We start from the raw sequence: 143,170 nt of genomic DNA on the forward strand, positions 1-143,170 counted from the left end.
CCAAGATGATATTGAAAAATCTGACATCATATCATCAATCAACTCTGATCATTCTGCAATTTTTCTTCATTTTAATAATATTGTTGATCAAAAACATGGCCCTTCATTTTGGAAATTCAACGCTAGATTAGCCGAAGACGGCAACTTCGTGACCTTGATAAATGAAAGCATCCCAACCTGGCTTGAGGAGTTCAAAATAATTGATGATAAGAGATTGCTTTGGGATTTAATCAAATATAAAATACGGCAACTTTCAATAAAATATGGAAAGGAATAGGCACGCAAGAAAAGAAAAAGGATAACGGATATCGAGGCTTCGCTGAAGATCTGCGAGGAAAATTGCAGCAGATGTCCTTCCGCTGAAAATCTTGAACAATTCGAAATTTTAAAATAAGAGTACGACAGTATTTATGATGATCTAGCTCAAGGTGCAATTGTTTGATCTAAAGTAACTTGGTATGAAAAAGGAGAAAAGAGCAATAAGTACTTCTTGAACCTTGAATCGCACAAAAAAGCAAAAAGCTCTGTCCGTAAGGTTTTAAACGAAGATGGTGTTTTAGTAACCGATCCAAAGAAAGTATTGTACGAAATTAAAAAGTTTTACTCGAACCTTTATAAAGCTGACTCGCTAGCCCCATCGAATGACTCGCTAACGTCTTTTTTAGAAAACCCAGTAATCCCTAAACTCACCGCCAATGATGCTCAAGTCTGTGAAGGGAAGTTAACAGTTGCCGAATGTTTTAAGAGCCTCCAATTATTTGAAAAAAACAAATCGCCTGGCGATGATGGCTTAACGGTGGAATTTTATAAGGCTTTTTGGAATGTCGTTGGCAAAATAATGGTGGAGAGCTTAAATTACGCTTACGATCATGGTGAACTGTCCAACTCACAGAGACGGGCTATTATTATACTTATTGAAAAAAAAGATAAAGACAGAAGGGACATTTCTAACTGGAGACCAATTTCGCTCATTAATGTCGACGTAAAAATTGGTTCGAAAGCCATCGCTAAACGACTGGAGGCTGTTTTACCCAGTATCATACACTACAATCAATCTGCATATGTCAAAGATAGGACTATCTGCGACGCTGTTAGGTCTATTGAGGATATTTTGGAATACACAAAAAGATACCAGATTGAAGGGAGACTGGTCTCAATAGACTTCAAAAAAGCTTTTGATTCTGTAAGTAGGGACTTTCTGTTTCGGACTCTTTCTGCATTTCACTTCGGACCTTCTTTCAAACAATGGATCCAGACTTTTTACACCAACATCTCAAGCTGTGTTTTAAATAATGGGTTCTCCACTGCCCCTTTCAAAATTCAGCTTGGGGTAAGACAAGGAGACCCGCTTGTTGATATGTCAAAAGTTTAGAGTACGCATTGCATGCCTACATGTACGTCATTCAACCGTGATACTGTGCGGTCGTAGTTGGACCATGTGCTCGGATGTAAAATGGCGAATCTTGTCCATTAAACCGTTGTTGTTGAGTTTATTCTTCGCCTCTTAATTGTCCGCCCACGAACCAAATCAACATGGTGGCAGCTTCGGGATTCAATTAAGCGAATGGCGACGTCAGAATCCGGCCAGTTCAGAATTCCACCCCCGTTAGAGGTGAATTCGGGAAACGTATCCGAGAATTACAAACGATGGAAGAGGCAAATGGAGGTTTATTTGGCCGCTTCTGGGGCATCCGCGAAGGATGAGAAGATACAAACTGCAATCATTTTAAATTGTGCAGGCCCCCAAGTATTAGAGGTTTATGACAACATCGTGTGGGAGAATGCCGAGGATAAACACAAGCCCACTAAAGTGCTGGAAGCCCTAGAGAATTACTGTAATCCGAGAGACAATGAAGTCTTCGAATCACATAGATTTTGGAACACTCCATACCAAGAGCCATTTGACAAATTCCTTACCGAACTGAAGACAAGAGCGGCGTCCTGCAACTTTCAAGAGAAAGATAGGATGATGAGAGACAAGATTGTGTTTACTGTGACTGGAAAACTTCAAGAGTTACTTCTTAGGGTGGATTCTTTGACCCTCGAGAAAGCTGTAAAAGTTTGTAGAGCTTATGAACAATCCAGCAGGCAAGTCAAAGAGTTTAGAGACAACTCCAATCCTTCGAGCGTGGCAACGAAAGTGAACAGAGTATCTCAGAAACCTTTTCCAAGAGTCCCTCACAGTAAGAAATCTGAAGGTGGACACAGACATGCAAGGAAGGGCAATGAAGGTATGAAAGTTAACTGTCATTTCTGTGGTTTCGAGCATGAAAGAAAGAAAGAGAAATGTCCTGCATGGGGAAAGACATGTGACAAGTGTAAAGGTCGAAATCATTTTAAGTCCAAGTGCAAAAAAGTACATGCAGTTTCACAGTCCCAAGGTGATAATTTTGATTATGATGATCAGTGGCTCATGGCTGTAAGCCATAAAGAAGAGAGTGTCAGTGCTACGTTAACTGTTAATGAACATGATGTTAAATTTCAACTGGACAGTGCCGCTGACGTCAACACTATTTGTCAGAAGCATGTAAAGAAACACCAAGTGTTTACGACAACGGTTCGTCTGAATATGTGGAACAAAACTAACATGAATCCCCTAGGGGAAACAGTTCTAAAGGTTGTGAATCCCCGCACTAGTGCAGAGTCTGAAGTAAAGTTCATTGTGGTACCAAATGGTTTTACTAACCTGCTTGGTCTCAAAACCATTCAGGAACTTGGTTTTATAACCATAAATGAGGAATGTTTCATTTCTCAGATTAAGACCCCTCAACTCGGTGATCTGGGAGAAGCCACTCTTAGGATCGATGAAAATGCCCAACCGAAAGTGCTTCCGTGTAGGAAAATTCCCCTTGCGATTGAAAATGCTGTGAAGGAGGAATTGGATCGACTGGTAGAAAAGGATGTGCTCGTTCCCGTGACTGAACCAACTGAGTGGGTCAGTCAAATGGCTGTTGTTCACAAGCCCAGTGGCAAATTACGCATATGCATTGACCCGCAACCTTTAAATGCAGCACTCAAGCGTGAACATTACAAACTGCCAGTACTTGATGATGTACTTCCCAAACTCAAGGATGCCAAAGTTTTCAGTAAGCTTGATGTGCGAGAAGCTTATTGGCATGTCAGACTAGACGAAGAGTCCAGCAACCTGACCACAATGATCACCCCTTTTGGTCGGTATCGGTGGAAGAGACTTCCGTTTGGACTCAAGGTATCAAGCGAGATCTTCCAGCGCAAGCTTGATGAAGCTTTGGGAGGTCTAGAAGGTGTGTTTAGTGTCGTTGATGATGTAGTCATAGCTGGATGTGGCCAAACAGTGGAGGAAGCTCAAATTGACAACCAGCGGAAACTGACTGAGACCATGAAGAGGTGTGCTGAGAAGAACATTGTCCTAAATGAAAACAAACAGCAGACCGGCTTAACCGAAATTACTTTCCATGGTCACAAAATCACAAAGGATGGTGTGAAAATTGATGAAGCCAAAGTGCAAGCGATCCGGGATATGCCAGCCCCTACTGATGTAGCAGGTGTGAAACGTCTCTGTGGCATGGCGCAGTACATGTCTAGGTTCCTGCCTGATCTTGCGGAAACGCTTGAACCAATCCGTGCTCTAACACGGAAGGACACTCCATTTGTGTGGTCCACAGAATGTGAGAGTGCTTTTGACAGGCTTAAGAGAAACCTTTCAGAATCACCATGCCTGGCCTATTTTGATGCTTCGAAGGAAGTTGTAATTCAAGTGGATAGTAGCAAACATGGCATTGGTGCTGTCCTGCTTCAAGAAGGTCGTCCCATAGAGTATGCGTCGCGAGCGCTGACACCATCTGAGAGAAATTGGGCGCAGATTGAAAAGGAAGCCTTATCTGTTCTGTATGGCCTGGAAAGATTTGACCAGTACACTTATGGCAGACCCGTAAAAGTAGAGAATGATCACAAACCTCTCGCTGCCATATTACGAAAGCCTTTGAGCCAAGCACCTAAGCGTCTTCAGGACATTATGATGCGGTATCACAGGTACGATGTCAATTTCGTATTCGTTAAGGGTACTGACTTACTCATTGCTGATACACTGAGTAGAGCTCACCCAGATGATAGTGATGGTGGAAATGACCAGAGTGATCGCGCTCGAATCATGAATGTCAATGTGTTTGGTGACATCCCAGACAAGCGACTTGATGAGATACGTGAAGCCATTTCATGTGATACAAGTCTGCAAACTGTGATGAAATTAGTGCTAGAAGGGTGGCCAGCAGACAAGCGTGGAACTCCTGTGTGTGCACTACCGTACTTTGATGTACGTGACTGTTTAAGTGTTGTGGATGGAATTCTGGTGAAAGGAGAAGCAGTTGTAATCCCCATGGCTCTGAGACCTTCAATCAAGAGAAGACTGCACAGCGCCCACCTAGGTTGTGACAGTATGTTGCGTCGAGCCAGAGGAACAGTGTATTGGCCCAACATGGCCAATGACATTAAGCAAATAGCTGATATGTGTGAAACTTGCCAGCAAATGAAGCCGCAGAACTTGCGAGAACCTCTAAAGCAGCACAGTGATGGTGACGAACCATGGCAGAAGATTGGTCTTGACTTATTTGAAATTGCAGGAAAGCATTATTTGGCAGTGGTAGATTACTACTCCAACTTCATTGAGATTGATTTGCTTACAACAATGACGAGTGCGCGTGTTGTAACATTGCTCAAGAAGCATTGTGCCCGTTATGGCATACCGAGAATGATTGTGTCTGACGGAGGTCCACAGTTTACCTCTCAGGAATTTAGTTCATTTGTGGAGAACTGGGGCATAGCTCATGTTACCTCATCACCAATGCATCAGAGAGCCAATGGCAAAGCAGAATCAGCCGTTAAGATCATGAAATCTCTTCTCCGGAAAACTCGCAAGGAAGGAGGTGACCCTTATGAAGCAATATTGGAGCAAAGAAACACTCCCCGTCAAGACACCGGTCGTAGTCCAGCAGAAATGATGTTTAACAGAAGAACACGTAGTTTCCTGCCTAGTATGAGCAGTAGCCCAAAGGACACCTTCGTAAGAGAGAAGCGTGAAGCGCGCAAGCGCAGCGTTAAGAAATCTCATGACCGAAAGTCCCGAAAACTCTCAGAAATAGATGTTGGACAATCAGTGTTCTTTCAACACACTGAAGGACAAAACTGGAAGTTAGGCAAAGTTACTGACATTCTGGGTCCTAACACCTATCAAGTCAGTGGTCCTGATGGCGGAATGTACAGAAGAAATCGTGTGCATGTGAGACCAACCAAGGTCACACCAAAGGCTCGCGACCTGTCCCCTGTTGTTCTGCATCGTATTCCTGATGTGACACCAGTGACACTACCAGAGGAAACTCTGCGAATGAGTGACCCACCCATGGATCCTCCAGTAGTGACCAGCCAGTCGTGTGGTGTCGAGAAGATTGCACCTACTAACAGTCCTGGACGGTCACTAAGTGCAAACCGACCAAGGCGCGAAATCAGACCGCCAATCCGTTTCAAGGATTACGTGAACAAGTAGAGACCATAAGTCATTGACACTGTTTTATACTGACATTGTTTTATTTGAACAGTGGACATAGCCTGTCAATCAGACTTCTGAGTGTTAATTTTATAGTGTTATACGAAAGTCTTTTAAGACGTGATTTTTCTAAGTCGTTCAAATTTACAAGTTTTCCTAAAGAAGGAGGGATGTTGATATGTCAAAAGTTTAGAGTACGCATTGCATGCCTACATGTACGTCATTCAACCGTGATACTGTGCGGTCGTAGTTGGACCATGTGCTCGGATGTAAAATGGCGAATCTTGTCCATTAAACCGTTGTTGTTGAGTTTATTCTTCGCCTCTTAATTGTCCGCCCACAAACCAAATCAACACCGCTCTCCTCCTGTTTGTTCATCATGTTTAGCGCTTGTTAGCGATGTCGAAGAGGGCGGACTCAAAGCTCCTCAACTCGAATCCATTATTAGAACCCAAAGAATACTTGTTTGCAAGAGACTTGCAAACGAACAGACCAGCAACTGGAAAACTATTTTTTTGCATTACCTTTAACCTGTTAGTGGCATATTTGTCCTCTGTTGCGACTTTGATGTGAAAACTTTGCCTATCAAGCTTCAACCCTTTTATGAAGAATGTCTAAAATACTTTTCAGAATGCTCTGTATCGAACAAAGGCGTACAGAACCTATCAGCTGCTGATATTTTAAAAACTGTCCTTTGGAATAATAAAGCTATTTGCATCAATGGCAAGTCTGTATACAATCACAAGCTAGCGAGCATCGGTATACGTAAAATAGGAGATTTAATTGCTGAAAATAATGAACTTATCACGAAATATAAGTTACATGAATTAAATATCTCCCCATTAGATGCCTTTAGACTCACTTGTGTCATCGAAGCCATTCCAACCGAATGGCGAAGATGTCTAAAAACGTGTCAATATATTGCTGCGAAGCCATTCAACCTACAAGACCAGATACAACTACATTTAAACTGACAAAATGTGCAGATCAGTAAAGCTGCATCAAAAATCATTTACAAGGAATTACGTGATAGGATCATTACTCCACCTACAGCGCAATTTAAATATAATGATCTATTCGAAAACGATGTGTTGGACTGGAAGCAGATATATAGCTTACCGTATCGAGTTGCCCTAGACACAAAACTGCGCGAATTTCAATATAAACGTTTAAACAGATGTCTCGCAACGAATGCTTTCCTTTGCAAAATCGGCATTTTGTCATCTCCAGCTCATTCTTTATGTGGAGAAGCGGACGAATCCCTCGAACACTTGTTTGTAACTTGCCATTATTCTGTAAATTTTTGGGGGGAGGTTATTAAATGGATTAGCAGCCTTGACATTCAAATAGTCTCTCTTTGTTGTAAAGATACAAACTAGAAATGATGGTAGCTAAATCTGGCAACAAATGGCCAACCCATTTAAAAAAGTGGGGCAAGTTTATAAAAGTGCATCAAACTGATTGTTAATTACTATCGCAGAGCGTTTTTTTATACTTGCAATTTCATCACTTGCAATTCAATATACTTATAATTCAATTGTTTTTCACAGAGCTAGTATACCTGTAACTCCCAGGTGGTACAGTGTGTGTGTGTTTGCGTGAGTGTTTTATTTATTTATTTATTTATTTATTTTTTGGATATTTGTGTGATCGAATAGTAATATAAATATGTATGTTATCTTTTGTGTGCTGTAAAAAAACCTTTGAGTATTAAATAAATATCATTAAAATACAAAAAACAATTTGATTGGCTACCAAGTCAGGAAACACATTGAGCCAATAGGATTTGCTGTACTATCAATCGTTAGTTAACTTCGACAACCCTTCGTGATTAAAGTTGTGAAACCGACAGTCACCAGAGTTTGAACGTCTGCATTTGCAAAGAAGATGAAATGAACCACTTTTTTATGTATTTCTTCTCCCAAATGTTACACATCCTCAGAACAAAATCAGACAAGAAAATCGTGGAAATGGAATCTTCAGGACCTCAACATTGATCAATAATTGATGAATTTCCTTCCGCACGTTGGTACAGGACAAAACCTACTTTCGATCTTACTGCGTTGTGGAGCGACTTCTTCACTCGCCTGCAGATTGCAAAAAGTTAGATTTACCTTTATATATTTTGGTTCCCATCGCTTTTTTGGATTATGGAAAGAGTTTAACCCCTGCTTTTTAAGAGTATGTCACTTGGGATGGCTTGGTCCAATACATGAAGGTAGAATTAACATTTATTTCAACACATGTTTTAAGTGTGGTATATACAGTTGTATGTGAGAACATGATTTGCTCTGGCGTCGGCAGATCACCCCCTCCAAAAAAGCTGGCGCATCTAGGGTTAAAAGTCAATGAACCAAAATTTTGAAAGTCTTTGTTTTGTAACCAAATATATGCACAAATATTGGTCTTTGGACATAATCTGTTCCTTAAAGGTCACGTTTTTTCTTGAGGTACATTCTCGGCAAAACTGTTTGCCTCTGAGAACAGATAATGTCCGCGGACAAATATCCGTCCATATTTTTGCACCCAATGGAGGCAATTGTTTATATATTTAAACTTCAGTTACAAATAGTAGAAGATTACAATTTTCCTGTTGTCCACTTCCAGCAGATGGTCATCTTTGGGTGAAAAGTAAGTATTAGCCCACTATATGCTACTCTTGAAGAATTTCGATCCATATCCCTAATCCCGTAGTCCGACCATATATCTGGTTGTAATATTTTCAAGATGGCGGGAGGCAGTAAGTCGAAGGAACCGTTTGCTACGAAAACGACAATCACAGAATTCAAACCCAATACTGATTGAAGAAGAAGGCATATTGTGAACCAAAAAACCTTACATGTCACGAGGACATTAATAAAAGGGTCAGCTGCATAAAACAAACCCGAGTTGATCGACTATCAAACCCCAGCAAATCTTGGAACACAGCACATTACAGCCAACTGAACTTTAAACGGTTCTTGTGCACTGTGATCATCAATATTTATAAGTATTATGAGTTTGATTACGTACCTTATTAAGTCCTTTGGGTAAAAATGCAGGCGACGATAGCGGACAAATCAACAAAATCAACACGCGTACGAAACAACCAACATCGAACTGGTCAAAACGAAACCACTGCAAGTCAAACTGATCACGTGATTACCTTTCCGGGGTAGGGAGCGTCAACAAGGCAAAGAAAAATCTCCCTTTGTTGCAATTCTTGCTATTCCTGTTCTTGAGGAGTTTTTAAAACTGCTCTGTACTCTCTATTTCAAATAAATGTACATGAATCTGAATCAATCCGTTATTTGTTATCGACCAAGCAGCTTTTCCTGGGCAACGAGCGCCTCCCTCGAGTTTCGCGAGTGTCACGTCTTCTGCGTGATTCTCGCGCGCGGGTTTTTGCGTCTTGCCAGTTTTGAAAGCGGATTATTGGGTCACGGTGACTTTCATATACTCCCTTCTCGTTCTTATCGGCTATTGCTTCATTTTTCAAAGCGAGAGCCATTTTCGTTTTTTTGCTGTAAAGCTGATTTTTAAAAATTCTGGGATTTCCGTTCCCACGCACTTCGAAGCATCAGGCCCTTTACTAGTAACATTGACTAACGAACTGGGACAGAACTGAAAGTTAACTTTCTAAACTTTTCTTTTCTGCCTCTAAAAACATTTTTAACTAAAGAGCACACTCATTCTTGTACTGTTTATCAGCCTTTCATTACGATGGCAGCTCCGTTAGAACATACTGTTAATCTAACAGACTTCTGAAAGTTATTAAGTGAAAGAAACAAGCATCACACGTAATTTTTATACTGCTGTATAGCTTTGGTCAACCCTACCAACAGGGGATGGGTAGTCGGTTTTTTTGCATTTTCGGTGCGTTTACTCATCGATTTGTAATAAACCCATAGGCCTTAGCTCCAAATTTTATTCACGTCATAATCGAGTCTATCATCCCAATTAAATCTTCCTGATACAAATACTTCGCCGTCTTTACCTATCACGGACAATTGTGCTTTCTGACAATTGTGTTACTTGTAAATATAGCCTGTTGCATCATAATAGACCATTTCATAGTGAATTACCCCACAAAAGCAGCAAATGCAATTAAGACTGCAATGATAACAAAAGATAAGTGGTTTAAGATACTTTTCAGTGACCAAAATCGGTTACTTTATTTCAGGATTAAACAGTTCAAATCTCTTTGATGCGGCACTATTAAAACCTACATATCCTATACTCGGAAGTTTCCCTTCCCCTCCGGTACAAAAACTAATTACCCGCCGTAGCTCTTCAAGCTCCGTTTCTCTTTCCCACCTTCCACGTATACTGAATAGCTCTAACAATTTACTGGAACGTCATCTTGTTTTCCTCTCTTCACGTTGTAAGGCAGTGACATAATGTTAGAAAATAGATATCAAACGAAACAAAACCAGATAAGAAACCCACTAAATGCAGTGAATTTAGTTGGTTTTTTGTCTGCCGGCACGCTTGTTTACAAAAACAAATCACGGGCGGGCACTTTCACTAAAGCTTTCATGATTGCCTTCTGCTTCATTCTTTATTCATTTGATTGCCATTTTCTTAAAATTGTCTTAGGCATGCACTATTGACTCGCCTGCTACATTCCTGACAGGCAGACACGTGGTAGAAATCGGGTTTGACCAGATCTCGCCTTCCGGCTCGTACACCCGAAATACCTGGGAACGAGATTAACTGGAAGTCTGTTAAATTATTTCACAGTGATCTCTTTCGCTTAGACACGCTCCACGTCGACGAGAAATATAATAACGAGGAATCCTGTTTGTCAACAAAAACACAGGCGTGGTTGCCTAGGGTTCTTTGAATTTTGAATAACAATGATAATTTTATTGAGCCAGGTTAAGCATTTTCTGTTCAGTATCACGATACTAGTACAGACTACGAGCAGCACCTCTTCTTTGTCCGTCGAGAGTGACGCGAAAAAACACGCGAGTGAAAATTTGCCCACGTCCATACCCCAGTCTTCGAGCGACCAGTTTTTCTACTCGCGCTTGTATCCGCTTTCCGCTCGACGGGCTAAGATAAAAGACAGGCTTTTAGTACTCTTGTACCAGTGGGTCCTCATTAACAAGAGTTTCCGGCAAACTGAAACTAAAAGAGCTGTATGTGCAAATTGATTTTTCCGTTTGTTTCCCATGTTCCCAAAAAGTTAATGTCCATGTTTCCTTGTTCCCTGAAACTCCAAAATTAAAAAGAGCCTCAGTTCTCACTAATGTATAGAAGTATATTTATTCATTATCAGCAGTAACAAAACGATTTGTTAGATAACTTTCTGACAACAATATTTAAACTACTTCAAATGATCTTAACGTTACGGTTTAAGTTAACAAAAGATGGAAATTCAAAATCAAACTTTTCAGAGTGATCTAAGCAAGATAAACAATTCGTTTAAAGTCACTAATACAATGTAACAAAAGTAGAAATTCAAAACCATGATCTCACACATTTACAACTTTAAACAGTGATCTAAGCGAGATAGAGAATTCCTTGAAAGTCACTGATAAAAAGAATGGATACAAGTCATAATCATATACAATTGTAAGCATGAACTCTCACTTGTAGTGTTATATACCTGATTGAAGAAACGTTCTAATAACGGAGGCTTTCGTTATACAATTTAGAATAAAAATCAGTGAAAATAAATGACGTTTCAATGAATCGCGGTTCATCATTTTCAAATTCTAAAAAAGTCAGATTCTGATGAGTTCAATATATATTGAGAATGCGTGTGAAAATCTCGTTGCATATGATGAAAGACTCTACAATGTGAATTGTAGAGAGTTACTTTCGCTGATTTTTATTCTAAATTGAAGAAACGTTGACCTGAAAAAAGCCTAAACGATAAAGGATGCGACCCAAATGTACCCAAATGTTTACTGGGAAATCAGAAAAAGTAATCGTCATCTATGACAGAATGAACATTATCAAACGACAGGTTGCATAAATCATGCTCTTAAAGCTCACAAAGGAAATATTGCCTTGATTATAAATAAATGGGATATTACTAAGCTTAACAATGCTGTATACCCATAATCCCATTCGGTCTTATCGTTCATGGTTTGAGCTTTCCATGGGTCAACGTTTCTTCAATCAGGTATATATTACTGGAATGTTAACTTCCTAAACCTGACTAGTCATTTACGCCAAAAAGGTTTTAAATACAACAACATAACTCTACAATCTAACACAACTGTACAAACACAACTATTTATTAGAAGCACTAAACGTCCAAATCCTGAATACAGAAATTCATTCAAGCTTCATGTTATTTCCCTTCGTGTAACCATTTACCTACAATCAGTTTACCCTATTGTCACCTTTATTCTCGGGAACTCAACCTGGCGTAAATTGACCAGTCAAGTTTCGCAAGACCTACGATTTCATAGAAATCTTCTATTGAAAAATACAAAACTTTGCAAACATTTTCCAGATCAGCTGATCCTCATTAACAAATGAAAAGGATAGTCTGAGAATCGGCACTGCAGATATTTAAGCTCTATTTTACGATAGAATTCAAAAGAACAATAGCAAAACAAAACTTAAGGTCGCGCGGGACCCTTGCTCATTAATAAATTCATTAGCCAAATTTCTTGACGGTGTGCTATCTTGTAAAGCTTTAATTCACTACATTTTGAACATCGATTCCTCTAAAATTTAACAAGGATATTCGGGGATGATGGAATTACACCATGATTGTCCTTTTACTGAGAGATGACCTTTGTCTGTGATGTTACAAGCCCTTAAAAGTTTAACTGCAGATAATGCGATTTTGTGTCCAAGTTTTCAGCTAGAACAGCGCACCAAATTAAATGATTATATAGCCTAGTGATAAATCTTAACCTCTTTTGTGCTATGGCTAGAACGAAATTTTCGATTTCAAAAACTGCTACAAGTTAATGGCTTCTAAGAGAGCAAAAATGTGAAATCTTAACTTTGAAACGTGCTATCTTCATTTTGAGAAGGAAATTTAAAAATTCGCTCTAGTCATAGCACAATAGAGTACACCAAGTTTATGTTCCTCGCGAATCAACTCTTGAAATTCTATATCGGCGGAGAAAACTTGGACACAAAATTGCAGGTTTTGAGGCTTCCGAAGACCTTCCGAGTCAATGTTTACAACAACGTGTGATATATTCAAAGCTGTGAATCTAATTATGATAATTCATTATGTTCCAGCGCACGTGGCACAAAGCTGAGAACAATTACTAGTAATTACTTGTTTAAAAAGAGTTTAAAAACAAACATTCTCATGAATATTTCGTTTGTTGTCGGCTTTAGTCGTCCAGCAGTTCGTGCATACACTTTAAATAAATACATACTAATGATTGCAAGGGTCCTGCGCGACCTTAAAAGAGGTAGACATGTTCGTTTACTTCAAAGCTCAATGTTATACTACACATACAGAACAAGAGAGTGTGAACACGGATAACCATGTATACTAACGTGACTGTTGATTAATGGTTTCAAAATGGGGTTTGAAATTTTGCGTCACTTATTTTCGTGGATTTTTTTCTCAGGCCTTTAATTGCGCGACTTTCATTAAATTTTGAAAATCGCCAGATTGGTAATGATAAGGTACTTTTCTACCGCTTTCAAGCGTAGTTCAGAAAAGGACATAGTTATGAAGCCCGGCAAATTTCTTTGCTATAGGTCTTTGTTGGCTATTTTATGGGTTAAAAGTGCACAAAACCTGACAAAATACAATAGGTGGTTACGTGTGTTCATGCAACTAATAAAAAAAAATCTTCACAAAATATATGCACTGTAATAGACCTTCCAACATAAATCTTGGTCTCTTCTTAGAAGTTTTTTGGGCTTCTTAACCATTTCCCTCTATTATCTTTGTTTTCAATTATAAAAAAAGGTAATCAGGAAGAATTTAGTTTTTTTTTCAAAATTGTGCAAAATACGGTTGTCGTACCCCTTTAAAAGAACACAATTCAATACAAAGCTCATCGAGACATTATTGCATTTTACATTCAATATGAACTTGGTCACTACAACTAGAACCACCTAACTAATCATCTTTTCTCATACCATGTTTGTACATATGATACAGTATTCCACAAACGTTGTGACAAAATTCACCGCACATCCAACAGGTGTATTTCTCCCTGTCTTCCAAGGATATCTTCTTGCATCTGTGTCTCTTTAAACCACTGTCATCTTTGAAGCCTTTACTGCATTGGCTGCACTTGTGGGGCAAATCGCTATGATATGATCTGTTATGTTGTAACAGACCTGAACGGTGAGTGAAACATTTGTCACATTGAGTGCATTTGAAGGGTTTCTCACCACTGTGAGTTCTCAAATGACTTTGTAAATCGCTTGCCTGACGAAAGCTGCTATCACATTTAGTACATTTGTAGGCTTTTTCACCACTGTGAATCTTTAGGTGTTGATGCAAAACATCGGCTCGTTTAAAGCACGTCTCACACTTAGTACATTTGTAGGGTCTCTCATCACTGTGAATCTTTAGGTGATGATGCAAAGCATCGGGCAGTTTAAAGCATTTGCCACACTGCGAACATTTGTAGGGTCTCACATTACTGTGAATTTTGAGGTGTGTCTGCAGATTTCCTGCCCGATTAAAGCACTTTGCACATTGAGTGCATTTAAACGGCTTTTCACCACTGTGAATCATCAGATGCCTTCTTAAGTTTGACTTGTCATTAAAACACTTCTTACATACATTGCACCTCAATGCCTTGTCCTTATTCCTCCTCACCATATTCACACCTGTTCTTGACTCCTGGCAACCTTTTCAAAACAAGAAAGCAATATTCTGTGGGTTAAAGTAGCAGTTCAAGTGTAAAAGGATTTATTTGAGAGCATAGTTTGTACTGTAAGGATAGCACTAGAAGTGAAAGAAATATGGTTGTTTGCTGTTTGGACAAAACATTGGCTGGTAAAAAGTGCAGGTTACAAAGCACAGGTCACTGTGAAAACACCATCCCAAACACTAAATACTATCCCAAACTGTTTTTGACTAATGTTTAGGGCACTATCAGCCCTTATAGTTCACCACAAAATTTTCTCTGATTCTGATTGGTTTAAATTGATCATGTGACGCGATAGTGTTCGTCTGCTGGAGGGCGCTATCAGCCCTTATAGTTCACCACTAAATTTTCTCCGATTCTGATTGGTTTAAATTGAACACGTGACGCGATAGTACCCGTCCGCCGGAGGACACTATTTTAACAATAGAGTGTTTCTGTCGAGGAACTATCAGCTGATAGACAAAACCAGACGAGAAACCCACTAAATGCAGTGAATTTGGTTGGGTTTTTTTGTCTGCAGGCAGCTTGTACATTTTTCACGGGAGGGCACTATGGGCTGATAGTGCCCTCCGACGGACGAACACTATTGCGTCACGTGTTCAATTTAAACCAATCAGAATCGGAGAAAATTTAGTGGTGAACTATAACAGCCCTTAGTGCCCTCCCGTGGAAAATGCCCGGATCGATAGTGCCCGCCCGTGACTGTTTTTTGTAAACAAGCTGCCTGCAGACAAAAAACCCAACCAAATTCACTGCATTTAGTGGGTTTCTCGTCTGGTTTTGTTTCGTTTGTTAAATTTCGGCTTTCAATTGAGTTTTTTATCCTCAAAAGTAAAAATAATTCAGGATGCTTGTTTTTGTAGTGCGCGCGGAAGAAAATTTAGTGGTGAACAATAAAGACAATAGAGTGTTTCTGTCTCGGAACTATCGGTCTAATAGTTGCCTCTTGGAAATTTGATGTTCTTAAAACTAGCATATTAGCCCTCGAAGCTTCGCTTCTCGGGCTAATATTTGTTTTAAGAACATCAAATTTCCGCGGGGCAACTATCAGCCGATAGTTCCTCGACAGAAACACTCTATTGTTAAAATAGTGGCCGTCTGAGAAAAATGCCCGGATCAATAGTGCCGCTACAGCTGGTGAAATTTTTTTGTAAACAAGCGGGCCTTCATACAGATCTCCCGCTCATATTTTATCTACTACATATAGCCACTGTATAACACGAAATGGAATTTTAGTGGGCTACATTTTTTATAGAAAATAGTTTAAAACTAAAAAAAACCTCTAGACAAAGAGGTATCCTGAGTGTGTGAATTGCTTTTTGAATTTCAAGTAACTTCTTTGCCTCTATATCTTGTTTTGTTGTTTAAATGTTTATACTGTAACACAGCTTCGTGTCATAGAAAGTGATAGATGAAGAAAGACTCATTGAAACTTATTGCTCTCCTCTAAAATGGTGTCCACCCATAAAAAAATGTGTGCATAACATTAAACAATAATTCTCATTTCTGAATGAAGTTTAAATTTAAATGCCTAAACTCAACCATCAGCTCACTATTAGCCTGCAAGCAGACTCACCTTTGGTTAACATAAACAAGCCACGGGAAAGTAAGCATGCTTTTATCTCTGTAAAATATTTACTTCCACAACGGAAACCGTATGCAAATTAAATTTCACTAAAGAACATAAACAGGAGCTAAAACAATGTTTTAGGCTTAAGGTCTTGTAAGCAAAGGCTAAGTGAAAATGACCTTGTTTCTGCAATCTGTTGCTGAATGACGCTTGTAAGCAGACAAATTACAAGAACACAAGCATTTTATGTTGTTTTATGGTTTGCAAATTGCCATCGCGTTAACACAAAACTTTTTCCTTTTTCAGTCAACAATTTACAATTTTATTTTTGAGAACTGAAAGACACTCCTTTCTAGCCAGAAAATGGCTGAATTGAATGTACGCACTCAAATCTTGCATTAAGTTAACTCAGCGACTCATTCTCACAGTTTTTTCGCTTGTGCATTTGACCCAAAGGTGAGCCTGCTTGCAGGCTAGCTCACTATATACTGCCAGTGAAGAATTTCGATCCATATCCTCAATCCCGTAATCCCACCACGTTTTCAAGTTGTAATTTTCCAAGATGGCGGGAGGTAGTATGTCGAAGTAAAAACTGTTTTCTGCCAAAACGACAATCATGGCCCACTAATACAAAAAACTCAAATTGTGAACCAAAAATATAACCTTACATATCACGAACGGCATTAATAAAAGGCTCAGCTGCATAAAAAAATGATCGACTATCCAGGTGACTATCAAATCTCAACAAATCTTCGAACACAGCACATTACAGCCAACTGAACTTTAAACGGTTCTTGTGCACTGTGGTCATCAATATTTATAAGTATTACGAGTTTGATTACGTACCTTATTAAGTCTTTTGGGTAAAAATGCAGGCGACGATAGCGGACAAATCAACAAAATCAACACGCGTACGAAACAACCGACATCGAACCAAAACGAAACCACTGCAGGTCAAACTGATCACGTGATTACCTTGCCGGGGTAGGGAGAGTCAACTATGCAAAGAGAATCTCCTGTCATTCCATTTCTAGGCGATGACAAATCGCCTTATGCTGTGGCCCTAGTTTGGTGTGAGAATTACCCTCGTCCCCAGGCTCTTCTCGCCGACGAATTTTCGAGGTTGAGGATTGGTACCTAAACACATGCGACACGTTTATCTGCATTCTCGAGAATGGTCAAGTTTAGGACAAGAAATCGCCGCGAAGAACACAAAGCAAAATACTCCTTGAAAGTTAGAAAGGACTTATACAAAATATAAACGAAAGAGTCAAATTATATTTGGCGAGCTCGAGTTTTATCAGATTCAGTAAACAGACTTCTTCTGCAATTTTTTTCTGTTTAAAACAATTACGAGACCGCATTTGACCTCGGTCGTTCAAGAGATTTATCTTATATTATATATCAGGCTTATAGGAGATGTCACGCAAGGAGATAACACAACTTTTGTTTCGATTTTGATGAACAGTCATTCAATACAGAAGTTGGCATGTTATTTAGTGTGCGTTATTTTTTAACAAATTTTCTGAAAATATTAAAGATATTTATTTAAATGTCATCGCCTCTGCATGCACTGCATGCCGTTTATTACCCTAGCTGGAGGAGTTTTTTAACTGCATTGTACTTTCTATTTCAAATAAATGTACACGAAACTGAATCAATCCGTTAATTGTTATCGACCAAGAAGCTTTTCCTGGGCAACGAGCACCTCCCTCGAGTTTCGCGAGTGTCGCGTCTTCTGCGTGATTCTTGCGCGGTTTTTTACGTCTCGCCTCGTGAACAGTTTTGTATGCAGAGAAATGGGTAACGGTGTCTTTTATATATAGAGGATATTACATGGTTGCGCGGAGATATGAAATTTATCTTCGAGTGTTCAACACGAGAAGATAAATTTCATATCTCCAAGCAACCATGTAATATATTCTGTTTATTATATAAACCCACTAATTACGATGTTTTTGACGATTTTCCGAAGATTGCCGACCATTTTCCGAAGATTTCCGAAGAATTGCAAAATGTTGTCCGAAGGTCGTACGAATGTTTCCGAACATTTTCCGAACTTTTCCGAAAGATAGAAAGATAGGATATCTTTCACGTGTGAAGATATGATTTTTCTCAGCGAGAGAAATCCTGGTTATTCACTCTAGTTTATATAATAAACTCATTTATCGTTCTTATCGGCTATTGCTGTCACTTCATTTTCCAAACCTAAAGCCATTCTCATTTCTTTGCTCTTAATTACATGTATAAAAGTTTATTTTTATTTTTTTTGGATTTCCGTTTCCACGCACTTCGAAGCTTGAGGCCCTAACCTAGTAACATTGACTAACAAACTGGGACAGCACTGAAAATGAACTTTATAAACTATTCTGCAGGGTAAACCTCAGTTTTAACTTCAAGACAATCTCTTCTTCTTTTAAATTTTTTCCCCGAGAATTCACTGTGCAATGTTTTTCATAGTCCAGACCCTGAACTCTCTTTCAGCGCGCCCTTTATAGGGGTTAGGGCGCGCGGAAGAGAGAGTTCAGGGACTGGACTGTGGTTTTCACCGTAACCGGATTTATCCGATGGTCCGAGGTTCAGTCTACTCTCCCCAGGTAACTTCGAACATTTTGAAAGATCAGGTTATTGTTTTAGTGACTGATAAATACAGGGATGATTACATCCGTTTCTCATCACTGTGATTTGGTAATTATATTTTGTCTTTGCAAAACCACTTACTACAACACTTGGGGAACTTCCAAACATGTAAAATTACATGTAAAAATGTTAGAAACGACTCTCATTCCTGTCCAGCTAAAAGTATTTTTATCTTAAGAGCACTCTCGCTCTTTGTACTGTTAATCAGCCTTTCATTAAGATGACAGCCCTTTTAGAACATACTGTTAATTTAACAGACTTCTTAAACTTATCAAGAGAAAAAACCAAGCATCACACGTGACATTTTTCATACTACTGTATACCTTTGGTCAAACCCTTCCAAACGGGGATGGGAAGTGCTCGTTTTTGCATTTTCTGTGGTTCTATTCATCAATTTGTAATGAACTTCCTCTTTACCTGAGCTCCAAATTGAATTCACGTCATAATCTACCGGTACCATCCCAATCAAATCTCTCTGATATAAATTCGCCGCCGTGCCTACCTCCCAAAGACAATTGTGCTTGAAATCTAAAGTGGCAAAATCAAGAACTAAATTCTCGCGGTAGCAAGATCTTCAAGTTTCGATTTCTTTCTTACTTTCTCAAACTCATAAATAACTCATTTTGTTAAAACAAAGAAAACTGTAAAGGAGGTTTGGATACCCGGTCTTATTTAGCATATTTTTTTAAAAAATAAGTGAATGAATAAGCGTTCTCAAGTCAAATACTTAGAAAAAAGATTTTCTGAGCCCCCAACGGGAGTCGAATCCATGACCTTCCAGCTACCGGTTGGACGCTCTAACCAATGAGCTATGGGAGACTCGTGGTGAGTGAGGTCATATACTAGGATTTTATTTTTGCGTTTACTCCGTAGTTTTTGTTTCGATTGAGAAGATATATCAAACACTTGAAACAGTGTTTTATCGGCTATCCAAACACCACGAATTTCGTCAAAAATACTCCGCTGCGCGTCCTGTTTACAACTCTCTTCTCCCGTGTTTGAAATATTACTTCCACACACACTAAATAGTTCTAAGATTTTGCTTGTTCATCATTTTGTTTTCTTCTCTACAAATAAAGGCAATGATATAATAGTTAAAAATAAATTGTTAATAGGCCCTCGGGCAATGCGTGCATACATTACGTGGATGATGGCGGAATGGTAAAAAAATGTTGAGACTGATGATAAAATTGAGCATAATACTAACAGAAACTCCTAAATTGTTAAAATACTGAACATTTTATATTTTTGGTCTAGGCTGGCACAGCTTCGTCAAGCGCGCGTGTATTCCCAAACGTGGCTCTTGCTTTAGGCTTATACGACTCAGCAAGCTAAAACTTGCTAATATTCAGGGCTGGGTTGTTCAAAGCATGATTAAGCTAATCCAGGATTAGTGTGAATTTCGATTTTAGCTTTACAGCCTTTTAGTGAGATTTTCTGTTTATATTTTCTGCCCTTCAGTTTTGCTGTTGACTAATCCCAAACTCCAGAAAAAATAAGCAATAAAAACACTTTTATACAAGAGAAATCGAACTCTTGATTTACATTTAATCCTGGGTTAGTGTTAATCAGCTTTCGAACAACCCGGCCCAGTATAGCATATTTAAACACGCTACTTTAGAATTAGGCACGTGGATTAAGGATCCTAGTCACACACACGAAAATTGTATTCACGTAATACGTTAATACAATTTATTATTGGTATTTTTCTGCCTGTTGTTACTGAAAGCCTGTCAAGTTATTTCACAATCATCGATCTCTTTTGTTTTGACACGCTCCACCAGACATATAATACAGAGAATCACGATTGTCAACAAAAACACAGCGGTGGTTGACTAAGGTCCTTCGAATTTGTAATAACGTTACAATGATAACGATGCTGTTAAAAACTATCTTGAGCTATTGTTTAACAGTACTACTATACGAGCAGCCCCTTTTCTTCGTCAGTCGAAGGTGTCGCGAGAAAACGCGCGAGTGAAAAAAGGCTGCGCAAAACCTTTTAATTTGCGCGTCTTTCTCCGAGATTTCGCGCGGCCATTTTTCACTCGCGTATTTTTCGGGACACTTTAATTTTTTCCGTTAAACCCTGTTCCCAAAAAGTTAATGTCCATGTTTCCTTGTTCAATGAATTCCCTGTGGAGCCTCAGTTCTAACTAAGATTTATTCATTTAGCAACAGTAACAAAACGGGTTAATATATAATTCATATAATAATATATAATTATAGAATTATTTAACAAAACGGGTAAACATATATAGTTTTCTAACACAACAGTTCATGTTAAAAAGGAAAAAATTCAAACCACGTTTTACAACCTTACAGAGTAATTTAAGCAAAATATATCTCGTTAAAAGTCACTGTCACAATAAATGCATACAAGAAGTCATTATCATATACAGAAATAAACATGAACTCTCACTCGTGGTTGATATATTATTAGAATGTTAATTTCCAACTTACCTTTTAAATCTGATTAGGTATTTACGCCAACAAGGTTTCGGATAAAACAAACTAACTACATGTATATAATCTAACGCAACTGCAAAACAACTCTTTATTAAGAACACTTAACGTCAAACACTTGAATACAGAAATTGAATCAAGCTCCGTGTAGTTTCCCTTGTTTTAGCATTCACCTACAATCAGCATACATTATTCTCACAAAGTTCTTGTGAAAACTCAATTTGGCGTAAATCGAAGAGTCCAATTTTGCGAGACCTACAGAAATCTTCTATTGAAAAGAAAATTGTCTTAGAATCAGCACTGCAGATTTTTAAACTACATTTAACAATCGGCTTTAAACAAACTTAAGCAAAACAAAACCTAAAAGAGGTAGATATGTTGCCTCGTTCCTTGGCCTCTATTTTCGTCGCAGTCAACTCGTTTCGGGCCACGTGGTCCAAGCAAAAAAAGCGGCCGTTCGCCCCGGAAACGTCAATTAAACGAGTACGTGGAGGCCTGGCAAAAGCGGTACAGGAACTATGCAAGTAGACCATTCTCGTTCCCATAGCCCTTTCGTTTCTCTTTGCCTGCTGGGCCTTGGCACGAGAAAACGAAGGGCTCTGGCCGGATGGAGACACAGGATTTCCAGTCCTAGATTCTAGGACTTCCGGTCTTCATGTATGCAGTCATGACGTTTCAAAAGAATGCATGAGAGGGTTGTTACGTTTTGGACTTCCGTTTATGAATTCTTTGTCCAAAACAGCCAATAAAAAAACTTCGAATTAATTGAAAAATACTATGTCCCCAGAGCCCTTCGTTTTCTCGTGCCAAGCCGACTCTAAGAGAAACGAAAGGGCTATGGGGACTAGAATGGCAAGTAGACATGCTCGTTTACATTAAAGCTCAACGTTTTACTACACATATAGAAAAAGAGAGCGCGTACACGGACAACCATGTATACTGACGTGACTGGTAATAAATTGGTTTTAAAATGGGGTGTGAAATTTTGCGTCACTTACTTTCGTGGACCTTTTTTACAGGCCTTTACAGGCCGGTTTTCTTCAAATTGTAAAAATCTTGAGATTGGTAAAAATAAGGTACTCTTCTACCGCTTCCGAACATAGTTAATGGAGGAAAATAGTTATGAAGCCGGCAAAATTCTTCATTATAGGCACTGTCATGGGCCTTCCATAAATCTTTGTTTGCTCCTTTGATGTTTGCCGGGCTTCATAACCATTTTCCTCTATTAGCTTATTTTCATGTAGCAAATTTGTTTCTTTGAAATTAATTCAAAGTTTAATTCTTATCAAATTCATGCTAAATGGGGTTGTCATACTTCCTTAGAAGGCAGAATTCAATAAAATGCTCATTGAGACATTATTGTATTTTACCCAATACGAACCTTGGTCACTACAATTAGAACCACCTAACTAATCATCTTTTCTCATCCCATGTTTGTACATGTGGTACAGTATTCCACAAACGTTGTGACAAAATTCACCGCACATCCAACAGGTGTATTTCTCCCTGTCTTCCAAGGATATCTTCTTGCATCTGTGTCTCTTTAAACCACTGTCATCTTTGAAGCCTTTACTGCATTGGCTGCACTTGTGGGGCAAATCACTATGATATGATCTGTTATGATGTAACAGAGATTCCTTTTGAGTGAAACATTTGTCACACTGAGTGCATTTAAAGGGCTTCTCACCACTGTGAATCATAGCATGTCGACCTAAATGATGTGAGTGTTTAAAGCACTTTCCACACTGAATACATCTGTGAGGTCTCTCATCACTGTGAATTTTAAAATGTCTTTTCAAATTTTCTGCCCGATTGAAACACTTCTCACACTGAGTACATTTGTAGGCTTTTTCATCACTGTGAGTCTTTAGGTGTTGATGCAAACCCTGTGGCTGTTTAAAGCACTTGCCACACTGTGTACATTTGTAGGCTTTTTCACCACTGTGAGTCTTTAGGTGTTGACGCAAACCCTGTGGCCGTTTAAAGTACTTGCCACACTGTGTACATTTGTAGGCTTTTTCACCACTGTGAGTCTTTAGGTGTTGACGCAAACCCTGTGGCTGTTTAAAGCACTTGCCACACTGTGTACATTTGTAGGCTTTTTCACCACTGTGAGTCTTTAGGTGTTGACGCAAACCCTGTGGCTGTTTAAAGCACTTGCCACACTGTGTACATTTGTAGGCTTTTTCACCACTGTGAGTCTTTAGGTGTTGACGCAAACCCTGTGGCTGTTTAAAGCACTTGCCACACTGAGTACATTTGTAGGCTTTTTCACCACTGTGAGTCTTTAGGTGTTGACGCAAACCCTGTGGCTGTTTAAAGCACTTTTCACACTGAGTACATTTGTAGGGTCTCTCATCACTGTGAATTTTTAGGTGGCTTTTCAAATTCGTTGCCTGATTAAAACACTTGGCACACTGATTGCATTTAAACGGTTTTTCACCACTGTGAATCCTTAGATGAACCTTTAAATGTGACTGGCAATTAAAACATTTCTCACAAACACTGCAGTTAAACGCCATATTCACATCTGTTCTTGAATCCAGGAAACCTTTTTAAAATTAGAAAGCAATATTCTGTAAGTTAAAGTAGCATTTCAAAGTATAAAAGGTTTTATTTGATTGCATAATGTGTACTGTGAAGATTAAACTAGAAGTCAAATAAACATGTTTGTTTGCTCTTTGAAGAAAACATTGGCTGGTACAAAGTGTACATCACAAGGTCATTATGCAAAACAGAAAAACAAGCTTGACATGTCTCCTAGCCCTAAATACTAATAATCAGAAACTGTTTTTACTGTGTAGGGCTAGAAGACTATGTTTAGCTACTTTGTACATTAGTAGCATGGTGACATATGCTTTGTGTTCTCTAAAATGTAACCTGTGTTTTATACAGGCCACAAAAATATCAGCAATTGATCATGTTACCAAAATGCTTTTAATAAAAGGGGGGCAATAAAAAAAATTAAAAAAAACTGAAGGCCCACTTTCAAAGGGTCAGTAAATTTATTAACAGAAGATAGCTTAAATTCACAGCCTCGAGTTTAACTAAATCACTATTATTGATTAACAGCTGTTTTCTTTGCACAACAGATGTGGATTTTTTATTTCAAAATTTCACTGAGAAAACTGAAGTAAGCTTCAAAAAGGGGTTTTCTTTGAAATCTCTGCACAAAAATGGTGGTAATGGGCTAAGCCATTGTGTTGTTTCAGAAAACATTCACACCCTTTGTCTGAATGGCAAATCCCACCCTCCACCTTGCTGAAAAATTCCACTTAAGGTTTATAGGAACAAACCTTAACTTTCAGTTTAGTTGCTTTATTGATGCATGCAAGCTTGCAAGTTAAATCAGTTTAGCACTTCTTTCACTACTACAATCAAATTGTGTTTTATTGCAAACCATTCCAATATTTCTTTTCACAAAATTTCAAGCTCGGTAATAAATAATGAAGATGAAATGTTCAACATATGACACCAGCATGGGACAAAGAAAAAATCTGAGTCCCTGACAGGAATCAAACCCATGGCCTCCCATCTCTGAATGTTATAAAATTATATAATTGTCCACTTTAAAAAGTGTAAATGAAGAATAAAAATCCTTTTCTTAGGTGTAAAATCTTCATTACATTATTCTGTTGAAGTTTATGATTTCTCTGGAATTGCCTTCAATAGTAAATTATCCAAGTCTTTCTTAACAGACAATTTGAAAAGCGAAGAAGCAGCCGTCATTCTGTTGACAACCACACACTGTTTGGCTAATCATTTACTACAACAGAATAGATGGTGAGTAGTGTAGCCAATCAGAGACAGCATTCATGATAGAACAAGGTGAACACGAAGAACACGTTCTTATCCGATGCAGGGTGAAAAACAGTGCAATGTTTACCTGAGTTAAGGCTTTAAATTAACTGCCTTAGAATGTTTCAATTATTTTGAAAATTGGACATTTCATTACATAAATATTCTTCTTTTCGACTGCCAAGTTTAAAAAAATTATATAGAGCGCTTTTAATTTTGCGATCATTTTAGTAAGCAAAGGCCCTTTCTCGATAAAAGAGCGAAATAACACTTCATACCAGTTCATATTCAAGACGATGTTTCAAGAAATCAAATGAAAGAAGATTTTCTCCCAAGGTAATTAGATAGTACAAGATTCACTTAAGGCCAAAATGTTACTTGATCGGGCCTTGTGAACGTTTTCTCAATAACGTTTTAAGACTGCTTGGTTTTTGTTGTATTTTAGCACCTGAAAACTTCATCCACAATTTTCTCGAAAACGCTCTCATAAAAATTCTTCAAATTTTGCAGACCTTGAGAAAACTATGTCAAGTCCTAGATCTAGAAGCCTCTTTTCAAAATTATCCCTCTATTACCAGAAAATCGGTCTCGTGTAAAATGGGTGGTGACGTCATTATGTTGCTATGGTTACTCCGATTTCGATGAAACTTGTTTCTGACAAGATAGGTTTAATTTGAACTGTACTGAACACTGAAGTGCTGAAGACACCACTAACTTGGCAAATTGAATATTCAATCCACACCATTAACTTGAAACCCTCTAACTCAAACTGTTTTTCATTTCCCTTCAGGGTTTGAGTTATAGGGATTCTACTGTATATGTTATAATGAAATATTTGGACTTGAGAAACAAATTCTATGAGATCACAATGTCCCATTAGGACCCTTCCAGCAGGAGCCGACTATGGGTGAAAAGTAAGTATTATGCTCCTTGTGAAGAATTCGATCCATATCCATAATCCCGTAGTCCCGTCATGTTGTGGCGTATAATTTTCAAGATGGCGGGAATTAGTAAGCCAAAGAAACCGATTACTACGAAAACGACAATCACATCCATACTTATAAAATGAAAAAGACATATTGTGGGCCAAAAAAATAACCTAACATGCCTTGAGGACATTAATAAAAGGCTCCGGCTGAACAAACCCGAGTTTACCGAAAATCAAATATGAGCAAATCTTGCAACCGCACAGCACATTAAATACAGCCAACTAACTTGAAACGGTTCTTATGTATTGTGATTATTAATATTTATAAGTATTATGAGTTTGATTACGTACCTTATTAAGTCCTTTGGGTAAAATGCAGGCGACGATAGCGGACAAATCAACAAAATCAACACGCGTACGAAACAACCAACATCGAACCAAAACGAAACCACTGCAAGTCAAACTGATCACGTGATTACCTTGCCAGGGTAGGGAGCGTCAACAAGGCAAAGAAAATCACGTTTTGTTATATTTCTTGCTATTCCTGCTGAATGAACACGGGACTGAATCAATCCGTTAATTTTTATCGACAAACAGCTTTTCCTGGGCAACGGAGCGCCTTCCTCGAGTTTCGCGAGTGTCGCGTCTTGTGCGTGATTCTCGCTCAGTTTTCACGTCTTGCCTCGTGGAAAGAGAGAAATGCTTGGGTCAAGGTGACTTTTATATACTCCCTTCTCGTTATTATCTGCTATCGCCGTCTCTTCATTTTCCAAAGCTCGAGCCATTTTTCTTTCTTTTCTCCATAATAATAACATGTATGAAATTTTTATTCAAATTTCTGGGATTTCCGTTCCCACGCGCATCGAAGTTTGAGGCCCTTGCCTAGTAACTAATCTACGGGGGAAAACTTCAGTTTCACCTTAAAGACAACCTGTCTTCTTCCTTCAATATTTTCTCCCGAGAATTCACTGTGCAATGGTTTTCATAGTCCAGTTCCTGAACCCTCTCTTCAGCGCGCCCTTTATAGGGGTTAGGGCGCGCGGAAGAGAGAGTTTAGGGACTGGGCTATGGTTTTCACCGCAACCGGATTTATCAGATGGTCCGAGGGTCAGTCTCCTCTCCCCAGGTAACCTCGAACTTTCAGGTTATTGTCACCTGACTGATAAATACAAAGATGATTACACCTGTTTCTTAACACTGTTTTTGTTACTTTAATTTTCCTTTTGTAAAATCACTCAGTTCAACATATGTGGAATTTGTAGTCAATGTAAAAATTTTAATAGTGACTCTCATTCTCTCTAGCTATGATATCCAGCTAAAAATGACAAAGTTCTCATCAAGTAAAGAACATACACACATGTACTGTTGGTCAGCTTTTCATTAAGGTGACAGCTCTGTTAGAAAATTCTATAAGTTTAATAAACTTTTTTTGTCAAAGAACCAAGCACTATATGTGATTTTCACATCAATAGCAATGCTTGGGTCCAACCCATTAGTTCTAAAACAAATGCTGTTACATTATTTTGTTTCCTTCTCTACACGTGGAAAGGCAGTAAAACAATTTATAGAAGATGGACGTAAACAAAGCCGTTAGAGAAAAAAATTATGGTGATGAACATTTAAACGGCACGCAATGCGTGCATACATTACGCGGATGATGACGGAATGGTGTCAGTCACGAGAAATGAGAACTGAATTGGGTTTTGTAAAATTGTTGAGTGTGTAATCAAATTGAGCATAATTTAGTCATAAAATTCTAAATTGTAGAAAAACCCTGCATGCTGTTTTGAAACTCTATTGAGCCAGGTTAAGCATTTACTGTTCAGTATCACGATACTAGTATAGACTACGAGCTGCCCCTCTTCTTTGTCCGTCGAGAGAGTCGCGAAAAAACGCGCGAGTGAAAAATGGCCGCGCGAAACTTTTTTTAATTTGCACGTCTATCTCCGAGATTTCTCGCAGCCATGTTTTTACTCGCTTTGCACACGACGGACTACAATAAAAGACAACCCGTTTGTACTCTTGTACCAGTAGGTTCACATTAACAATAGCTTTTGACGAACTTAAACTGAAAGAGCTGTATATGAAGTTTGATTTCTTCCGTTTGTATCCCATGTTCCCAAACAGTTAATGTCCATGTTCCCTTGTTCCCTGAAACACCTGGGGAGCCAAAGTTCTCACTAATGTATTTTAGTAGATTTATTCATTATCAACAGTAAAATAACGGCATAATAGATTACTTGTTTTTCTAACATAACAAAAGTTAAACTACTTCAAGTGATCTAACATAACGATTCATGTTAAAAAAGTAGAAATTAAAACCAAAGTCTCGCACACTTACAACTTTACAGTGTGATCTAAGCGAGATAAAAAATCGTTGAAAGTCGCTGATACAATGCATGGATACAAGAAGTCATAATCATATACAATTGTAAACATGAACTCTCACTTGTTTTATATCTATTATTGGAATGTTAACGTCCTTATAACATTAACTGACTAGGCATATACGCCAGCAAGGTTTTAGATAAAACAATCTAACTAAATTATCTAACGCAACTGTACAAACACAATTCTTTTTAGAAGCACTAAACGTCCAAATCTTAACTACATAAATTCATACAAGCTCCATGAAGTTTCCCTTCGTTTTAGCACTAACCTACATTCAGCATACCTTATTGTCACCTTTATTCGTGGGAACTTAATTTGCCGTAAATTGAAGAGTTAAATTTCGAGAGACCTATACGATTTCACAGAAAAACCCAATTAAAGGGAAGAATATTTGCAAAAAAATTTTAGATGCTGATCCGCATTAAGAAAGGGGTATTCAAAGTTCTTAGAATCGGCAGTGCAGATTTTAAGGCCATATTGAACAATAACATTGAAAAGTTCAATAGCAAAACAAAACTTAAAAAAAGATAGACATGCATTGCTCGTTTGCTTCAAAGCTAAAAGTTAATCTACACAGTTGTAGGACTCGAAGAAAGCGAGCGTGAACACGGATAACCACGTAAGCTATCGTCACTGCTAATGGTTTTAAATTTTGCGTCACTTATTTTCGTAGACTTCTTTGCTTGTCTTTAATTGTGCAGATTTTTAACATTGCAAAAACTGCGAAAATAGCTAGCTGGCAATAAGGTACTCTTCTACTGTTTCCAAGTTATGAACATAATCAATTTAAACGTTTCTTTAAAATTATTCTATAGGCAAATAATTTTATTGTTATCAAAACTGCGCAAAATAGGTTATCTCATCTCCTTTAAAGAACAGAATTCAATAAAAAGCTCTCTAGTCATTTTTGCATTCTACCTCAATTAGAACCTTGGTCACTACAATGAGAACCACCCAACTAATCATCTTTTCTCATACCATGTTTGTACATGTGGTACAGTATTCCACAAACGTTGCGACAAAATTCACCGCACATCCAACAGGTGTATTTCTCCCTGTCTTCCAAGGATATCTTCTTGCATCTGTGTTTCTTTAAACCACTGTCATCTTTGAAGCCTTTACTGCATTGGCTGCACTTGTGGGGCAAATCACCATGAAATGATCTGTTAATATATAGATTTAGGCAAGCCTAAAAGCGGAGCTCCCCAGTTAATTATTTTGCACTTTATTGAAACCTGAATTCAAGCCATTGTACAATTTTAAGGCTAAGAATATAATATTCGTTTTATTTTTTTTTTATAAATTTTAATATTGTTACTTACTTTTTTTTACCGTGTCCCGGGGGGGGGGGGGAGAGGTACTCCCTAAAATTTACTCAAGGGGTGTGCCACTGAGTCGCTGAGACTCTGGACCTGTTCCAGAGAAAAACGGCTCAATTTGCGACCCTGTTCCAGACAAACAGTGCAAAATAGGTACCCTGTTCCAGACAATATCCACAATGAAAAATATATGAAGATAGATATAAAAACACTAGCGTACATCACAAAGCGCTCACTTGACTTTGTCTGTGGCTTGGAGAAAAACCAATGAGAGGAGCGGATTTTCATAGCTAAACTTGATAGTGTTCCACAGTCAAAAGAGTGATTTGTATACCCTGTTTCAGAGTCAGAGAGGCAAAAGGCACACCCTGTTGAGCAGCACATACCCGTATAGCCCTTATATGGGAGTACCGTATACAGCAACACCAAATAAGCCGAGAACAAACAAAATCAATCAAAACGTTTTAATTCCACCGACAGCATTATGATCCAGAAGTCTGGATGGGAAATTATGCTGCAAAACGGGTAATTATGTAACCTTCGAAGATAAGGACGGGGTAGTAGGGCTGCATGTTGGGGTAGATAGGCATATCACGTGGTAAATTAGCAAAGCACTTAACATTTAGAGTATATAGGAAATAATATACATCTACATTAAGAAAATGGTTAATTTTCTTTTTTTCATTCATTCATTTGTTTTTATTTTCACTATTTGCCTATATTTTAATTTTGAATGGAAATGGCAGAGGTCATACATGTAGCAAAGGGTTTATAGCATATTGCCATAAGCTAATGCCAAGCAAACCGGAGTGAAAGCTAACCACAAGCAAACTAGAGTGAAAGCTAATCCCAAGCACACCGGATGAATAAAGCTAACTGCGAGCAAACAGGGGTGAACCTAACTACAAGCAAACCGGAGTGAAACTAACTGGAAGCAAAGAAGGGACATTCTGTAACCCCATCCCACCCCCCTCGCCCCCCCCCCCCAAAAAAAAAAAGGATGATAGCACCTTTTTTACTATTACATGTCTTTTTGAGTCCCCTTCCTCTTAAGGGGTTTCACTTCACTTACAGAAATAAAAAAAAACAAAAATTCTGGGAAGATAGAATATTGTTTGTGTGTCTCAAACTCAGTTTTGTTCTTTGATTACGCAGAAAAAATAGAATCATGTTTGCTTGTGTATAAAACTATGCAAGAAAAAAAGCATCAATACTTTGACTGCTCTTTTAAAAATTTGTATGCTTTATTGTACACATTTTTGTGGAGTCATGTTGCCCATTCGTCATGAAGTTCACAAAGTAAGCAAATGAGTCACAATTTGGTTGCTTCATGGTACCTAATGGATACTGCAAATTTAATCTGGCTTTAGAATATTTCACTAATTTTAACATTATAGCTGTTCTTATAAATTGTACGCAGCATACAACACATAAGAATGAAATTGGTATTGCATATTGCTTGCAATCACGATTTTAACCTCTATACTTAAGAATTACACCAGTTTCAGCATTACCAATCCAAATTCAAATTATTACATTGCTTTTTACCTCCACTACCTCCCCCAAGGTCAACCAAAGATCTTATGATATACAGTAATTAGACAACTACATGTAAGTCCTGTGTAGTCGAGGGCTCAAAATATTTGGACACTTACAGGTCATGTTAACCGGCCAAAGAGATTTTAGCTTGGTCACATGTGGTTTCTTACCAGCCAAAACATTGAAAATAGCAATTTTAAACTCCCATTCATTTCTGCTGTTACTGTTTTGGCTGCATAAATTATTCTTAAAAAGATCACTTCATAATGCCCTTGTTACATCTAAAAAGATGTGAAAGAGACAGGTCAATCAAGAAGTTGTTTTCTGAAGTACACTGTAAATACGTTAACATTTAAAATATAAACTTTGCTCATTTGCAGCTTTTCTTGATTTCAATTTACATGTAATTTACTAGTCTCTTGAAAATGGCATCATGAAGACACCCAAACATCAAGCTGGATAATCTTAATCCTTCCTGTTTTCTTTTGATGTCCTTGTCCACATTCTGTTTTTGTGTCTGTGGCTCTGCAAATTCTGAAATTCATGTTAACCCTGAAAAAAGTCAAATGCCACAGATTAAATTAAAATTGATTAATTGGTATGAAAATCAATAATTTATAAAACAAAACACTTAACGCAAGCTTGTATAAAGTGAAGCAAAACTACTGGATGCGAAAGGATACCTTATATATTTAACAGAGATGTATCAGCACAGACTATTTTTTTTACTGATAACTGCGAAGTCAACTACAGAAAAAAAAACCGGTAACTCGAACTCGGATAACTCGAACAACCTTGCAAACTCAAACTCACTTCCATTTCCCTTGGATTTGACCCCACTTTTCAGTCATTTTTACTCGGTTAAATTCGAACTCGGATAACTCGAAAACCCCGCTAACTCGAACTAAATTTTGTTTCCCTTGAACAAAATTTGGGTCAAACTTTTTACGCTGATAACTCGAATTCCAGAACTTGCAACTCGCAACGGTTGCCCATTGATTATAGCAATGAACAGATCATGTATTTGACAGTCATTTTCCACTCTTAACAAAAGAATGTGTGGTCGCTTTAGAGTTTCTGGCAAGATAAGTTCAATTTGCACAGTACTGTATACTGAAGTGCTTAAAAATCAGTAAACTATCAATTATTAACTTGGCAAATAAAATATTCAATCAACCCCGCTAACTCGAAAAACCCCGCTAACTCGAACTCATTTTCGTTTCCCTTCAGAGTTCGAGTTAGCAGGGTTCTACTGTAAATATTTCAGGACCTGAACAATCGATGAAAATCGATGATCGGAAAATCAATCGATCAATCGATGACAATCGATTAATTACTGTTGATTGGCATCGATTGGCATCGGCCAATCGATGATCAATCGATAATCACACTTTGGTGGTCGCGAACTTCATCGATTGCCATCGATTGGCATTAAACACACAATCAATCCGAAGCATGAAGTAAATACTTACATATGTTGTTTTGTAAAAAAAAATAATAAAGCTCCTTTCCATTGAGATGAAGTTTACATCATAAGCTTTAATGTTTCTGTTTTTCATTCCAGTTTCCTACTGTTTGCTAGCGCTAGAATTCCAAAGACACTTCGTTATTCGTGACCGAGTCAAAAATGGCGGACGTGACAGGCGAAACTCATCACCAGACTCCCACTGTTGTCTCGTTTTCGTTCCGACGTACGGACGACGTATTTTTGAGTTCTCTCTGCTACTGTTTGATTTGAAATATTTCGGACGAGCGAGAAAATGTTTATGGACTACAAGACAGAGTTTTAGAAAAATTACATTGTACTTAGACAGCGAGGAATTCTGTAAGTTGCGATTTCTATTTACTTTGCCAGGAGTTGGTTCGAAAGCAAACCAGACCGAAAAGCGTACGCTTCGTTGATGGAGGCGAATAAGACTTAAGCTCAAAACGTTTGTTTTAAATAATTATTGCCTTATTACTGTTAAGTTAGTAAGTTTCTCGTTGTATTGACATTTTTTGGAAAGGTTATCATTGTTGTTGCTAATAAAATATAACATACAAGAGAGACCGTGTGTTTTAAAGTAAACATATTTATCAAATACTAGTCAAATAAAAAACGATGGCAGTTAAATGATCGATTGAATTGGTAATCGATGATATTGATAATCGATGAAAATCGATGTTAGTTAATTGATCGATTGTCATCGATTATCGATGAAATTGATAATCGATGACAATCGATAATCACAAAAACTTTAGCGATCGATTGTTCATCGATTATCAATATCAATCGATTAATTGATATCGATTGTCATCGATTGTTATCGATTGCCATCGATTATCGATTCCATCGATTGTTCAGGTCCTGATATTTTAATAAACTCAAAGCATCACTGCAAACCCTTACACTCCCTCTTTAAAAGGTTTGACCTTTAAATACTCCCCCTCCCCTCTACCCCTATATATACATGTACATGCATAGGAAAAACATTGCCACATCTTAAAAGCTTTTTTCTTAACAGTAATACTAAGATTTTTAAAGATACACATTTAATTAATAATAAGTTTGCATGCACAGCTGCATACAGTGTCTAAAATGGCATGAATTTACTCACAAAGATTCCAGTTTTCCAGTAGTCATTAACCTTTGTTGTGTGCATTTTCCAAATTCCACAACAAGATTGTGATTTTTTTATGACAAATATAACATTTACTGTTGACATTCTGAATGAAACCAGCAAAACAGACCTCAAAATCTCAAAATTGTTGACATTGTTATGTAATCCACATGAACGCTCAATAGTGAACAGAACTACATGACAAGTGGATTATTTAATATATTTGGGAACGAAAGAGCTAAGTAATGAAGCTGAAGTTTATTTACTCTGACTAAATGAACAGTAATTTTACCTCCATCATGAATATCAATAAACTGCATACACTGAATCGATCTATTTCACTCGGAGTTAACGAAATTCCAGGTGCTTCGTGCAAACTGACATCACTTTCATTCTCATCTCAGCTGCTCTTCCAGCACTGTAAAACAAAATAATCATATCACAAGCATTTAAAAATCGTAAGCTTAATTTTCTTCGAGATGTGTTGAAGTGATATTCTTTGTGAATTCGTTCCTCGAAGGCCCAACAATTATTTGTTTACATAATCAAATCCTCCTATTTGATCAGTAAAACCTGGTAAAACTGAATTTTAAGGAATAGTATTTTTCAACATTGTTCATGTCACAAGCAAATGCTTAGTGGCGAAAGCAAGTAAAATGTGCCGTCAATATAAGCTTACTTTGCGTATAAAGTAAGCTTAAGACAAAACGTAGAGATATTAAATGACGGAAACACTGCAGTTTTGTACTCACCAGTTGGCCGCAGTAGGTACACTCGTCTGCTCGTTTTATCTCCGTTCCCTTGTTCTCCGCTATTTCTTTGCCTGTTTCCTCGGCACCTCTCTTGCTATTTTAGTCGCTTTTCTTCGCTACTTTGCTACCAGGTTCGACAGGCGCTTTGCTTTTCTTTTTCGCCTGCTTTCTGTCCGGGTTTTCTGGATCTCTCGCGATCTCTTTCCCGTCGCAAATCGCTTAAACCCTGTTTCCTCGAAGTTAAGTTTACCCTGCTCTCGTTTGTAGTCATCGGCATAACAAGGAGCCAAAATAAATGTGTTTGTCTCAAGTTCTAACTTTCAGACTAGCTGTTTAGACCTCACACTTTTTTTTCCTCACACTGCAAAATTATTTCGCGCCAGTACTGCGCGAGTTGTCAAGACCTTTCAAGATCCCGGATGTGCGCAACACCGTACGTACGTTTGTACGCCGCCGTACGCGCCCGCGAGGCATGCCGCTAGCCATGATGACCATGAAAACTCGGATGCAGAGGTTTCCTATTTTATTTCATGTGTTTTTTTTTTTTTTTCATGTGTTTTTTTTTTATGGGTATGGTGCTCCGCTCTGCGGCCCTTACGGGCCGCTAAGGAGCTCCGCTATGATATGACAGACCTGAATGTTGAGTGAAACGTTTGTCACATTGAGTGCATTTAAAGGGTTTCTCACCACTGTGAATTCTCTGGTGATCTTCCAAAGTTCTTGACTGATTAAAACGTTTTTCACATTGAGTACATTTGTACGGCTCTTCACCACTGTGGGTTTTCAGATGACAATGCAAACTTGATGAATGTTTAAAGCATTTGCTACACTGAGTACATTTGTAGGCTCTCTCATCACTGTGAATTCTGAGGTGACTTTTCAAATGTCCTGCCTGGCTAAAACACTTGGCACATTGAGTACATTTAAACGGTTTTTCGCCACTGTGAATCCTTAGATGTCTCTTTAATTTTGACTGGTAATGAAAACATTTCTCACAAACAGTGCACTTCAATGCCTTGTCCTTATTCCTCCTCGCCATATTCACACCTGTACTTGACTCCTGGCAACCTTTTCAAAATTAGAAAGCAATATTCTGTAAGATAAAGTAGCAGTTCAAACTGTAAAAGGATTTATTTGAGAGCATAATTTATATTGTAAGGATAACACTAGAAGTAAAAGAAATATGGTTGTTTGCTGTTTGGACCACACATTGGCCAGTAAAAAGTGCAGGTTACAAAGCACAGGTCACTGTGAAAACACCATCCCAAACACTAAATACTATCCCAAACTGTTTTTGCTAATGTTCAGGGCCAAGCGACTCTGTTTAGCCAGTTCGTATATTAGTTACATGGTGATCAACCTATGCTTGTTACCCATGTTTTATACAGGCCACCAACATCAGCAATTGCACCAAATGCTTTTCTTTTAGCAGTGTTTTTATAGAAAGTGGGACAATTTCAACGAATAACTTAATCAGGAAATTCAACAATTCAAAGCCCACTTTCATCCTGCATGATTTTAAGAGCTTTCACTGTCTAATGTGTGCCCTAATTGAAACAAAATTAGTCGTGTGTAACTTAGTTGGGGGAAGCATGAATTTAAACAAATCTTTTTGTAGCAAAAGATAGTCTACTGTAAATCCACAGCCTAGCAGATATTTTTCAAGATTCCACAAAGAAAACTGGAGTCAGGTTCAAAAGGAAACTTTAAGGGCCGATTATTTAAACAAAGCCTAGGTTAGCCGTTGTTTAAGGCTAAATCGAAGTTTAGACGACGACTCCATAAACCATGGCTAACCGGAGTCTAAATTGCATTATTTGAACGCCGATGAGCCGGAGTTTACGAAGACAACATTTAGACACCGTCTAACAAGTGAAGCTAGTGTTTTGAGATCATGCATGTGTGCTACTCCCACAGGAATATTATTGTCTTGCTGTTGTTTTCTTTTAATAAAAGGACTGCATACATAATGCAGTATAGAGCTGTGCGAAAATATTTTCAAACAATTTTACCTGCGGTTGTAAAGGAAATGAAAAAATGGAATCAAATATCACTTTAAACCAGCTGAGAGGTTCAGAAAGTTTTTCATGCGAGTTGCTTGGAGGTGAATAGCAAAGGATATCTTAAGTTTGAGTAGCCAATCAACGCACACCAACAATGTTTTCCACTGTTTTAGTATATACTAACATGTCCTATTTCATTCTCGTCCCCATAGCCCTTTCATTTCTCTTAGCCGGCTTGGCACGAGAAAACGGAGGGCTCTGGGGACAAAGGATTTTTGAATTAATTCGATTTTTTTTATTGGCTCTTTGGAAAAAAGAATTCCTAAATGGAAGTCGAAAACGTAACGACTCTCTCGTACATTCTTTTGAAACGTCATGACTGCATACATAAAGACCGGAAATCCTAAAATCTAGGACTGGAAATCCTGTGTCCCCAGAGCCCTTTGTTTCCTCGTACCAAGGCCTAGCCGGCTAAGAGAAACGAAAGGGCTATGGGGACGAGAATGGTCCTATTTTGGTTGCAGTTCCATTAAAATTTACAATATAGCCACTGTATAACACACAAAGGAATTCTTGTGGGCTACATTTTTTTTTATAGAAAATAGCTTAAAACTAAAGAAGCTAAGTATCCTGGCTGTGTAAATTGTTTGTTGAATTTCAAACAACTACTTTACTTCATTCTCTTGTTTTGTTGTTTCAATGATTTTTTTTATACAACACGGTTTCATCAGTAACGTTTTGCTTGTTTAAATGAAAGTGAGACAGTGTCAAAGAAGGCAACAGATGAAGAATGAATCGTTGCAATTTATTTCTCTTCTTTAGAGTGGTGCCCATCACCATTTTGACGTGAATTATCAGGGCTCAACAAAACCCCTGCCCGGTCGTCCGGGACAAGTAAATTTTCCTGCTGGACAAGTGACTTTTCATGCTCTCTTGCCCCAGGGGCAAAGGCCATGGCAAACCATCATCATGAATTTTAAATAAGTTTGAGAACCTGGACAAGGGGGTAAAGTATCTGGGCAAGCAAAATTTGAGAGTTACTTGCCCCATGGGCAAGCTGGAATTCAAGTTTTTTCGAGCCCTGAGTCCATACAAAATTAACTGGAAATTAGTGTATTTAGCAAAACAAGCCAGGCTTTAGAAAAGCTTACTGGTAAGAAAAAGTTTTTTTTAGCCACAAATGGAAGACAGGACATCTCACTTTGGTTCTTTTGAAATCAAAATTAGTGGCAAATTTGAAATATTTACAGTGAAAGGTGCACATAAAAATTCTGAATAAGTTAAATTTGAACGTGTACATGGAAATCCAACTAGCTAGGTTTGCCATCTTTGTCAGCCTTTCAGAATTCCTTTATAGTCGAAGGGAGGACTATGAATTTGAAATGTAAGTGAAATGGTATCTTTGCTTATTTGCGAAGAAGTCACCAAGGATAAGAATAAATTAAACCTTCATATTACCAGTGTTGTGTGTATTTGTAATTGCCACAACAAGAGCTCTTAGAGCTTACAACTGCGCTGGTCTCGTGAGCACTTTATGGGAGCCATGTGGGGGGAATAAAAAATGCACCCCCCTCCCGTTATACCCTTTACCTGTGTCGAACTATGTTGCGACTGACAAACAAGATGGTAAGAAAACACCTTGCGTGACATTTCATGGTTGACTAGTTCCATCCGAAATTAAACATTTTTCTTATATGCTAATGGTGGCCAAATTTAATTCTTACGATCTTGATCCGCACGGGGTTTATTATTATTAAAATCTTAAAAAAATCTTTTAAATCAGCATCCGGTGTTGTCTTGAATTACCGTTTCAAGATTGAATAACCAGCTCCGAAAATGGAATATTGGAGCAAATAATTAAATCAAATTTGAGAAGAACACTAGACCTGTGTTTTGCTGAATGGGAATTCCCCAGGGAATTAATTTACCAATGACGTAACCCTTGCAAGTCAGGGCATGTTTGTCTCAGTGGTTTTCCATCAGATTTCAGAAATCCTATAGATGACACAGCTCCAAAAATAAATAACGCTACAAAATCCATATATTTCACACTTAACATGCTAAGTTTAGACCAGAGGATTTGTTTAGTTTCCGTTTGTAGCAGATTTAAATCTTTCAGAGCATTGCGTGATTCTTGCCGATCAGTGCCTTGTGAAAGTAAAAATTTGTTAACGCCAGAATTCCAAGATACAAACGTAATGTAAATAAATGTAAATTCTTGCCCGCTAAAGCATGAAATTTTAGTATTTTTTTCGATTCAAACGCTTCAAAATACTTCACACTGAATTTTGTAAGTAAAGATTAATGGATTCGCAAAGATTTGAAAGGTAGCTGATAATAGCTTTGAAAAATTATGTGACTCGAGGTCTAGCCGATCGAAAGTGAAACTTGTCATTTCAGCACATTCTTTTACACCAACGTAATGGTATTTATTCACAGATTCTGGCCCGCTGAAATATATTTTTCTTTCGACGCATGAAAATTTAGAATTTCCTTTGAATAAAACGCTTCAAAATCGAATATTTCACACTAAACATTCTTTGTAAAGACAAAAAATGTTTCCATTTGTAACTGATTTGTAGCTTCTAAACATTGCGTGACATGAGCCTGATCAAGTGGAGGTTTGGTACAGGTCACCGACAAAACGAAAAATAATAATAATAATAAACCCCGTGCAGAGCAAGAACATGCCAGCGCAGTTAATAAGTGGTGCTGAGTCTTGTCTTATTAAAGTTTTGTGCTCTTGGATGAACATTTTTTATGCCATATTAAAAATGGTTTTCATTTGTCCTATAAGAAAAAATGCACTTTAGAGGTCTAGAAAAGCAGCTGAATGCCCTCGCCTAATGGCTCGGGCATCCACTAGCAGCTTTTTCTTATAGAACATGGAAAACCCTCTTCTGACTGGTAAATGAATAAAACTCTCATGAAATATTTGGATTTAGGTGACAAATTCTAGAAGATAACAATGTCCCATTTGTCCCCTTCCAGCAAATAGCCAACTTTGGGTGAAAAGTAAGTATTAACTCACTATTTGCTACTCGTGAAGAATTCAGATCCATATCCTTAATCTCGTAGTCCCGCCATGTTGTCAAGTTGTAATTTTCAAGATGGCGGGAGTTTACATGTGTAATAGTAAGTCGAAGAAACTGATTGCTACGAAAATGACAATCAAACCCAATAATTAAAGAAGAAAAGGCATATTGTGAACCATAAAATAACTTAGCATGTCATGTGGACATTAATAAAAGGTTCCGTTGCATAAAACAAACCCGAGTTGATCGACTATCAAGACCTATCAAATATGAGCAAATCTTGGAACACAGCACATTACAGCCAACTGAACTTTAAACGGTTCTTGTGCACTGTGATCATCAATATTTATAAGTATTATGAGTTTGATTACGTACCTTAAAAGTCCTTTGGGTAAAAATGCAGGCGACGATAGCGGACAAATCAACACGCGTACGAAACAACCAACATCGAACCAAAACGAAACCACTGCAAGTCAAACTGATCACGTGATTTCGCGGTCGAGTGAAAATTGGCACGGCCGAGCTAGCCTGTTCCAGGCGTTCGGTTAGTTGGGAAGCGGCGCGAGGAGCGGCGAGCGAAAAAATGGGGAGGGGACTAAGGCGAGGGGGGGGCCCGCCCTCCTCCCCGCCCCCCTCCCCCTTCTCTTTTTTCGCTCGCCGTTTTTCGCGCTTCCCAACTAACCGAACGCCTGGAACAGGCTACGGTAACCTGCGATCAGGCTTTCTTTTTTTTCGCGGCGGAGGGAAGGCGAAAAAAGGAAAGCCTGATACAATTACTTGTGAAGTCGTCTGCCGCCCCCTAATTAAAGTATCTGTCAACGTCGTCGAGAATGTCGGCGATGCCATCAGATAAGCGTGATTAGCGCCTTCAAATTATATTTTTCATTGTGTCTAGATACCCGGCAGCCGGGAAGTGTTTTCAAAATACTACATACCCGGCAGTCTGAAATTATTCTAGAATTTCCACGGAAAAACCAATCCAATCCTCCTCAAAACTATAGATCTTTGCTTAGAAATGCCAAGCGATTTCAATTATAGTTTTGGCTTTGTGTTTGAGGAAATTTTCGAGCTTGGGCATACTACAAAATCTTGATTCTTCGACACTTAGAAAAAATTCGTACTCTGACTCCGGTGTCAACTCTTATAGAATAATTTCTACAAAAACTGAAGTTGAAACCCTGCGAGAGTATTCGATATTTGCTGAGAAATGCGAAGCGATTCTAAATAATGTTTTGCTTTTGTTGTGGACGAATTCAGTCTTGGCTTCGGCGTACTATAAAATCCTCGACTCACGGGCACGGTTGTTCAAAAGACTAGATACCCGGCAGTCAAAAATTCATGAATAATCAATACATTCAATATCCACAAAAATGATCATTGAAACCTAGTTCCCGAGAGTATTTCAGTATTTCAATTTTCGGTCGGAAATACCAAGCGAGTTTTTACAATGTCGAGTTTTTACCTTTGTCACGCCACTAAAGTGTCACACCGGAAGTTACATCGGTGGCGGACTTTCGTCACCGAACGCTCAAGCGTTTTGTAGCTATTTTGTACTACTTTGCCGAGGCAATTGTTGAGACCTTAAGTTGGAAAATCGCTTGGTATTTCCACACCGACATCTCAGCAGGTTCAAATGGAAATTTTGATGGAAAAACGGGAAGCATTTTTGACTGCCGGGTATGTAGTCTTTGAAAAATCGTGCCCGTGAGTAGAGGATTATAAAAGTTGGTACAATTTGTGCAAAACCAAACTGACATTGTAAAAACTCGCTTGGTATTTCCGACCGAAAATTGAAATACTGAAATACTCTCGGGAACTAGGTTTCAATGATCATTTTTGTGGATATTGAATGTATTGATTATTCATGAATTTTTGACTGCCGGGTATCTAGTCTTTTGAACAACCGTGCCCGTGAGTCGAGGATTTTATAGTACGCCGAAGCCAAGAGAATTCGTCCACAACAAAAGCAAAACATTATTTAGAATCGCTTCGCATTTCTCAGCAAATATCGAATACTCTCGCAGGGTTTCAACTTCAGTTTTTGTAGAAATTATTCTATAAGAGTTGACACCGGAGTCAGAGTACGAATTTTTTCTAAGTGTCGAAGAATCAAGATTTTGTAGTATGCCCAAGCTCGAAAATTTCCTCAAACACAAAGCCAAAACTATAATTGAAATCGCTTGGCATTTCTAAGCAAAGATCTATAGTTTTGAGGGGGGATTGGATTGGTTTTTCCGTGGAAATTCTAGAATAATTTCAGTCTGCCGGGTATGTAGTATTTTGAAAACACTTCCCGGCTGCCGGGTATCTAGACACAATGTATATTTTTACTCTCACAAACGTGTGTTTGAATAACCCTTTTGAACGAGCTGATCGGATGGTTTTTAAAATTTGTTTTCTGCAAAGGCTGATTTTGTGTAAGGCTCAGATTAGACATTTCAAGGTTGTAGTTTTCGTCACTGGCACGATCGTCTGGCTTTGGTGGTGTGATGTAATAATCTTCGACACCATTGGTGATAGATCACGCTCTTGCCGAATTCTATCGGAAGCACCGCCAAAACATCTTTTCTTTTACAAACTATTCGTCGAATGCACTCCCTTTGTTCGTCTTTAAATGTTTTGTGAACAAAACTCTTAAGAGATTTTCTAAAAGCTAGAAGAACTCGCTCTCTACTGAGGCCCTGTAAGGGTAAATTCCGACAGGCGACACGGCTCTGAAACGGCGACATGAAGGAGCTGAAATGACAACGAACGACAGGATGCTCCCGTGAAATAACGACAGCGACAAAGAAAAAACAAAATCGACAGCGACATTAATAAATTCACTCCATGTTCTCTTTGTACCGGCTCAGAATAAAGGAAAACCCCTCTTAGCTACTTCAGTTTTTCAAAATTTCTGGGGGAGCATCTCCCCAGACCCCCCTACGAAGGTGTCTCCTTCGGCATCCCAAAAAACCTGCAATGCTGTCCCAAATCAGAGTCAAAGTCTCGCTCTTTCCCAACAAATCTAAATCATATAAGAGATCCACGAATAGGGAATATTATGGTGACAAAATTATGAAAACGCATTATTTCGTGTTATGCACTCCGGACTCGAACTTTTTCTACACTATCAGTGGCTATGGACGAATTCGAAATTCCGACAGCGACATGCGAACCTTTTGAAATTGCGACGTGAAAAGATTTGAAATTCAGACGGGGGACATGAAGACCCCCCCCCTAACAGAGCCTCTCTACTTCATTCCGCTCAACACCCGCCATGATAACAATCATCTACGCGTGATATTTTTGGACCGGAAATTAGACTTGAACTCAATTAGCCAATCAGGATAGAGTTTTAATGTTGCCTTTTGTTTTCTGACCAATCAGAAAAAAGTCCAGATTCTGGACTTTTTACAGACGACTCGACAAGAAATTGTATCAGGCGTTCATTTTTCCGTTGACCCTTCCGCCGCGCCTGATCGCAGGTTAAGGCTACGGCCGAGCTAGATCCTGTCCCGAGAAAAATATGAACACATGAACAATTCCAACGTGGAATACCAGAGGCAGGCAGCTTTTATCTCCTGTTAAAAAAAGTGCTGACTTTTCTATGGTCGAGGTGAACATACACGTTCTAAATTGGTCACAGTAAATACGCCATATTGTATAAAACACAACTAAAACCGCGCGAAAGTGCTAAAAAGGGCCTGGAAACGGAAGATTCGTTCAAATGGTAAGGAAATTTCCGATGTTCCGTTCCGAACGGAAAAAGTGGAGTACCTGTAGAGGTAGTCCACAATTTCCGAATGGAATTTCCGGAAAATTACCTTACCATTTGACTTCAAACCGAAATTTCCGGATTTTTTGGCTAAACGGTAAGCACCCTGGGCAACGAGCGCCTCCCTCGAGTTTCGCGAGTGTCACGTCTTCTGCGTGATTCTCGCGCGGTTTTTACGTCTCGCCGGGTGAACAGTTTTGAAAGCAGAGAAATGGGTCACGGTGTCTTTCATATACTCCCTTCTCGTTCTTATCGACTATCGCTGTCTAATTCTTTTCCGAAGCTCGAGCCATTTTCGTTTCTTTGCTCAATAATAATAACATGTATAAAAAGTTCATTTTGAAAAAATTTCTGGGATTTCCGGTAATGTATCCATGTTAGACCCACCAAGCGTCCCGAACATCTAATTTACATATCGTTACTTAGTCAATACTCTGCGCTCTGATAACGTGAGTTAGATGAGCAACTCAGCACCCTAGAAAGACAGAATAATCTAGCACGAGGTCAATATGCTGCCTTCGGATAACAACAGTTCCATAAACACTCATCACAAGAGTAGGACATAATAATCAACACGAGGTCAATATGCTGTCCTTCGTGCCAGATTATTCTGTCTTACCTGTGTGGTGAGTTCCTTTTGGAACTCGTGTTATCTGAGGTCAGCATATTAATCTCGTGCTAAATTATTCTGTCTTTCTTGGGTGTTGAGTTCCTCATCGAACTCACGTTATCAGAGCGCAGCGTATTGACCTCGTGCTGGATTATGCAGTCTAACTTGGGCGGTGAGTTCCTTATGGAACTCATGTTATCTGGGGACAGCATATTGACCTCGTGTTAATTATTATGTCCCACTCTTGTGATGAGTACCTTATGCATATGGAGCTCGTGTTATCTGAGGGCAGCATATTGACCTCGTGTTAAATTATTCTGTCTTACTTGAGTGCTGAGTTCCTCATCGAACTCACGTTATCAGAGCGCAGCGTATTGACCTCGTGCTGGATTATTCTGTCTAACTTCTGTGTTGAGTTCCTTATGGAGCTCATGTTATTTGAGGTCAGCAAATTAACCTCGTGTTAAATAATTGAGATCCACGAGATCCATAAAGAAATCACCACCATCACCACCTAAGTAAGACAGAATAATCTATCATGAGGTCAATATGCTGCGATCAGAGAACATAAGTTCCATAAGGAACATACCACCCATGTAAGACAGAATAATCTAGCACGAGGTCAATATGCTGCCTTCGGATAACAACAGTTCCTCGAGGAACTCATCACAAGAGTAGGACATAATAAGTAACACGAGGTCAATATGCTGTCCTCAGATAAGATGAGTTCCATAAGGAACTCACCAACCAAGTAAGACGGAATAATAAAGAACTTGGTCAATGTGCTGACCTCATATAATAAGAGTTCCATGAGGAACTCACCACCCATGTAAGACTTAATAATCTAGCACGAGGTGAATATGCTACTCTCAGATAACTTGAGTTCCATAAGGAACTCACCACCCATGTAAGACAGAATAATCCAACACGAGGTCAATATGCCCCCCTCAGACAACGTGAATTCTGTAAGAAGCTCACCGCCCAAGTAAGTAAAACAGAAAAATTTAGCGCGAGGTCAATATGATGACCTGAGATAACATGACGTCCGTTAGAAACTCACCACACAAGAATAATCTAGCGCGAGGTCAATATTCTGCCCTCATATAACTTGAGTTCCATAAGGAACTCACCTAATAATCTAGCACGTGGTCAAAATGCTGCCCTCAGATAGCGGGAGTTCCGTAAGGAACTCACCATCCAAGTAAGAAAGACTTAATAATCTAGCACGAGTCAGTATGCTGCTCTCAGATAACATGAAATCCAAAAGAAAACTCACCACACAAGTAAGATATGTGATGGTCCGACTGAACGGCTGTCTGCATTTGTAAACAAACTCAAACAGAGAAACTACCGAAGAAAACCGAACAAAAAAAGAAAATACAAAACAAGCAATGAACAACTACGTCTAACGAAATACTGGAAAAACAGGGTTCAGTAAACCAAAAAAATTACCACAATCACTGAACGATGGTCGATGATACACTGACGCGAACGAATAAAGAAATGCCATCACGTGGATTCGGCCTAATGCTCACTTCTGATCCATAGCAATCGAATAAGAAAGTGGAACTTTGTCACTAAAAATGGCGATTTTAGGTCTTTGTGTTTAAAAGCCACTATGTAGATCAAGCCCTATTTTCACTCCAGGTCCAGCAAAAATGGCCGGTTTGAAACTTAAAATGTACCTTTTAGGCCTTATTAGGAAAACGCCATCACGTGGATTCGGCCTAAAGTTCCCTCCTGATCCATAGTAATATTAAAAGAAAGTGCAACTTTGTCATGCACCGACTCAAAATGGCGATTTTTGGTCTTTGTAATAAAAAGCCACTATGTAGAACAAGCCCTATTTTTACTCCAGATACCTTAATAAACGCCCGGTTTGAAACTTAAAATATACATTTGAGGCCTTTTCAAGAAAATGCCATCACGTGGTTTCGGCCTAATGTTCTCTCCTGATCCATAAGAGTCGAATAAGAAAGTGGGACTTTGTCACTCAAAATGATGATTTTTGGTCCTTGTGATAAATGGCCACTTATAGATCAAGCCCGATTTTCACTCCCAGATCTGAACCTACAATATGCAATGCGCACTTTAGGCCTTTCTGGAAAAATGCCACCACGTGGATTAGGCCTAATGTTCCCTCCTAATCCATAGGAATCGAATAAGAAAGTGGAACTTTGTCACTCAAAATGACGACTTTGGTTCTTCTGATAAATAGCCACTATGTAAAACTCCCATTTTTACTCGAGATCCAGCAAAAAGGGCCGCTATGAAACATAAAATGTACATTTTAGGGCTTTTTGGTAAAATGCCAACACGTGGATTCGGCCTAATTTTCCCTCCTGAAACATCAAAGTAATCGAATCAGAAAGTGGAACTTTGTCTCTCAAAATGGCGATATTTGGTCCTTGTGGTGAAAAGCCAGTATGTACATCAAGCCCGATTTTCACTCCAGATTCAGCAAAAACGGCCAGTTTGAAATTCAAAATGTACATTTTAAGCCTTTGGGGGAAAATGCCACCACGTGGATTTGGCATGGCGTAATGTTCCCTCCAGGTCAACATGAATCAAATAAGAAAGTGGAACTTTGTCACTCAAATTAAAATGGCGATATTTGGTCCTTGTGATGAAAAGCCACCATGTAGATCAAGGCTAATTTTCACTCCAGATCCAGCAAAAACGGCCGGTTTGAAAATTAACCACGTGGATTGGGCGTTATGTTCCCTTCTGAATAACAGGAATCAAATAAAAAACTGCGAGTTTGTCACTAAAAATTACGATTTTTGGTTCCCGTGATGAATAGCCACTATGTACATCAAGCCCTATTTTCACTTCAGATCCAGCAAAAACGGCCGGTTTGAAACTTAAAATGTACATTTTAGTCCTTTTTGAGAAAATGCCATCACGAGGATTCGACCTAATGTTCTTTCCTGATCCACAGGAATCGAATAAGAAAGTGGAACTTTGTCTCTCAAAATGGCGATTTTTGGTCTTTGTGATGAAAAGCCATTATGTAGATCAATCCCTATTTCACAACAGATCCAGCAAAAACGTCCGGTTTTAAACTTAAAATGTACATTTTAGTCCTTTTTGGGAAAATGCCGTCACATGGATTCGGCTTAATGTTCCCTCCTGGCCTATTGTTCTCTCCAGGTCAACAGGAATCAAATAAAAAAGTGGAACTTTGTCACTCAAAATGGCGATTGTTTGGTCCTTGTGATGACTGAGAACTCCATGATTTTGTTTTAAAAGTTATAAAATTGTCAGTTGTTGCCATGCTGTATTCTTTGTTGTTTGCCCGCGTCCCAGTCCGTTTTGTAGCGCTTTCGGCGAACTACAAGCAGTGATAAAATCTTGGCGCACTTTCTGCTGGACTTGTTCAGTTTTTAGTAAGTAGCTTTACAATGTTGCGTAGCATGCAGAAAAACAATTACTCCGATTGCTGCCTTTTTTGCTGACAAATTGCGACGCGCTGCACAAGGAGTTCGAGCACATTGCGCTATTTAACATAGACTGTTCACAGCCTTCTATTTTTTCGTGTTTTTCTTCGATCGATCGTTGAACGCGTGGGAAGAGAGGCGAGTAAACTGGACGCCAGCGCAAAACGCTCGCTCCCCACGCCACCCCCTGTGCTTCGCGCTAGCTTGACTAGCCGACTCTCTCGCGTTTTTTTTTTGCGTTGAAAAATAGAGAGGCTGTAAAGAGTCTAATCCAACATTACAAGGGGGAATGTAACCTGTGACCATGCCTTCGTCCCTACATATTGCTAAAAAAGAATAACTGATCGCAGGTTAGGGGAATGGGGGTTGGTGTGCCAACGAATTTTGACAGTGATTGTAGCTAACGATAGATGAGCCGATACAAGTTTTTCAAAACGATACGATATTTGCCTTTTTCTTGATATCGATATTATAACGTCATTTCCGTCCTGACGTCATTGGTACATCACGTGATTTGTCTGACAATACAAAGGACAGTCCTGGCATTATAAATTATAGTCATGAATAATGATTTTCGGTCTTTTTCGTTTCACTGTTGCATCAGGAATGTGTAAAAATTCAAATCTTGACAAGAAAATCAATATTTGTTTGAGCAAATTTGCATTTTTAAACCTCAGCTGCTGACAGCTAGTGCTAGCTCGCCGAAAATGCTTCGTGTCGTGTGCTTGGGCCACCTGTGGTGTAAACTACAGACCTCGTGGAAATAGGAAAGCAAAAAACGCCGCAGACAAGAAGTCACAGTGAAAATTGAAAAGATAAGGCAATATTACGAGTAAATATTTCGTGCAGTTAAATAACCATAGTTCAGAAACATCTAAAATCTTTTACTGTTAGTAAATGACGAAACCACACCATACGTAGGTTAGAAGGCGTGTTATATGACCAACTTTATTAAACGCCGGTATAAAATCGATAAATACAATTTAATCTATTGCTATTATGTTTAACAAATGGTAAACGTCACAGCGTGCACTATTGAGTTACAGATGCACGCGGGAGGTTGCTAAGCACGAAAGATGCGTAAGAGTCGCCCGAGGCGATAGCCGAGGGCGACTCTAGCTTCTTGAGTGCTTAGCAAACCTCCCAAGTGTATCTGTAACTCAATAGTGCACGCTGTGACGTTTACCATTTGTTTTATAGCACAACTTTTAGGCGATTTATTAAAGTTTCTTTGAGGTAAAGTGCGCGCGCTTATTTGAACAATTGCGTGTAGTGCTCGCGTAAACGCTGACGAAATCCTAAAAGAAAAATACAAACAAAACCAAGTTTTGAATTATTTCAAACTTGCATTATACCTCAAAGTCTTTCAGCATTGTGGAGAAATGGTTTTCTTATGTTTAGCTTTTCAAATTTTACAGGAAAATCGAGAAAACAAGTAAAAACTCGTGAAGTAGTGGCAATTTCTTGTGCCATGTCGCATCAGATCAGTGCGCGCGCTCAGGTTGAAGGCATACGTCAGCGTGCACCCATGGGCAAATAGTTGACGCTAAATTAACCAATCAGAACGCGCGCTTTACTTTAGTTGTGCTATAATTTCATATAAAGCATACAGCTTTTCTTTTTTAAGCGCAGAGTTCGACTACCTGTGCTTGCTGTATTAATTATTACAAATCATCAGCTAGGGCCTACTCTGGACACCCCTACCCTCCAAAGCTCAAAAACTATCCAGACCTGTTGACTGTCCAATTCAGTTAAACCTGTTTCATTCACCTTCGACAGCGCTCACTTTCTTAATGAAATTCCTAGTTATTATTATTATTTTATTATTTTTTAAAGATAAAAACATGTAAAGTGAAAATATAACAAAGAAAAACAGACAGAGTCACTTAGAAATAGCGAAGGCTTATCGAGAAAAAAGCGAAGCGGAAGCGAAAAAAAAAAGAATTAAATTCAAAGGCTTAAAGATGATTTCCAGTCCGTACTGCGCAGACTCGGGGTTTGTTTACGTTTTTGTTTTGAATTCTTTGAAACGTTACACTTCGGTGACAGCATACATGACGTTTTTTAGTCCGCCATTACAGTTCGTTTCGTTCAAGAAGTTCCGATGAGCTAAAACGTCGGTTTGAAATAGCGTCAAGGTTCTTCTACTCGTTATTATTTGTTCTGCAAGGATATCTGGCGTTAATAATGAAGAAAAAGGTAAGTTTGTCACGGAATTTTTAGTTTTGCTTGTAAACATTCCCTTCGTGTGGGCTCACATAAACATTGCAGCCGAGATTGCGCAGTACGGACTGGAATTCATCTTTAATTTGTGTCTGCTCATGGATGAAAAACTACAAAACTACCATGGAAAGAAAACCTCTTGCGAAGCAGGACTAAACCATTCTCGTCCCCATAGCCCTTTCGTTTCTCTTAGCCGGCTTGGCACGAGAAAACGGAGGGCTCTGGGGACATAGGATTTTTGAATTAATTCGAATTTTTTTGATTGGCTGTTTGGAACAAAGAATTCCTAAACGGAAGTCGCAAACGTAACGACTCTCTCATACATTCTTTTGAAACGTCGTGACTGCATACATGAAGACCGGAAGTCCTAGAATCTAGGACTGGAAATCCTGTGTCCCCAGAGCCCTTTGTTTCCTCGTGCCAAGGCCCAGCCGGCTAAGAGAAACGAAAGGGCTATGGGGACGAGAATGGGACTAAACACGAAGCTCTCAATTCGTATTTTAATATCAACCTTTTTCACAATGAACAAAGATTTCAGTATTTAACATGGACTGGTTTGTTTTAATGTGAAAGCATGTAATATGCGTATATGATCTACGCGAGGAAACAACCATGAAACTACAAACGGCCTATACTCGTTCCAGGCCACTGGATTCGTTAAGCCCCTCACTCTGCTTTCTTCTCGCGCCACGGACATTAAGGAAAATAGAATGATTTCTCGCAATCTTTTGTAAAATAAACTTGATATTCAGCAGGGTGGAGGATCATTTATATCTCCCCAACAGAGGACTTGGCCTGCACTCTTTACAGATTGCGGGTTTGTGATAATTGGATCCATTTTTCCGTCAAACAAACCAAAAACACCGCCTGCAAAGAGGAAAAGTATGGTTGACATTGAAAGATTACTACAGCTTGACGTTTTTTTAGTTTCATTTTGTCTACAGATATTGGTAATCGATACCTATAAATCGATAAAGGAAAACTGTAACTTTTAACAGTCTTACAAGAAGGGAATCCAAACTGAATATATCAAAGACATACATGTGAACTGCGGATAAATGCTGAAATAAATGAAATGATCCTCGCAGTGTGATAGCAATTTAGGCAATTGAATTTTCTAGCCTGAATATTTTTTCGGGCAAAATTGTTTTCAGGCTTAAATTGCTAGCACACTGCGAGCCATTTCCGCGATACCTTTTTACCTCTTTTTCAAAACGAGTCTTGGTGCACAATCGCATGGAAACGAGTTTTCATCGCACGTTCATTGTCTTGAAAAATCAAGTTACTCCTTTAAAACTTGAAAACGTCGGCCCGACGTTTTCTACTTTTAGACCACTTCTTTCCTTGCCGTACCTAGCCACATCAGATTTAAACAACTTTTGTGACCAGTACGGCACGTCTTAGCAAAGTTACAGTAAGCAAGTATTACCTTATTATAGGAAATTAACGCTTGTGTTAATTAAGGTATTTGAAATTAACGCGACTTAAATTAACGCGAATTGAAGGAAAAATTACTTCCCAATAAAGGAAATTAACGCGAAAGAGGGGGGAAATTTCAAAATGAAGGAAATTAACGCGACGTACACAACAGGAACAAGTTTATTTCAACACTTGTAGGCGTGTAATCTTAAACGAAAACAATGTTTGTGCTACTTTTCCCACTTTAAGCGTTCTTCACAGTATCATTGATAGACTCAGGGTTCAAAATAGCAGCCGGCTGTCGGCGGTAGCCGGCACTCTGACGACACTTGCCGGCTACTTTCCACCAAAGAAATAAAATATTGTGCCTTGATCGGCCAACTTTAAATCAAAGTTGCGGTAATGTTGAAGTAAACATTTCATATCAGACAATAAAGCAGCTACAGGGCTAGAAAGGGCGACTCACTGGTCACTAATGCGACCAAAATTTCATCTTTGTCGACGAAAACGTCTGGTTTTACAGTTTAGTTGCCAATGTGGCGACTTCATTTCTGTGTTAAGATGAATAACGGGCTGCCCCACCTTCTCAGGTATTGTGTCCCTCCAGAAAATTAGGAAAGATTTCCGCAGAGCACCCTACATTAATTATGCATACAAATATTCCATATAATCCTTCACACACGAACGGCAGTCATGAACAGAACGAGAGTTACAAAATTGTATGCATAATTAATGTAGGGTACTCTGCGGAAATCTTGCCGAAAATTATATTGAAGATCTTATTTGCTCCTCAAACATTCAAAATAGGAAAAGAAGTCACATTGCTCCAATCCATTCTTTTGCTTTGCCGTAAAATATTCTATCACTTCGGAAAACTTGCAAATGGCCGACTGTGTTTGAAATCGCCCCAGAATGCATCTGGATACGTCATGTATGCAGATGGTTGTGTCCCTTGAAAATGCATAGCTCTCTAACCTAACAGCCGGGAAAAATGAGCCTTGACAAACAAAAGCCGGCAAATTCAGGCTAAAAACGAAATTTTATTTTGAACCCTGATAGTGGCAGATAAATTATGCTTTTTCCTTGGAGTCAAGAACATCTGGACTGTAACGAAAAATTGGGGCCAAAATAATGGAAATTAACGTCATGAAAATTAACGCTCCACCTAATTAACGGCGCGGAAATTAACGTTAACAAAAATTAACGCGACTTAAATTAACGCGAAAGTTTTAAATTCGCGTTAATTTCATGACGCGTTAATTTCCTATAATAAGGTAGTCGATTTCCAATTAGTACCAACACCTTCATTGGATTTTCAAGTAGCACTAAGGGCCTGTTTATATGGAGGAGAGTTGTCCTTGGTAGGAGGGTTACCCTCCATACCGAGCCACCCCAGGCGAGAGAGCTTTTCATACGTTTCTTTATAAATAGCTGCGAACCGTTTATATGAGAAATTGCAAAGTTGGCTCGGGGGGCAGGGTGACCCTGGGTGGAGGGTCACTCGCTTTGAAGGTAGGGTGACCCTGGGGAGCGAGCCAACTTTTTTCCATATAAACAGTTTGGTTATTTTCGCCTCGCCTACCAGGGACAAGTTGACACATACAGAGCATGCGCAAACGCTGCAGTCGACCAAAACAAAATTGCAGATACATTGAAATCGAAGTCGGCGGTAAATTTGTCCAATAAATGGTCGTAGTCGATGTTTCAGCGTTCCTGATTTAAAAAAAGGCAGACATAATAGATGTTTCAAAATAACTCTCGCCAGTCTTTTGAACCGAGAGGGCCAAGTTTTGGCTCGGTCAATAGGGACAACTTTTTCATATAAACGCTCGGCAAAAGATAGCTCGGGGGAGAGGGTAGCCCTATTACCAGGGACAACTCTCCTCCTTATAAACAGGCCCTAACTCTTGGTGATACTGTCCCATCAACACATACCAGTGTGAATGTAGAGAATCCTACGTCCTTTAAATCTGCCAGGATTGGTTTTCATCTCAGCTAGCATTCCTGTGACCGCCCTGATATTGTACACCTGATCCAGCAATATTCCAGTAGTGCTGGAGATCTCTAAAATGGTCTCTGTAGGAAATCAAACACTTTTCAATAAGGTCGTTTTTTGATGGAGCCAACCATCTCAACTGCAACAAGTTAATTTACAACTGCTTAAGGGTTAACCTTATTTTATTAAGTTTTGCCAAGTACTCGCTGTGAAACTCAATGTTTGCAAAGAAATTACTTTTATGGATTTGAATGACAAAACCGTAGCTTCATTGATACCAAATGTGTCTCCCGGGCGTAATTAACTTTGAAAATTGTTCAGCCCAACAGTATTTCAGTATTTCAGATGTCCTAATAGCATCTGTAACATTTTTAACAAGCATAATTCCACGTATAACCTGAGACAATCAGATTTTTCTACTCCTAGATACAACACTGTTACTTATGGAAAGCACTCTTTGCGTTATGTAGGACCCAATTTATGGGGCAAACTTTCTACGGCTGACAGATCAGCCAAGACGCTGCAGGCTTTTACAAACCGTATTCGCAAAAGGGATATAACTCGCTTAATGGACAACGGCTGTAAGGGATACATCCTATGCTGCACATAGTGCCTCTCAAGTCAAGTCATTATTATTATTATTATTATTATTATTATTATTATTATTATTATTTTCTTTTTTCCTTTTTTTTTAACAATTAAGATTTAAACATTTTTCTATATCATAGATTATAATAACATTTTTATATGACTTATATATATTTTTATTGTATTTATATTTAATATTAGTGTAGCTTTTAGGTTTTAGCAGTGTCCCCTAATTAGTATGGTATTATTTTCCAGGCTATAAGGTTTTTTGACACTTAAATAAAGTTTCTTATCTTATCTTATCTTTTTACCTTCTCGCTATCCGTTTCAATCTTCTTCATATTGGCCATCCGTACCTTCTTTTGTATTTCCTGTGTTATTGAAATGTTCCTTCACTGTTTTAAGCGGTTAATTTTTATATTGGATATTGCTGGTTTTCACTGTCATGCCGCAAAAAAGGAAATCAAAAACTATATTTACTAAAAAAAAAGAATATTACAGGTTGTAGAAAATTACTATAGATATTCTGCTTGTCGAAGTCACGGGTTTGTACCGTATTCCGTACTCGAGTTATCAGTCAAAATGTTTCACATAAATTTAGAGAGCACAGTATGGAAACGCCATGTTGGTGCCCATGTAGAGGGGCACCAACATGGCGGCTGGAAATAAAAAAAAGCGGTCAGTTCACCCTTATGCAAGTAAACATTCACATAAACACTTCTCGCAAAACCTCAACTGCTCAGGTTGTTAAAAATCACAGGATGAGGCATTTCTTGTAAGCATACGTGAAAGCCTTCTGGCGGCCATCTTGATGTCGCGTGGCATGAAACACCGAAATTCAAAATGTTCTATCCTGGATGCTACCGAGCTAAGAACCTTCAACAAGATATATCTTAAGGACGTCTAAAAGCCAGTGAAGGATAAAAACTCAGAGGTCTGGCGATTCTGGACTTAAGAATTTTGATGACGTCACGTGAAAACCAAGAATAGGACAGGATCAGACATGGCACAAATTTCAAGATTGATAAGCGCCGGTTGCCACTGAGCTCGAACGCTGTGTTTCACATCATCCTACAAATTTCAACTGAAATTTTTGCAAAATCAAATGTTTTCTTTTGATACCCTTGATACGCTCGATAATTTTTAAATTGTAGTTAGCAGTGAATTTTGTAATTTTTCAACATTTTTAGGGTATCACTTTACATGTATTTTAAAATTTTAAGTTGTACACGGCCCACAAGCTTTGTAGTTTTTAACTTTTTACCGTGGATAAATAAAATTATTACGAACTAAGAATTGTTTTAATATTACTATTAATAATATTTATATATTATTATTATTTCACAATAAAAAGTAGCGGTAAAATTTCGCGATTTTTATATTATTATTATTATTATTATTATTATTCGCATTTCAAGATTATTTACAAAATACAATAAATAAAATTGCATAAAATTCATAAAAATTTAAAATGATGTATAAAACATTATTATTATTGTTATTTTATTTTGTTTTATATTTCGTTTTTTATTCGTTTTAGTGAAGTATTGTACATACGTCATTTTTATGAGTGCTATCATCATCATCATCATCGTCATCATCATCATCATCATCATCATCATCATACCTACCTAGGTCTTCTTCAGATGGTTTACCATATCCCTGTCCTTGATATCCAACAATAACATCAAGAATATCTTCTGCCTGGACATCGAGTCCTGCCTCCCTAAGGTCTTTATTTACTTTTTCGTAAATCATTGCACCATTAAAAGACACAGTTACGGCATGGCACCTGCAAAAAATATTTAAAAAGACAACAAAATCCAACAAATAACGTATTTCCTCAAAATAAAAGCATTCTAATCCAGCAGAAGAAATTTTCGAGGCCGGAGCAGATTGAGTGCAGGGTGGTAAAGGCGGTTCCCAATCACGAGCCGATTTTCCTTCAAATCACGAATCACCTAGGTTTTGTAAACCATTTCATGAATCATGTATTTAAATCTACATTATTGAAGAGAAAAGTCCTAAAACCCATAAATCAACCCATAGTTAAGAGGGGATCCTCACCATACTAACCAATGGTCGAGCCGAGAGAACGCTTCCTCCATACACGGTCAATCGTTGGCTTCACAAATCAACATTTGTTTATTTTGGTTTACTACCGTAAAGTAGGTACATGTAATTGTATTTTTGGATTTTCACGAACGATCACGGTCTTTGAAATAAGCAGATCACGCGTTATACTGGACTGGCAGTTCACGGATTGATCACGCGGGCTAGATTTGAGTTATTTTCACGTGTCACATGCTATTGCTCAAATCACGTGTCCCACATAACCCCTTTACCACCCTGTGAGTTATACCATACTCGTTTACTAGCTTGACTCTGGCAATCTGACGATGCTTTGATTGATGGGAATGAATGCAGGGTAATACTTTTACTATCATTTGAGACACCAATCTGGTAAATAGTCCAAGAAGCTCAAAGTTTTACTCTAGATTCTCACTCTGAATTGAAAGTTGTTCCTTGAAAAAGATAACGTTAAGTTATTTTCTGACAAATTGCCTCGGTTTCGAAAATATTTCAGCCAAACAGCAATTCTTTAATTTAGAGTTAAAAAAATTGCTTGCCATGTTAAACATTGAGTTCTATTTAATTTTACAATTTTGGGGACAAAACTAATTGTGCAAACATTCAAAGCAGATTTTGAAAACTGAAGAATATCACTGAGGGAATATTTAACAATTATTCTGCGAAATCGCGCGGTACGGCCTCGTCGGCTAAATCAAATGATATTCCGCAAGATTGAGCAGAATAATTGTTTTATTATTCAACAAATTGTCAACGAAACACATTTTGCAGATAGAAAAACTGTAATTATACAGCGCTTTACAAGACTTTGGACGAATCTTCGCAACCTACGTATATCGCAGGATATCTGTTATGTATGGATGACAGATAACGTTAACATTTTGACCATATATGGGCAGCGCTTGTATTTGTTAAATAATAAATATGGGTTATTGACCAAGCGTGAGGTCAAGATGGCAGGATATTGGCCAAGTTCTTTTTTTTGCGTGTTTATGGACCTCGACTTCGTCTCGGTCCATAAACACGCAAAAAAAGAACGAGGCCAATATCCTGCCATCTTGACCGAACAAGCTTGGTCAATAAAGGATTTATTATATGACTTTTTTCGAGCACTGAAAAGGAAGCCAGTTGCATGCACAATCAATGGCGCGCACTAAAGTCATTTCATTGGTTAAAACGTTAAGTGAGTGACTGTCAAATTCTTGAATGAATCGAGACGAAGAAACACGATGCGACAACATCGAAATTTAGCTCTTTTTAACCATCAAAAGGGTATCGAAATTGCTTAAATTTTCGAATCAACGTTGAATTTGAAGCCTTGAAACAAGAATTTCCATTCCATCTGGACACCAGCTTTTGAGTATTGGGCGCTTTGCAGAGTATTTGCTCGCTTCTGGCGCTTTTATAGTTGTGCAAACCTGCCGCGACACGAGCTGAAATTGTGGTTGTTGAAAGCGTTTGGGACTTTCCACTTCACGGGAAAAGCTTGAAAAATTCGACCCACCCATCATTCTACGTGAGCGTTTATACAGGCTTCGGTGAAAAGATGTTAAGCTTGCAGTGCCTGGTTCTCCGTGCCGTCCGCTTTATGCAGATTTGAAGATGTTACACAAGTTTTCCGAGTACTTCTTCAGGTATGCCACTGTCCTCAGTCTCTCCCTTTTCCGCCAAACAAAACTGATATCATGTCTTGAAGTCGCTTTGCGAATTAATTTTTGTATTAGCCGGTTTTTGCGGCAAATAAAATTTACGAAACTCGTTAACATTTGTAGTTTAATTTGTTTGCTTTTATTCGCTTTAAAACCTATTTCTTTGTTATCGGACTTCCTTTCGCTGGAAACAGACAGAAAATCTTTGTGTTGTTTCGGAAAATAGCTTCATAGCGAAAAATTACGACGAAAAGCTTTTTCAAGTAGCGTCGGAAAAAGGTTTTTTGCTTGCGGGAGCACAGCGGGCGATCCCGAGCGGTCAAGATGGCTCCATCTTGACCGCTCGGGTAGCCAATCAGAGCACGAATTTCGCTTCATCTTGACCGCTCACGGAGCTAGTCATATAATAACATTGGATATTCTCCAGTTTTAGCTGCATCATGTGGCGTGAAGACCAATTCCATGTGCGATAAAAAAAATATTTGATGATAATTTATATAAGTTATACTATATTGAACAGTTTTTTAATGTCACTTATATTAAAGTCCCTAAAGAAACGTCATGTGACACTAGTCAGCAGATACCTTGTTTTGACAGCTGTCAATTTGCCTTCACATGGATGTCCAATATCAAAGATGTAAGTTGACGTTAAGTATGAGTATGAGTATGGCTGCCATGTTGCCCATACCCGCAAACCATGATGCTAGCCATGATGATCATGAAAAATTAAATGCATGATTCTCCTATTATGCAGGCATGATTCCCCCTATTCCTATGGTTATGGGGCTCCGCTCTGCAGACCTTCGGGCCATTGAAGCTCCGCTATAAGCAATCACCGATTTCTGCAGCTGCTAACAAAATCTTAGCACTGTCTTGATGTCGTGGTGTCCCATGAATAATTTGTAATACAATTTGCCACTCACTTGAGTTTTGATCCTGTCAGGTAATTTGCTATGGCGATTCCTGAGGCAGTTCCTCCAGTGCCACCGGTCAGTACAATATCATCAAAGTCTTTCAACACATTCTGAAACATCAAAAGGCATGAATTCACAGATTTTCAATCCAGGCGGTGTAGTCTAAGAACAAAATAACAGAATACCCTGCCACATCGAAGCAATACCTCGAGCTCAGAAACAGCGGCTTCATGGCTTAGCGGTAATCTCGTTCCCAGATCTCGGCTCATCTACCTGCAGGATCTGGGAACGAGATTACATGGCTCATGGATTGAAGAACGAGGTATATTCATGCTACGTGGCTATGCGGCTACGTGACTGCATGGTTACGCAGCTACCGGGCTCGGCTTTGCGCCATGTGGCTATGCGGCTACGTGGCTAAGTGCCTATGCGGTTTCGTAGCCACATAGCGACAAAGTCACAAAGCCACGTAGCCAATGTTTTAGGTATAGCTTCGGAGTGGCAGGGTATTCTACAGTTAAGCCCTTGCATTTGTGGACTGACTGTCAACAAGTTACATATACGTCAAGTAACATATATTGGGCGAGGCTACACACACTAAACTGTTTATGATTTAAATGAAAACAATTATGTTAAAATACTACATATAACCGAAACATCCTGGCTCTTCGTGCTGATGCTCATAATTGTTTTTGGCAAAATTATAAAGCTCACAAATTTGCTTTGAAATAGTTTGCATTAGCTGACAGTCTAAAGATATTGAATTGGGCAGGGCTGCAAATAATTTTTTCACTTGAAAGGACATATGTCCTACTAAGACACCATCTTGGTCGGACAAAACAAAATTCTGGTCGAACAGAATTTTATTCACCGTTGCCGCAAAATGATTTACGACCAAAAAATTGTCCAGACATCATGTCCAACTACACTTGGGATTTAGTTAGACATGAGCAAATTTTGGTCGGCCAATGTCTGATGACCGTCTGTTATTTGCAGCCCTGATTGGGCGTGTATAAAAACACGAAATGGCGAAATGGCGAAATGACGAAATGGCGAAATGATACTGAAGATAAATGCCAAAGTTATACAATATTACCGTTCTACTGGAATCTTCATATGTTGCTGAATTTATTCTTGTAGATATAATGATTTCTCTTCACAATCAGGACCGGAAAAATGTGTTCTTTTTTGGCTGCTTCTGTTAATAACATGAGTTTAGAAGCGACTTAACTTTAGGGAAAAGCGTCTGTGTGGAAACTGCTAGAATTTGTTTGTTCATTCGAGCGACAGCTTGTTCGACAGCGCTATCTTGTGGGATTCGTCACGGAATTGTTAACTGCACTACAGCTGAACTGTGATTTTTAAAAAACTGCAAAACTCGAACAGTGGAAAGAGATAAACATTTTGACGGTAAGGACCATTCAATGCGAAGTTGTACCTGTTGATGCTTGGGACTTAAATGTTGTATTCTTTAAAAAAGCTTCGGGGAAAAGCGCATCTTCGACGGTTCGGCTTCTTCGCAGATGCATATTGACCAAGAGATAGTTCGCTCGTTTGGTAGATCACATCATTGCATCTTCCTTCGCTTGAGCACGAGGAAAAGGTTAGTTGCCGTTATGTATGTGTTGTTCCCTTCGTGACATTTTACAGAAGAACTATTCACTTATTTGCTTGTAAACTAAAGGCTCACGCTCTCCGGCTTGTGACCATTGCGAAATATATCTGCTTGGCAGCAAAACTGGCCGTCTTTTTTCTGTAAGCTTCTGTAAATAAATGATGTTGTTTTGATACAGAGCCAGTGTGTTTGTTTTGTAAGTGTGAAAAACGCCAAGATAATTGTTTTTAAATTTAAAGATTTAGCGCAATCGCAGCGCGATTCCCGGCCCATCGCGCCGCGAAGTGAGAATCGTGGCGGCCAAAAACGCGGCGCGATCGCGGCACGAATCGCGCCGCGATCCAAGCCCAATCGCGGCGGCCAAAAACGCGGCGCGATCGCGTCGCGAATCGCGGCACGTTCGCGGTAAAATTTTTACAAGGATAAGTCCCGAAAAATAAAAGAAACTGCAATCACAAATTCTCCGTCACGACATACTAACTATGGTCACGGAGACCCGTCACGAACCTATGGGTAATTTGGATTCCAGTCTCTCTGTTAACAGGTCGCTGTTTGACACGCCTGGGACATTCTTGATCGAAATGTCAGCGTTTCAACATCGGAAGAAAATGATTTGTTGATCTCGTATTTACCACCTAGCAGCGGCTATGAAGTTAGGCTTTGAGCTCCAACATTCACGTGAAATGGATTATCAAAACCGAACCTACTTTGCGATGAAGTTTATACACATTACAAGTGGTAGACGTACTTTGCACAGAAACGGAGTGATGTTCGATGTCTATATTAGTTCTTAAATACAAGGCAATCTTTTTACACATAGTGCAGTGCAGATACTGATAGGCAACTTGGCAAGTACTAAATGAGAAAAAGATATCCTGGTTTGCCGAGACATTTCAGTAATGCGTTCAATTTGGCGTTGTGATTGCAGTTTCTTTTATTTTTCGGGACTTATCTACAAGAATAAATTCAGCAACATATGAAGATTCCAGTAGAACGGTAATATTGTATAACTTTGGCTTTTATCTTCAGTATCATTTCGCCATTTCGTCATAACATTTCGTCATTTCGCCATTTCGTCATTTCGCCATTTCGTGTTTTAAACACGCCCGCCCTGATTGGGTTATTAAAGCAAACAAGTAGCTACTTAGTAGCTCGAAACCGGGTGGTTAATGTTTAACCACTCTTTTAGCTAACAAGAAAGCCTAAGGCTTTTAGACGAACCCAGTAGCATTTATATTTCCTTTTGTTGCTGTTCAACAAGTAGTGCGTTATGCTAAAGCGTGACATGCGATATACGATACTCGGCAGTCAGTATTAAAGGTCAAAGGCACTTTGACCACTTTTGAAGACTTTGAAGGTGGATATATCAGAGTTGTTTTCGTTTTACTTTTAAAACTCATAAAATATAACATGACTCTTTCATTTATATCTCGTACTGGTCATTTCCAACTTAGCAGCAATTCTATTTTGCACTGTGGTCTAAGCGATGATTTATTGTTAAGTGAAACACATGGAAATCGCGTATAACGCACGTAATTTTAAACCCTCAAGTGGCAAGTAATTTAAAACATTTCCTCCGTCCCATTCCCCTTGCCCCATTGAGGCAATTTCAAGTGGGTGATGAAAGATGACCAGTTTTAAGCCAATCAACATTCGTGACCTTCAATGCCCTACCGACAAAAAAAAAACCGAAGGTAGATTATGAACCGGGGGGCACCAGACCCCCACCCGGTTAAAAAGGATGACTGCAATACTTAACCTGATTAATCATTTCTTGAAATGCCGTCAGGTAGCCAAATGTGCCAATGTACGATGAATCCCCCAATTGAATCACATATGGATTTGACCCCTGCTGCTTTCTAAAACAACATTAAAAGAGACAATTAAAATATATTTAATACAATCAAGCAACTTGTTATTTTGTGGAATATGCTGCAGTGATCATTTAGATAAATAATATATTATTGTAGGCCTTTGAATATTCTGTAGTTTCTGACAAATACTGTATCTTTGACACTGACTGCCTTAATCTATGGGAATCATATATAGTTCCTTCCCAATTTGCAATAAATGATATTAATGGTGCTTGAAACTCACAGCCAATTTTTCAGCTATGCTTGTTTTGGCATGAAATACTAAGTGATCGCCTTATAAATTAGGCGTGAGTCTCACGCCTTGCCTGCGAGTTGAAAACTTCGATCTCATGTCAACTCACGCTTGCAAACCATTATTTCTCGTGCCTAGTTGAAAAATGTGAGCTACATGTATTCCAAACATAACTGACACACTTTCCAAAAATATGTAGACTCAAACCAATGAGAGAAACGAAAATTCCATGTAAAATGATCGAAAAATGAGTAAATGAGGATGCTTTTCTCAAAATCTCTGAGATTTGACAAGAAAAGCATAATTTTGGGAACGAGGTCGTGTCTAGCAAAACACGTACACGCACTGGGATCGGGATATGTTCGGATCGTCTTCGAAAAACTTCAGACATGGTCGTATCGTCTTCGGAAACACTCTCGGGATAAAATTCTCACGCCTTTGACCTAGAAGGTTGGCAGGTATATCAGCTTATTTATGCCACTTACAGTTTGTCTGCCAGCTTATACATCATTTGTGTAGGGCCGCAATCATAGTCAATATCTGGCACAAGAATGACGTGACTTCCAACCATTCTGTTTAAAAGAATATTCCCTTTGCATCCAATGTCTGTAGTCTGCATAGCAAAAAGGTTATTAAGTTTTATTCCCAACTCGTAAAACAAACAAACATCAGAACTACTTACAACAAGGAATAGGCCGAATACCACTAAAAGTTCACAATGTAAATTTTTCTTTAAAAAATAAGGACCTATTAAGAACCTAAATAGCCTAAATTTGTGTTAACTACCTGATTTATGTAAGAACCCATTTAGGCTAACCTGGAAAAATCAGGTTCTTACTCGTGGGTTTTTACTGTACTGGAAACATCTTAATGCAAAATAAAGTTTAATTTCATGATGAAGCTAAGACAAGATCAGTAATGTATTTTACAAATAATTAAAGCTGTTCTTACCTGTTCAGGACTCCTTTGAATTAAGTAACATTCCAAGCCAAGTTGTCTTGCGGCAACTGCAGTGGTTCTACAGTGATTGGAATACAGGCGACCACATGTGAAAACTGTGTCGCACTTCTTATCTAAAGCATCAGCCAATACAAACTCCAACTTACGAGCCTGAAATATATCATGTTAAACAATAATTTACCATGAGAAAGTTCATAAAGTAATGACCCTTGCAACTTCTGGATTAAGCAGCCTTCCCCAGCCTTGGGGGATTTGGCCCAGTGGGGGTGGGGTGTGTGGTACATCCCTATAGTGGACTACACAGAGAGGCTCTGCCCGAAAGGGGTACCTTTTTCAGACTCTAAGGGCCTGTTTATATGGAGGAGAGTTGTCCCTGGTAGGAGGGTTACCCTCTCCTCCGCGCCATCTTTTGCCGAGCACTTATATGAGAAAGTTGTCCCTATTGACCGAGCCAAAACTTGACCCTCTCGATTCAAAATACTGGTGAGAGGTGTTTTAAAACATCTATTATGGCTGCTTTTTCTAAAATGAGGAATGCTGAATAATCAACCGAGACCATACTTTGGCCTAATTTACTGCCGACTTCGATTTCAATTTATCTACAATTTTGTGTTTGCTGATTGTATCATTTGGGCATGCTCCGTATGTGTCAACTTGTCCATAGTAGGCGAGGCAAAAATAACCAAACTGTTTATATGGAGAAAAAGTTGGCTCACTCCCCAGGGTCACCCTACCTTCAAAGGGAGTGACCAGGCTCCACCCAGGGCTAGGCCTTTCTCGATTATGCTAGTAAAACTGGCATTTAATGCTACTGGAAATTCTCGCATAAAGCCAAAAAAATGCTAAAATAATGCCTGATTTCCTTAAAAAATGCCACTTGAATTCCAAAAAATGCTTTGCTTTATTTCAAACAAAACGTACAAACTCTCTCATTATATGCTCATATCAACAACAGGTGATACTTAATAATTGTTTGTTTATAAAAAAAAATAGAAAAAAATTATTTACAAAAAAAATAAAATAAAAAACACACACAAGTAACACAACGCACAAACAGTTGAAACAGACAGAAAACAATCAAATTATGTAATCAAAATTGTTAAACTTTAGGATTATTTATCCTTCTGAGTTCTGAGTGCTGAAAATCTGGATCACAGTCATGAAAAGTGACAGAAAATGCTAGCAATTCTTTTTTGAAGAAAAAACGAAAAAAATGCTCGTTTTCCCAAAAAATGCCGAAAAAAATGCTAGCATAATCGAGAAAGGCCTACCCAGGGCCACCCTACCCCCGAGCCAACTTTGCAATTTCTCATGTAAATGGTTCACAGCTATTTATAAAGAAACAAATGAAAAGCTCTCTCGTCTGGGGTGGCACGATATGGAGGGTAACTCTCCTACCAGGGACAACTCTCCTCCATATAATGGGGTGTCAAATTGTAAATGCGAGACTTTGCGAGACGGCGAGACTGATATCTTTTCTGCGAGCCCAAGACCTTTTTAGCCTTGGAAAAGAAATCAAGACTGTGAGAAGGCGTCAAAGAAAAATTCGAGACGACAAGACTCCTGAAATTTGGCTTAAATTTGCGAGACACGCAGTTTTTGAAGGACCATTCACCACCCCTATATAAACAGGCCCTAAGGTATACAAAAGGGTGGGGAATTCATGAGTTGGAGTATATTAAAGAGTGGGGGAAACTGTGATTTTTGAACATCGAATACAGCTCCACCAAACAGTTGATTCTTTTAAAGTATTTTCAGGAGTTATTCAAGTGAAAAATTTAGAAAAGAGGTGCAGTATCCCTTCTGTAGGTATGTAAAGGGATAACATTTTCTATAAAGTTTTAAGGAGGGGTACCCTTCTGTCAAAAATGGTATATGGAAGGGTAAGGGTTTGGACCTCGGGGTAGAGCCTCCCTGCCCAGGGGGGTACTCCGACTTGTAAATGACGGGGATGATCGAATGAAGGCAAAACTCATGCAGGACCCAAAAAAATCCCTAAGTCTTCCGACATTACCCCAAAAAATCCCTGGACCAAAAATAACCCCTAAAAAAATCCCTTGTCAAATTACCCCTAAATTGCCAGGAGGGCAATAACGCTCGCGTTTGCTTATTCATCATACCATTAATATGCCAAGGCCGTGCCAAAGCACTTAGTTTGTTTTTAATACCCTAAAAAATCCCCTTTTTGAATCAAGTCACCCAAAAAAATTCTTGCCAAATCTTCTTACCCAAAAAAATCCCACAGTCGAAAATTTCAAACCCAAAAAAATCCTTCGATCATCCACGTCATTTACAAGCCGGAGTACCCCCCCTGGGCCTCCCTGTATAAAAACATTTTCAGATTCCCCTGGGGGATCAGTCTGTATCCAGTAGAGTAAATAAAGACTAATGCACCACAATTAATGTGATGGCAAGGTCACACAAATGCAAACACATGTTCAACCCTCCAAGTTTATTTTTTTCCTTAGTGGCCATTTGGCCACCAACTGCTCAAGTTTGGTCGCCAGTGAAAACTTTTAGTCGCCAAATTAAGCTCACGCTTTCAATCCTTCTTCTCAATTTTAGTTGCCAGGCTGGCAACTTCAATTCCAATTTAGTCGCCAGCTCCAAAATTTTAGTCGCCATGGCGACTAAAATGGTCTTAACTTGGAGGGTTGATGTTGCATTAACATTTTATGTCACAGCAAGAAGAACATGATACATAAGCAAAACAACACAAGGGAAAAAGTGATAAACAAATATATAAATTACCTTCGTTTAGACAGGGTAATATTTAAAGCTAGAATAAGCTTGTGGGGTCACGAGTGTATTCCTGATCGAATTGAAATTTTTAAGTGTTGGTTTTTGTGGAGGGAGGAAAACTGGAGAACTCAGCTAGAAAAACACTCGGAGCAAGTATGATAACCAACAGATGTTTCATATTATGACAATGAATTTGAGACAATGAAAAAGTTTGAAAAATTTTAAACCAAAGATCAGGGCTGTACCTAGAGGGGGGGGGGAGGGGGCAGTTGCCCCCGCCAGTATAACTAAAAAACTAAGAAAACAAAAGGAAAAAAAGAAAAACTAAACTAAAAAAACAGTTGCCCCCACCAGGAAAACTTGCACCCGAAGACAAAAAATCCTAGGTATGGCCCTGAAGATAAATTTATACCACAGCAATTATATTAATATTAAAGATGAATTACAGTCTGTACTGCGCAATCTCGGCTGCAATGTTTATGTGAGCCTCACAAACAAAGCAAAACTAAAAATTACGTGACAAACTTACCTGTTTCTTCATTATTAACGCCAGATATCCTTGCAGAACAAATAATAACAAGTAGAAGAACCTTGACGCTATTTCAAACCGACGTTTCAGCTCATCGGAAGTTCTTGAACGAAGCGAACTGTAATGGCGGACTAAAAAACTTCATGTATGCTGTCACCGAAGTGTAACGTTTCAACGAATTCAAAACAAAAACGTAAACAAACCCCGAGTCTGCGCAGTACGGACTGGAAATCAGCGCTGCAGCTTTAAGGAACTAAAGGTGCTTTTAACTAGCACACTCAAATTATTAATAAGTAATTAAATTGTGACAAAAGCTTTTAACAAGATTATATTCCTTACTTTGTACCTTATTTCCTGACAATGCACATCCTGTCAAATCATCCCTCTTGATAAACAATGAAAATTCCTTTGGAAGATTTGGAATGTGCCATGAATGGATCGGAGTGTCCCGCTGTGCTAGCTACAGAAAATATTAAAAAATAAATTAAAATGCATGTGTGGTTTTGCATGGATTTCACCTGGTGAAATTGGGCTCCCCAATAAAAATGACAGGGGTAGTGCTCATCGTACCTTCTATGCAAAACTGAAGCGGGGCAAAAAGTTTATAGCCTTGTCATGCATGATCATCTGGCAGCCCTCTGTGATTGGGGCACCAGTTCCCATTGAGTTAAGATTATTTTAAATTTCTTACTTTAACAAAGTGCTTTGGGATGTTTTTCAGCGGTGAGGCCCACTTGGGAGGCACATATTCGTGGAGTTGCTGTGTGCTCATTTCCAAAGGAGGTCCGGTCACGCAAGTTCGACGGCCACTTGAGCACTATCTACTTCATGTAAGAACACTTCCAAATCCCACTGACTTGGATCCAAATCGGAACAGGTGAAGCGCAAAGATCAAAGACGTTCTGTCCTTTTCATCTTCTTCTTATTGAAAACATTTTCATTTTATTAAGATGGAGTGGCCCACGTGATGCACGTTTCACAGTAAGGGGGCGCCTCTTAAGGCGGGGTAAATGTGAATTTAAGGGCAATTTTAGGAAATTTAAAGAAAGGAAAGGAGAACGAAAATTGTTTTTGAAACACCACCAGACAGTTGACCCCCATGCAAGAGCACTCCAGGTTGTCAGGGGACTGTTTTGGTGTCCATCTACCAATTTTTAACTTCAAATTCGAATTTAAAATTCCACTAAATCTTCAATATTTCTTATTTCTCCGAATATTACTACTCCTTTGAGAAAAACTATCTCCTCCCAAAAATCCCCAAAATTCACCAAAAAATTTACAAAAACACCGCAACACATAGATTCGTGAAATGGGCAGAGAGTTTTTAGATTGCTTGAAACGCTAACGAGATATTCGCATTCAACCCACATTAAACGGTGGAAAAACGTCTTTCATGTGAATCCTTTTTACTGTTAAAACAGTTCCAGAACAGTTGCTAAGGAATTTGGTGGAGACGATATTTTGTGGCGAGCGATTTTTGAATTTTCCAGCCCTCGCGCTTGGTTAATAAGAAGAATTTTATTTTATTTTCGGTCTGGACTTCGCTAATTGATATTCCACGATTCTGGTCAGTCCAGGTCAGATTTTTGAATTTCCGTGTTCCCTCGGGCAGACCTGGGAAAGAGGTCGGATAATCACTTTGTGTAAGACACATTGTAAAAACTTGGTAACCAAGCTTTTTCGCCTCGCTTCTTCTTTGTCGCTGCATGGTGGACCAAAGGCCGTCTGTACAAAACAAAATGTTGCTGTCTTCTTGTCGTATTGCTTTCTGTTCGCTTCTTTTTGTCTTCAGTTACTTTTCGTCAACGCAAGCTCAAGATGTCGTTGGTTGCGGAGGATTCGTACAGTCAGAAGTTGATATCAACTACTCCCTTATACAGGTGAACATGTGTGTTTTATCTCGCGTTCGGTCATCAATATAAATAGTAATACGATTAATGCGTCTTAAAAATTGATGTTCTCTTCTGCATAGAGTTTAAACAGGACGCTAAAATTGCTGAGCTAACATCAGTTAGGAATTATGCCGTTTTTCGTTATGAACCCGCATAAAACGTTTATAGACAACCTCGTTTTCACTATATATATGGACGTTCAAATTCCACTCAAACGTGCATTCAGTTATCCAAGTCACGAAACATTGAATTACATGTATTTTATACACGATGTACTCTAGCTCTGATACTGTAGCAACTAACTGCTCTTGCCTTTCCAATCTAAGGAAATATTCAACCGTGTGACAGTTTGGTGATTTTAGTGTATGAATCTGCACATACAAAAGTTTTCATGCACTGTACAATGTACAGTTTAAAATTGGATAGATAATAATCTCTGGTAAAATTTAAAATGCTCTGTACACTAGGTTAAGTCTGCCTAGTCAGTGTTCTCCTTATCAGGCGGTAACCGGTAAAATTTACCGCTTGTAACACGACTCTTTACCGCCTAGAATCGCTAAGATATCTTGTAAATTCAACAGGTAAATAACAAAGTAACACCACTTGTTTCACCTTCGTAGTCATGATCGAAAATATAAAATAACAGATTGAAAATAAACAGCGACAAATGCAATATTCATTTACGAATTTGTGCCAGTATTCAATATTCTTTATTTCCTTTCGCTTTCCGAATCTCTGAGGGCTGGTATCGAAGAAAGAGCAAGTTTTGCTGGTCTTTCTCACTTGGGGGCAAGTGCACATCTGTTGATGCACAGTTTCCACGATCAATTCCACATTGAAGCGGCAGCAATCCTTGCTGTCCTTTCACTTTGTCCATTGAAAATAAAAACAATCACAAAGGCAAAGAGGTAAAAATAATTTCAGAAGTGAGAAATATTACTTACATATAATAGTTCAGTTTTCAAAAACATGCAAAATGCAGATAACAGTTGATTGCTTAGTTGACCGTAGCTGACGCGTGGTGAAGGCAAAGGCAGCTTTCGATGTCAAATTCTTCTCATAAGTTCGTAAGTATTTAAAACAAAACCCAGACGACAGGTTAAAAGAAGCACTCAGAATACAACTTTGTAACAACGCCGTCGTGAATGCTGAGTATTCGAAGCAAAGAAAAAAAGAGCTGCAGCAATTTGTAGTAAAGAGGAAACAGGACCGCCGATTTTTCAAGTAGTACGTCATGTAAGCGACAGTAAATGTATCTCCTTACAACAACAGGAGATTTTATGCAATTTTTCTTAGGCTGTATAGCAGGCGAAAGAGGTCTGCAAGGCCATAATAAAGTTGACATGAAATAAAATTCGACCAGCATTTGGACAACATTCTGTTCCATTTAGGTTAACTAGAAAACGGCTGGGATTTACCGGAATTTCTTTAATTGCCAGTTTAAAAAGTTTTCTTACCTGCTGTGCTGAAAACTAGGGAGAACTCTGCTAGTGGCCCATCAGGCCAGAGTTTATCCCAGTTTCCATAGCATTAGTGACTAAGAGTAGTATTTCTTCTCCCCCTAGTTAATTGCAGGGTTATCCCCAAATTTGCCGGTATACATTTACTGTATACATCTGGGTGGAGAAAGGCACTGTGAACACAATGCATTGTCTGTGTTTTTGTCCAAGAACTGTAACTCATTTCTTTTCAAGTGCCGTTCTTTATGTGAGTTATTGTGACTCTAACAGTGTTTTGGGGGTTCACAGCTTTCATCAGTAAAAATCACCTTACAATCTGAAATCACTGGAAAAATGAATCTCAATCTTCCTTACTGTTGTCTTTCCATAATGATTTATTTTATGTTGTATCAGTACTTTAATTTATCATCAATCGTTAATTTTTTTGTTTTTATTGGATGACAGATGAAGCTATTTACTAAGCAAGGAATCATCAAATCACAGACAGAATGTGCTCCTAACAATGGTTACTTTCTTATTCCCTTATATGACAAGGTATGTACGGTGTAGGATAAGCCATGTAATACATGTACATAAGACCTCCAGTCCTAAGGGGAAATGTTTCAGTGTTATCCTTGGTTCAAATTTTATTTTTCTTTGTTTTAATCTAATTACCTTACCCAAAAACAAAGGAAAATAACATTTGAACCAAGGATAACATTGAACCAGAACAGATACTTCATATTAGCCTGCGAACAGGCTTTCTGGAGAGCGCTTGGCTGGCGGGGCAAAAATGGAGGGGAAAGCCTGCACGCACCTCTGAGAATCGCAAATGCCGCCCACGAACACCCCGCAGATTGCTTAGCTTGTCAATTGTCACATTTAAACAAAAGCATTTAAACCGCACGCCGGAAATCAAATTTAAACTAAGGAAAACAAATAATGGTCGGTCGCCTGCGAGCTAAAATTACAGAAAGTTTCTTCTGACAGCCAACGGCCAAGTTCCGAAGATGCAGTTCACAGACCCAGAGTCGGAGCCAGTGCTCGAAAATCACTGGGAATGCAATTTCAAGGACCTCAAGCACCGGCCGTCGCGATTCACGAGAATGAAGACGCACTTCCAAATATTGAGGATATTATCGACCCTGATCTGCGATCGACCCGAGTAAAAATTCTGATCTTGTGGCCCAGTGGAAAAACAAATGTTCGAACACCAGATGTAAGTGAGAATATCCTTCTCGCGAAGAATATCGCCTCGAAAAATTGGCAAGCAGTCGCTAACGCCGTTCTCAAGAACGAGCAATTGAAACCAGACACGTTCTATTTTGATTTTTGTCTCTACCGGAAACATCGACAACGTCACAAATAATTTAAATCCACCAATCAGCACATTGCGTCCAAAATTTGGACGCGAACACTCGATATCCTGAGAGATGCGTGCAGGCTTTCTTTCTCGGCGCTTCGCACCTCGTCGCCGGCGCTTCGCGCCGTCCAAGCGCTCTTCGGAAATCTCCGGAAAGCCTGTTCGCAGGCTAACTTCATATAATTATGAGCTAAACTGTACTTATACATGTATAGTCGAAGCTCTCTTAACGGACACTCTCGTAAGCGGACATTCTCGTATTTCCAATATGGTACTGTATTGGTGAAGAAATTATTCAACATGACTCGAGCGTGGGACAAAGAAAAAATCTGAGTCCCCGATGGGAATCGAACCCATGGCCTCCCAGAATACCGATTGGGCGCTCTAACCAACTGAGCTACAAGAGACTCAGTTGTAGCTCAGTTGGTTAGAGCGCCCAACCGGTATTCTGGGAGGCCATGGGTTCGATTCCTGTCGGGGACTCAGATTTTTTCTTTGTCCCACGCTCGAGTCATGTTGAATAATTTCTTCACTATTTATCACCGAGCTTGAAATTTACCATCTTTATTATTTGCGGTACTGTATTTATTGTTAGCTGGGCAAGCTCCCCTAAGCGGCCATCTATCCCCTACACCTCTAGTGGCCGCTTACGAGAACCATTCTCGTAGGCGGCCAGCTCCAGTTATGGACACTTGTTTCACGTCCCGAGGGTGTCCGCTAACGAGAGCTTCAACTGTATATATATGGTACACACTTCAGGCCTCGCTATAGGCATGTGTAACTGTGAAGGGTGTGGTTTTCAAGCAGGTTTATCTGGGATAGAGTAAAGAAATCATCTGAGGTTTGGTCTACAATATCCTATTTAATGGGAAACTGCCCCTCATTAGGGTTTCTAGAGAACAGCACATCTTGGGTTATAAATAGTTCTTATTTGTAAATATAATTATGTTGATGACTTAAGATTGATGATTTCTTTTCAGGGAACATTTGTATTGAAGATAGAGCCTCCTGTTGGTTGGAGTTTTGGTATGTTTTCAAAAATAAACATTATATTAATTATAGCTGAATCCTGATAGCCTGAATCCTCAATAACTCAAACCTCCCGCTAACTCGAACCTTTTTCAATACCCTTCCAGGTCATTTTCTTACTGATTTGTTCCCTCGACAACACAAACCCCTGATAAGTTGAACCTTTTTTGATTTCTGCCCAGCTCATTTTCTTACTAATTTTTACCCTTGATAACTCAAACACCCTACCCCCTCCCAATAACTTGAATCTTTTTGGATTTCCCTAGAAGCTTTGCGTTATCTGAATTCAACTGTATATTTTTCCAGTTGCATAATGATTGTTCAGAATGCTATCAGGTTTATCAAGCATTGTTGGTTTGTTTTGCTGCAGATCCAAACAGTGTAGAGTTGAACATAGATGGTACAACAGACAAGTGCAGTAAAGGAGAAGACATTAATTTCATTTTCACAGGCTTTACACTTTCTGGAAAGGTGAGTTTCAAAGCTTGTAAGGTTTCACAGAGATCAAAACAAAATGGTTGTTTCTCTCAGAACTTTACAATAGTGACGCGCATTGCCAACAGATGAGCTTGGGGAATTTGCTGGTTCTAGTTGAAATACAAGCCTTGAGCATGGGAGGCTCCGCCAGGAGCTTTAACCCCTTACCCTATACAGCTGTATACCTTTTGACAGAAGTTGTACCCCTTTCATATACCTTTTACTGAAAAAGGTACCCCTTTTATATATCCTCCCCTTCCCCAAACTGGGCCTTATACTTGTACCAGATCCACCAGTAAGGGAGCAGCAAAAAAGCACATTTTAGAGCTCAAAACAACTTCCCGACTTCTGTGAACACCATATGTCACCATATTATGGTCCCACGATTGTTGCTGAACAGCACTGGCTCGATTTTAACTTAGCCAAAATTACATTTACCGGTAGCCACATTAACTTTAATTTTGTTTTTAAATTTTTTACAGGTGCTCAGTAAAGGAAGAGAAATTGGCCCGTCTGGAGTAGAAATTTCTCTTCAGGGATCTTCAGGTTTGTTTGTTACAACTTGTATTATTACAATCTAGTACAGTACATGCGCTTATACATGCAGGGATGTAGCTAAGAAAACACTAAGCTAGCTCATAAACAAGTTCATCCGGCTTTTCTGGCCTTGGTAGCTCTAAAAGTTTACCCAAGTCTTTGTTTTCATGTAAAATTTCAGCTGGATTTAAGTTCTATTTCAGCGGGTTAAATTAGCCAGCAGCCGGCCCTTAGCGACATCCCTGATCATGTTGTTCTAACTGTGAGCTAACCTCATGTCTTGCATTGTAGGCGACAAGGAAAGAAAAACACTTACTGCAGAAGGAGGATTGTAAGTATTATAATTCTGTTTGTGTGAAACTTTGCCGTCAGCAGAAACTTTGCCGTCTTACCTATGTAATATTATTCTGTTAAATCAAGTGCAGGCATGTACATACATGTAGGTTTGGCCATATTAATGTTGTGATCTTTGCTGAATTGTTTAGTTTCAGTTTTGCTCGTGTCATGCCTGGAAAATACCAGGTGAAGGCTTCCCATGCTTCATGGACTTTTGAAAATGTAAGTACAGTTGTAGTGAAATTATTTTCTTGCAAGCAGACACTCATCCCACAAGTACTAGACATTATTTATAGGAGGGGGAAGAAAGTAATTAAGTGGACACTGTCAGCGGACCCCTAAATATTAAAAAAAATTAATAATTATATGACAACCCACCATTCATTCTGGAGTTACAAAACAAGACAATGGCCATTTAAAGACAATGACTTATAAACCATTGAATTTTTGTGGCAGTACATGTATTTTTGTGAAATCTAGGAATTTTAAAGTGAGTCTTGGAAATGGTGTTTATAACCGTGATCATAATTATAATTTGTCATGTATGAGAGGTGTCTGCTGGAAAGAGGTTTTAATAAAAAAGTGTGTTAACAATTGGACAGATCTATAGATGGTGAATTCCTGTCAAATGTGGCTGCTCGCAGAACATTAACTTCAGTGAGCAGGTTTAAATTGTATCTCTTTTGACAGTGTTAACTAAAGGTGGATTTCCACTGACGCATAAATATTTACGTACGTAAAACGTGCGTAAAAAAAGATACGTAGGCAAATTTCCACTGTCGCGTAAAAAGTAATAAAAAGCGTTTCCGTTTTACGCGCGTTGAACGTGTGTAAATGCCCGCCATACTGAATAATCAAGTTGGTGAATAGAGTGCGTGATTGTCGGCCATATTGGAGAAGTGAAACAATAAGTTGTTTTTCCTTTGGGAAAAAATCATTAACATTTTTATGCAAATATCTTGTTGTTTGACTCTTCCAACATGGCTGCCATGAAAACACTTTGTACCACACGCTAGAAAAAGAAACGCGTGAATATGACCAAGAGGCATTTAATTTATAAATACTTCCGAAAGACACCATCAAGTAACAGAAGATTTGAGGCGACCTTCCCGGATTCCCGGTTCAAAGCCTACGTGACCTGACGCCAGGCGTTTTCTTTCACTACTGCGTTCGTGTAATTTGGTTCTGTAGCCAGTTCTATAGATTATTTCTTGAAATGTTAAGACTTTCTCGATGAGAAGTGTTTCTACATCTGAATGTTTTCCCAAGTAAATCGATGGGCGATTTAAAACAAAATGGTTTTCCACATGGTAAGTGTTGTCATGTGACGAAATCCAAAAGTATGATTTGGTAAATCGTTGCGTAACCGCAGACAGCCGCGAAAAAAGTAGAACTCGTTCAACTTTTTTCAAAACCCCCAAAATCGCTACGTGCGTAAACGTGCGCGTGACGTGTGTAAATACCTGGAAAAAAAAAACGTGGCATTGGAAATTGGACAATGTAAATTCGACGCACGTAATCGCGTGCATAAAATTTCATTTTACGTACGTTTTTTAAACAAAAACGCGACAGTGGAAATCCACCTTAAGACAGTATTATGAAAAGAATGAACTTTTTTCATAGTTTTCATTGAAAACTTTATCATCTTGAACTGAAAGTGAACAATTAATAATTCAAATACTCGAAGTTGAAATGTTTGTGTTAAAATGATATTATTTACCTATTAATTAGTGTGTTTGTTTGTTTATTTATTTTAAGGCTGAAACAGAAGTTTTGGTGGAGTCTGGTAATGTTGATGTTATTGACAAGATGATAGTGTCAGGGTATGATGTTAAAGTAAGTGAAAAAGGCAACTTAAAATATTTTTTATACAAATGTGCACTGCTATTATTATGTGAACTGTATGTACATGTACATGTATGTCTCAAGAGAAATGCAAGCTGAGATGTATAAATTAAATTAATTAATAATTTAAGTAGCGCTCCGGCTAAGACGGAAAGAGAAATCGGCATCGGAATGCGAAGAATGTCCGAAGGCGACCACAAGATAATTGGCTTAATTAATTAAAATACGGAGATTTGATTGGTTAGAATATATATTTTCTCGTTTTTTTCCCGAAAAAAGCCGATTGCAAGTCCGAAAATTCTAAATATAAAAAGGTATTGTTCCAACCCATTGTTTCGTCTTTTGTCGGAGGATTCGTGTGTGAGCGAGAGAAGTTACGACGAGTTAGCGATCGCCTCTCGTATTTCACAGCACGGCCGCCATTTTAGTTTGCTCGTGTCTTCAGTCGTCTTCAGTTGTTTCATCGCGTCAAATTGGTCTGCTCGCTCGAAATTGTAGATAAAATTGTAAAAAAGTGTATATAGTTTGTATATAGTATCAATAAGTGTATATAGTATTTTTTAAGCGCATTTGGCGCTTCGGTGCCGTCCACCATGCCGTTTCATGCCTCGTGTTGTTTTCCGCACCACGATGAATGGAAGCACGGGAAAGTCAAAGATGGACTATTACGCCAGTGTACCCGCCAGGAGGAAAACATCCTTGCCTTGCAAGACCCAAGGAACAAAGGAAGAAAGAGAAAAATTTGTGTCTCTTGTCGATCTAGGTTAGGAGCTGAAATGAAGTGTCAGAAGCTAGAGGTAAGCTTAGTCTTACGATTTCAAACGTTTCGCTTTCTCAGTATGTTGTGATTTATCGGCGAAAAGTTTCGTCAAAGGCGGTATTCTATGTATTTTTGTCGACCAATCCATTTATTGTATATACTATTTTTGTTATTGTAAGTTTTAAGTTTTTCACAGTCAAGTGTTTTTAGGTTCTAGCATTGGCTATAAAGGTTATATCAGGCATGATCATATCACACGTTCACAGCTGCTAGGGTGACTAACATTTCTCGAAAATTATGTGATCGAAACCGTATAAATTTTCTGTCTTTTGTTCTCTCGCGTAAGTACTCGTCCTTTAGGGCAGGATGCAAACTTATAAAGACTAATTATATGATATTCACCTCAGAGGGATTATTTTTGGCAAGCATGCATTGCACTACAATGTATGTACCAGACAAATATTCAACTTTTCAGTTATGTATTACTTTGTCTTGAGTTTTTTTTGACAACTGTTTTTTTATCTACTATTACACAAGGTGCACATTGTTCAACATGTATTTCAATGCTGGTTGATGCTCAACCAAATCGTGTTTTATCAAGAAACATTTTTTGGTTAATTTATTTGAACAAGTCTTCTAGATGAATGGTCCATTATCCATTGTAACACAGTGTTTTGAAACTATGCAGAATATACTGCCAATATTTTCTTGCTCAGCAGTGTCAGACCACCATGGATTTTTTGTCAGAAACAAGTGGGGTTACAACCTTGTGTGATGTGTTTTCTTAGATATCTCTGTATTTTCTATCTTTACTCAGGAAATTTGTGCAAGGGTGCAGTGTAATGGTACTATTCAAAGCACTAGCCATCATTCAGGAGATGTGGTTGATGTCACACCAGGACCGGTACCATTTATGGTGAACGACACAACATCACCTGCTGATGTCGAAGTTTCGACTTCATGTGACACTGCGAACAATGCTTGCTTGGAATATGTTCTTGCTGAAAATGAGTACACGTTAGAAGTGCCACCAGAGCCCGCGAGGGACCATTTAACCTCGACTAAGGCAATTTCGTGTGATAAAGCCACCCAAAAACCTCCATTACGGAAGTTTCCTTACAAGGACTTGGCAGAGCGGACACAAAGACTTGTCAGGGCTGACATAATTACCTTATTGAGGGATGAGGTAATGAAAACTGTACATTATGTACCTGAAGATTGCACCAAATTTATGAATGAGCTGCTTCAAAACAAGAATTTTTGCTCAGCGTTTGGTCTTGTGGTTGACTCACAAGACATTTCAAAGAATCCCACAATCCAGTCTCTTGTCAAAGAGTACCACGCTTGCCTAGACAAGGAAAGGAAAATAGAAGTGAGGAAAACATCCTTGAAACAAACCGGCAAGGTTTGCATTGGCAGTTCACTGAACAATTCGCGAGTGACTCTCTCGGGTGAGAAAACCCCAGAGCATTTTAAGGACAGGGTCACTGCTGCCAATTCAATTGGCAGGCTGACCTGTTATGGAGATGAGAGGAGAAGAATTCTCTCAATTGTAGCAATGGATTATCCATATGCTGTTCTACAAGAAATGTTTAACTGTTCTTCGAAAACAGTAGCAGCTGCCAAGGTCCACTGCATTTTGTTTGGTCGTGGTGGAACTCCTCCAGCAAAATTCAAGTTTAAGAGACAGTGTGTTAGCCCTGAAATACTGAATGAACTGTCGGAATTCTTTCACAGGGAGAGCGTATCAAGGCCTTCTTCATGTAGAAGTGTAATGAAAGATGGCCAGGAAACACCAGTTCGATACTGGAAGGACAACATTAAGGAACTGGTTAATCAGTACATGCTGGAATTTCCTAATGGTGTTAAACGCACATACATTTACACCCATCTTCCTACTAATTTCCGTTACAACACCATGCTGGCAGGCCTCTGCAATTTGTGTGACGAGTTTGGACATGCAAATTATGAAAAGTTTATGTGCCTCCTTACAAGTGTAGAAAGAGCCACAACAGTTTCTGTTAAAGATTTGAAAGAAAAAGTTTCACAGCATCAGCGCTTCATGAAGACCCAGTTTGCCCATCAGGTCCAGAGACATTCCTCCTGCTTAGAACTCTGTATGAACAATGCATTTGCCTCCTGCTCACAGCCTCACGACAGGTTTTGTCCTGATGCGTGTAGCCTCTTTGATGTTTCTGAGCAAGTGCATATACTGCTGTCCAGCATACCAAGCACTAATGAACAAGAAAGCCTGAGAGAGGAACTTGACGAAATCATGAAGGTTAACATCCAGTATGCTGCACACCTTCTTCGAACACGGCACCAAGGAGAGTACTATAAGTACATTTTGAACAATCTTCAAATAGGTGAGGCTATTGTCATCGTGGATTACAAAATGAAGTTGGAGTTGGGTGTCAGGACCCGTGAAATACAAAGGGACTGGTACGGGAAACGTGGTATCTCGCTACATGGCTTCCTTGTTATTGCCCAAGTCACTGAAACGGAGAGGAAAACAGAAGTGATCGACCTCTGGTGCGACGACACCAAGCAAGATACTTGGTTTAGCCAAAGCGCCATGGATGTTGGCTTCCGCTGGATGGAAAAGGAGTTCCCTGGTTTTCGAGTGTATTTATTTTCTGGTGAGCATTTAATCCAATTTCTAGTAGAGACAATCTCTGAATAACAACTGAATTGGAAAAACTTCTTAACTCAAAAAATGCAGTATGCTAAATCTGCAGTGATTTTATTCTTAAAAAGTTATTTTTATGGTAATTTCATGTCAGAATTTCGAGACTTTTTTCTACTTTTCGGGACGCGTGAAAGAGCACTAGAAACTTTCAGTGGTGGTATTAGTTCTGTACATTTATCCATATTGTTTATTTTTTTTGTGAAATATGACATGAACTGATATGGAAGTTACCTACATGTAGGTGAGCATTTCCTTGTTCTCATGGCTTTTCTCTTCCAGTATGCTTTCTTCTTTAAGGGTAACTAATGACTACCATTTTCTTAGAAAGCACTGATTTGTAACTATTGTGTTCTTCAAGTCAATTGCCATGAGTACACCTGGTTGCATAGATTGAAGCTATCAAAACAACACTAGTCATTGAACAGAGTATCATCCTGTAGTGTTTTTTTTTAAACTTTCTTTTTATTATGTGTTGGTGCAGTCTGTCACTATGCAAACATATATTTTTGTAGAAATATCAATTCATGAAGACAGAAAGAAAACAGATTTAAAAAATTATAGTTACCAAGTACAATGTATCTGATTTAGGATGATAAAACTGTTTTGTCATTTCAGACAACGGCCCACACTACCACAACACCGGCTTTATTCTCTACTTGGCTGAAGTAAGCAGAGCATTCCAGTTGACCTTAGTGGAGTACAACAACTTTGAGGCCGGTGAGGGGAAATCTAAGTTGGATACCCACTTTGCCCACATCAGTCACAAGATTGTTAGATGGGTTAGAGTGGGCAACAACTTAGAAACAGGAAGTCAGTTAGGAGAACTTATTGGGGTATGTATATATGATAAACTAAACCTCTCCTGACATTAATCAACTATTTGGAACATAAAACATGCATATGGAAAAAAGTTGTTTAACTTTGCTGATAATTTATACTGTATATTGAATGATGTCTTTTTTATTCCTATATCTTAAAGAAACACACATTTTATCTTTAAAAAATTGGGCCAATGTTATGATGGCCGCAATTCAAAATAAGTGCCAATGTACAATAGCATTGCTTGAAATTGGTAGAGTGCTAAATGAAGCTTGGCTTTATTTGAATGTTGTGCATCACACAACATTCTTCTCCTTTCCTTTCATTTGTACTACCTTCAGGCAACATTTTGAAAATATTCGGAAATCTTTGGCAAATGGTGTGAAATCTTTGGAAAAAACATTGTAATTGGTAGGTTTATAAAATAAACCGAATAATGGTAACTTGGATATATGAAATTTATCTTCTCGTGTTCAAAACCAATATCTCACAAGTTCACTTGTGAGCTATCGATTTCAACACTCGAAGATAAATTTTATATCCCTGCGCAACCATGCATTATCCTTCATCTACCAAGTTGTAAGACAAATGGGTTAAACAACTCTTTCATTGTGAACCAAAGTTTTTATTATAAATATTTTGTAATATTTCTCTTGTTTCATCATTGTAAGGTAGTTCGTAATTCAGCTGCATGGCGGCGGCAATGAGTTTACTAATAAAACTAGCTATCTATCTCAAACAAAATTTTAATCAATGGATGCCTTTTTATTAATTTTGCAGTCAATGAAGAATGTCTCCTGCCGCAAGCTCATTATCGACAGAAGCAAGGCACCTAAAAAGCTAGGTACCCTGAAGGACATCTCACTCTTTGGAAGCTTCCAGTTCCCCACTTCTGGTCCAAACAGTGGAGGTCTTGTGGCCCGGTCACTGGCAGGCATTGGTAAAGAGCTACAAAAAACCCAACAGCAGCTTCAAAGTCTAGGTAACCGCACAATTCCTATCGCTGGTGCAACAGGGGCAGTCACCACTGAAGAAATTCCTCCCCTTCAGGGGACTGCAAGCCAAAGTGTGAGTGAAAGACAGGAGGTGTACAGTGTCAGATTCATCCAACATGAGATGGAGCACCAAAGAAACTCTGATTCCTCCGAGGTGGTTGGTACCAACACAACGAAGGAAAACCTCCTAAACCCAGGCTTTGCACTAAAGAGTGGTGGGGCAAAACGTCCGGCGTTCTCCCTTGAACAAAAGGAGCTTATGATCGAGTTCTATAACCGACAGGCCAACTATGGAATAAGGGCAGACCCTGTGGAGTGCATTGCGTCCATGAGAGAAAGAGGACTGGAACCTCTCAAAGAAAGCCAGATTAAGCGCTGGTGGAGTACATATCACCAACAGCGGAAACGGGAAATGGAAAGTATGGCTGCAGACCTCCAAAATCTCTCCAGAATAGCACCAACTAGAAGTTCCAATTCCACCAGCTCCACTCCTGCTCATTCCTCGACCTCTGGACAAGCATCCTCCTCTGGCTCAACAAACCCTTCAAACCCATCTTGCCATCCTGCATCAACATCTACAGAACCTGCACATACGCCAGCACCGGCATCTGCAGCCACCACCTCATCACAAGTAAGCCCCAACCCTCCATCAGTTCCTATCCCAACACCTGTAACACCACCACCGGTGACTGGAATAAATGCTGGACCGGGTATTACAGAATGGTTATTTCCAAGCACCATTAGCCAGTCAACTATCGACGGCAGAAATGGCAGCAACGCATGTACTTTCATTGCACTTTGCTTTGGTTCAATTTTTCACCAGTCTAGTCTACCTGCACCACCTGTTGGACAACCCCTAAACAGACAATGGGAGATAGCTGTTGTGGATGCAATCAGAGCTGGGAATGACATTCATGATGAGTTGTTTGATGGCGAGGGAATAAATGTTGCTGTGGATGATGCAATTACTGCAGCTGGAGATCATTTCCGTATTGGGGGAATAATAAACGAGTACAATGTCTTTGGTGCAAATCCACTAGATCAGTTCACAGCACTGATAAATGTGATTCTTCAGCAGAAGCAGTCATTCCATGTGTTAGTTGTTAATGACCTCACAATGCTGATCATTGTTGACAGCACTGGAACTTTGATATTAATTGACTCTCACATTCATGGTCGCAATGGAGCATTGATTGCTCGAAGTGACTCTCAAGCACAATGGTTTTCAACTTGGCTTGATCAGATGCTTTTCAATAGTCGTGGTGTGGGTCTCTCTATTTGCTCGTTAACCACAGTTCATTACCTTTGAGCAAAAAGAACTGTTGACATAGGTACAATGTAAATGTAGAACCCCCCCCCCCATAATTTGTAAGGCAGTGTTTAAATTTGGTGTCTTTGGTGCCCAGGTACGATTATAAGCTGCACACTAATGCGAACAAACTTTTTCGCAAGGACCTATCTCAGAATTTGGTGATGCACACATTTCTGTTACACCTTACTCACTATTTATCGAATTGTGACAATTAAAGATTTACCAGGTATCTGAAGACAACTCTATTTTATGCTGAAATCCTAGCGCCAAGTTTGAACACTGCCTATTTACATGCATCTAAAGAAGCTTAGAAGTTTATGCACAAGTTTTGAATGAAATCTTAGTGAGGCTTCCGCCCAAAAAGTTTAACCTATTTTGTATTACAAACAATAATTTTTTTTTTATTAAGAATGAATTATGAACTTTATTAGGTGAACACAAATCAAAAGTTAAGAATGATGTGCACTACTGTATGTGCTCATCGCAGCTTCATCGGCTACATGTACAGTTAATGGCTGAATGTGCAATCATCAGATAAATGTACAATCGTCTGACAGTTTTCTCCACAAAGGGTGTATATTTAGCCAAAATAATCACTTTTTCTCTATTTTACATTTCTTCAAACTAAAAGGGGGGTTGGAGGGGAGGGGGATTATCTTTGGATCTTTTCTCCGAAAGCTCACGAAACTGATAGCATTGAGTGTATGTTTTTTGGGGGCGTTGGGATTTGTTCATTTGGGTTGGGAAGTGGAGATCTTTATTTTAGATGAGTGCTTTCAATCAATGTTTCCCTTAGTAGTGTAATTTTAATGGCTACGAATATGTTAGAAAATGGAGAATAAATTCTCTTGTTGCTACTATGTTTTGTCACTAAAAATTATTGCTGTACAAGGCACTAATGCTTATTGTAAGAATATTCGAAGATGCTTGCTTTGCATTCACATGACCCGATACCCTGGCACTTGAAAAATTCATAGGGAGGATTCAAATTTAAGGGCTCATGGATCCAAGGGCGAAATGCCCCAAATCCCCTTAATGGGCCATTTCTGAACTATTCTTTGCCTGTTTCAAAACGAGTCTTCACGCCAAACCATTCAACTGAAAATGAGTTTTGCCTACAGGTAAAAATCATGCTTGTCAAAATCATTTTCATTTGAATGGTTTTGCACGTAGACTCGTTTTGAAAAAGAGGCAAAGGGAAACTTGGAAATTGCCTGTGCAAGTGCATAACATTTTGCTTTTCCTATTCCTCCTTTGACTTTTGTTAAAATTTTATTGTGATATGAACCCATGGGTGCACATGACCGATAATTGGGTTTAGTGCTGCTGAGGGTTTTGAACCGGGGGGGGGGGGGCAGTGAGAAACTTTCCCTACTAGCCGTAATGTTTGAAAATTTCATATTGCCTTGAAATGCTAAATAGTAGTCTTCGACGGTTCAGACTCTGTTTATGACAGACTTGTAAGAAATTATATACCCTGTTCAGGACAGAGAGGCACAAACCCGTACCCTATCCAGTGGCATGTCCCCGTAAAGGCCAGATGTGGGAGTGCCCCCACCCCTCCCCCGCCTCCGGGAGTAAGAAATTGGGAGAGAAAGGGAAGGAAAAACTAATGTTAACCATGACCATGAAATGCTTACGAAAATTTATTTTAGTCAAATTTACTACAGCAATAAAATTTTTGGGTCCAGAGACTTCTGGGCATTAAAAATTGGGAATAAGAAAAAACTGATCCAGTACATCACTTTTGACGATCAAAATGCGTATCTTTCGAACAATATGAAATTGTCAACATTTTTATACTAGTACCATCGACTCGTATTTTAAAAGGGTATCCACTGACGTACACATCCACGCCTACAATTCCACTTCTTGAATTTGGCAAGCCAAAACAAATCTTATTTGATTGTAACCATATTCCTGCCCTAAGTTATCACGCACAGTACGTAGTTTCTTGTCGTTGCGCATGGTTGACATGAGCTCGGCCTTGATTCGTTGAAAATCCTCTTCATTGATTTCCAAGGACTTGGCGATGATCTCGTGATCCACATCCTGTCCTGCCGCGAGAGAATCTATGGCATATACCTCAGCGGTGGCGCAGGCAATCTTCAGCTCCTGTGCCAACTGGTCGAAAGTTTTGCCAATTTTTAAGCCTTGCACGACTAGCTGTTTTTTAACGGAGGGCAGGTTCTTCCCGTACATCTCTCGCAACTCGTTTTTCTATGTAAGAAAAGGGTTTTAGCAATTAGTTGCGAGAATAATGCAAAGGTTTTAGTGCATCAAATTGTCGACCACAATCGAATGCTACTTACACAGGTATCAGACTTTTGGCGCTTTGTTCCTGATTCTTCGTTTCCACTACTACTTTCAGTCGCACCTTGTTCGCTCGATCTCTTCCTGTAAAAAAATAGACATACCGTTATTACATTCTTATATCCAAATCTAATACTGGTCAAAGTTGAAAAAAAAAGTAAGTTTCAGCAACTTGCCTTTTATCCATTTCGTACATCCAACAGTTTTTGAAATGAACCGAGACAACAGTTTGTTAGTCTTTGATCGCTTTGAAATGAACAGTGACAAAAGCAACCAGCCGGAAACTCTACATAGAATCCTTCCAATCAAAAGGTGACAATGTTTCGCACATAACAATTTTTCGCGCATCACAATCAAAACTCTATGATTTCAATCACATCCGCAGCGAAACCACATTGTAATTTGGAAACGGCGAACTCAAGGAGCGGGGGTAAAGATGATCGAAAATCTCTTTTTTTGGCCACTAATATTTGAATACCTCGAGCCAGAAGACCTCGTGAGTGTGGCGTCTGTTTGTCTTGCCTGGTGGAAATTTCTTTTTCAGGGTCGCAAGTCAACCGCTCAGGAACTACAAAGTTGTGAACAGATCCATTTAGCCGACACAGGAAAGTTGTATCGGAAAGTGCCGCTCCGATTCTTCGTCAACATAACGTGGATCAACCTGAACAGGACCGCGATCACATCTAAAGATTTCCTCAAATTTGTTGGTGTGGCTAGACATCTAGATACGTTGAACATTGAAAGCTGCCAAGGAATATCGGAGCAAGCGATTTTCAAGGCGAAAGGGTCCCTCCAATCCCTGCGAAACATCAATGTGTCTAACAACAAGCAGTTCAGCGTTCTCGCAATTGCTTGTTTGTGTTCGTTTAACTCAGTACAAGACATCCGTGCAAGGGGGCTAAATCTGGAATCGAAAGAGCTGCTTTTTTTAACCAAGACTTTTCCGAGAATCTCATATGGACTTCTCACTTTGGACATTGGTTCAGGAGACTATTTTGTCGACGCATTGAACGCTGTGTCAGAGTTCGATCTTTTTGAAGATTTGTAGTGGACGTCTATAATTTTGTGCTGGTAGGCGTAGAAACTTAGGGATAAACATTGGCGCAAAATGGTGCAGGATCGTTGAACTGGTATTTTATATTTGTTTGTCGTTTAGTTTACTGAAAGAAAGCGCCATTTGGCGCGAACATTTCCGCCAATTATATTTCATGTAAGTGATCTATCTGTCATTGCGGGCAGGAAAAAAACCAGACTTTCTGAGCGCACTAAGCGTTTTGTTAAAAGTCTTGTCTTTCCTCACATACGATTTTGTTGAAACTTCGCTGGTTTGAATATTTCGTCAACATATATATATTGTGTAACATTTAGCTTTGTATTCGCATTGGAACGAATATTTTTTGAAGAATGATTGTTTGAATTTCGCGCTAATGTATCCTTGACCAATAAAAATCTTTGTACTAATCCAATTGTCACATGCACAGGCTCAACCCTCCAACGGTTCCTTATGCCGCGTCCTATTGTTTTTACTTTCCGTCTTAGCCGGAGCGCTACTTAAACTGTTTTTAGTCCTTTTTTCTGTGTCTTTATTGTGTACATTGTATTATGCTTACTTCAAATGGCTGTAATCTTGGAGGGTAACATGGGAAGAGAACCAACTTTTCTGAGGGGGGGCATGTGGGGGTTATGAGTGGGTACAATTTAAGAAATGGGAATTCAAGTACTTTTACCAGGTTTTGCTCATCAATTAAGCCAGTCTTGAAAAATAAATTACCGGTATTATGTTAAATATAATATGTTGTAAAATGTTTACATGTAAGTCATCGTGCATGACGAGTTTGTACATGTATGTGTCAATGAACCAGTCAAACTACATTATAATTACTTTGTCTTCGTTCCAAATGATTGAACAACCTTTTTTTTTTCATCTCAGGGGCATGTGCTGAGTGATGGTGAACCTATTCAAGATGTGGGATTTCTTCTATTCTCTAAAACTGTTACCCAGAAGGTAATAAATAATCACAAGCCCTTAATCATGCTCAATGTGTTTACAACTGTCTTAGTCTATGTTGTGGTTAAATTTATCATTGGTTTAAAATTTTTCAATTTGACTTTGTTTTTTCATTTTCATTTTGAATTGTCTCACAAATATTCATTGATCATCATAATCTAAAACAACTCTGGCAAATTAGTGAAGCTGTCCCATCAGTGTCTGGGACAAGTAGAATTTCATCTTGGGCAAGGAACATTTTATTCTGACTTGCCTGTTGGACAAGGGCCCTGACAAGGCACCTGTTGAATGAACGGGCAAGTTGAGTCTGTGAGCTTCTCATCTGAAGGGCAAGCTGTACATGTAGTTTAATTTTTCCTTTGAAAAAATAATGTCAAAGTTACAGATGTTTGAATGGCTTTGCAGTAAGAGTTGAAAATGTTCAGCAAGAAAAAAGTCTTTCTAAATATTGTTATCCATTGATCAATTTTAAGGGGGCTCCTACCCATTTCCCTCCCCGCTTGACTTGTAAGAACTAAATTTTACACTCCCTTTCAAGTTATGATGTCTGCTTGTTGGTCAGAGGATCCATTTTAATCAGTAACATACACATATTTTGGCCTTATTAACAGTTTTGTAATTTTTCTATTACACTGTAAATTTCAGAACTTGCCAGGGTGTGAAGAGATTCCTGCTGATGTGATTGAGATTATTAAAAAGAAAACTGAAATTGATACGCCATTGTGCCGCGTCAAGTCAGGTGTAGATGGACTGTTTGTGTTTCCCAGTGTCCCAAGTGGAGAGTACACACTGGTAACAACATTGTACTTATTTACTGTAGTATCGTAAAACTGTGGACTGATTATTAGGCCTCACGGTGTTCATTTTCTTCGCAATTTTTTTGCAGATCTATGGTTTTTAAAGCAGATCTTTGTTTTATCTCCAATCAAAAAACAAAAAACGGTGTTTTTTGTGATATGTGGTCAAATTCCAAAATTCAGAAATTACAGATATTTTTTGTAATGTTTATGAGTTTTGACAGTTTCATACATGTATCTGAGTGTTCAATTTAATCTCCCCTTTTTCCCCAATTTCAAATCTTCGCTTTAACCTTGAGATCTTCGTTTTTCTGCGGTGATCTTCGTGCCTTCAATTTCTTCGGAAATACCCATAGAGAGGCTAATTATTTCCATTTTGAAGCACACTATCTAGACAATAATCAAACAGTTCTGATCTGGTCTCGAAAACATGTTTTTGCATGGATATAATCCTCAGGTCTGGTGCTTTACATGTATATTATATTAAACAGGACAGTGTAGCTGTCTAAAGAGTTTTCTGAATGGTTATTCTGAATTTAGATGGGTAAATATGGGAATTACATGTACATGTACCTGCAGTATGCCCACCTATACATTGACTATGCTATTTAGAGAAAAAGCCACATCAGCCGTACATGTATCCAGGTCAAATTAAAAATACCGGTAGTTGGAATTTTCTTGGTTTCACAAGTCAGATTTTTTTTCACTTTGATTGCATTTAATTTTAATTTTTCTTGATGTTTATACTCCATCCCAGGTACCATATTACCAAGGAGAGCTCATTACATTTGATGTTGTTCCCTCTAAACTGACCTTCTCTGTCAACTATAAAAGTGTTGTGTTAAAGGTAAGATTTCAGCATTTGCCAATAATGCAGTCATGTACAGTTATTGTAGTTATGACAATAATATTCACATGCACATTTCTGCATCTTGTACATGTTGTATACTGTATCATTTGAATTTCAATTTACATGTGTGATGTATCTAACACATGTAAGTGTGGATCAAGGTGCAGTGCTTGAATTGCTAGCACATTTGACTTCAGATCTGATGGTTAATGGTTAAACTCTTAATCTCAACACTTGTGAGTTGTGTTGTAGAGGCAAGATGCCTTGATTCTTAATTATCCTTGCCACTTAATTTCTAACTAAGGATTGTTACAGAAATCTAACAAAATGCTTAGCTGAACTTACATGTAGACTACAAGAATACCCTTATTTTTCTCAGGGTCAGTATCTACATTGTAGAGTGGGCCAGCTGCATGCAAGTGTGTGAAAGAATCACACAAAATTTTTGTGTGAAGATTAACACATGTCACGCATTTCCTTTTCTTGCGCACTTCCATGTTCTCCCCTTTGTACTTGCAATTTAGTATGAGCTAGTACATAGACATGTAGTGTACCATCCAAAGGGGGCAGTGCAATATCCTTACTGGTCAGTATACAAACCCCACCGACGGTGTGGACAAAAAGACTTTACTAATTTGTTGGTTAATTATAGGTAATTATAATAGTTGTTAATGTTGAACATTGTTTTACAGAAAAATTAATCGTTTTTTTTTTTTTTTACAGACCCCATTTCAAGTACATGGATTTTCAGTAACCGGTCAAATTACTACAGATGATGTAAGGCCACTATAAATCATCTTGTTGTGCCTCTCTCCACATATGTGTACACTAATACATTAGAATGCCATGTGCATGATTTAAATCACTGTTCACCTCTCATGTCAACTAGAAATTCATTTAATAAATGATAAAAAAGATAGATGTACTAACTGACAAGAATGTGCAGAATTTATTTCTGTTATTATGCTGTGTTTGAAGGTAAAGGTAAGGTAAAGTCTGTGTCCGAGCCATGAGGCTCATACAGCCGGAGCTTATCCCGGTTTCCGTAGCATTAAGCGACTAGGAGTATTGCTACTCCCCCCTGGATGGGATGCTAGTCCATCGCAGGGTTACCCCCCAGCAGTAAATTTGCCGGTACCCATTTATACACCTGGGTGGAGAGAGGCACTGTGAGAGTAAAGTGTCTTGCCCAAGAACACAACGCAGCGCCCCGGCCAGGCCTCGAACCCGGGCCGTTCAACTCGGAGTCGAGCGCGCTAACCATTAGGCCACTTCGCCTCCCTCCCGCTGTGTTTGAAAGTAGACTAAAACTGCTTCAACGTTGTGCACAACATTTTTGCATGGTTACTCGGTTTTGACTGGAGGAGAGCAGTTTAATTATTCCCAAATTGTTATCTGTAGGAGCACCTATTACTCTTCTTTCCAAATTTGATCCAAAGCTTTCCAAAGATTTTCAAAGCTGACCTGAAGTCTTGTGAAGATTTGGAGAGTTAGCCTGAAGACTTTTGTAGATTTCCAACATGAACCCGAAGTACTCTGAAGATGAGAAGAGAAGTTTTAAAGCTTGTTGTTCCTTATAACAATGCAGATAAATGCTTATAAATTATTAATTTTTTGTTGAATAATTATAACCCCAGGAATCTCTAAAATAATAGTATGTATGTTTTTATATTTATCCTCCAGGGCAAAGGTATTGGAGATGTCAGTGTTTCTGCTGGTGAAGACATGACAGCAACAACAACTGCAGAAGGTGTTTATGTATTGAACAATGTTACAGCTGGGGGTTACACCATTCAGGTATGTGATCGAAGAATAAAGAGAATAAAAAGAGAAACAAGGACTTCATTGTATTGTGTTCCCAGGCAACAAAAAAACACACAGTACTGTTCCTCTTTCCACCCAGGGCCCAGTTTTTCAGACCAATACTCTGCTAATCTGTGATTCAGCATTAGCGTAAATTTTCATGTACATGAAACTTTCCTGGGCAAGCAAAATTTCCGGCTTGTCCAAAGGGCAAAGTAAAATTCAAGTTTATTTTAACCCTGGCACACTAGCTACAAATTAAGTTGCATGTGGAGTATTGTGGCCACAGTCATTGTTTAATTTGAAGTTTATTTTTGGCAGATAGAAATTTTATAAGCCTAGAAAGCCTTACAAACATAAAAAGAAAGAAATAAATTATTTACATCTTTCTTTCTATGTTTGTAAGGCTTTCTAGGCTTATAAAATTTCTATCTGTCACGTAACCCAATTTAATTTGGGAATTTAGCCATGAAACACACAAATGTCTCGAAAGAAAAATGCCCTGTGGATTGACCGCGCTCTATCCGATACACATCAATAAGTTGCCACGTATCCAGCATGGTTGACCCGATAGTGTAGTGGATATCACGCCTGACTAGTAACAGGGAGACGCGGGTTCGAATCCTGCTCGGGGCATGCAATTTTTTTTTCATTTCAGAGACGTGTGTCGAAAGCCATCTGTAATTTATTTACATCTTTCTTTCTATGTTTGTAAGGCTTTCTAGGCTTATAAAATTTCTATCTGTCACGTAACCCAGTTTAATTTGGGAATTTAGCCATGAAACACACAAATGTCTCGAAAGAAAAATACCCTGTGGATTGACCGCGCTCTATCCGATACACATCAATAAGTTGCCACGTATCCAGCGTGGTTGACCCGATAGTGTAGTGGATATCACGCCTGACTAGTAACAGGGAGACGCGGGTTCGAATCCTGCTCGGGGCATGCAATTTTTCTTTCATTTCAGAGACGTGTGTCGAAAGCCATCTGTAATTTATTTACATCTTTCTTTCTAAGTTTATTTTTATTATGGTTTTTATGCTTCAATTTACCCACAAACTCTCAAATTGTTTAACAGAATGAAATGTGTGCTGTGCTCTGTTCATAAAGGCAATGCAAACAACGAGATGGAGAAAAAAATGGCTATGTGAAAATTGACACATAGCCGGTTTATTAAACTCTGAATATCCAATATGTTGTGAACTTAAACTTTCGTTACAAACATGTATTGCCATCGAAGGTGAGGGCAATAAACCAATACATAGCAATATAACGACCATAATTACAAGAAAGAGGCAGGAATGGGGAGGAGGAGGGTTGGTGAAAAAGTTTGTGTGTCAACGAAATCAAAAACACAACATCCATTATATGACAACTCTAAATGCGACATTTAGTCGACGACGCCATCTTGAATTCATAATTTAAATAAGTACCGTTGCTTCCATGTTCCAGCCTCTCTCTGAAAATAATGGCTAAATCGCGCATAAAATTTTATTTGCGGCAAATAAGGTATTTACATGTATTATGGTTTTTGCAGGCAAATAAAGAACACTACTTTTTCAATCCGCTGAAAGTTCAAGTGACTCCCAATACTCCCAGGCTGCCAGTGATTACTCCAATAGCGTAAGTGTAGACTTCATTCTAGACCATTTGAAATGTAGGTCCTGTCAGTAAGACCTCATCAGAACCAATCAGAATTGAGAATTTTTTTATTCAGCCAGACATTAGCCTGCGTTGCAGACAAGCAAAACCCAGGTATAGAACATCTGCGAATCAACGCACAAAAGCGAGATCCATTCGACCAATCACGGCGCATGAAAGAATGGCCCTATTCAAGAGCCAATCTGAGGTTATTATATAGAAATCCCTGGTAACACGCAGGGAGCCGGAACAAGCTTTTGTGCGTTGATTCGCAGTCGGACTATACCGGGGGTTTTGTTCCTCTGCAAGGCAAGCTAGCCAGACATGTACATGTATTTTTCATGTTTGCAGATATCACCTCTGTGGAAGCCTTAAATTTGAGGAGTTTCCACCTGGAGTTAGTCTGGTAAGTATTAAGAGTTTGTTTTCTCTGCTAATTGACCATCTTGCATCAAAATGTCTTCTATTTAATTGCTAAAATCTAGCTCATAGCTTATTTTCAACATAATCGTATCTATAACAAAATTCTCGTTTTTGATTGGTTCTGCGCGCGCCTATTTGTCGCGTAATCGGCGCGCGATCACGTGGGTGTCCAATTACAGGTATCCAATTTGAGCAACTTCAAATTGGATACCTGTTATTGGACACCTACGCCATCCGTGCGTCAATCATGCGCATTTGAATGGGTTTTTTCTTGCTGTTTTCAAACTTTTTGTGCAACCAACTGAATTTACCTTTGACTTTTTCTCACCGAAAAGGTTCCTAAGGACTTCCTAACCTCGAATTTTGTTATTGACACGATTAATTAGTAATTGGACCTCGTGTCGTACAATTCAGAGAGTAATCGTGCTCGTAATTTCAAATCGGCCTCGCGCTGCGCGCTCGGCCGATTTCGAAATGACTCACCCGATTACTCCCTAAATTGTACTCCACTCAGTCCAATTACTATTACTTATAATTATTGCTGCTAAGTGGAGAAACAATTAAGGTTTTGCTTTGTAACATTAATTTTAAGATTACTCTTGCATTTCTTTGTCAGTTAAAAGGACGCAAAATGACTTTACAAACAGAGGGGGCTTCAATTGCAACAAGACATATGTCTGCTTCAGTGGATGGAAATGGTGACTTCTGCTTCAAAGTACCATCAGGGGTTCATACTATTGAGGTAACAGATTAATTTCAATTCAGACTTATTAATTTCACTATCATAAATATGGTTTCACGTCTTCAACTTGTGCTGAACAATGTTGATCCCAAGTCAAACCTAACTTTTTAGTGGGGATGAAACCATAGGCTAGTCTGGGACCAGTCACCATTCAAATGAAAGCTACTGAGTAGTACTTTCATGTGGTACTGTCTACTATGCTGTACAAAGTGGTTCTATTACTGTTAAGCCTGTGGATGAAGCCCTAGTGTGTGACCATTCAAATGAATGCAATTGAAGGAACAGCGGCAAGAATGACACCCTTTTGCCCATTTTTAAAGGTGCTCAAAAATTGCTATGAAGTTTTAAATTTCACTGGTTTGCGCTTCGTTTTGGAGAAATAAAGTATGCAAAAAACCGGAATTTTGAAGTAACACCAGCTTTCTTTTCAGTGTTTGTTCTTTTAATGAATACAAAACACTGATTAAGAAAGCTGCTTCTAAATTCTGAGTTGTTTTGCATACTTTATCTCTCCAAAACGAAGCGCAAACCATTCAAAACAAATTCAGAACAATGTTTCCCATGCCAAAATTCCACTATTTTTGAGCACTTTCAATTGTAAGTGTCATTCTTGCCACCTTGCCTTCAATTGAGCAGTACTTGTGGTACTTTTGGTTGATTTGCTGTACAAGATGGTTCTATTTTTTAAGCTTGGGGATTACACCCCAGTGTGTGACACTTATTACTAAAATGAAAGCAATCCAGATCTATTAATTTGGGCAGAATATTTTTACGAACTATATTTTTATGTTACAGGGTTCTGTATGGACCATTTATTGACCGATTACTTTATATCCTTGAATGTTTTAGCCTGTAATAACAGTGCAGGAGGTTTCTGCTGGCTTGGCATTAACACCCAAACAGCAAGTCGTGACGGTGAAAAGCAGTCCCGTGCTTGGCATAACATTCTCACAGTTCAGAGCGACTGTGGCTGGAACTGTAAAATGCATTGGTAAGTTGTTGCTAGGACACCATCCGTGGTGTGGGATCAGTGTTGGAAGGGGGAGGTGGTGAGAATTCTGAGGGGAGGGGTGGGTAGTCTGGGGGGGAGGGGTGGGTAGTCTGAGGGAGGGAGTGAGTAGTCTGGGGGCGAGGAAGTGAGTAGTCTGGGGAGAAGGGGGTGAGTAGTCTGAAGGGAGGGGTGAGTAGTCTAAGAAAGAGAAAGTGAGTAGTCTTGGGAGAAGGGGGTGAGTAGTCTGAGGGGAGGGGTTGAGTTGTCTAAGGGGAGGGGGTAAGTAGTCTGGGGGGAGGGGGTGAGTAATCTGAGGAAGTGCAGTTAACTAGTCTAGGGGGATGTGCTGAGTAAATATTTAGAGTTAGTCGACAAGAAGGTGAGCCAAAAAGTTTCTGAATAATGTACAATGTAAGAAGAGGAAATGAGTTGTCTGGGGGGAGGAGCCAAGTATTATGGGGGAGGTACTGAGACATCTGTGGAAAGGCACTGAGAGGTTAAGGTGGCTCAACCCAGTTTTTTTCTAGCGATACCTATCAACTTTGAAACCCTGATACTAAAAGGGATTGATGTCAATGACAAAACTACTATATCACATGCATTACACATAGACTGAACTTCAATATGATATAAATTTTTTGGCGATCAGAATGAATATCACGTGACAATGACGTCACACATGGTTTTGCTCTGAATCGAATTTTAGGCGGTAACCGCATTTTCTCTCGAGATCCTCCACGCTACGTATACCTTGGGTGTTTGCCTTCATCTCAGTGGAGTTTCATCGAAATCTACAAGAGGAATTTTGAAATATCTTGGAATTTCTTTTCAGATGGTATAATTTATGCGTAAAATAAAGTCAAGACTTCATATAAAGAAATTTGCTTCTTTTTTATGTTTTATGAGAGGATGTAGCCCCCATTCCTTTTAGAAATGTCCCATATACTACATCCAAATCTTAGAAGAAAGTAGACTTGCGCGATTTCGAAATATATGAAATATAGGAATCATAGTGAAGCTCAATGTTCACCTCTATTTACAAATTTTCCGCCTACTTTCACAAAAAAGCGATTATTTCAAAAACTCGTCGATGAATTTTTACCAAAATTTTTCAGGGTGAAAAATGATCAGTACACCACACAATCCCTAAATTTCATGCTCATTGAAAATTTCTAAGGTTGTCTAAACTAGACGCAAAATTGAGTAAACATTGAAGCGATGTCGAAGTTTTGAATAATTTTGTTCTCTGGGATTTCCTATTGTTTCGATTTAAACACAACATCGAATTCCTGTGCACCACGCGTGTAATGACCACGCTTGGCTACCCTCCGAAAGCTTTCCGAAATGGTTCGGAATATGGTAATATTCTTATCGAATTCAAGTAAACAATAATGGATGAATGAATACATTTCCAACTGAAGAGAGCAGTCACACAACACCAAACTCAAAACTGGTTATTTTTTATGCCTCCTCGGTCATTTAAAAAAGTAAAACGGACAGAAAATAGACTTCACGTACGTATTATAAGCAAGCTGAATCTGGCGCCCAGTATTTATTAAAAAAGATTGTTTACTTGTTGCATTTCTAAGTTCAACTGAAAGAAGTGGCAGCACTTCAATACGAGAAAAAAGCCTAATCTTAAACTCTTCCTGAACGCTTTCAACCACACATAAAATAAAGCTTTGGACTGGGTACACATGTTTCGCGCAACGCTGGTCAGTGTAAGTCGAAAAGTGGCTGTCATCTTGGGACTACATCGCACAGGTGAAAGATTTAATGATGCTTGTTAGAATGGAATTCTCTTTATCGTAGCACTCAGTACTGCGGCCTTTTTGTGTTTTGCAGTTCTTGTTCTTGGCATTTTTAACTTTTATCTCAGCCAAGACGTCGACCCAACAAGAAAAGCTAATGCGTGACAATTTCTTTTCCATTGTTCCATATTTCGGAAAGATTTCGGAAAGCTTTCGGAAGGTAGCCAAGCGTAGTCATTTCACGCGTGGTGCACAGGAATTCGATGTTGTGCTTAACTCGAAACAATAGGAAATCCCAGAGCTCAAAATGATCTCAAACTTCGACATCGCTTCAATGTTTACTCAATTTTGCGTCTAGTTTAGACAACCTTAGAAATTTTCAATGAGCATGAAATTTAGGGATTGTGTGGAGTACTGATCATTTTTCACCCTGAAAATTTTTGGAAAAAATTCATCGACGGGTTTTTGAAATAATCGCTTTTTTGCAAAAGTAGCCGTAAAAATGGTAGATAGAGCTAAACATTGAGCTCTACTCCGATTAAGATATTTTCATATTTTTCGAAATCGCGCAAGTCTACTTTCTTCTAAGATTTGGATGTAGTATATGGGACATTTCTAAAAGGAATGGGGGCTAAATCCTCTCATAAAACATAAAAAAAGAAGCAAATTTCTTTATATGAAGTCTTGACTTTATTTTACGCATAAATTATACCATCTAAAAAGAAATTCCAAGATATTTCAAAATTCCTCTTGTAGATTTCGATGAAACTCCACTGAGATGAAGGCAAACACCCAAGGTATACGTAGCGTGGAGAATCTCGAGAGAAAATGCGGTTACCGCCTAAAATTCGATTCAGAGCAAAACCATGTGTGACGTCATTGTCACGTGATATTCATCCTGATCGCCAAAAAATTTATATCATATTGAAGTTCAGTCTATGTGTAATGCATGTGATATAGTAGTTTTGTCATTGACATCAATCCCTTTTAACATCAGGGTTTCAAAGTTGATAGGTATCGCTAGAAAAAAACTGGGTCGAGCCACCTTAAATTTATCTCTATGGGTGTCTAAAAACCGCCTGTTTTGAGTTTTTTTTCCCTGGCATCTCATAGTAACTTATTGTAGGTTGAGATACAAACTACATTATTAATAGAGCTGCTGTCCAACAGAATTTCCCAAGATATAAATATTAATTCTCATTGATATTACTTACACCTGTAACAGGTATTTTATATCAGCTTTAAGATTTTGGTAATTGATGATTTTCATAATAGCCATCATTCACTGAAAATCCAGTTATTCTGTTAGGATAAAGTATTTTTTTTTAATCACTCTGACTTGTAAATTATTTTTACTGACTGTCATTTTGTGTCTTGACCATGCAGGCGGATCCTGTACTGGAGTATCTGTTTCACTCCAGTCCATATCAAACCCAAGTCTACCCAAAGCAGAGGCACAGGTATGGTATTCTACTTTGTCTACTGTTTCTATTTGTTTGCATTTAATTGATAATTTTATGTTTGGGGGAATCTTTTTGTTACTCTAACAATATTTAACTGTTTATTTCAGGTGACTGACACTTCTTTCACCTTCAAAGGTGTTTTTCCTGGAAAATACAAAGGTATTGAAAATATTCATGTGGTCCTTTTTCTGTTTCAATATTTAGTTTCATTAAAAATTTCATGGGGCCATCCCAATAAAAATTAATGTTTCGTTTCCCATCACCCGACCGACCCATTTTTTCGAAATGTAAAAAAAAATTCCAGATTCACTGGTCAAAGAGGCAAGTACTTTAATTTACAAGCATGCGATCTTGTTTTATTGGTATGATGTGATTCCGTTGTCTTTAATTAACATTGATACTAAGTTTTTTAAAGGCTGTGTCGTGCCAAGGACATTAACGATTGTTCCAACGTTCTCAGTGAGATCGACTGAAACAAAATATTTCGGTTCTTTAATGAACCCAGACCTCTTAAAGTGTTTATTCTTTTTTTTTTTTTGCTGATCAACCGACCCACCATCACAAAAGACGGGCGATGGGAAACAAAATATTTTATTGGGATGGTCTAGGCAATAATAAGTCAAAGAATGTTCAATTTCAGTTTTGGAAGGAAAGGGGGTCTGAAGTGTTGTGAATTATTCTTTTCTATGCAGCGTCAGTACTTGAAGAATCTTGGTGCTGGGAAAATTCATCTGTAGAATTTCAAGTGTCAGAAGCTGATGTCACTGATCTACAATTTGTCCAATCAGGATTTATATTGAAATGTATCCTGTCTCATGACATCACATTGGTAAGTCATGTAGAGGTCTAGAGCGGTTTTCACTTGAGTGTCATAAGTAATTCGGGTTTGCTTTGGTTTTGCATTACTACACTTAGTGATTGGTTTAAAACTCTCACGCCACTTTTCGCCAATGAGAAGTAAAACCCAAACCAATCATGACTCGCTTGTGCACAGTTTCTTGTGCTTCGTGCCAGCAACATGTATTTGCGTCGAGTTTTGAATGGTTTACTGTATTGTCTATGTCCATTATGATGGCCAGAGTGATAACTTTGGTTGTGGTTTTACGACCAGGGCTCGAGACTAACGGTAACCAACTAGCCAAAGGCTACTAAAATTTCGGTTTTGGCTACCAGGTTTAGCATTCCTACTAGTGAAAAACTCGGAAAAGTCAACTGTTCTTGATAGAAATCAATATACCTGACTAGTGAAAAATTACTTTTGGCTAGTTAGATCTGACATGTCACTAGCCAGTAAACCAGTGAGTTAAAAAGTAAGTCTCAAGCCCTGCAACACTTAATTGAAAACTGCTCGACTATTAAATAAAATAATTTGTAACTCACCAAGTGGCAGCTGACATCAATTATCCTTAGGGGTGATGCAGTGGCCTCGTGGTTAGTGTCCTGGACTCCAAATATTGAGTGGTCTGAGCCCAGGGGGGGTACTCCGGCTTGTAAACGACAGGGATGATCGAATGGAGGCAAAACTCAGAACCCGAATAAATCCCTTAGTCTTTTGACATTACCCAAAAAAATCCCTGGACCAAAAATAACCCCCAAAAATTCCCTTGTCAAATTACCCCTAAATTGCCAGGAGGGGCAATAATATAACACAAAGAACGCTCGTTCTGTTTATTAATCATACCATAAATACGCCAAGGCCGCGCCAAGGCACTTTAGTTCGTCTTTAATACCCCAAAAAATCCCCTATCTAAATCAAGTCACCCAAAAAAATACTTGCCAAATTTTCCAACCGAAAAAAATCCCGGAATCGAAAATTTCAAACCCAAAAAAATCCTTTGATCATCCCCGTCACTTAAAATCCCGAGTACCCCCCTGGGGGTCTGAGTTCAAGCCTTGGCTAGGGTTGTGTTGTGTACTTGGGCAAGACTCTTTACTCTCACAGTGCCTCTCTCCACCCGGGTGTATGAAATGGGTAATTCTGTAATAGACTAGCATCCCATCCAGGAGCGAGTAGAAAGTTGCTTAATGCTATAAAACAGAGTTGTAGCATCAGTACCTAAAGGTCATTTGGCTGGCCACTTTGGACTGATTCAATCTTTACTTTACCTAAGTTATCATTAAGCTGTAACACGACATTTACCGTAATGATCTAATAAACGCCCTCTCTCAAATAAACGCCTCTTATCTAATAAACGCCCCCTCTGAGGTGTTAAGTTTGTATTAGACGCCCCTCTCTAATAAACGCCCCGTGACTAATAGGAATCATTTCAAAAACAAAAGGAAATGCTCCATAGAGTAATTTCACGCAATAAAGTTAGTTTTTTGCTTGACTCGGACATCGAAGAGGCCAACAACGCCAATATGGTTAACCCCGATGACGATAAAAAACGTCGATATCGAACTATGAACGGCATCTCAAGGCTTTGCATTAGCACAGATTAGATTAGTCTCCTACTCACAAACTCTGTTATGTATCTTACTCCAGTAGAAAACTACCCATCCTATCAGTTGTGTTGACGTTGCTACTGTTAACTTTGAAATAAACGCCTCTCTCTAATAAACGCCTCATATCTATTTAACGCCTCCCCTAGGACCCCAGAAACTTTAGATCATTTACGGTATATATTAACTACTAGTTATTTGTATTGTATACTTACTTATATATAGGCACACAATGGTAATTTTTATCGTTTCCTTTATTAATAGTTCTTTTCACTGGAATCACGTAAAGAAACAGTGGACTCCTTTGACCTACCAAAAGGAACCAAAACGTTTTGTTTAAAAGAACCAGGTAATGATTTCAGAAAATAATCTCATATACGGTGACATTGTGCTGAAGTTTGACCCTTGCCAACTGCCTCTGTGTTGTTTTCTTTGGTAAGAGGACCCACTCTGCCAACAAACTACACCTCAATCTGTCTTCTTGTTAAGTGGTTAACTAAAGCACAGATTTGAGACAAGCTACATGTACATGTACTCTCGAATTTAGTAGTCTTCTCTTGTGGTCGCAACTTTTCTGTTGTCGCTAATTTCAGGTAGCTAAAATGTTTACTGCAGGATGTCCGGAAAGCTAAGACCTAAGACCTTAGACTTAAGACCCGGAAAACTAAGACCCTAACCGAAAACAACCGCATTTGAGTTGATCCATCTTTAGTCTTAGCTTGCGAATACAGCCACCTCTCATTCGCTCCCGCTATCTCAAGGCTATCTGTAGTTTATAATATTAATTAAATATTTTGAACAAAGCTTAATCCTGAAAGAAATTGGTCTTGGTTTTATTTATAGAGATAATTTATATCACATCAGAACAAGTAATATTATTGTCTTTGGAGAAAGGAACCTCATCTGCAACAGACCATAGACCAGTCTGGTAAAGCTTATTGGATCTGTGTTAAACAATGTCGTTATTTTCAAAGGGTCTTTACTTTTGAAATTTGCTAATAACCGTGAAATTTTATCCCTTCTTTGTAAAGGTACATGCAAATACTTCCGGGGGGTCATTACTTTTAAACAGTTTCTGTAAAAACTTTGATACGATTTTGCTGTTGCCAGGAGAAGCTCTAACTTTTGAAACTTTCATGTTCTTTTTCTTCCAACAGGAGTTTATAACCTGATGCCTCGTTCATGTCATCAGTTTGAACAAGAAGTGTTTAAATACGACACGTAAGTGTACAATAACATTTACTCATTCACAATTTGTCTTAAGGTCATTGCCCCGAAATAAAACTGAACATAGATTTTTAACCAAACTTCGCCTACTGGTTTATTACTTCAAGGGAACTTAAATTTTGAAATAAAAAAGGGGCGTCACCAGATTCGTTTAGGAGCAGGACGACCATGTATATTCCATATAATTCCTTTATAATTCCTCTGCGAGTACTGGCAAAGTACACTTTTTTAGCGATAATTTATTTTTCAAACACATGAATTGATCTGTTTTCATTTTACAGAAAGAATTTGATCGCTACACCCAAAATATGAGAAAAAATTGATAGGTCACCAGGCTCGTTTAGGAGAAAGTGACAATTTACTTCTCTCGCGGACTTAAGCCGCACAGAAAAAAGCCGCCATTTTGTTGATGTGCTCGCGCCGCGCTAATTACGCGTAAAATTCTGCGCAGTAAGGATGCGCAATGCAAAACAGGGCAATGACCTTAAGGTGATTCCCTAGAAATAGAACTGCTCATAGATTTCCAACCTAACTTTGCCAGTTGGTTGTTCACCTTAAGGGAAGTTTAATTTTGAAATAAAAAAGGGAGGTCACTGTATTCGTTTAGGAGCAGGAAGACCTTGTATTTTCCATATAATTCCTTATATTTCCTTTGCGAGTAATGCTGAAAGTGCACGTTTTCGGTGATTATGTATTATTCTGCCATAGAAATTGATCTGTATTCATTTTATAGAAAGAATTTGGTCGCTACTTTCGAACTAAGAGAAAAAAATGATAGGTCACCGAACTCGTCTACGAGAAAACGACGATTTCTTTCTCTCGCGAGCCAAGCCGCATAGAAAAAAGCCGCCATTTTGTTTATGTGCGCGCGCTAATTACGCGTAAAATTCTGCGCAGTAAGGATGCGCAATGCAATACTAGGGAATCACCTTAAGTACTGTAGCTGTTTCTTGCTTGCCAGTGATTGAAGTTGTTGTCAATTCTGTAAAGTCTATTTCAAACTTGAGAAACTAAAAACTGAGTATATGATTAGCAACAAAATGTGCATGAATTTCCATTCAACAGTATTTTGCTGTGAAATCCCAAAATTTAAGTCACGCGTAATTTGTCTCTTTAATTTACCGTACCCAAATTAAGTTCCCACGAAAATGAGTAACAATATGGTAACATCTAAAAAGCACTTACCTTAATAGCTAATCAAAATTCGGTTAAGTTGTTAGACACAACTCACGCCACTTTCTACTGTTTTTAGCTCAGCGCCATCTGTGCTGACATTGACTGCTATCAAGCACTTACTGTCTGGAACAATCAAAACCTTGGAACCCACAAGCGACATCACAGTGAAAATCAGGTGAGACTTAACAATGGCGTACTATTTGGTCAAGAAAACGTATTAGCATGGTTTGTGCACATCATGCGTAAGACTCCAGCACAAAGATCCTTGGAGGAATCCTTGTCATTGGTTGTTCTTGTGTCACAGTGAAATCCCTTTAATTTTTTTCGAACATCCAAATTGGTGGCAAAAAATCAAGAGTTCTAGAAATAAAGAGTAAAACGTATTATTCAATTTGGTGAGGCAAATTCAAGGGAAATGAGTAAATGGCTCTCGCTTACGTTTAAGTTATTGGGAACCTCAACTGACTTACTTATTGTTTCTTAATTACAAGGTCTGTGAAATCCAAGGAGGTCACCACCATTGGACCATTGAAACTAGAATCAAAGGAAAAGAAAGATGCTGTTGATTCAAATACCACTAAGCCTGAAGAGCTTAAACAGGAACTGTTATACAACTTTTCACACTGGGGAAGGTAAATATGCAGAAAATTATTTTGTTTGAATCTTTAGTCACATCCATCGGGAAGTATATTGGCCATGATGCTTGTCTTAACTTGAGTACAATTTTTTCCATTTTGCAAGTAGGAATGCCTTGTATTGATAAACCTTCAGTTGTCAACTTGTATGCAAACCTTCTAATGGAGAGTTAGTTTTGTTTAGGCGTGGAGAAGAATTTGAAGTTACTCCAACGTCATCAGAGCTGTTGTTTTACCCAGCTAGCATAGTTGTCTTTATCACAGGTACTTTATTTTTTACTTTATTTATTTGAATTACTTACAAAGTGGGAGTTTGGTGGTCATATAGGCTTATTGGTGCTGGGTTCTGAATTGAGTGGTCTCGTTTTGATCCTGCTGAGAATGTTTGTGTTGTGTTCTTGGGCTTGGCACCTCTCTTCTCACAAGAGTATAAATGGGCACTTGCAAATAGTTTAAACAACCTTTTAAAATCAGTGCTTGGTGGTGGTTGACCTTTATTCTCTTTCGTTTTTTGTCTCATTTCAACTCAGCCGTGTGCTATTGGAATTCCGCTTATCTGAACGGTTCTTCCTTTGTCTTACATTTGCCGATAGAACAAACCGTGCATGCGTTGCTCTGTTAAGGAAAATGTTTTTTTATAATTTATTTTGCTTGAAGGACATAAAATTGTAGGTTTTGGACTGCAAACTGTAGACTACTCGCCCTCCTTTTCTGTAAGCGTTAGTCAACTTGGCTGTGCCTCGTTTACTTTCTGCTCATAGTACAGTAAACTCGGGCGAAAAGTCGTTTGTTTTTTAAGAACAAGAATTACTTAAGAATTCAGTCAGATATATAAAGGATTAGTTCGTGTCTCTGGAAAACATCACAAGATCCAAATTGGCCGAAGCTAAAGAGGTCTATTAACCTGCAAAAGACTGACTCCAAATATGAAGAACAGAAGTACTCGTATTGTCATTATAATACAGTAAACAAAGTTTTTTTTTGCTGTGTGAGGCAGACAATAACAGGCTTGTTTACTAACAAAATGATGTTTGCTTTGTTAGATGACTGTCCCGCCGCCTGGGCAGAATTTGAAGGAAGAAAAGGAGTTTTCATTGAGGGGCAAGTTTCTCCTCCATTAAGCGGTGTTCAGATTGTTATTTCATCTGGCGGAGAGAAACCGATCGCTGACATCGCAGTGGAAACAGACAATAATGGAAAATACAGGTTTGTTTCGGTCTTTGTGCACTGTTTATTTCTACACGAAAGTGGATACCGTAAATGCAGGTTATGTGCTTTTGGCTTATACAACTTTATAAGGGAAGCTGGGTGAATTTATAACAGGGGGATCTTATATGTAGAGGTTTTGTAAGCGGCATAAAAAAGTGTTTGAAAATAAGCTGATAGAAATGACTTAAACATATCTGATAAGCGTCATATTATAAGAAAACGACTTTAATTTCACACTTTGATCTGCACTCTACGCTTAGAACGTAAGTAAGTTGATGTAGAAAAGTTAGGGCCTGATTACATGAGCCGGGCTGGCCCGGTTAGCCGGGCTGGCTCGGTTTGCCGAGATGACTTTCAGCCCTGTATTACATGAGCCCGGTTTGCCGAGATGACTTTCAGCCCTGTATTACATGAGCCCGGTTAGCCGGGCTGGCCCGGTTTGCCGAGATGACTTTCAGCCCGGTTATAGCATGAATGATCAGAGCACGAATGATCTTAATCACCTTTTTCCGGCAATTTGGTGGTTAATTTTTTGCACTTATGCAGCTGGATGAGTTACGTTACCTCTACATCCTATTTAGAAGGAGTAGCATTGATTTTTTCGTCGGATATTGTGCTCGGAAGAGAAATTTAATGCTAGCCCGCTTAGCCGGGCTGGCCCGGTTAACGCGATTACATGGAAAATTTTCAGCCCGGCTAGCCGAGATCCCGGCATCGCGATACCGAGATCTCGGCTAGCCGGGCTGGCCCGGTTGTCATGTAATCGCGAAATTGATTTTTGTTGCGTTTAACAGACGTGCCGAGATCTCGGCAAACCGAGCCAGCCCGGCTAACCAGGCCAGCCCGGCTCATGTAATCAGGCCCTTAGACTTGAGTGGATAGTGTTTATAACCAGAATATTCTTCCTTAGCAGACATATTTGCTTATAACCGAGGGCTGTAAGCATGGGGGGCTAATTTAAAATCAGCGTTTTATGGTATGATGAGGGAACTGTACAGAAGTATCACGTATGTTGACACTAATTTCATTTTTCTGTGACAGGGTTGGTCCTCTGCATGGAGGCATTGAATACTTACTGGTGAGTGTTGTGGAGTGACTTATTATCAAGAGCATTTTTGGCACGAATTACAATTAACAATGATCATTACAATAAACATCATTAATGTCCAAAAATAAAGAGCCACAAAAGACTGCTAATCTAAAAATATTCGCATCATTTGGTTGACAGAACAATCTATCCCGCACAAACAATTAAATCCCGCGAAAATTTATTATAGTAGTACGATACGAAAGAACGCTGCCGATACGAGTACAAATAGATATATCTTATCAGTGGAGCACAAGGGTTACCAAACAAGCTTGGTTGATAAGAGATTTATTACACGATTGGAAAATTGAAAAGAGCTGTAGAGACTTCTCCTGGTACAATACTTAGAAAGTAAATTATAGGACTAGCAATAAGCATTCTGATAATCAGCTGAATGCTTATTGCTAGTCCTATAATTTACTTTCTATTGGCCCTTATTTGCTGTCTTAGTCATGTAATATATACACTTTATTCGATGGTTCAACATATAATACGCGTGGATATTTTGCGAGTTGCGACTGGGCGAGGAAAAATACGAGAATGAGCAAAATGCCCGCTCGTATTATATGTTAAACCATCGAATAAGGGATTTTTTATTCCACTATTTCTTCCACTAAGTTTGGGTCCGTATTCCGTAAGTTTGTCCGTCCGTATTTTTGCCCTGTTCTACAGTGTAATAACGTGGCTTATTTTGCGCGTTCTTTTGCCCTCTGGTAAAATGGCGCAATAGTGGAATAATAAAAGACTGTATTACACTTGTTTTATTTTCCGTTGCTGCACGCTACTAAGATTCTGGAAAACTAATATCATTTATAAGTACATTCTTAGTGAAAAGGTTTATAATACTGCTGCAAAGAGTTAAGAACTTGTATAAGTAAAATGAGTTACTGTATTTTGCTGATCTGTTGACCGGCTTGTACATGCAGGCTGCAAGCAAAGAAGGATTTATACTCAGTCCTGTAGCTGGCAAGAAGGGAGATTTTCAAGCACAAAAACTTGGAAAAATTGAAATAACGGTAAGAAGAAGTACAGTCAAGTCTCTCTGAGACTGACACCTTCGGGACTGGCCGCAGCTGTCCGTCTTAGAGAGGTGTCCGCTCTGTAGAGAGTCGAGGTAACATGAAATCAGTAATTCTGAGATAATAAGGCTTAACCTTTGCACAATGCAAGGAACTTTTGCCAACTGCAACAAGACTTAAGTAATAAAAGGACCGTATTTGCTTGTTAAAGCAAAAATTGAGAGCTGCTACAAACTGTAGTACTGTAAGTAGAAAACGACCTCTTTAGTGTCATACACGTAAGCAGAGAAGTAATCCGTAAGGTGGTTTCCTTGGTTTTTGGGGGTTTAAAGCGTCATTGTTTGTGGTAAGTAAGCTTGGTATACACGTATTCTTTGGGCGCTTGCTTTAAAAGTATTTTCACAAAAAAACTTGATAAATAAACACTTCTCAAGTGTCGGTTAATGATTTCAAAGTGTCCGTTGTCTATCTAGAAAAGTGTCCGTCTTATAATGAGTTTGGTTACCGTAAAATGACTGAAAAACGGCAAGTGTCCGTCTTATAGAGGTGTCTGTCAAGAGAAAGTTGACTGTAGTGATGAAAATACTCGAATATCTTCTGAGTGGACACTCTTTAAAGGGACACAGTCACAGGGATTTTTTTTCTTTTCAGTGAAAAGTACTAAAATAGGCGCAGTAGTCTTACTCGTAAATGAAATACACCTAGTACATCAAGTTGAAGATAAAAGTAAAATGTTGTTAATGGCATGGATGGGCCAATTTTTACTTTCTATCTATTTTTCTAGGCGACAAGTGAAAAAATCATAGTAAAGAAATTAAAAAAAACTCTTTTAAGTGTCAAAAACTAAAATTAACAGACGTTTCCGGCTTGGTCCTTCTTCAGTGTTATTGTCTGAAAAAATCAGCCCGACTTTTTCAAGTTAAGTTCTAAAGTTCCTGATGGCTTCAAAATAATATACCGGTAACTTGTTTATATAGCTTCAGTTCACTGGCAAAGTAATTTTAACAGAACCGGACCACTATTTACAGGTTTCTAAACGTCTTTAGGCTCTTGAATTTTTGAGGTGAAGTTTGCGACAGTATCCCTTTACTGTAAACCAATAAACGAAGGAGTGCTACAATTCTTTTTTATCTTTTTGCAAACAGGTGACAGACGATAGTATGCAGCCGTTATCAGCAGTTCTTTTGTCTCTCAGTGCGGGACAGTTCCGTAGCAATAATCTAACTCTTGATAATGGAACTATGGTGTTCGCCAATTTGGTAAGTCTTGACTGTGTAATTAGTTTGCACTCACAATGATAACTTCCAAGACATACTGTGGGCCATATTACATATTTTACAACCTTTCATTACAATCCTTGCAATGAGCCAAGTAAGGTCTGCCTAAAAGGCAGCCTCTTGAAAGTTTGCGGTCATGTACTGTAGAAACTTTGTGCGGTAGCTTCAAAGACAATACAATCTCATTCCCAGAGCCTTCGTTCCCCTTGACCAGCGGTCAGGAAACTCAACGGTTCTGGTCGAATCCAAACCGGAACCAGGAAATCCTGGTTCCGGTTTGGAATGTGCGTGTGCGCTGGAGATTGTGGTAAAACGAAGAAGTTTTGAAAAGCCAATCAGATTCAGGCGCCTTTGTGGCGGCTTTTGAGAATACTCCAGAAGGTCCCGATTCCTGGCGCAGACCAGAAGGATTGCGGCCTCTGGGGACTGAGAGTGAAGACAATATGATCGATAGAGTTGCGCACTGTTTATCAATAGGCTTAAATGCTGAACTAGGGCACACAAACAACTTGCATGATTGTCCACTCTTTTCTTGTACCCTTTCCCCCAGTTTTCTCAAAGCTATGGTTTCTCTCACTTTTTACTGTTCAAGAGAAAAGAGACTACCTATAGTCAACTGCTAGTACGAGCTAATTTCATTGCATCCCCCCACAACTCACATGTAAAAGGGGCACGCAATACCGCAACTCGTGTATTTTTGTGTGAGGGGAGCATGCACGTATTTTGCGCCTGCTAGGATAAAAAGAAAACCTAGGCTTTTATGTCGCGTTTTACTATCGTTTTCAATTTGAGTGTGAAAAACTTAAGGGCAGTAAAAAGTAGCATGGTCAGGCGTCAGTGTAATGAGTAGTAACATATTGGTGTATTTATTTTGTAGGGTCCAGGGCAGTACTTTTTCCGTCCAATGTTAAAGGAGTACACCTTCTCACCTCCATCACAGGTATGTAGCGTTGGTCAATTATGAATGCTCATTCTGTAGTATTATTCTAGTCAGTAGTGTGGTCACCAAATGGCTAAAGAGTCTTTTAGCTTAAGCCCTTGCCCAAGACAGCGCCTCTCTCCAACTAGATGCTGAAATGGTTACTGGGGGCTTTGATGTACCGCTGTAGCATTGCATCGACCACGGGTTGTAACAATACATTTTACCCCTAAAGCCGGGTGAAATTTTTTGTGACAAATATATTTAATTATGTAGTTGACACAACAATTATTTGTCAGCAGTTCAAAGGTTAGTGCGCCAGTAATGACCTTGGACAGCAGAGATACGCGCGCATAGAGTGCTCAGTGGGAGTTTGGGAGATTGGGGACCACATATGCTGACGTAATATTTGGCACATATTATGTGACAAGTCGTCTACATAAGCAATTTTCGTATGTGACAACTTTTATTTGTCGCCAGGCTGTCAACAAATGTATTTGTCACATAAAAAATTGACCAATTTTTCTCATCTTCACGAGCAAATAAAAATCGGCACAAAATTTGCCACATAAAAATTGCTGGTGTAAGTCGCCTTTTGTGCCATTAATGATGGGTCACTGCTTGTGAGCAGATACATCCTTAATTTTGTTCTCGTAATCTTGAACTATTCACTTTTTCAGTGCCTTATGATTGAATTATTTGACTCTGTTTACAGATGATTGATGTTGGTGAAGGTTCACTTGTGCAAATGCATGTGAAAGGAAAAAGAGTCGCCTTCAGGTAAAATAACACTTAGAATAGAGTTAATACTGTACATAGCTAGTCGTGTGGGATCTAAGAAAACGAGTCTGAAATTGGCCTAGCTGCACATTCACAGCTAACCCGAGGTGGCCTCCCTCATCAGCCTTGTGGTTTCTTGGAGGTCTCCTCGCCCTATCTTTTTAAGTTATTTTTTTTGTATTTGTAATTCTAAAGTGGCAAATAAATGATGATGATGATGATGATGATGATGATCTTATGCGTAAAGACCGTGGCAAATGAGGACATACTGTTGGTCATGATGTTTCTTATTGAACAAACGAGCGGAACACAAAAAATGTTCTGTTATCATGCTGTGTAAACCGGGAAACATTTGTTGTGGACACAAAATGTTTTTGAAGAAATTCAGACACATTTTTGTGTCTCGGACACAAATTTACTGTCTGCAACAAATGTCGTGAGCGCGAGCAAACAGGGAAACGTTTGTGTCCTAAACAGTGTGTTACAAGTACAAATGTCGTCAATTGAGAGAAACGTCATACCGATTCTCTGAAAGTAGCGATAAGAAAAGCCTGCTAAATCGGAATAATTTCTATGGGTGTACCAATAAATGGGAAGTACGGTGGCCTGGTGGTAAGTGCGCTGGACTCCGGATCGAGCGGTGCGGGTTTGAGCCCTGTCCGGGGTCACTGTGTTTTTGTTCTTGGGCAAGACACTTTACTCTCATAGTGCCTCTCTCCACCCAGGTGTATAAATGGCTACCGGTGAAATGATGCTAGGGGGGGGGGGGGTAACCCTGCGATGGAATAGCATCCCATCCAGGGGGAGTAGATTTGTTCCTAGACGCTCAATGCTACAGAAACCGGAACAAGCGCCGGCAGTATGAGCCGCTTGTTCGAGGCTTACCTTATTAATATCTCATGTTTTCTTTTACAGTTGTTTCGGTCAAATTACGTCACTTAATGGAGAGCCAGAGAAAGGAATAGCAGTCGAGGTTAGTGTATAGAGCAGTACAGTTTTGAATTTATTTATGACCAGAAAACTATTTGAAGGTTTTATTTTTTGTTTTGTTTTCTTTGTTACGCTTTTTCTGAACTTTGTTTTCATTTGCAGGCTGTTGGTCTAGAAAGCTGCGAATCTTTTCAGGAAGAAACAGTTTCAGATCAAGAAGGACAATATAGGTTACGTGGACTTCAGGTTAGTTTTATTTTTACAAAAAAAAACTGCTATTCAAGTCCACTTTGTTTGGTCACATGACAAATTATTAAAGGCGGCTTTTGATACACCTTTCAGTAGATTTACATTTCCTGTGCTGGGTACTCGCACAACCAATCAGAGGTAACCTGGTGCGTTTTTAACCAATCAGAAGCGAGACAAAAACCACACGTGGCTTACGCCCGTCACTTGTTTCCCTGCGTTTGGCACCAGTTACAAGTTTTCCCGCGCTAACAGCCATTCGCGTTTTTTGCCGCGTTGCCGATGGTTGCATAGTTCCCGCGCTTTCTGCTGTTCACATGTTTCACGCGCCTGTTGCTGGTTGCATAGTTTTACTTAAAATTCGTAATTTACGTATTGTTTTCATTGCCGTTAGTTGCGATAGCCCAAAATGTGCGATTACTTTGGTTTTGGTTTTATGTATTAGTTTACTGCTCAATGATACAATTTATTATCAATTTATAACTAGATGAAGGACGAACGCTTATTATTATTATTTTTTTTTTGCCGTATGCACGGTCAATTAATGTTTACTTCATTTATTTCAGCCCGGCTGCATGTATAGAGTTCGAGTAAAGACTGGGGATAGTAATCCGCACATTGAGCGAGCTTCGCCATCATTTATCGACATACAGGTAAAAGACTGTTAGAGAACGGTGTTAGAGAACAGTAGTTTCATGTGGCACTGTTTATCATTCTGTACAAGGTTGTTTTAACTTTTAAGTCTGTGGATGAAACCCTAGTGTGTGACCATTCAAATGAAAGCTATTGATCAGTACTTTCATGTGGTACTGTATATTATGCTGTACAAGGTGGTACTAACGTTTAATTTGTGGATCAAACCCTTGTGTGTAACCATTCAAATGAAAGCTATTGAGCAGTACTTTCACGTGGTACTGTATATTATGCTGTACAAGGTGGTACTAACGTTAAATTTGTGGATCAAACCTTTGTGTGTGACCATTCAAATGAAAGCTATTGAGCAGTACTTTCATGTGGTACTGTATATTATGCTGTACAAGGTGGTACTAACGTTTAATTTGTGGATCAAACCTTTGTGTGTAACCATTCAAATGAAAGCTATTGAGCAGTACTTTCATGTGGTACTGTATATTATGCTGTACAAGGTGGTACTAACGTTTAATTTGTGGATCAAACCCTAGTGTGTGACCATTCAAATGAAAGCTATTGATCAGTACTTTCATGTGGTACTGTATATTATGCTGCACAAGGTGGTACTAACGTTTAATTTGTGGATCAAACCCTAGTGTGTGACCATTCAAATGAAAGCTATTGATCAGTACTTTCCTGTGGTACTGTTTATTATGCTGCACAAGGTGGTACTAACGTTTAATTTGTGGATCAAACCCTAGTGTGTGACCATTCAAATGAAAGCTATTGATCAGTACTTTCATGTGGTACTGTTTATTATGCTGTACAAGGTGGTACTAACGTTTAATTTGTGGATCAAACCTTTGTGTGTAACCATTCAAATGAAAGCTATTGATCAGTACTTTCATGTGGTACTGTATATTATGCTGTACAAGGTGGTACTAACGTTTAATTTGTGGATCAAACCCTAGTGTGTGACCATTCAAATGAAAGCTATTGATCAGTACTTTCATGTGGTACTGTATATTATGCTGCACAAGGTGGTACTAACGTTTAATTTGTGGATCAAACCCTAGTGTGTGACCATTCAAATGAAAGCTATTGATCAGTACTTTCCTGTGGTACTGTTTATTATGCTGCACAAGGTGGTACTAACGTTTAATTTGTGGATCAAACCCTAGTGTGTGACCATTCAAATGAAAGCTATTGATCAGTACTTTCATGTGGTACTGTTTATTATGCTGTACAAGGTGGTACTAACGTTTAATTTGTGGATCAAACCCTTGTGTGTAACCATTCAAATGAAAGCTATTGAGCAGTACTTTCGGGAAATGCCATCTGATTTTTAATATTTTCCAAAATGAAATTTAAAGCTTTCTTTCATACAATGTACAGTGTACTAACCTAAACCTTGGATGACCAGCTGGCCAGCTGAAGCTGTGCTTTTTCTTCAGATGGTTTGTCAGCCCTGATCCTCTTGTGTAACGCTGTACTGTTAATTATGCTGTACAAGATGGCTTTAAGACGGAATCCACTAGGAAGTCGAGTAATATTTATTAAAGTTGGACAAAAATCAAGTACCAGAATAATTTAAATCCTATTGTGTTAGTTCCTACCCTTAATAAAAGGTAAAGATGTAAGTAATTATCCTTCATAACACCAACAACAATTTCTTATCAGAGTCTCAGAAAATGAATTTCAAAGTTCACAAGGTATAGGCAAAATCTCACGTGCAGCCATTTTGTAAATTCGTCTTAAGCAATTCAGTGGAATTCAGCGGAACTTCGAAATTTGTTTTCGATGTTTGGTGTTGCTAGAAAAGATTTCTTTCGATAAGATATTTGAAGCAGTAACACAAAAGCTTGCAATCAGGTGTAAATAGTTTTGGTACATAATTTTGTCCAATAACTACTCGAAGTCCTGGCGGATTTTCTCTTAAAACTTAATTCTGTATATGAAACCTGTGTGTGACCATTTAAATGAAAACTATTAAGCAATACTTTCATGTGCACTGTTTATTTTGACGTACGAGGTAGTTCTTAGTTGTACATTGTGTTTAACTGTTAAATTACTCTTTTTGTAACAGGTTTCTGGCTCTGACCTTCAGAATGTGAACATGATCGCTTTCCGCCATGTTAATCAATTTGAAATCACAGGAAATGTTGTGACAGACAGTCAGTTCATTTCCTCTCTGAAGGTAAGTGTCTTCGCAAATAATGCCGAAAGCAGTCGTTGTTTTCAGTGTTAGCAACAATTTTCTATGAGCAAATAGTCGTAATAATCATTTTTGCAGATTTGCAGCATTTAACGATTGGTTCCTTCTAAGGGACGGACTCCAACTTTTTTTTTTTTTTTTTTTTTTGGGGGGGGGGGGGGAATTTCAAAAAAATTCCTGCACAGTAAAACAGCATGAAAAAAAATCGTGCATGGGGAGGCATGGGAAAAAAATCAAGCAAGCGCTTTCTATTAGTTAGAACTATGCTAAAAAATAAGAAATAAAATTCTTGCACAAGCTCTGCCCACGGCCCAGGAAAAAAATCATGCACAACCTGAAGGTGAAAAAAAATCTTGCCAAGGAAAATTGCCCAACCCCCCTACCCCCTCCCTCAAAACAAAAGCAATAGTCTCCTTTGTAACCGTTATTTCGTTTGTCGCGTAACGCTCCTCGGAAGCATTGCGTGACAGCGTGACCACCCAAATATACTAGAATGGAGACGTTTGCGATGTTCAATCAATGTACATTATTTTCCTAGGTCACGCTGTCTCCGGAAAACAATCCAGACACGCCAGTGTTTACCACCCCCGTGAGCGTGGCGAGTTACTTTCAGTTTCCCTCTGTTCCTAATGACGGACTGGTGTACATTGTCCGTTTGGACTCGTCTCTCTCTGCCGTGAACTATCATTACATACGACCTGAGTCTACTGTCACCGCAACTGGAGTGCGGGCTCATGTCACGTTTAAATTTGAACCACAGGTAAGTTCGCTAGAAAGCGTTATCTATTAATTAACGTGATGTTAAGGTCATTACCCTGAAATAGAACTTAACATAGATTTTTAACCAAACTTCGCTTACTGGTTTATTGCTACTTAAAGTACAACTTTAAATTTTGAAATTAAAAAGGGGGGTCACCATATTCGTTTAGGAGCAGGAAGACCTTGTATATTCCATATAATTCCTTTATAATTCCTCTGCGAGTACTGGCAAAGTACACGTTTTTAGCGTTAATTAATTTTTCAAACATAGTAATTGATCTGTTTTTATTTTACAGAAAGAATTTGATCGCTACACCCAAAATGTAGAAAAAATTGATAGGTCACCATACTCGTTTACGAGAAAGCGACAATTTACTTGTTATAACGGCGTCCCACTGTACTTTTACATTTAACCTTTTAGTTACACTATGTATTGATGGTCAATCTGTTCTTTGTTTTCCTCAGCAACGTAAAGCTGAACCAGAACCAAGCCAAGGTTCATTTCTCACCTTGCCTCTATTAGTAATTCTGATTCTGTTAGCTGTGAACCACAACAAGGTATTGAAAAAATTCAGTTACAATTAAAATTGTCTGTAATGTTAGAACGTCATCTACCCAACCCGCAGTACAGTGCATTATGTGACCGTGTAACATGGCGTATATCCTTCAGCAGAGAAAAATAACAAGTGGCTGTAACGCTAAGTGAATGTAGAACCTGGCGCTTTCTGCAAGTGTTGCAGCAACTAGGAAACAAGTTGCTGCAACACTGGGGCGAGTTTCAAATTTCAAGTAATCGATAATCTGACGCTACCAAATGAAAGATCATGGTGAGATTGGTCATTTGACCAAGTTTGATGCTTTCAGGATGAACAGAAACGACGTTATGCACCTGAAAAATGTTTATAATCCATACAAACGTCTCTAATTGTAAGCCAGCGTCCCCCAAAACCATATAAACTCTTAAAATTTTTACCCGTTTTGTAATAGCTGTAAAATCCTGCTCAAGACCATTATTTGAAAGAAACTTAGATGAAAATCACTATATGTTTGCCCATTTTACAGATTATCACAAAAATAAAAAAATTAGAATCGTCAGACCGTCTAGACGATTTGTCCGTCTTCTAGTGTGAAAACGGCCAATCTGAGTTGATTGCTTCATATTTCAGGTCATTCCATTCCTTCAACAAGTACCTCAACTCATTCAAGGAGTTTCCGCAGACCAACTGCAGGCTCAGATGGAGGATCCTTTCAAGAACAAGAAGAAACCAAAGGAGATACGACGAAGATAACAAAGCACTAAAAATTAGGAATTTTTTAAAATCGTTTTACTCGCTGCTGTTTTATAACTATTGAAAGTAACTTGACAAGAAGCAATCGTGCCCCAAGCTCTCTCCGCCTGATATAATTTGTATTTAAAATTGCGCCTGGTTTCTGTGTCCCACCGTCTTGCCTGTGATAAGCCTTGGTTAGCTGCAGGTGTTGTCAATCCGTTAAATAATTATGTTAGGGTGCGAAGCGGTCGTTGGAATACATGCAACGCGCAAGTTCTGGAGTCGCGCGTGGGTGACGCGCGTGTTTGCAGCTAATAGCGAAGCGTGCGAGGTCTAAAAATTGAAGGCAAATGAATATAACCGCCACGAGGCTCAAAAAACATCAGCGTGTTCTGAGAGAAATACAAGGAATCTTGGCGAAGTTTTCGTTTCATGTAAGTGTATTGGGGATACCGGCTGCTTTAGAAAGTGTTTTGGGAAAATCGTCCGCCATTTCGGTTTGTTTGTCTGAGTCTTGTCTGAGCCGTGACGTCACTCGCGCGCTTCGCTATTCGAGAAAGGTTGTCGGAAAAAGAGCACTAATGTGCACACGACAAGACCGAAAGATAGTATGAGTAGAAGTAGAGAGCTACTGCACGTGCTGAATACTAATAAGATTTCTCTCCCTTCAGTCATGTGGAAACAAGGTACTTTTAGGCACGCTGAATTTGGGAAGAATTTTGAAAACTCAAAGACATGCGACATTAAAAGTAAAGCTACCGAAAAAGGCCTCCTGAGAGGAAAAGCAAAATCTTCACGTGGTAATAACAAACTTGTACATTTCTTGCAGGCCAATATGCAAAATTCAAGTGAATACCCAGAGCACCTTTCGATCTTGTCGCATGCACTTTTGTGCCTTTTTCCGACAACCCTTCTCGAAATATGTGCCCCCAGGGGGATTCCTGCAATACCCGCGACTCGCAAACATGTTGGCAGCATATGAGATTTAGACCTTTTACTGATAAGATTAACAGTTGTAAATGTAATAAATCTGGTTTTCTTTGGAGAATGTTTCGTATTGTCTTAAGGTGGCCCGCGGGTATTTATGAGACTGACAGTTCCCTTTTTTAAGCGCGTTTTAAGACGAGAAAACGTGAAGCGATTGCTTAGATTTTTGAGAATCTGAAAGAAAAATCCTTAAATTATTTAAAATGATAAGTTTTATAGCGATCAAACGCGATTTGTTTAAGTTATGAGCGATTTTCGGAAGCCTTCGTTTTTATTAAAATGCGATTATTTTTAAAATGCCACGGTGAATTTTTTTGTAATTGCGCCAAAACGCTTCCAAACAGTTGAAGTTTACTCACAACAACTTACAGGAAAATCCACTCCGTAGATTTCCTGAACGAGCGACATCTTTATTTTGCCTTCAAAAACTGTTGTGTTATGCGTCTGATTTGACCGTCGCATAAATGTGATACTTATAATAACCCAGTACCAGCCAGTTTTGAGACTGATGTCACCTTAATCTTGTGTGTAAAAGTTAAAAAGATCGTGTATAGACATCAAATGTTAGCAGTCAATAAAGATGGATGGTTTTCAGCCGAATTTTTGAAAACATCAAACAAATGACGTTATTTCAAATTGCGAAAAATTTGTCGATTTGTTTTGCATTTTTTTAAAGCTGCAGCTAGAACAGGATATTGCAAACGTTTGTGCCGAGTTTTAGCGTATTCCTTTCATACGGTTTGAAGAATTTCGGTCGGAAAGTCAGGTACATCTGCTTTCCAAGTTCTAGTCGCTTTGCAAACCCCGCATTTCGAATGAATTATACTGTTGTTTTTGAAGAGGGGTGTTACTTTCAAATTCCGCATGATCTTCTGCCACTTTGAAATAACACAGCCTGAAATAGTTACTACTAAAATGACAATTACCGTTCATACACATGTATTCCCTGACGGCAGAAGATCGTGTGGAATTTGGAAGTAACACCTCTCTTCGAACAACAACAGAATAATTTCATTCGAAATGCGAGGTTTACAAAGCGATTAGAACTTGGAAAGCAAATGTACCTGACTTTGCGACCGAAATTCTCCAAACCGTATGAAAGGAACACGCTGAAACTCGGCAAAAACTTTTGCAATATCCTGTTCTAGCTGCAGCTTTAAAAAAATGCAAAACAAATCGACAAATTTTTCGCAATTTGAAATAACGTCATTTGTTTGATGTTTTCAAAAATTCGGCTGAAAACCATCCATCTTTATTGACTGCTAACATTTGATGTATATACACGATCTTTTTAACTTTTACACACAAGATTAAGGTGACATCAGTCTCAAAACTGGCTGGTACTGGGTTATTATAAGTATCACATTTACGCGACGGTCAAGACAGACGCATAACACAACAGTTTTTGAAGGTAAAATAAAGATGTCGCTCGTTCAGAAAATCTACGGAGTGGATTTTCCTGTAAGTTGTTGTGAGTAAACTTCGATTGTTTGGCAGCAATTTGGCGCAATTACAAAAAAATTCACCGTGGCATTTTGAAAATAATCGCATTTTATTAAAAACGAAGGCTTCCGAAAATCGCTCATAACTTAAACAAATCGCGTTTAATCGCCATAAATGTTATCACTTTATATAATTTAAGCCTTATTCTTTCAGATTCTCAAATATCTAAGCAATCGCTTCACGTTTTCCCGTTTTAAAACGCGCTTAAAAAAGGGAACTGTCAGCCTCATAAATACCCGCGGGCCAACTTAAATGCCACTTGTGATGAAAGCTTTTAGTATTATGTCCCAGGATGTTACTTCAGTTGAGATCTTTTAAGGAAGAGGAACTTAGAGAGGAGTGCTTACTTCAAACCAGTTTAATATTTATGGCTGTTTTTATATAACTCGTTTCCACCCAAAAATTAACAAAGAAAAGGGAAAAAGTTTAGGGATAACCTGCCTCATCCCCAGGCGCCGATCGGCCAGATGGTTCCGGTTTTCCCGTCCGCAACAGGCCCACAACGCCAAGCGAACCGTGCAGGTATAATAAACTGTAAGTGTTATGGCAAGATGCAGTTATGTCAGGAGAAAATAAGGGGACAGAGAGGGACTTAGAGGGCGTTGGCCGGGATATGTCAAAGACAGGAAAGTTATTTATAGATTCGCCGGAAGTCTGTTTCCAAAACGTCCGCATACAGCCTAGCCTCGCTCCGAGGTAGTAAGTGAAAGAACAATTTTTAACCACAATGGCTATTTGAATATTCAATGTCTCTTCTCTTCTACATATTCAATATGTCTCGTCTTCTTCTACAAATTCGTAATTATTATTATTATTATTATTATTAATTTTACGTGCAATACACAGGCGTTTAGACTTTGATTTAATATCAGTGATGAGCCAGCAAGTAATGCAAGTCAAGTATCTACCGAGAGTTCAGAAAGTCCGCATTTGAGAAGGGAAAGGCGTGCAATTAAAGATGTGAAAACTCTGGACCATCGGTTTCTGTTTCTTTTGTAAAAGCACAGAGGAAAAGTCCTAGACTAGCCGTGAAAGCTTTGAAAAGACTAAGAGAAACTCAAGCGGACGGAATAACGTTCAATTGAAAAGGCTAGACTCAAATAAACATCTGGTCCACCAGGCCAAGTTTCAAATAAACGCCGGGGGCTTTGAATCGAAAAAATACGATGCTCGAGAATGTTGCTACTGATATTTTACAGATAGATCTCGAGGAAAACTGTTCTTATTTCACATTTGCAGCGTCAATTTTTTAGTTATTTTTTTGTTCTCTCTCTTCTTTCTTTCGTATTTTACTTTAACGGCGTCATAAAACAAAGAATAACGGATTTATCGTATTTTCTCGATTAAACAACGGGTCCCAAAGCTAAAAAAAATTGGGGCCGGGTTGTTAAAGTATGATTAAGCTAATCCGGGATTGGTATTCATTTTGATTTCAGTTTTTTAAATTTTCAGCGAGATTTCTCGTTTTATTTTTTGTCCTTGACGCCAACCCATCACAAACCCTACAAAACAAAATGTAAAATGACTTAAAATTATCACAATGTAAAAATTAATTTCAACCGCCCCTCGCCTACTGATAAAAGCTGGGAATTACACAGGCAGATTCCTCGACGTTTGCATTAATTTTTCCGTCTCTAGTATCAGGTTTTTTCCAAGATTTAATCTGATGTCCAATTCCACAGACCAATTTTGTTCTTCATTTATGTTTTAACATTTTCTCTCAAAATCTAAACTGACCTGAATGAAAAAAGCGCACGGTTCTGGCTAGGCTTTCGGTGAGAAAACTTGGAGGAGGCTCCTGAGTAACTTGTGGCATATGCCGCCGTATCCTACTTGAAAACGTTGTATAACTAATTTTATTAAAAACTGGCAATGGTATATTGCAATTCTTGCGTTTTGATTGGTTAACAGGCAATGGTCTATGAGTTCATATACCATTGACCACAAATTTGATAGCCGATACGCGTCAATGACGCTGGGGAGCTCAAATATTGCAATTCTCTTGCCATGTTGGGCGTTTTTAATAAAACGATTATTCCACTCGCGCTTGTTGGATATGAGATCGTTATAGCCAACTCGGCGTGTACCATCTCATATCCAATGCGCGCTCGTGGACTAATTGTTTAATATACTATCTGTTGTGTCGTGAAAATGAAATACGAAAGGAAGAGAACAAAATAAAACTGCTAAAATCGACGCCGGAGATGTGAAATAAGAACAGTTTCCCTCAAGACTTGTCTGCAGAATATCGGCAGCAACAGAAATTATCATTTATAAGTCTCCTATTTTAAAACCTTTCCACCTGTCAGCTGGTTCTCGGAGCACCGTATCTTTCGATTAAACGCCCCCGGCGTTTATTTTATACTTGGCCTGGTGGACCAGATGTTTATTTGACTCCAATAGTTTATTCGAGTCTGGTGTTTTTCAAGCAAGGGTCAGAGATTATTCTATATGTTTATGTTTTCCAAGCAAGGGTCAGAAATTATTCTCTATGTTAAAAAATCATATATGCATGATATCTTGCCCGAACACTTACAGTTTTTTTATACCTCTAATTAATGCTTGAATCTATTTAAAGACACGGCGTTTACTAAGGGTAAAGATAAGGTAAAGTTTGTGTCCGAGCTGAGCCGTCAATACAGGCGGAACTTAACCCGGATTCTGTAGCATTAGCGACTATAAGTATTTCTACTCCCCCCTGGATGGGATGCTAGTCCATCGCAGGATACCCCCCTTACCCAGCAGTAAATTCGCCGGTACCCATTTATACACCTGCGTGGATAGAGGCACTGTGAGAGTAAAGTGTCTTGCCCAAGAACACAACGCAGCGTCCCGGCCAGGGCTCGAACGCGAGCCGTTCGACTCGGAGTCGAGCGCGCTAACCATTAGGCCTTCCGCCTTTACTAAGGACGCGGTGTTTAATCGGAAAATTATGCTATTTTATATGACGCAGGGTAAAGGTGCTATTAATACTACATCAAAATTGTAAACCACATAAAAGAAGTCAAGAAAATTGCAAACCCTTTATTCATGTTCATAATTAACGCCATACACTTTATAGAGTAGGCATTATACAGTCATTTCTTTTTACACATCTTATTTTAAATCGAACAGTGAAATTTCTTCAAAGGCTTTATTCATTTTCATATTAGTTTTCGCCTTGAGACAACCCAGTTAGTTTAATCCTAATTTCCTTGTGACATAATTGGTTAAGGTCTCAAACGACGATGTGGCAATTTAACCTCACTAAACTAAAAGGCAGGTTATCAAAAACGGCAGAGAAAAAAAAGGCTTTCAAAGAATCGAGAGCATTTGTGCGGAGAGGGCATTACAGCTCTGTTTCATTGCCATGCTTCGCTTGTGGACTTTATTCGCTCTGGCGTTGTATTTATGTCTCCTTCATTCGAAATTGTTTGTTGTACATCTTCTTCGCGGCTAGCTCTGTGTTTTTCTTGTTCAGAAACAGCTAGAACTCCAATGCGTCTTGATCTAAACGTCCTGCTTTCAAGTTCCTCAGCTTGTACAAGATTTTTTCGTGACAACAACTGAATGAAAGCTACGCGAAAATATCTTATTCTAACAGCGTAAATAAGGGGATTAAACAACGAATTCAGCACAGTCATCGATAAAGTAAGATGCAACACAATATGTCCTACATTAGCAGAGATTCTGTCCTTGAATGTTGTAAGAATAACCATCCATACACTTAAAGGAATATAACACAGAATAATTGTAAGTAGAACGATAGTTGTTGTGTAAAACGCCTTCTTATTTTTAAGCAATCTCGCTTTTGCTTCTAAGGAAACTTGATTAGCAATGTTCTGTCTCTCGCTGCAGCGAACTTCTCTGTACACGGCAACATTGAAGTAAACCGTTACAATAATTGTGAGAAACAGACAAAAATAAACTATTAACAGTAAGGAAAAATGTCTCTCAAAGACGATGTACACGATATAAACGGTCACAGTCATCGCTGCACTAACCCAAGCCACGCCAGAGGCAATGATGATGCGAGCTTCAGATACCAATCCAGTCTCGTATGCGAAGGAGTGTTTAATCGCCAAATAACGCTCTCCACTCATTAGAAATAAGTGAAACAGCGACGAAGAAATACAAAAAACAGCGGCTGGTTTGCTTACGTCCGTTGTACAAAGCTTGCTTGAATTCTCGTCGCCCTTGAGTATCATACTATAGGTTGCAATTTGCACAGGTTGAAGAAAGAGTCCTACCGCCAGGTCTGTCGTGGCTAAACAGGCGAGAGCGATGTTAGATTTGGTGCGAAGCTGTCGTTTCTTTTTCACGGCGACCATTACCAAAATGTTTAACAAAATGGTGAACGGGCAGGTGAAAACATTAATAGAAGTTTTGACGACGAATGCTGTAAAAACACCAACGGAAATATTTGCGGGATTTAGAGGAATAAATCCCAAACTACAACTTAGCAATGTGGTGTTTTCAGCGCTGATATTCATCTTTGCTGGAATAACTGAGTTTCTCTTCTCTTAGCTTCGACTTGGCTTCTTGTTTCTTCACAGCGTTGTTCGCTTTACATGTTCACAAACTGCAAAGAGTTATCAATTGCCCAGACACATCGGATGCAGAGATTGATAACTTGCTGATGATGTTTTGATTTGTAATGATCCGTCTGTACTTAAATAAAGTGGGGGAAGTAAGTGCCTTATATACTTTCACTCTATGCAACCGGAATTCGCGATCTATTTTAAAAGCTAAAATGGAAGATGTCATACGGTCAAGGTAATTCATAACAATGTGAAACAAAAGTTTCGAAAAAGCTGGAAGCAAATCCTACGTCAGAGAAAAAACAAGGAGAAAAAAATAACTCTCGCTCGTCCGAAAGGTGGTAAAGGTGTTAAGCGTAAAGTGTGATTTGAGCGAAAATTAGTGCGTGACACGTGAAAACAGCTCAGATCTGCTCGTGATCCGTGAATTGCAAGTCTGGGATGACGCGTGATGTGCCTATTTTTAGGACCATGATTCGTGTTTTCGGTTGAAATCTTTCGTGAAAACCGAAATTTAATTACGTACTCATAAATAAATTTACGGTAGTGAAGCAAAATTGACAAACGACATGAATGATAGACCCAGAAACTGATTATATGAGTGGGAGGCCTTTTCTCGGCTCGTGTTTTTAGTGGGACTTGTTTCGCACTGTGAACTAGCATTAGAGATCAAGTCTTGCTACTAAGCTTTTGAATGGTAAATGCCACGCAAATTAAAGCGGGTTGGCATTTTAAGAAATCGGAACTAAAACGCTTCACTTATGCCATACCGTAGAATTCTGGTTATAAGCCCTGGGCTTATACAACTTCGTAAAGGGGTTTTGGGTGGGCTTATAAGCGGAGGGGCTTATATCCGGGAGGGCCATAAGCGGAATGAAAGAAACGTTTCGAAATTAAGAGCCACGGGAGTTTTGATCGAAATACGTTTTAAAAACGCATAATAAAGAAACATTTAGCCTTGTTCAGTACTGTCATCCAGCAGAGGGGGCCTATATCCGCGGGGGGGGGGGGCTTATAATCGGATGTTTTTTTTTTTGTTTCGAATAGATGGGCTTATAACCGGGAGGGCTTATAAGCGGTGGGGGGGGGGGGGGGCTTATAACCGGAATTTTACGGTATATCAATGTTTTGCGGTGTTTTGTAAATTATTGGGTGATTTGGGGGGATTTGAGATGGTTTTTCTCAAAGGATAAGTAAAATTTAGAGAGAGTATAAATATTAGAGATTTAATGTTATTTTAAAATTAGAATTTGAAGTTAAAAATTGATAGACGGACACCAGACAGTACCCCTGTAAACCTAGAGTGCTTTTGCGTGGGGGTCAAATGTTTGGTGGTGCTTCATTTTTTTCTTCAATCCCCTCTTTATAATTAAACCCTCTAACATTTCGTTCAAATTCTTAACTGAATTTTGTTCATTAATGTAAAGTAAATACGTGATTCGTGAAATGGTCAAAACAGAATGCGTGATTCGTGATTTTGAGGTCAATAGGCTCGTGGTTCGTGATTGCGACTCCACACCCCCTTACCACCCTGATTTCAAATAACCACACTCATGTGTATATTTGAAATTGAACACTGTAAAAGCAAGCATGGCCACCCAAATACAACGTAGATGTTTCGTAAAATATTTATTTTTTTGGCTGGCTGGGATAAATGAGTTTAATTGGACTGGCTGGGAAATGCTTTTTGGGGGCTGGAAAAATATCACAAGACAAAATACCAAGATTTCTCAAATGGAAACATTGCGTCAAAACGTGACACCGCTGCGAAAATGCAACGGAACACGTGTTCGGATCACGGAATCAAGACTTTTACTCCTGTTTACGTCGCTGCGGACGGAACATTTTTTTCCCACGATTCCGTCGCTTTTCTTAAAGGAAACCGGTGTTTCCGCACATGGTTTTTCAAACATGGGTTTTATAGACATTCTCATTGTTACTTCAGTCAAAATAAAAAAACACACTGCGGTGACAAACATGACAAGACAATGCATGTCGGAAAAACATTATGTCCAAAGTGGTATACAAGGCAAGCTGCTGGGACTGCGATGATTTTTACAAAGGACTTGTTTTTGAGCTTAAGGCACTTAAAGCTAAATTTGAGGGTGTTTTTATAAACAGGTTATACTATTGCCATGGTAACTTGTAATGTCAAATACATAATTATGTGTCTCACCTGAAAAAGAGTCGTCAAAGGTGAAGTGCTGAAAAATGCAGAAAACTGTTTTGAGCCACCTCAAATAATAAGTTTCATCCAGTTTTGTTTTGAGCTCATCAAGCGTCATGTACAAAATAATTTGCGATCGCTTCTCCAAACTGAAATCCATGATATTTTACCTTTCACTTGATGATATATAAGTGCCATGTCACTTCACTCACAAAACATGCCTCATAAATAAAGCCAAAAAACAGCGGACATCTGCTGACAAATATTACGTAACTCCCCCCCCCCCCGGGGGGGAAGCTACTCAAAAAAGTTTTGTACTGGGAGGCTCCGCCCCGAGGTCCAACCCCTTACCCTTTCATATACCTTTTACTGAAAAAAGGTGCCCTTTTCATATACCGAAAAGACAAGACATATGCATCATAATGATATGGGAAAACTTCATTTGCATTTACTTTCAACACACTTAATTAATATACACGACTACAAAAACTAGTTTCGTCAGAAGACCTTGTCAGTTGGTAGCCATATGCTGTTAGGAATTTTAAATTTCAGACGACTTCATATAACATTGCATATGAAGTCGTCTGAAATTTAAAATTCTTAACAGCATATGGCTACCAACTGACGAGGTCTTCTGACGAAACTAGTTTTTGTAATCGTGTATATTAATTAAGTGTGTTGAAAGTAAATGCAAATGAGGTTTTCCCATATCATTATGATGTTCAGTAATACTTTCTTGGCTTCGGCGAACAGAATTTCACAAGACATATGCCTAAAACAGCAATTTTTGTGATGCCATTTTATGTATCGTTTAATAATTTGAACTGATACAGCCATAAGGTGCGTCTGTTCGAAATTTTTAATTGAAGGCCCTTTTAAATACCTAAATGACGGATATCCCTACCCTTTCATATACCTAACCTTGTAAAATTCCCTACCTTTTTATATATCTGAAGCATGAAAAGATACCCCTTTCGGGCGTAGCCTCCCCGTATAGGCCGTTATAGGGAGTACCTCCCCTCCCCCCACTTCCAGGCGTAAAAATAACTTGAAAAAGAAACAGAGTTATAGAAAAAGAAGCAGGCCCTATTTACACAGAAGGGGGATAATCCTAGCACTAGAATTATTCTCTTTCCACGAAATATATCAAACACGAGAGACAGTGTTTCATCGGGATATCCAAACACCGAGAAGAGAGTTGAAAATACGACGTGCAGCGGAGTACGAAATTCGCGGTGTTTGGATAGCCAATGAAACACTGTCTCAAGTATCTTCTAAATCGAAACAAAAACTACGGAGTAAACGGAGAAATAAAAAATCCATGCTAATAAAGACTGAGTTTCTAATCCTCCTTCACAGTTATGAAGTTATGATTTTCTCTGTTTTAATTTGATGAATTATTTATAAGTTTGAGAAGTAAATATGACGGATACTAGTACTAGGATCATTCAGCACTAGAATCATCCGAGCGTGATATGTTTTGAGCATTCACTTTACATGCAAAAGTGCATTTGGCCGTAGCGCTAGATCATCCTACCTCAAAGTTAGCAAACAACCTGCGTCTTTTCTTCTACCGTATCTGGTAAAGTTCGTTTAACGGCTCTTTTTTCTTTGAATATATATTCTGTTAAAATTATTAGACGTTTATAATCAAAGTACATTTAGTTGTTAAGGCAGGGTGCTTTTTACATAAAGCGGTTTTTACTTTAGTATCGATAGTAGAGCAGTTTTCAATTGATTGTTGTAAAACCAAAACCAAAGTTATCACTCTAGCCAATAACAAAGAACACAGACAATACAGTAAACCAATCAAAACTCGAAGCAAATACCTGTAAACGGCAAAAAGCGCGGGAAAATGTGCGTAAGCGAGTCACGATTGGTTTTGGCTGAGAAAGTGGCGCGAGAGTTTTAAACCAATCACCGAGCGCAGTAATGCAAAACCAATGCAAACGCGAATTACTTTTGACACTCAAGTGAAAAACGCTCTAGTTTGCAATTACTTTGGTTTTGCATTTCTTTGCGTAGTGATTGGTTTTAAAATCTCGCGCACCTTTCTCGACCAATCAGAAGTAAAACCAAAACCAATCGTGGCTGTTTGCACACGTTTTCCCGCGCTTTGCGCCGGTTACAAGTATTTTATTAAGTATCTAAGAATTTGATTAAGTTATTTTGAAAGCGATATCCTGAAATTCCTATTCACTCTGTGTTTTGCGACACTTTTACCCCATTTTCAAAATAGCGGATTATACTGCGAAAAGGTCTATTTAAGCCACGCCCAAAAGTATGCATAAATAACCCCAAGCGTGACATCAAGGCATCAAAATGAAAATAATTTGCCAAAAAAGTTTATTAAACAAAGAGTTTAACAAATAACAAAATTAATATTAATTTTTAAATAGAATATGTTCCGTAATCAATAAACCGCTTCTCTTTTGACAAAATTTTTCTTGATAATAAAACAGGACAACCACACAAAACAACTTGGGTAGGTGTCCTGTGATCACGGTTGGAATTTTTTTTTATTTCCAGCAGGTTTATTCCCTCTCAGTTAATAATTTCTTTTCGATAAAAAATGTCTTATTTTCTTGTTCCTGAAGTCTTTAAATTGCTTGAATAGTACTTTATTTGTTTTGAGGAAATAATAATTCATACAAAATAGGTGTAATTTGAAGTTCTTAAATGCGATGAAAACCTAGTGTGTGACCATTCAAATAAAAGCTATTGAGCAGTACTTTCATGTGACACTGTTTATTGCACTATTCATAACATTTTAGAAAATTATGTGTAATTTTGAACTCTTCAGGAAAAACAATGTTTAATTCATTTATTTCTGTCCATTAGCTAATCTAATTGCGGCATCGTGAAGATCTAGTAAAGTCTGTGGTAGATCCAGTTCAGGCGAGTCTGGTCTTTGGTATGGGTGAGCCTGGGCTGGTCTTCTTGCCTGATTATTCCGTATTGGTCCACCCCCCACATATCTTTTGTCCTGTGTATCACTGCTGTTTTCATTCAAGTCATACTGTTCAAGGAGTTCTTGGTAGTTGAGTTCCTCAAGTTGGTCTCCTCTATTAGAACAAGGGGATCCCTCCACAGATGGTTCTGGTGACCCCCCTGAAGTTGCTGGAGATTCAACGCTATTCAGGGGGGAGTCTGCCACTGGCATTTCCATAGTCTCTGCACCCTCCTGCTCATTCAACAGCTGTGACAAATGTAGACTTTCAAAGCGAACAGTTTGTAGTCGACAGATGCCATCGTCACATTCTTTGTATCTTAAATAAAAACGAGAATAAAAGAAGACAAACTTAATCACTTTGACAGTACCATTAAATACGGGTGACCCTATTCGGCAGAATGGCGGAATGACGGAACGGCACGGCGGAATGGCGGAATGGCGGAATATCCTAAAACGCGGAATGACGGAAAATCCTAAAACGCGGAATGGCGGAATATCCTAAAACGCGGAATGACGGAAAATCCTAAAACGCGGAATGACGGAATATCCTAAAACGCGGAATTGTGAAACATTACAAAAAAAGAAGCATTGAACAACAGCAACAAAAACAAACAAACAAAAGGAAAATTATAACTGCTAACTTTCTCAGACGACGATTAAGGCTAAGAATGTCGCTAAGAATGATTCAGGTACTTTAACTTGTGGATATTCGTCGCTGTGACAGAAAAGCCAACTTGTTTACAGCGGCTGCTAGCAGTAGAAAATCAGAAAACAGTAAATATAACCCATAGACGAAGGGTTCTTTACATATCTTTTTTTAAAATCCTTCGAGGACGTCGATCTCGAGCCGGGATTTCGAGGTAGGATACTCGAGTGATCGACTGGGAGGATTTCGTAAAATTACAGCCGGTTGTCGTCCCGCTCGAGACAATGAACGTATAAAGCCGAAGTACGCTAACGAAGCCGTTAGAAAGAAAACGAAAGGGCCTGAAATTAACTGAGTTTGTCTGTCTGTCTGTCTTTCTAACATAATCTCTATGCATACTTGATCTCGAAGGATTTTAAAAAAAGATATGTAAAGAACCCTTCGTCTATGGGTTATATTTACTGTTTTCTGATTTTCTACTGCTAGCAGCCGCTGTAAACAAGTTGGCTTTTCTGTCACAGCGACGAATATCCACAAGTTAAAGTACCTGAATCATTCTTAGCGACATTCTTAGCCTTAATCGTCGTCTGAGAAAGTTAGCAGTTATAATTTTCCTTTTGTTTGTTTGTTTTTGTTGCTGTTGTTCAATGCTTCTTTTTTTGTAATGTTTCACAATTCCGCGTTTTAGGATATTCCGTCATTCCGCGTTTTAGGATTTTCCGTCATTCCGCGTTTTAGGATATTCCGCCATTCCGCGTTTTAGGATTTTCCGTCATTCCGCGTTTTAGGATATTCCGCCATTCCGCCATTCCGCCGTGCCGTTCCGTCATTCCGCCATTCCGCCGAATAGGGTTACCCTTAAATACCAGTTGTTATATTTTTATTATGCTGTACAAGGTGGTTCTGTCACTTGAAACTCCGTGGATGAAACATTTGTTTGTGACCTTTAAGCAGTACTTTAAAGGGCTACTGTTTATTATGCTGTACAAGGTGGTTCTAACTGTTAAGTCTGTGGATGAGACCCTAGTGTGTATCCATTCAAATGAAACCTATTAAGCAGTACTTTCATGTGGTACTGTTTATTATGCTGTACAAGATGGTTCTAACTTTGAAGTCTGTGGATGAAACCCTAGTGTGTGACCATTCAAATGAAAGCTATTGAGCAGTACTTTTATGTGGTACTGTTTATTATTCTGTACAAGGTGGTTCTAACTTTTAAGTCCCTAGTGTGTGTGTCGATTTAAATGAAAGCTATTGAGCAGTACTTTCATGTGGTACTGTTTACTACACTGTACAAGGTGGTTCTAACTTTTAAGTCCCTAGTGTGTGTGTCGATTTAAATGAAAGCTATTGAGTAGTACTTTCATGTGGTTCTGTTTATTATGCTGTACAAGGTGGTTCTAACTTTTTACTCTGTAAAAAGTTAGAACACAAAACACAAAACCCTTGTGTGTGACCATTTAAATAAAAGCTACAGGCCAGTTCTTTCAGGAAATGCTATTTGATTTTCAATATTTTTCAAGATGAAATGTCTACCCTTTTTTTAAACAATGCACAATGAACTAACCTAAACCTTGGATGACCAGCTGGCCAGCTGAAGCTGTGCTTTTTCTTCAGATGGTTTGTCAGCCCTGATCCTCTTGTGTAACGTTGTCCACAGACATGGCACTCATAGCGAGATACATCAATGCCCTGAAAACATCAATAAAAACAACATTCACTCACCAATGCACTATTGAAAGTAACATTGGGCTGTACATTATTGGCTAGAATCACAAGACTGCAATTTGTTGAAAGGGATACAGCTACACAAGGGGTGGAAAATGATCCTTCCTTCCAAAATATGCATTCTCATGGAATTCTTGCCAAATTTCACAGGTCTCTTCATCCCTTTTGCAAGGTTAAGAATGTCTTAGGATGTAAAAAAGAGATAAGTCTCGCTGTCTTGCAAAGTCTCAAATTTACTATTTGCCACCCCTTACATACAGGGAGGCATGGTGGCTTACTGGTTAGTGCATTGGATTCTGGATTATGCAGTCTGGGTCGAGCCCTGGTCGGGCAATGCATTGTGTTCTACAGCAAAACACTTTACTCTGATTTTGCCTCTCTCCACCCAGGTGTAGAAATAGGTAACAGCAAATTTAATGCTAGGGTAACCCTGCAATTGACTACAGCTGTAGCATCCCATCCAGGGATGCTACAGAAGAGTTATAGCTACATAGCCTCTGCACTAATTTTAATGCCCACAATGCTAGTCAAAAAGACTATTTAAAACAACAAGAATACTAACCTGGTGATCAACTTTCTGATGTCTTTTTACTGTTTGCATGGCTCTGGCTGAAAAGTTACAACCTTCCACATCACAGTGATATGCTAATACTGCATTATGGAATTCACGATGCCGTCTTAGGTCTGACTGCATTTTACAGCTAAATGGAAAGACACCAGAATCAGAAGACAATCAATGAAATGTAACCATTATGAGAAGTAAGGAGTTTTCATTAGTTTCCTCATTATGACATGTATTATTGAAGTGCCACATGTGGCTTGACTTGCCTTATATCTTAGTCCCTTAGGTGGAGGGTGGGGGGGGGGGGGAGGCACAGGCCAGACACTCATTTGTGCCATGCCACCTGGTCACGTACAACTACTAGCTACTACTGGGCCGGGTAGTTTAAGGAATGATTAAGCTAATCTAGGATACATGTAGGTGTAAATTTTGATTTCATTTTTTTAACTTTCCAGTGAGGTTTTGGGTTCATTTTTGGTACCCTCCAGTTTTGACGATGACTAATCTCCACAAAATATACCGGTAAGTAGTTTTCTATATAGGCATAAATTTTTATAAGGCAGTTTTCTATAGTTTAAAAGACAAAAAGTGTACTCACGTGTAACTGCACACGTCACATTTAAAAGGTCTTTCCTCTGAATGTCTGAATTTGATGTGTTGTTTAAGAGCAGAAGCATTTGGGCAGGTCATGTCACAAAACTGGCATTTTACATTGTTAACTGCAATAAAAACATATGTACTAAATGTCTTTTCTTTCAGTTCATCTAAAAAATTTTGTATGTTATGGTTGACTTACATTGTATGTGCTAAAACATTATTAGATGATATCTAGAAATGAAAGCACAGCAAATTAAATTCAGAGTTTGATTTGCCAAAGGGTAAACTATAACCGCGGCCAATCAGAGTTGAGATCTCAAAGAATTTGTCATTCAAATGTAAATTGATGCTTCTTCACGTGTCATTTTTTGTCACGTCCAGGTCACATCATGAGAACAGCGAAGGAAGCATAGTCTATCATGAACAGCGCTTCAAAACTGTGACCTACCATGGTGTCTCATGTGATCTCGTAAAATGCGCTCCGACCCACAGTGCTTCAAACAATGTGAACATTGAAAACTTTCATCTACAACAAAAAAAAAAATAATGGCAAAATTAAAATAACGACAATGTATAAAATGAGACATCATGATGTGAAGTCACTTACATCCAGAAGAATTTTGTCGCACCAAGTGGTCTATGAGCTTTGTCTTGTTGGCAAACATGCCACCACAAGTCATGCATGCAAAAATCTTCTCCCTGGTGTGACTTCGGCAATGCTCCTTTAGTTTGTAGTGGTTTATTGTTGTAAAGTTACAACCTAAGATAAATAAAAGCAGTTAATAAGAAATGTTGACATTTAATCTTACATACAGTAAAATTTGCCATATTGAAAAAGGAGCAAGCATGATGCAAGGAATACAATGGTTAACCTCTGTTGTTTTATGTCTAAAAATGCCTTTATCGTGCTTTGTTCTAGCTGTTATACAACATGCAAGGAAGTGACAAGAGTATGAAACAATAATAATATTATTGTTGGGTGAAGAATTTCTTCCTACTTCTTGAATGTTTTTGTCACTTCCTTGTATGCTTTATAACAGAACAAAGCACAGTCAAGGCAGTTTGCCCTTTTCTTTTCTACACTGCAATGCTTTAAAACCCTAATAATCCATTAATATACAAAAGTGCGAGTCCAAAAGTTTTAAAAGGCCTGACTTTGTCCCCATAGGATGGTCTGAGAAGTATGCAAGGTGTTTTTTCTGCAATTATTAGTGCAAGGTATCCTACATGTAAGATTTCTAAATTTGCTAAAAAAAAACCTATGTATACAGTTATTCATATTAATTTTCTCTGAAAAGTGGCCGTCCATAGGACTTGTGGACTCCCACCTGGCTAAAAGCCGGCTTCTAGGTAAAACCTCTCTGTGTGGTCCATTACAGGGAGTCACCCCCCTCCAAGGATTGTGTTGTTCCAGAAAATATCCACACTCCCCCCATGAAAGGGTTTTTTGGTTTGAACCCTTCCTCCCTTCTGGAAATTCCATTTTCAGTTCACACTTAAAATGACGTCTTTTGTAAGACACCCTTCCCCTTCAGAATTTCCAATAATCCTCCACAAGGAAAATACGGATATTTTCTGGAACTATACAATTATATGATTTATAGCCAGTTGCTGATGCCTACTTCAAAACATTTAGAAAAAAATCTTTTCAGAAACATATCTTGAATTTAAAGACAGTGAATCTTTGATAAATTTAATTCATTGAAGATCAACTGACAATAAATACAGGGCATGTACTAAAACCCGAAACAACGAAACGAAACCACCGAAACGAGCGAAACCACCGAAACGAGCGAAACGAAACCGCCGAAACAACCGAAACGAAACTAAATCACAGAAACAAACAAAACCAATTACAATAATTGAGAGCTAACCGTAAACAGGCTAACCAGAGTGCATAGTAGGCTAACCTAAGTGAAAAGTAGGCTAACTGTAGTGTGTAGTAGGCTAACAGGAGTGTATAGTAGGCTAACCGGAGCGAATGGTAGGCTAACCGGAGTGTATAGTAGGCTAAACTGAGTGCATAGTACGGTAAGCGGCGAAAATATTGAAGTTGTGCTTGTTTCGGTAATTTTGTTTCGTTTCGGTCGTTTCGGGTTTGTTTTGGTAATGGTTGGGAGCAATTGCAGAATACCCCGCATCTCTAGCTACACGGTGCAGCTGGCTACTGGTCTACGCGTCTGCACCGTCAAAATTTATTCCAAGTCCTGGAAGTTTACTCGAGAAGTGGCTACATGTCTACGCGTCTACACCGTCGAAATTTATTCCAAGTCTTGGAAGTTTACTTGAGAAGTGGCTACGCGTCTACGCGTCTACACCGTCGAAATTTATTCCAAGTCCTGGAAGTTTCCTTGAGAAGTGGCTACGCGTCTACGCGTCTACACCGTCGAAATTTATTCCAAGTCCTGGAAGTTTCCTTGAGAAGTGGCTACACGTCTACGAGTCTACACCGTCGAAATTTATTCCAAGTCCTGGAAGTTTCCTTGAGAAGTGGCTACGCGTCTACGCGTCTACACCGTCGAAATTTATTCCAAGTCCTGGAAGTTTCCTTGAGAAGTGGCTACACGTCTACGCGTCTACACCGTCGAAATTTATTCCAAGTCCTGGAAGTTTCCTTGAGAAGTGGCTACGCGTCTACGAGTCTACACCGTCGAAATTTATTCCAAGTCCTGGAAGTTTCCTTGAGAAGTGGCTACACGTCTACGAGTCTACACCGTCGAAATTTATTCCAAGTCCTGGAAGTTTCCTTGAGAAGTGGCTACGCGTCTACGAGTCTACACCGTCGAAATTTATTCCAAGTCCTGGAAGTTTCCTTGAGAAGTGGCTACGCGTCTACGAGTCTACACCGTCGAAATTTATTCCAAGTCCTGGAAGTTTCCTTGAGAAGTGGCTACGCGTCTACGCGTCTACACCGTCGAAATTTATTCCAAGTCCTGGAAGTTTCCTTGAGAAGTGGCTACACGTCTACGCGTCTACACCGTCGAAATTTATTCCAAGTCCTGGAAGTTTCCTTGAGAAGTGGCTACGCGTCTACGAGTCTACACCGTCGAAATTTATTCCAAGTCCTGGAAGTTTCCTCGAGAAGTGGCTACACGTCTACGCGTCTACACCGTCATAATTTAACCCTAAGGCTAACAATAAGACTAACCCTAACCCTAACCCTAACCCTAAAGCTAACCCTAACACCAACCCTAACCCTAAAGCTAACCCTAACACTAACCCTTACCCTAAAGCTAACCCTAACACTAACCCTAACCCTAAAGCTAACCCTAACACCAACCCTAACCCTAACCCTAACCCTAAAGCTAACCCTAAATCTAACCCTAACCCTTACCCTAAGACTAACCCTAACCCTAAACACTAACACTAACCCTAAAGCTAACCGTAAGGCTAACCCTAACACTAAGGCTAAGTTTGGTGTTAGAAAATACATGCACTCTGGTTACTTAGCTGAATTTCTGTGGCGGTACATGCACAAGGATGAAGATTTATTTGACGTTTTTCTTGCAGATATCAAGAAAATTTACAACCCAAATAAAATTTAAGAGCCTATTTAAATTGAGCTGTGTTGATATTTGAAGTAAAACTTCCTTTATAAGTATTGTAAGTTTTATTTGTGTTTGTTCAACAACGAGTAGACGCGTAGCCATAAAAAATCTCCAGTCCTTTCGCCACGAACGCTACTTTTGTACCCAGTGCTCACTCCGACGGCGCAGCCATTTTTCGGTGGCTACGCAGAGAACCTTCAGTTGCGGGGTATTCTGCAATTTAGCCAATGGTTGTTTACCATTACCAAAAAAATAATAATAACATTAATAATAAAATAGAACATCCCAACCAGAAAAATCTGACCACGTTTTGAGAAGTTTTGCTCCTCCTGGTAAATATTTTCCAGCGTCCAGAATGAACCAAAAAAGTTGTGTTCCATTTACATCCCAACCAGAATTTCCATATTTTTTTCTGTAAATAATAAATAACCTAACATTTTCGTTCGCTCCCTATCAAAATGGCAGATTTCACCGTGAAAGTTGGGGAATTTCCTTACCCTCCCACTGACAAGTTACTGAATATTTCTTCCTTCCATTATCTCCTACTTCCACCAAAGTCTTATCCACAGCCCATGCATGACTGTCTACGTGTCTGTAATAAAGTGTTGGACAGTTAAACTCCACATTGCACTCCTTCCACTCGCAAAGAAACGGCTCCGGAATGTCTGGAAGCAAATTTCGGCTCTGACTGTCCAAAGTACAAGGCGCTAGCTTCATTTCTTGTTGTTTTTTGTGACCTTCTAGCTTTATTCTGGTGTGGAAAGCGTGGAAGAAAACATGGCGAATCAAATCGCCGGCATCGATGGGCGAATCCCAGCCACAATCTCTCCAAAAGCAAGCAAAATTATCTGGAATGGTGTCGTCAGAAAATCCTCGGCAATATCCGGGTAAAATTCCTCTTAAATGGCCTTCAAAATGCTCCCTGAAGTCGGGAAAATCCGACAAAGGAAACTTCTCTTGGCATGAGCCCCATTCACATTCGAGAGTTTCCATTTCCATCCCGAAATAGCTGAAAATAAACAATTAAGACCGCGAAGCTTCAGTAAAATAAAAACCCGCGAAGAACCGCCATTTTATTTGTGAGCCTTACATAATTATGGTCAGTGGTTTATCTGCGTTATCAAGGTTCTACTTCATGTATGAGGTACCTTGTAGCCAGGCCTTGTTTCTTTTTTTCTCTCTCACACACCACAGTGTTTCTGTCCACGGAAAACAGAAAATGTCGTTTGGTGCGGAATGCTTTCTTCATTGTGATCGAGAGGGATTTAAGGGGAAAATCAAGCAAACGTATCCTCTTACTATAGATTTGGAGATGGCAAATCTGCAAATTTGCATAACAGTGAGTCTTGAAATGTTCATTTCAGCCCAATCCCTCCTTGGTGAGTCCTTGGTGGGGTGAAAAGGGGGAAGTGGGGAGGGGGGGGAGGAGAGGGGTGTAGGGTCAAAAGTTTATAGTTAAATTTTATAACCCCAGGCTATTTGCAAGAGTTTTTTGTTTTAATAGCCCTATTTAGCCCTATCATTTTTGCATACAAACCTTACAATATCATGTAGTTCACACTATCCTTTTCATACAAATTGCTGTCAAGAATAAGGGACCGATCGTTTATTACGTCCCAAGGGGGTGCGGTGGTTTTGGAGGGGGGGGGGGTGCAATTTTAAAACAAGCCCCTTTTGGGGGGGGGGTTAATTTTTCTCTGGTAAAAAACATGAGGGGGGTCAAATTTTATGACACAGCAACAGCAGTCTAAGGAATTTGACGTCAGTGATCTATCCTCGATCCCAAAGCAAAAGAAAAGAATTTGACGCGATTTCAGGTCCCAAGGGAAGGGTTGTTTGACATGGCCGCGCTTATTTTAAACAATGTAAAACAAAACAAACAATAAACGAGAGAATAAAAAAAGATAAAAAATCTGTCTTAGGAAGGACGGAGAGAATTATGGCCTCCTCAGGAGGGGGGGGGGGGTACATTTTTCAAACAAGAATTGGGAAGGGGGTATAATTTTTACCTAAATTTTTTTTTTGGGGGGGCGGGTTCAGTTTTGAAACACAACACTTTTTTGAAAACCACCGCCGCCCTGGGACGTAATTAACGATCGGTACCTAAGACTCACAAAATTGCATCCGTAATTAAGAATGGGGCTAATTGAAATCTTCCCATCAGACCTTGCCAGTACTTGTCAAATTTGCAGTGAGGGGCACAGTGGCCTAATGGTTAGTGTACTGTGCTGGACTCTAAATTGAGCAGTCAGGGTTCGAGCCTTGGCTGGGGTCATTGTGTTGTGTCGCTTCATTTTATTGAAACTGGGATGAACTCCAGTCTGTTGGGCCATTAGGCACAAAATAAAGTTAACTACTTCACTTTTTTATGATATATTTAAGCTGTTAAGACTGAGAATGAATCTGTGCAAGTGTTATGTAAAAATAATGTAAATTCCGTATGTCCACTTGAAGTAACAATTTGCAAATAAATAAATTTATTATTTTAATATTATAATACTGCAGGTTATAAACTTAACACATTAAAGGTGGCAAGATTTTGTTGTTACTGAAATTGACACGCAAGGAAAACTTGTAGAGCTGATCAAGAGCAAAATTTGTTCTGCAAATGAAGATGACAAAGGCCATAAGACTATAGACAGAAAAGGAAATGACAAAGAGAGGACAAGAAGTAAGGAATGCACAGAAGAAAATGTAGAAAGGGAAACACCTTTTCTAACACAGGTATGACTGCGTGGATATGTGCACTGTGCTGTTCCAGAAAAAAATTTCACCCATTCGGACCCTATTTACCTCATTGACAACTCCTTTTTTGGATGGGGGAGGTAGGGGGGGGGGGGGGGATATGGATATTTTCTGGAACAAGTGTATTGTAATTTTTTACTGTTATTTTACCCACTCGGACCCTATCTACCTCATTGACAACTCCTTTTTTTGGATAGAGGAAGGGGGCGTGGGAATATGGATATTTTCTGGAACAAATGTATGGCACTGTGATTTTTGTTTTTTTTTGTCTCAGTTATGTTGAATGAAAAAAATTCTAGAGCTCTGACACAGAAGATGGCAACTGGCTTAAAATTCAATTATCCACCCATGCTTGTGTGACAAAAATTAATGCCTTGATCCATCCCCAGGGGGTTCTTCCGTTTTTATTGGGGGGTTGTTGTGGGGTTTTTTTGTTGGGGGCAAACCCCCCGATCCATCACTGTTCACAGGGTTGGAAACTATCATTTCAGAGCACTCCCCAACTGGGCAAGTGACCATTAAATTACACTTGCCCAGATCAATTTTCACTTGCCCAGTCTCCTGTATTAAAAACGAAAAATTTACCCCCCCTCCCCCCACGAATAATAAAAAGTACAACTAAATTTTTATGCACGATTGATACTCACCGTGCCACGTACTGTAGTGGTCCATCACGATACAGACTGCAATCTAAGCCTATTTGTTAAATAAAAAGTCACCAAAAAAAGACCTTACTCCACAATAAAAATGCAGGTCTATTTGTGTTTATTTTTTCTTTGTTTAATTTTTCAAACCAGTTTGATTTTTATTTCCCTTTGTTTCAGATTTGTTAATGAACACAAGACAATGAAAAATAAAAATCAAACTGGTTTGAAAAATTTTAAACCAAAGAAAAATTAAACCACAACATCTACACACTTCCATCAAAAGTTGAAAGACAGTTTAATCTGATATGTATTCCCAAATACCTGTAGTTTGCAAGCAAATATAGCTTTGATGGAGATTTTAAAATGTGGGTAAACTATCGGCTTTTGGACAGTGTAGATTATTTTAAAGTGGAAAGTAAAAGTTCCGCTTATTTTGAATAATATATTGAAAATCGTACTCGCCAAACCGGGCGAGTCATCTGTGATTTGACTACTCACTTGACAGTTAATTGCGCTAATTTCCAACCCTGTGTTCACTTGAGAAAGGTGCCGGCCATGAGGGCTTCGAAAACTTGTGAAAGCTAAAAGATTTGACTCTGTCTGGTTCCTTAGATTTAGACAGTATGTTTTCCACAGAGTCAGGAAGCAATATCTTTACTCGTCGAAGCATCCTGCTTAGAACATAATTATGATACTCCCAGTAAACAAAATATTATTATAGTAAAACATTTTTCTCGGTCCATAAACAACAAACAGAACAGTCCAGGTGGAGGTTTTTTTCAAGTCACAAAGCATGCTGAATGAAAGCCAAGCTTGATGTAATTGTGGTGGCTGGCTAAATTGTAATTAATGGATTTATTTTCTATGCCAACATTAATTTTAGATTTCAGAATCATTTGAGAAGCTACAAGAAAGTGCTTTGAACGATTTGGGCAAGAGTCTGGGTGATACAAAGCTAAAAGAGCTGAAAGTGTTTGCTTTGTATGTTGAAAGCAACAGAGAGAGCAACAAAAAGATATGTATTGGTAAGAAAATAATTATTTATTACTAGCATCATAGGTCTGCAATGAAAGGTGGCAGTGTAGTGTTTGTGCGACTGCAACAACAAAACACCCTACACTTAAAATAAGTCCATTTCAAAAATGTCCTCTGCTAGCTATAGCAGTGACTCAAACTTGACCTTAGTACTCAGTGAGGCAGGGCTCTTTGTAACATGGTCAGAGCTATATAAATGTGTACTGGATGTATTATTTTTTTCATGTCACAATAGGCTCTAAGATGACAAAGGAGGATCGCACATCCCTTCACAGAAATGTCAGGCTGGCTTTTCCTTATCTTCAGACTCAAACCATTCAGAACGAACAGGAGGTAAACTAGCCAGTGGCAAATCCTAACCTTGATTAAAATGTTAATTCTCCATACCCTTCTTTTATGTTATGGTTCTCACTGTTTTGAGAAGTTATTAATAAATGTTACATATCATGGTAATGATGTCGCACCTGAAGACAATTCCTGCTTGTTTGTATTTATTAACAACATCAAAGTACATGTACAAATTCTACTTCTGGTCTCTATACATGTACAGTTCTTATATATAGTTCTCCTGACCTTAATGTTTGATGTGTTTTAATATATATTGTAAGGAGAAATTTGATTCTAATCAGTACCCAGATTGAAATCTTGTGATAATTCATTTGGCTTATAAAGCTTTTTTGACAACCTGTGGTGATGCCAATGTTTGTCAACATTTTTTTTGCAGGGAGACCCTCGTTTGATTTTTGCAGCTAACGATAAAGTATTTTGGGAGTTTATTGACTTATTAAATGACAGATACCAAGTTGACAGGTACTTAATACGTAAAATGTAGTCTATATAGCTATTTACCCTGTTCAGTCATTTCTTTGTTTGTTTGTTTATTAATTTTTGTTCCTTCCTACCCTCAATCTTTCTCTCATTTTCCATCCTTCCCCCTTTTTCCCCTTCCCCTGCCCTTCTTCCCCCCTTCTCCTTGGAGCCCTCTTTTCCAATTCTGCTCCCTCCTTCCTTACTTTCCCCTTTCCCAGGCTCCCCTGACCCTCTCCCTCCTTCCTCTCTTCCCCCAGGGAAGGCGGAGCATTTTTCCAAGTGGGGGGGCTGACTAGTGAATTGAAGTGGGGGGGGGGGGGCTAAAAAGACTCTTCTCTTAGTGAGTCTTTATTTTTTCAGAAATTCTGGGGGGCTAACCCCCCAGCCCCGTGGCTCTGCCGTCCCTGTCCTCCCTTACCGAATTTCCCATCTGTCAGTCCATTGGTCAATCAGCCAGTCAGCCAGCCAGTTAGCCAGCCAGTCAGTCAGTCAGTTAGTCAGCCAGTCAGTCAGTCAGTCAGTCAGCCAGCCAGTTAGCCAGCCAGTCAGTCAGTCAGTTAGCCAGTCAGTCAGTCAGCCAGCCAGTCAGTCAGTCAGTCAGTCAGTCAGCCAGTTAGCCAGCCAGTCAGTCAGTCAGTCAGTCAGCCAGCCAGCCAGTTAGCCAGTCAGTCAGTTTGTCAGTCAGTCAATCAGTTAGCCAGTCAGTCAGTCAGTCAGTCAGTCAGTCAGTCAATCAGCCAGTCAGTCAGTCAGTCAGTCAATCAGCCAGTCAGTTAGCCAGCCAGCCAGTCAGTCAGTCAGTCAGTCAGTCAGTCAGTCAGTCAGTCAGTCAGTCAGTCAGTCAGTCAGTCAGCCAGTTAGCCAGCCAGTCAGTCAGTGAGTCAGTCAGTGAGTCAGTCAGTCAGCCAGCCAGCCAGTCAGCCAGTCAGTCAGTCAGTCAGTCAGTCAGTCAGTCAGTCAGTCAGTCAGTCAGTCAGTCAGTCAGTCAGTCAGTCAGCCAGGCAGCCAGCCAGCCAGTCAGTCAGTCAGTCAGCCAACAAGAGTCAGTCAGTCAGTTCGTTTAGTATACATCCTCAGATCTATCAATGGATGGATCAGTGGATGAATCAATAGATGGATCGATCGATTGAATGTTATTGATCAATCAATCATTCTTTTAATTACTTGTGTCTGAAAGGAATGCTGCCATTTATTTTTACTTATTTATTCTACTCGGCTACTTAAATGGCAGTATAAAAGGTCATAAATACTGCATTCATTGGTTCAATATAAAATTAGGAAATTGTAGTTTTATAAAAATCACTTCAATCTTACCTGTTAATTTACCTATCCAGGTTGCTTTGCTTTGCCCATTGGGAAAATAGAAGAATACCTTCCACATTTAATCTTGATGTCAGTCGTGCAGATAAACAACAACGAACTAAGGTAACAATATCATTGGGTTTTAATTAATTGAAATAACTTAGACACAATTGATAATTGACCTTCATAAATTTATTGAAAGCCATGGTAACAGGGTAACATGGGCTGCGAAGGTCCTTCTTGTATTGATCCAGTACAGGGAGGGGTGAGGTGGTAGGGGGTGGGCAGTCCTATACTTGAAGAGCTCTTCCCTGACCATGCAACTGATGAGATCACAGGCTTAAGCTTGTCAAGCCAAATGTATTGTGGACTTCTGATTTGAAGAAACTTAATATTTGGCTTATTTGTTTACTTATTTGGCTTATTCACCTTTTCTATTTTATTATTTATATAATTTAAACTGATTTTGCTGGCTGATTTTACGATTAATTTTAATTTCTCTATTTCTTTACTCCTCACTTTTGTAGCTTTGATTAAGAAGATGCATCAAATACTCAAGACAGTACATGTGTTTCATAATAATTTATTGACACTTTGTTTTTGAAGCTCTCTTCTGACTCAGAAGAAATGGAAATGTCAGTTGTTAAAAGGAAGTCTCATGGTTCATATAAAGAAATATTATAATCATGTTAATTTAAAAATTTTCTTGCTTGCTATCCATTTTTCAGATCCACAGGCTGTTGTCAAGACACTTTGGTTCATTTCTTGAAAGCAAAACCTTCAATAAGACAGACAATAAATCAGCCACCAGTACGGGCAGCTTTATCCAGATAAGAATGCGAGTAAAAGGAACAAAGCCACTTCAACAAAAGAACAAGCAAAGTGACTGCAGGTATGTACTGAGTCCAGCTAACTAACCCTTTCCCATGTGCTGACACACAGTCAGACAGGCAGACAGCCAACCAGAGAGACAGACAGATAGGCAGACAGACAGACTGATAGATGGACAGACAGATGGGTGGATGGGCGGGCTGGCAGGTGGGCAGACAGACATTCTTGACTTACTTGTAGCATGTTGGTTCACTCAACAGCAGCGATGAATAATAAGTTGTTTAGAATCCAATGTATTTCTTACAAATAATTAAAAATATATCTCTTTTCCAGACAAACAGAAAATGAATACACAGGATTTGTACTATGTAAAAGAAACATGGTAAGAATTGATTGGAAAAAAGCTAAGACCACTGATGGCATCAATGAGATGCATGTATGACACAAAACATTGAAGGTCAATCAGAAACCAGCATTTAACAACAACAACAAGCATTATTATTTGTAGTAGTATTTTAAACAGGTGGTGGACAACCGACCCCCAGTCCATGGACTACCCCCATGGACTACCCAAATGGACCCAAATGGACTACCCCAAAAATGGACACCCCAATGGACACCCCAAAATGGACTACCCCATCTTCCGAGTGTGACACACAGCTATCGCACATTGCACCGACGACCCGCGCCGTACACTAACCTGCTGACCTCAGCGAAGACCAGCCCAGACCGACTTTCCTCAGGATCTCGCCTACCGGTCGTTCTCCCGCTGCGCGCGACCCGCCACCAATCCAAAAAAGTTGATCTAGTGAGTGAGTGCCCCAGCGAATGCAGTCACACTCGGATCAGCGGATGAGGGGGGGGAACGGAGCGAAACAGGAGAGAATATGAACAACAGCGGGGTACACACGAGCGGAGTCCAGGGAGTCAGGAGTCGGGAGTCGGGGAGTCGGACGGGGTCAGTGTTTTGTCCACCACCTTTTAAACAAGTATTTGTCTGTTGTTGTTGTTTCATCAGTGAGATGCATGTTCCAGAAAACACCCATACCCACCCCCATGGAAGATTACTGGAAATTCCAAAGGGGGTGGAAAGCATTCTTTTAGCCAGGTGGGAGTCCAGGAGTTCTATGGATGGCCACTTTTCAGAGAAAATGAATATTAATAACTGTCTAGATATATATATATTTTTTAGCAAGTTTTTTTACCAAAATCTTTAGATCCCTTTGCACTCATAACTGCAGAAAAACACCTTGCATGCTCCTCAGGCCCTCCTATGGGGACAAAGACAGGCCTTATAAGATTTTGGCCTCCCACTTTATAAATCCTGGCTAAAAGCCTGGGGGGGGGGAGGTCTGCATTTATAATTGGCATCATCTGTGCACAGCAGCTTGTTAGTGGACTCTCAAATAACTGGAATTCAAGTGAAATATTTTCACTTAATGAGGCAGAGAAGTGTTTAATGTGGAGTTCTATAGTCACTTTTGTAGTTGAGGTGCAGTAAGCAGAAGCATTTTAGGTGGAACTTACATGTATAGGGTGGAAGGTTACTTACCCTTACACTTCCGAATTTCCCCCCAAAAAACGCGTTTTTTTAACCGCAAAACTGAGTTTTTGGTGCTATGATCTTGATTTTACCTTAACTTTGCTAAAGAAGCACTACTTTACTCCTCAGCAACAATTTGATCATATTTCACTTTTGTGCATGCGTCTAAGCCAAAATTTGCACTTTGTTTTTCTTTGCTGAACAGTTCCAATTTTTTTGCCCCTTTTGCTTCCGTTTTTTCGACTTTTTTATTCTCATTACTTTCTTCTATTAATATCCTTCCTTCTGGCCAAAAAAGGTTTTGACGTTAACATTGGAAAATCCTGAAAAGGGGGCCTTGACCAATTACAGGTATTGAAAGGTCGATCCAAGCTCCGTCAGATAATTTCTTATCACGAAATTCCACTGACATGCTAATTGATGACGTCACAAGTAGTTCCAAGACTGCACCGCCAAATTGCGCCTTAATGCGCATTTAGGAGTGAAAGGGTTAATGTGCGGCTGAGTTTTGTGTTAACAGTTTGGCATGGAAGCTAAGTTTTAGGCAGAATTTGAGTTTTGTGTGAAAGTTGAATATTTTTGTGTGAAAGCTAAGTTTTGTGTGAAAGTTGAATATTTTTGTGTGAAAATGGGGTTTGAGGGAAAGTTGATTTTTTTGTTGAAGTTGAAATTTTTCAGGTGAAGAACCGATTTTAACCTGTGAGCTAAATATGCCACTGTAACATGTTGTCATACTCAGTTCATGCAGTGCTCTGCATTTTTTACCTGGTCTCTGATTTAATGCTTCTTTGTTCATTCAAGGAAACACTGGAAGCTATTCAGCGTTTGTCTGCCTGTTTAAATATCCAGCCATCAGCCTTCAGTTATGCTGGTATCAAGGACAAGAAGGCCATCACTAAACAGTACATGGTGGTCAGAGGAGTCACTCCAGAACAGTGAGGCAATCAATTTT

General features: G+C 39.0%; 11 protein-coding genes and 1 long non-coding RNA gene across 13 annotated transcripts in view; 3 read left to right on the forward strand and 9 right to left on the reverse strand.

Annotated features, from left to right (window-relative positions):
• The window catches only part of LOC144663762 (uncharacterized), a 10,237-nt gene extending 1,625 nt beyond the window's left edge, over positions 1 to 8,612 (reverse strand). The window contains exon 1 of the mRNA XM_078524820.1: positions 8,531 to 8,612. The gene's annotated coding sequence lies outside the window, so the exon portion shown is untranslated. The remainder of the gene's footprint in view (positions 1 to 8,530) is intronic.
• LOC144664270 (uncharacterized) overlaps positions 1 to 23,514 on the reverse strand; it is a 26,358-nt gene extending 2,844 nt beyond the window's left edge. Inside the window, exons 1-2 of the mRNA XM_078525376.1 lie at positions 22,374 to 23,514; positions 13,517 to 13,528 (exon numbers count right to left, since the gene is read on the reverse strand). Of these exons, the coding sequence (XP_078381502.1) occupies positions 22,402 to 23,514 (1,113 nt within the window). The 3' untranslated portion in view covers positions 13,517 to 13,528; positions 22,374 to 22,401. The remainder of the gene's footprint in view (positions 1 to 13,516; positions 13,529 to 22,373) is intronic.
• On the reverse strand, positions 10,862 to 26,161 carry LOC144663761 (uncharacterized). 2 transcript variants are annotated; one of them, XM_078524819.1, is made up of 2 exons: positions 26,070 to 26,161; positions 10,862 to 14,299 (listed from the first exon to the last, which is right to left on the reverse strand). In XM_078524819.1, the coding sequence occupies exon 2, from the start codon at positions 14,268 to 14,270 to the stop codon at positions 13,557 to 13,559; it is 714 nt and encodes a 237-aa protein (XP_078380945.1). In that variant the 5' UTR covers positions 14,271 to 14,299; positions 26,070 to 26,161; the 3' UTR covers positions 10,862 to 13,556. The 2 variants fall into 2 exon arrangements, with proteins under 2 accessions (XP_078380945.1, XP_078380944.1); XM_078524818.1 differs by lacking the exon at positions 26,070 to 26,161 and adding an exon at positions 16,736 to 16,833.
• Positions 26,162 to 27,890: 1,729 nt separating this feature from the next.
• LOC144663771 (uncharacterized) lies at positions 27,891 to 39,383 on the reverse strand. Its single transcript, XM_078524838.1, has 3 exons — positions 39,354 to 39,383; positions 34,938 to 35,387; positions 27,891 to 29,276 (listed from the first exon to the last, which is right to left on the reverse strand). Exons 2-3 carry the CDS (start codon positions 35,356 to 35,358, stop codon positions 29,068 to 29,070), a joined length of 630 nt encoding a protein of 209 aa, XP_078380964.1. The 5' UTR covers positions 35,359 to 35,387; positions 39,354 to 39,383; the 3' UTR covers positions 27,891 to 29,067.
• LOC144663800 (uncharacterized) lies at positions 30,654 to 34,935 on the reverse strand. Its single transcript, XR_013572668.1, has 3 exons — positions 34,320 to 34,935; positions 33,860 to 33,985; positions 30,654 to 31,519 (listed from the first exon to the last, which is right to left on the reverse strand). It is a non-coding gene; the product is annotated as an uncharacterized LOC144663800 (long non-coding RNA).
• A 10,486-nt stretch (positions 39,384 to 49,869) lies between the features above and the next one.
• Positions 49,870 to 66,820, reverse strand: LOC144663738 (uncharacterized). The gene is made up of 9 exons (XM_078524784.1): positions 66,688 to 66,820; positions 66,343 to 66,456; positions 62,717 to 62,875; positions 62,251 to 62,378; positions 61,419 to 61,518; positions 58,054 to 58,154; positions 55,022 to 55,182; positions 52,742 to 52,882; positions 49,870 to 50,254 (listed from the first exon to the last, which is right to left on the reverse strand). The coding sequence occupies exons 1-9, from the start codon at positions 66,766 to 66,768 to the stop codon at positions 50,136 to 50,138; spliced, it is 1,104 nt and encodes a 367-aa protein (XP_078380910.1). The 5' UTR covers positions 66,769 to 66,820; the 3' UTR covers positions 49,870 to 50,135.
• Positions 66,821 to 67,693: 873 nt separating this feature from the next.
• On the forward strand, positions 67,694 to 115,142 carry LOC144663694 (BOS complex subunit NOMO3-like). The gene is made up of 38 exons (XM_078524722.1): positions 67,694 to 67,876; positions 69,793 to 69,882; positions 71,671 to 71,716; positions 72,090 to 72,190; positions 72,679 to 72,742; positions 73,025 to 73,064; positions 73,219 to 73,291; positions 74,828 to 74,905; positions 85,733 to 85,807; positions 86,456 to 86,602; positions 87,365 to 87,454; positions 88,181 to 88,234; positions 89,141 to 89,254; positions 90,799 to 90,884; positions 91,254 to 91,308; positions 91,942 to 92,067; positions 92,917 to 93,058; positions 96,196 to 96,269; positions 96,380 to 96,431; positions 96,965 to 97,101; positions 98,979 to 99,063; positions 99,872 to 99,935; positions 101,194 to 101,292; positions 101,609 to 101,749; positions 101,937 to 102,016; positions 102,796 to 102,958; positions 104,003 to 104,039; positions 104,975 to 105,064; positions 106,213 to 106,326; positions 107,222 to 107,284; positions 107,979 to 108,043; positions 108,959 to 109,016; positions 109,136 to 109,219; positions 109,786 to 109,872; positions 111,936 to 112,046; positions 112,603 to 112,824; positions 113,289 to 113,381; positions 113,990 to 115,142. Exons 1-38 carry the CDS (start codon positions 67,703 to 67,705, stop codon positions 114,110 to 114,112), a joined length of 3,597 nt encoding a protein of 1,198 aa, XP_078380848.1. The 5' UTR covers positions 67,694 to 67,702; the 3' UTR covers positions 114,113 to 115,142.
• On the forward strand, positions 75,035 to 82,349 carry LOC144663690 (uncharacterized). The gene is made up of 4 exons (XM_078524716.1): positions 75,035 to 75,711; positions 76,492 to 78,313; positions 78,979 to 79,196; positions 79,963 to 82,349. Exons 1-4 carry the CDS (start codon positions 75,508 to 75,510, stop codon positions 81,484 to 81,486), a joined length of 3,768 nt encoding a protein of 1,255 aa, XP_078380842.1. The 5' UTR covers positions 75,035 to 75,507; the 3' UTR covers positions 81,487 to 82,349.
• Positions 82,885 to 85,351, reverse strand: LOC144663784 (uncharacterized). Its single transcript, XM_078524855.1, has 2 exons — positions 83,802 to 85,351; positions 82,885 to 83,709 (listed from the first exon to the last, which is right to left on the reverse strand). Exon 2 carries the CDS (start codon positions 83,689 to 83,691, stop codon positions 83,347 to 83,349), a length of 345 nt encoding a protein of 114 aa, XP_078380981.1. The 5' UTR covers positions 83,692 to 83,709; positions 83,802 to 85,351; the 3' UTR covers positions 82,885 to 83,346.
• A 4,621-nt stretch (positions 115,143 to 119,763) lies between the features above and the next one.
• LOC144663736 (melanocyte-stimulating hormone receptor-like) lies at positions 119,764 to 121,085 on the reverse strand. The gene has a single exon (XM_078524779.1). It carries the CDS (start codon positions 121,054 to 121,056, stop codon positions 119,926 to 119,928), a length of 1,131 nt encoding a protein of 376 aa, XP_078380905.1. The 5' UTR covers positions 121,057 to 121,085; the 3' UTR covers positions 119,764 to 119,925.
• A 4,479-nt stretch (positions 121,086 to 125,564) lies between these two features.
• Positions 125,565 to 134,393, reverse strand: LOC144663719 (histone H4 transcription factor-like). The gene is made up of 7 exons (XM_078524759.1): positions 133,803 to 134,393; positions 130,365 to 130,517; positions 130,206 to 130,283; positions 129,759 to 129,879; positions 129,161 to 129,299; positions 128,438 to 128,562; positions 125,565 to 126,540 (listed from the first exon to the last, which is right to left on the reverse strand). The coding sequence occupies exons 1-7, from the start codon at positions 134,302 to 134,304 to the stop codon at positions 126,096 to 126,098; spliced, it is 1,563 nt and encodes a 520-aa protein (XP_078380885.1). The 5' UTR covers positions 134,305 to 134,393; the 3' UTR covers positions 125,565 to 126,095.
• An 88-nt stretch (positions 134,394 to 134,481) lies between these two features.
• LOC144663793 (pseudouridylate synthase PUS7L-like) overlaps positions 134,482 to 143,170 on the forward strand; it is a 15,607-nt gene continuing 6,918 nt past the window's right edge. Inside the window, exons 1-9 of the mRNA XM_078524861.1 lie at positions 134,482 to 134,592; positions 135,834 to 136,029; positions 137,581 to 137,722; positions 137,968 to 138,065; positions 138,457 to 138,542; positions 139,877 to 139,967; positions 140,573 to 140,736; positions 141,009 to 141,057; positions 143,020 to 143,153. Of these exons, the coding sequence (XP_078380987.1) occupies positions 134,525 to 134,592; positions 135,834 to 136,029; positions 137,581 to 137,722; positions 137,968 to 138,065; positions 138,457 to 138,542; positions 139,877 to 139,967; positions 140,573 to 140,736; positions 141,009 to 141,057; positions 143,020 to 143,153 (1,028 nt within the window). The 5' untranslated portion in view covers positions 134,482 to 134,524. The remainder of the gene's footprint in view (positions 134,593 to 135,833; positions 136,030 to 137,580; positions 137,723 to 137,967; positions 138,066 to 138,456; positions 138,543 to 139,876; positions 139,968 to 140,572; positions 140,737 to 141,008; positions 141,058 to 143,019; positions 143,154 to 143,170) is intronic.

Source organism: Oculina patagonica, chromosome 8, assembly GCF_052425735.1.
Source record: "Oculina patagonica isolate OP01 chromosome 8, crgOcupat, whole genome shotgun sequence".
Taxonomy (NCBI): domain Eukaryota; kingdom Metazoa; phylum Cnidaria; class Anthozoa; order Scleractinia; family Oculinidae; genus Oculina; species Oculina patagonica.

Coding starts and splice junctions, on each gene's coding strand:
- LOC144663761 (XM_078524819.1), bottom strand. CDS start 14,270: ATGGTGAGGAGGAATAAGGACAAGGCATTGAGGTGCAATGTATGTAAG.
- LOC144663784 (XM_078524855.1), bottom strand. CDS start 83,691: ATGTACGGGAAGAACCTGCCCTCCGTTAAAAAACAGCTAGTCGTGCAA.
- LOC144663719 (XM_078524759.1), bottom strand. CDS start 134,304: ATGGAAATGGAAACTCTCGAATGTGAATGGGGCTCATGCCAAGAGAAG. Junction 130,518..133,802: donor AGTAACTTGTCAGTGGGAGG/GTAAGGAAATTC, acceptor TATTTATCTTAG/GTTGTAACTTTACAACAATA. Junction 130,284..130,364: donor GCGACAAAATTCTTCTGGAT/GTAAGTGACTTC, acceptor TTTTTGTTGTAG/ATGAAAGTTTTCAATGTTCA.
- LOC144663738 (XM_078524784.1), bottom strand. CDS start 66,768: ATGAGCACACAGCAACTCCACGAATATGTGCCTCCCAAGTGGGCCTCA. Junction 61,519..62,250: donor TATAAGCTGGCAGACAAACT/GTAAGTGGCATA, acceptor ATGTTGTTTTAG/AAAGCAGCAGGGGTCAAATC. Junction 50,255..52,741: donor GATTCTCTACATTCACACTG/GTATGTGTTGAT, acceptor TCCTCTTTGCAG/GCGGTGTTTTTGGTTTGTTT.
- LOC144663771 (XM_078524838.1), bottom strand. CDS start 35,358: ATGGCGAGGAGGAATAAGGACAAGGCATTGAAGTGCACTGTTTGTGAG. Junction 29,277..34,937: donor TTCAGGTCTGTCATATCATA/GCGGAGCTCCTT, acceptor ATCTATATATTA/ACAGATCATTTCATGGTGAT.
- LOC144663694 (XM_078524722.1), top strand. CDS start 67,703: ATGGTGGACCAAAGGCCGTCTGTACAAAACAAAATGTTGCTGTCTTCT. Junction 72,191..72,678: donor GCTTTACACTTTCTGGAAAG/GTGAGTTTCAAA, acceptor AATTTTTTACAG/GTGCTCAGTAAAGGAAGAGA. Junction 72,743..73,024: donor TTCTCTTCAGGGATCTTCAG/GTTTGTTTGTTA, acceptor CTTGCATTGTAG/GCGACAAGGAAAGAAAAACA.
- LOC144663736 (XM_078524779.1), bottom strand. CDS start 121,056: ATGAATATCAGCGCTGAAAACACCACATTGCTAAGTTGTAGTTTGGGA.
- LOC144663690 (XM_078524716.1), top strand. CDS start 75,508: ATGCCGTTTCATGCCTCGTGTTGTTTTCCGCACCACGATGAATGGAAG. Junction 78,314..78,978: donor TCGAGTGTATTTATTTTCTG/GTGAGCATTTAA, acceptor TTGTCATTTCAG/ACAACGGCCCACACTACCAC. Junction 79,197..79,962: donor AGTTAGGAGAACTTATTGGG/GTATGTATATAT, acceptor TTAATTTTGCAG/TCAATGAAGAATGTCTCCTG.